The sequence below is a fragment of the Somniosus microcephalus genome, chromosome 31 (assembly GCF_052327205.1).
Source record: "Somniosus microcephalus isolate GS21.2 chromosome 31, FLI_Smic_1.0, whole genome shotgun sequence".
Taxonomy (NCBI): Eukaryota; Metazoa; Chordata; class Chondrichthyes; order Squaliformes; family Somniosidae; genus Somniosus; species Somniosus microcephalus.
Genome location: NC_141017.1, coordinates 27,294,450 through 27,438,628, shown reverse-complemented (window position 1 = coordinate 27,438,628; position 144,179 = coordinate 27,294,450). Strand labels below are relative to the sequence as shown.

The window sequence follows — 144,179 nt, the reverse complement described above, 5'->3', positions numbered from 1 at the left end:
TCGGTGCCGGATAGCACAAAGTTTCCTGTATATCACCATTCCTTCATGGTTGCTGTGTTAAAATCCTGGAACTCCCTCCCTAACAGCACTGTGGGAGCACCTTCACCACACGGACTGCAGCGGTTCAAAAAGGCAGCTCGCCACCAGCTTCTCAAGGGCAATTAGGGATGGGCAATAAATGCTGGCCTTGCCAGCAATGCCAACACCCTGTGAATGAATACATTTAAAAAAATCAAGTTGATCAGCAAGTAGGTACCTAGAGTCCCACAGTATTCACCAGTAAGCATTATCTTGGTTTCAAACAAGTACAGGAAACTTTCAATTTACCGGCACCTAAATAACCGGAAATCTCGGTTAACCGGCAAAATTCAGGAGTAGGTTCAGGTAAGTTTTACCTCATATTGTACTTGCCTTCCTCGATCTGTTGCTGTGCAATTGGGTGTGGCTGCAGCTGTTGCTAAGCTACAGAGACGCTTGCAACTTGTGGCCATTGTTCTGAACCTGTTGCTAAGCAACAGGGTTTGTTGCTTTATACGAAGCTCTCATCTCTCCGTATCTTTTACTACAGCTTTCGGTTATCCGGAATTTTTGTTGAACCGGCACCACGTCGGTCCCGGATAAAAAAAGTTTCCTGTAATGACATATGGACTTGAAACCCAGCTTTACTTAGATGATTTGTTGTGCATTACAGCATAAGGCCAAGTAAAAGCAGCAAGCAACTGGATATGAAATCTGCAATGAGTAAAATTATTCATACACCTAACTGAGTGCAGAACACCAGCTAAAAGGCAAAAATTACACCTGGTACACGTCTAGTTCAATGTCAATTATTGTACACGGATATTATATAAACTGGTCATGGTGCAGGCTGCTCACAACAAAGTAGCCGATATTTGTGGAAAAGGTAGACTGTGCATGCAGCACAAGGAGCTCGTATAAATATGCTCGAAATAAAAACTGGGAATGCTCAGCAAGTCAATCAGCATCTGAACGAGAAAGACAAGTTAAGGTCCGGGTGTCACACTTAATCAGAACTCTCCTGTGTATTTCTAGGAATGTGTTTGTTTCAGACTTCCAGCATTCGCAGCTCTTCCTTCTGTCTCAGTTAATTTGCGCAATGTTTTCATTTGGGTTTAGCAGCAGCTTCGTAAATAGCATGTCTCCAAAGCAAAGGCTATTTGTGCCCGCTGCTTCCCTGCAATTCATAAATGTATAGATGCCAACCGTCGCCGTTTACATGTCTTGTCCTGTACTGGTCAGGGTGCAAGGCAGCACCCAAGTGCAAAAAACCCCCACACACGCTACTTAATCTGCATTTCCCTCACCAAAAAGCAGCTTTAGTTGGGATGAAACCCGAACCCAGCATGCAGCCCAGCCAACAGGTCTCAACCTGCCGCAAGCCTGGTTTCATTTTGTATTTTGCGTTGTGTAAACAAGCATCAGACACCCACATGAATTAAATGGCGACACACCTGCAAATTATAAAGAGCAAGACAGCTGTAAATAAAGTGGTGATGCACCTGCTCGCTCCTCTTGAAAGCATGAACATTTATCACGGGTATAACTAAAATAAGTAGACAACTTGCAGCCCCCAATGGTGACCCTGTAGGATTTCACCTTGTGTTTTGTTTCTATAATTGCAGGGACGTGCCCCAATGGAAAATGACACTTAACGTTTGATGAATCGTCAGATCGCATCTAAAATCGCTGTTGTGACTGTTGCTACCCAAAGGGGATTTTTTATTTTAACGATGCTGTTTTCACTTCTAAAAAAATGTCAAAGCGCTATCCCAATGGCCCATTGAGTAAAAGCACCAAGTCTGATAGCTCTGTTGTTGACCTCAGCCAGAGCAACAGTTGGGGCATCGCAATTAGTATCAGTGCCAGTAGGCGAAGACGAGAGAAACAAAAGTACAGGAAACTCTTTATCTGGCACCGACGGGACTGGCGTGGTGCCGGTTGATCAAAAAGTCCGGATTACAGAGAGGTATACTTACCAAGGTACGCGAGCCCCGTACACGGTCACAGGTGCAGGAACCCCGGTTACACGGCCACAGATCCAGGAGTCCCTGTTGCACGGCCACAGATCCAGGAACCCCGGTTACACGGCCACAGATCCAGGAGTCCTGGTTACACGGCCACAGATCCAGGAACACCGGTTACACGGCCACAGATCCAGGAGTCCTGGTTACACGGCCACAGATCCAGGAACCCCGGTTACACGGCCACAGATCCAGGAACCCCGGTTACACGGCCACAGATCCAGGAACCCCGGTTACACGGCCACAGATCCAGGAGTCCTGGTTACACGGCCACAGATCCAGGAGTCCCTGTTGCACTGCCACAGGTGCAGGAACCCCGGTTACACAGCCACAGAGCCAGGAACCCCGGTTACACGGCCACTAATATATAGTAAAACTTAGCTGAACCTACTCCTGAATTTTGCCGGTTAAGAGATTTCCGGATATTTTAAGGTGCCGGTTAAAAGAGAGTTTCCTGTATTGTGCAACGAATCTACGTGCACGTGGCTGTCAAGCAAGGCCAGGTTAGGCTCAGCTGTGATGCCTCCAGCAGTTAAATAACCTGCTGTCAATGGCTGGGTCGGCTTGTACATGGAAAAAAAAATGGCTGTAGCGAGGCTGCTACTCCTTCTGGAACAGTACTCCAGCACGAGTCAACAGGGGAGAAAAATAAAGAACAGCGAGCGTTTTACACCAGTCCCAAAATAAAAAATAACCGCTGGGACCTCCATTTATCTGCACTCCAATCGTCCACCATTCTGTCTATTCACTTTTACAGGTTTTTTGCATATTGTAGACTCATGGTGTTCACTACTTGTGCCGTACTGACTTCATTCCCACCACTAGAGTATCGCTGTACCATATATGCAAGCTGAAAATTTGGGAAGTCTCCGGTTTCCAGCCATTCCCATTATTCACCAGAAGATCTCTGCCATTATGGCTGATAATTGAGGTTCCACTTTAAAACTGACAAGCTTGGTTTCCTTGCAAATAATTCACTTTGTATCATTCTATAAATCCCTGATGTCAGTGTTTATATGCAACAGATCACTAACCAGGCAGACCGGACAATGCACCCTCTGCTTAGACTACGGCAAGGTTGCCAAGAATGCATTTTCAAGCAGTCTAAAATATATATTGTTTTTAATATTGGCTTCAAACCCATTTCATTATTACACCCACTTTAATTTCATATCGTTAGTCTGACTACCACTTTCACATCACCCAAGAATAAACGGGGCTCTCCCACAGACTCAGGAGAGGTTCAGTCACCATTATCAGAGACGGAAAGGTCCCAGATTTGGTTCCTCGTTTGTGCAGAGGGGTCTGACTCAGCCTGGATGGTGAAAGACTCGCTGCAGGTTGGCTGCAGCACCATGGACATGAGGAAGGGGGGGGGAATGGCCCTCTTTCCCACTCCAGGCCACTGTTCAGGAATCCCTGGTGGAAGGGGCTTGTATGGATACTGGCTGAGGGCAGCACCAGCTTCAGTACTGATGCCCTCTGCTGACACTCCAGTGAGGTTTAGTTGTGCACAATGGCCAATTACACAAGGTATCAGAGGGCGACAGTCACGTGCACTGTAAGGAGAGGAAGAGAAAATGAGAGAAATATACTTTTGCGGGGAACATGAAAATATCGCTAGCTGTATAAAGCACACTTTTTTTTTTAAGATCTGTGTACAATTCTGTATTCTTACTTTCAAGTAATACACCAACGCGAGAACTGAGCATACCACTGGGATGAATTGAGGGCAGAAAGCTGACAAGAAAAAGAAAAATGGCAATCAAAAGCAGACGTGTTGAAACTTCCATTTTTACCTTGCGGACAGGAAGGCTAAAACAATTTTTGTGAATATTCTCGGACGTGTCCTTTACCATGGTTTATATTGCGCAGAACCAAGAATAAGGCAATGGTCAAGTCAACCAAAGGAGGAAAATAATACAATAAAACTTTCATTTATATAGTGCTTTTAACACAGTAAAAGGTCCCGAGAGAGAAAGAGAGGGAATTGCAGAGCTTAGGGCCTAGGCAACTGCTAATGGTAGAGCGATTAAAATTGGGCTGTACAAGAAGCCAGAATTGGAGGAGTGCAGAGATTTCAAAGGGTTGTACGGCAATGTTCCCTTTATGCTGCGCAGCCAGTGAGACAGCTTTTAAATAGGAGAAACCAAACATGCACGGTATTGTGAAGGGGCCACATCCAAATAATAAGTTCGAGAACACATTGGTTGCAGGGCAGAAAAGGCACATAATAGAAGAAAGTGAAACAGGGAGGTATTAGAGGGCATCTAACCAGATGTTTGTCAGGTTGAAGTCCTAAGGCCACCTGCGCTCAGGATCGAAGCTTCAGAGTTGGCCGATGCTTCGTCACTTGAACGCGAGGTCACTCCCTGGAGCATCACCCCAGAAAAAGATTCAGCTTTCAACTGAGGAAAAATGAGCACAACTCTCTTTACAAACTCACTAATGAGCACCTCAGGTGGAGGTGGTCAGGACTGAAACCTGCATTTTCCCCCAATAAAACAGATGAAACGGAGATTCTCTTCATTGTAGGGAGGGGACGGGGAAAGAGAGACACCAAGGAGAGAGAATAAGTAGCAACGTTACCCCCGAGAAAAGCTACGGTATTCTTTGTCCCAGTTTAAAGTTGATTAGACCAGTAAAAGACAATTTTTAAAAGAAAAACATACCATCAATCAGAGCTTGTGTTTCTTCATCATACGCTGGCATTTTCTCTTCCTCTGCATCTTGCTTTTCTGCAGAGTGAGGGGTACGTTGGTCCTGCAAAGAAAAGGAGCATTACTTGCCCGGGAGACCAAGTGACACAATGCGTTAGATGTGAACAAAAATGCAAGAACTAGATTGTCTTTAGAGACCAGAGTTTGATTGGCAATACACCAGAGGCTGACTGGTACCCAAAGAATGAGTGTGTGCTGACACATGATAATGGAAAAGTCCAGTATACGGTGCATTTAAACAGCAAGTAAATTAAAATAAAGAAAACAAGCGCTAAGTTTTCAAAAACACTTGGGCGATGTGTCAAAAAAATCAGATGTTTCATATATTTAACATATCACCACACCAGGGTGTCAAGATGGCGGCCGTGACAGTCCGGTGCTGAGAGCGCTCTCCCTGCTTCGGGTGGCCAGCTCTCGCCGCTCGCTCCCGCAACCGGAGCGAGGTGCTCGGCGAGTCGTCGGCAGCCACGTCGACCCGCTGGAGCACATCGGCCAGCAGCTCCTCGTCGGGAAGGAATTCTGACTGGGAGGAGGGGAGCCGAGCATGGCGGCCAGAGGCCGACCCGTGAGAGGGAGAAGCAGGCCCCGGGCCGTGGAGCCGGCGACGGTGAGGAGGCGGCCGCGGCGATTGGAGCATTCACATCCCGACGATGTGTTCGGCGAGTCGGGCGGAGGAGCGCAGCGCAACGAGCAGCAGCAGCAGACTCGACGACATGCTGCAGCACGTCAGCCGGCAGCTCCATGGCGGGTAACTCGCAGTCCGGATGGGAGGAGGGCATGGCGGCCAGAGCGGGAGAAGCAGGCCACCACACGTGGAGCCGGCAACAGCGAGGAGGAGGCCGCGGTGAAGAGGAGGACGGAGCGGCTGAGGGACATCGTGCTCCCACTGCCACGGGAAGCCATTGTATTGACTCTGAACGCGGCGCTGTATGTATAGCTGACGCGTCCCCACGGGGAACAAGCATTCCATTGTACTTGTACTGGTTACATATATGGCAAATAAAGCTGAACTGAACTGAACTAAACTTGGGCTCAATATTTTGTAGCGTATTAGCCCAGTAAGTACATACTTTTATTAAAAAACAAATAGGCAACTATGAAGACCTCGGAAACAGCACTTCCTGCAGGAACGCCAAGGCCACACTGCAGCTCCCCATTAGCACACCAGCTGACATCTGCGAACTTGAGGGAGTGGGAATCAGACTTGGGACCTTGAGGATCTGTACGGCTCAATTATTCACTGGATCAACTCGCTGGGAGCAGAAGTTGGCAAGGTTGCCATTAAAAATTAAATACTGTAAAATGCAAACCTGCCACTATTGCCAGCACCTCGCATACATACCCAGGTTAACTAGTGATGACAGCTAGAATTCTTATTTCAAAAAGCAGCACGCGATCACAATTATTCTACTGAGAAATAAAATTTGAATTTTTTTTCCCCCCCTCGAGTGAGATGCACAGAAATCAAATACTTTCTCCTCGGGTTCACCAAATTTCACAGCAAAGTGTTTAGACTAGACAGATAAATCGCAAATTAAAGATTCAACAGAATAAAACCAGTGGGCTAAAACCACGGAACACACTCACTATCAATCGTGCCATCAGAGTGCCACTAGCTCTGCTGTTCCTTTGATGGTCGAGTGTATAAAGCGAATGATTTACCGCTGCGCCACACAGGGCAGAAAGCTCTCGGTTTCATTCCCCAATCTGTGCCGAATTAGTGGACTCTACTGGCGCCGCAGTTCAGGTGCTGCATTTTCACAGGCGAGGGAGGGAGGGAGAGAACAGAGAGGATATCCCAGCTCCCGAGGCCGTTCGGTAACACCTGCTGGAAAAGTGCGCCTGCGGCCATCTGCCGAAAACAGACTGCCGACACGCAGGGGCAGCCGCTGTACGGTGGGGGGCCCTCGGGAGGGCTTCCTGCACGCTGCGGAACCGAGAGCCGGCAGCTTCAGTAAAGGTGGCGAGAAAATTTGGTGGCGTGCGGAGGGGAGGAGTCTGGACACACAGAAACATTAAAGATAGGAGCAGGAGTCGGCCATTCGGCCCCTCGAGCCTGCTCCGCCATTCAATGAGATCATGGCTGATCATCCAAATTCAGTACCTGGTCCCTGCCTTCTCCCCATATCCCTTGATCCCTTTAGCCTCAAGAAATATATCTAACTCCTTCTTGAATATATTTAATGAATGAATTGGCCTCCACTGCCTTCTGTGGTAGAGAATTCCACAGGTTCACCACTCTCTGGGTGAAGAAATTCCTCCTCATCTCAGTCCTGGCAAGAATTTACGGTTGAATTGAAATTGTGTGCGACAGCTGCAAAGGGAACAACACTCAAAGCTGCCTCTAATTCAACAAACGTAACCATGGGGTTCAAAAAGAATCAGAAGCAGGGTTGATGTGGGCCAAGAAATGCGACTAATACTTCAATTTTCATAAGGATCGTGTTCCATATTCAGTAGACAAAACTGAACACAATGGCTATGGTGAAAATTCCCATGCATATCCAGGTAGCTTATGCTAGTATTTTTTTCCTCTTCAAAGGATCACCCTCAGGCACTCATTTGAATTATCTAAAACTGAATTACTGACTGGGAGTGAATTCAAGAGAGATTTTTCAATTCATATTGAACTGTAACAATATCACAATGAATTGGCTGCTCTGGGGATCGAGATTTATAAGAGAGGACCCACTCCATCACTCGCGCAGTTGTATTGGAGGGTAGCTAAGAAAATACTCGGGAATTTCCAGCTTTCTCGGTCGCCACCGCAGTCAGTCAGTGAGCTTTCCATGCTCTGCACGGCACAGGCATTGACTTTAAAGTAGAAACAACATAAACACCATTTTCATTTCGGAAACCTCCCACTACAAATCGACAGGCAGGCAAGAAATAGGCAGATTCCTCACAGAAAAGATTTAAGAATCATTCCAGGGAATGTGAAGCGACATGGGAGCACACTATTCTTTTTGAAGTGGCCAAATGCCTCATTTACTCTCCAGACGGTCATGCACCACTTGGAACAGGGGGTGGGACAGGCAGGCTAATAGCATGGAAGAACAGAACCCTGGTAGCCAGCCTACAACAATGCTGCTGGGTGCTGAAGAAACACCATAGGATAAAAAATGTACCTTTGGGGAGGAGTAAGAGGTGGAATCTGCATTCCACTAGGTTTGGCTCTCCAATATGCTGATCAGAGAGAGAGAGAGAGAGAGAGCGAGAGAGAGAGAGCCCAGAGAGAGAGAGAGAGCAAGAGAGCGAGAGCGCCCAGAGAGAGAGAGAGAGAGAGAGAGAGAGCGAGCCCAGAGAGAGAGAGAGAGAGAGAGAGAGAGCCCAGAGAGAGAGAGAGAGAGAGAGAGAGAGAAATGAATTAGCAGACATGCTGGAGAAAAGCGAGTCACCGGGTCTCTGTCTCCTGGATGGAGAAGTGAAATCCCTGTTCTATGCGGACGACCTGGTTCTGCTGTCTCCCACAGAACAGGGATTACAGCAACAACTAGACCTACTCGACAAATACTGCCAAAATTGGGCCCTAACAGTAAATCTAAAGAAAACCAACATCATGATTTTTCAAAAAAGGCCCAGGTGTCAGGAAAACAAATACCAGTTTACTCTCAGTGATACCATCATAGGACACACTATGAGCTACACTTACCTTGGTCTAACCATTACAGCATCAGGGAGCTTCAACATAGCAGTGAATGCAATAAAAAGAAAATTCTACAACATCCAAATCCCAATCAAAATCTGGCTCAAAATATTTGACAGCATAATCCTGCCCATTGCGCTGTACGGTAGTGAAGTATGGGGCCCGCTCAATCACCATAGCTACACTAAATGGGAAAAACACACAATAGAAGCCCTACATGCAGAATTTTGCCGAAGCATTCTTCGCACCCAAAGGAAAACACCAACAAATGCATGCAGAGCCGAACTAGGCAGGTACCCACTGATAATAAACATCCACAAACGAGCACTAAACTTCCTAAATCACCTCAAATCTAGCTCTCCAGACACCCTTCATTTTAAAGCCTTCCAGACCCAAGAGCTAAACCCAGAAAAGAGTCCCCTGAGTCAGCTGCTACTGAAACTAAGTACTCCTACTCAGCCGGACCCTGACCAGTCCCAGACCAACACTGCCGTCCAAACACCAATCCGAGTGAACCAAATCATTAAACAATGCAAAGAAACCTACCTGGAACATTGGAACAATGTAACCAAAAGCCAAAGCAGATTAGAATGTTACCGGGCCCTAAAAAGAGAATATAAACTGGCAGACTATCTCTCGACCATCAGAGACACAAAACAGAGACAGACCCTCACCAGGTACAGACTAAGCGACCACCAACTGGCAATTGAAAAAGGAAGATACAAGAAATCCTGGCAGCCTAGAGAGAATAGAATATGTGATCAATGTCTGGCCGGCGAGGTTGAGACAGAGATGCATTTCCTCCTAAAATGCGAAAAATTCAACACAACAAGAAACATATTATTTGACAAGCTCAACCAAACAACCCCAGATTTCAAAGAATTGGATGACCTGTCAAAATTAAGATTAGTCCTGGGAGAAGGAGACAGACCATACCTTGGTGCCAAATATGTAACAACATGTCACAACCTGAGGACTGTTTAAAATTAATACTGAATGTACCCAACGATGTTCAACAACTTTAAATTAATATTGTTTAAACTAATATTGTATGTACCCAACGAAGGTCAAAATTGTTTGACACCTACAGAATGTTGGAAAACTGTACTTATTGTTATGTAAGCTTTGGCAATATGGTTCCCTGTAAACTTTCATGCCAATAAAGCATTTGAATTGAATTGAATTGAATTGAATTGAATTGAGAGAGAGAGAGAGAGAGAGAGAGAGAGAGAGAGAGAGAGAGCGAGCCCAGAGAGAGCCGAGAGAGAGAGAGAGAGAGCCCAGAGAGAGCCCAGAGAGAGAGAGAGAGAGCGCCCAGAGAGAGAGAGAGAGCGAGAGAGAGCCCAGAGAGAGCGCCCAGAGAGAGAGAGCCGAGAGAGAGAGAGCCCAGAGAGAGAGAGAGAGAGAGAGCCCAGAGAGAGAGAGAGAGCGAGAGCCCAGAGAGAGAGAGAGAGTCCAGAGAGAGAGAGAGCCCAGAGAGAGAGAGAGCGAGAGAGAGAGAGAGTCCAGAGAGAGAGAGCCCAGAGAGAGAGCCCAGAGAGAGAGAGAGAGAGAGAGCGCCCAGAGAGAGAGAGCGAGCGAGCCCAGAGAGAGAGAGCCCAGAGAGAGAGAGAGAGAGAGAGAGAGCCGAGAGAGGGAGCCCAGAGAGAGAGAGAGAGAGAGAGAGAGAGAGAGCCCAGAGAGAGAGAGAGCCCAGAGAGAGAGAGAGAGAGACCAGAGAGAGAGAGAGAGAGAGCCCAGAGAGAGAGAGAGAGAGCCCAGAGAGAGAGAGAGCCCAGAGAGAGAGAGAGAGCCCAGAGAGAGAGAGAGTCCAGAGAGAGAGAGAGAGCCCAGAGAGAGAGAGAGAGCCCAGAGAGAGAGCCCAGACAGAGAGAGAGAGAGCCCAGACAGAGAGAGAGAGAGCCCAGAGAGAAAGAGCCCAGACAGAGAGAGAGAGAGAGAGAGAGAGAGCCCAGAGAAAGAGCCCAGACAGAGAGAGAGAGAGAGAGAGAGAGAGAGAGAGCCCAGAGAGAGAGAGTCCAGAGAGAGAGAGAGAGAGAGAGAGCCCAGAGAGGCAGAGTCCAGAGAGAGTAAATACTGCACAAGTGTAATTATGTTTTATATCAAGGAGGAGCTCGAGCTTAGGAACAGTCCACTACTGAGATCATGACAGGAGGAATGGCTGAGGGACTAAATGAACACTCTGCATGTCTTCACTGAAGAGGATGCTGCCAATGTAGCAGTAACAGAGAAGGCAGCAGCAATATTGGATAGGATAAAAATAAATTAAAAAAGGGGAGGTACTTAAAAGGTTGGCAGTACTCAAAGTAGAAAAGTCATCCTGTCCAGATAGGGTGCATCTTAGGTTACTGAGTGTGAGTAAGGGTGGAAACTTCGAGGCCCTGGCCCCAATCTTCCAATCCTCCTTAGATACAAGGACAGTGCCAGAGCACTGGAAGAATGCAAGTGTTACACCGCTGTTCAAAAAAGGGGAGATATATAAATTACAGGCCAATCAGCCCAACAATCGGGGAAATTTTGAGACAATAATCCGGGACAAAATTAATTGGTACTTGGGAAATGATGGGCTAATAACCGAAAGTCAGCACGGATTTGTTAAAAGCAGTGTGTTTGACTAGCTTGATTGAGTTCTTTGATGAATAACGGAGAGAGTTGATGAGGGTAGTGAGGGTGATGTTATGAACTTTCAAAAGGAATTTGACAAAGTACCACATAATAGACTTGAGCAAAATTACAGACCACAGGATTAAAGGGACAGTGGCAAGGTGGATACCAAATTGGTTAAGCGACAGAAAGCAGATCATAGTGAACAGCTGTTCTTCAGACTGGAGGGAAGTATGCAGCGGTGATCCCCCAGGGGTCAGCATTAGGACCACTGCTCTTCTTGATGTAATGACCTGGACTTGGGTACACAGACTGCTGAATTGGGCAAACACATGACCGATGAAATTTAACGCAGGGAAGTGTGAAGTGCTACATTTTGGTAGCAAGAATGCGAAAAGGTGATGTAAAAATACTACAGGAAACTCTTTTTTATCCGGCACCGACGGGACCAGCGTGCTGCCGGTTTATCAAAAAGTCCGGATTACAGAGAGTTAGAGTAAAAGGTACGAGAGCCCCGTACACAGCCACAGATCCAGGCGTCCCCTGTTGCATAGCAACAGGTGCAGGAACCCCGGCCACAGATCCAGGCGTCCCTATTGCATAGCAACAGGTGCAGGAACCCCGGTTACACGGCCACAGATCCAGGAACGGCCACTAATACGAAGTAAAACTTACCTGAACCTACTCCTGCATTTTGCCGGTTAACAGAGATTTCCAGTTATTTAGGTGCCGGTAAATCAAGAGTTTCCTGTACTCAGCGCTTGATGTGAGTATAAAACAAGGCTTTAATCAACTGTTTCAAAACCATGAGATTTCTAGTTACATCACTAGTTCCTGGTTATAGAAACATCCTGAGCAAGCTGGGCCCACGCCCGAGTATTTATACTCCTTGGATAGCGCCACCAGCTGGCCGCCCAGTGTTACTTCATGAGTCATGATAAGATTCATGACAAAAAGCATTCTAAACTAAATGATACAATTTTAAAAGGGGTGCAGGAACAGAGAGACCTGGGCGTGCATGTGCTCAAATCTTTGCAGGTGGCAGGACACAGTCTTGGCTTTATTGAGAGAGTACAAAAGCAAGGAAGTTATGCTAAGCCTTTATAAAACACTGGTCCGGCCTCAGCTGGGGTATCACGTTCAATTCTGGGCACCGCACTTTAGGAACGACGTCAATGCCTTAAGCGAGGGTGCAGAAGAGATTTACTAGAATGACACCAGGGCTGAGCGACTTCAGTTATGTGGAGAGACTGGAGAAGCTGGTGGTCTGCTCCTTAGAGCAGGGATGGTTAAGAGGAGATTTGATGGAGATGTTCCAAATCATGAACGGTTTTGATTGAGTGAATAAGGAGAAACTGTTTCCAATGGCAAAAGGATCGGTAACCAGAGGATACAGATTTAAGGTGATTGGCAAAAGAACCAGAGGCGACATGATTTTTTTTTTCGAGGCAACGAGTTGTTGTGATCTGGAATGCATTACCTGAAGGGGTGATGGAAACAGATTCAATCGTAACATCCAAAAGGGACTTGGTTAAATACTTAAAGGGAACAAATTTACAGGACTATGGGGAAAGAGCGGGGGGGGGGGGGACGACTAATTGGAGAGCTCTTTCAAAGGGAATAGGGCTTGGGTGGGATGGCTGTCGGTGTAGGGACCGGGTGCTAGGGTTTGGATGATCAGCCATGATCTCGTTGAATGGCGGAGCAGGCTCGAAGGGCCGAATGGCCTACTCCTGCTCCTATCTTCTATGTTTCTATGTAAAGAGCCGGCACAGGCACGATGGGCTAAATGGCCTCCTTCTGTGCTGTATCTTTCTATGATTCTATCAGTTGCCATTTAGCTGGCAAAACAGTGAAGGGTAAAGTACAATTTTCTTTGTGATCAGCTGCGCAGCACCAGAGAGGTGGGTTTTTTTTTCCTCTACTGTCGACAAGCCAGAATGCTTAGGGGCAGTCATAGCAAGGCAGCTGCCATGGTTACAGTTAGTGCTTGCTGATTGAAAGACGGAGTACACAGCTCTTAACTGCTGGTGGTATGTGGCAAACTAGCTCTCGCTTGACCATTATCTTACGCATAAAGAGCATCTATCCTCTGCTGTTCTGAGCCTCATACACTGTGTAATATTCCCAAGTGAATTTAATGGGCCCAATTTTTATGCATTTAAATCCTGTGGTGCAAGCAAACTACCTCGCTTTTCTTTAATTACCTTATAATCTTCTTCACCTCCATCATCCTCATCCTCCTCCTCCTCTTCATCATCAACATTGTCATCATCTTGCTCCTCACCACCACCACCACCACCACCATCATCATCGTCGTCGTGGTTATCCTTCCGCCATTCATCGCGGTGCAATTTCGCATCGCTGTCTGCCCCCTCTTCCACAGGAATATCTGGGGGAGTTGGGCTTTCGGTGACCATCTGTCAGAGCAAAGGAAAAGCTGGTCTGAACAGAAAGCCTTTGGCTCAGCAAGGTGCAAACAATGCAGATGTACTAAACTAAAAATATTTTAATGCCTTGAGCACCAACGCCCCTGATGGCCTAGTAGGTAAAGGCACCTGCCAGTGTAGGATTAAGCCACAGGAGGCAGAATGGCCAGAGGTTTGACTCTCTGGGTGTGCGGAGTTACCTGATCGAAGTAGGGCTAACAGTCAGGGCTCTATAATTGGTCCTAGCACCCTACATTCCCTCTAAGCTGCGCAGCACCTACATTAGGAAAGTGAAAAAACACAACAGAATTCCCACTCCCAAAGTCCAAAGATGTGCGGGTTAGGATGATTGGCTATGATAAATTGACCCTTAGTGTTAGGGGGATTAAATACATGGGGTTACGGGGATAGGGTGGGATATGTGTTGGTGTAGGGGTTACGGGGATCGGGTGGGATATGTGTCGGTGCAGGCTCGATGGGCCGAAATGGCCTCTATCTGCACTGTGGGGTTTCTGTGATTCTGTATTGCTATCCAGTGACTCCAACATGGGTTAGTGTCAAATGGCTCTCCGTGTCCAAACAGCCTCCCAACCCTGACCATCTAGGCTTGTACTTGTCGTACACCCATTTGAGTGAGGGTAATCAGCATCCAGAGAACCATACCTTAACAAGAAAGCATAAAGCGTGCCTGACATACATAGCAAATTTAATACATTAGATAGCTATACGCAGAGTATCTTTGATCCAATGTATATTTGAATGAAATTCACCAACCTCAGACTTGTACTTGTCCTTGATACCTGGCCAGACAGTTTCCTGGAAGCTGGTAACATCAACCTGATTGGTACTTCCCAGTAGAGCCTGTAGGAAAACAACTCATTTTTTTCCAGTTGATATATAGTTAGATATTTAATTGCCATACAGAAGAATCGTTCATCTCTGTCAGCACCCTCTTTGATCACACTGTTTTTTCCAGGAATCAAGCTCTGCCGTATTAAAAGTTACAATTTAGAAACCTTTGATTCCTCCCAATCTTTAGAGACTTCTGCAAAAAAAATGAAAGGCACCCTACGGTTCTCTGGATTTCTCAAATTCCATCTTCCAGCATTAAAAATTTACAAAGTCATTTTTGCAAATATAACGTAATCAAAAACCTGGTGTATTTTGAAAGCTGTGGGGAAATAGGAAATTCAGTACCCAAAGAGATCAGTCTGCCCGCAACCTGCACATCCACGCGCCAACCAACACTGCAGTCGGTCTCTCTACAGCAGAGTCTACACGGCTGCTGCAGACTGGCCCGGGAGGCATACACTCAGGAGGACATTTTGCTTTTGGGGGGGCGGGGAGGGGGGAGGAGTTGGGAGAGAGCAAGCAAGCAGGAGTGCAGGCATGAGAAAGAATGCAAAACAAAACGAGGAGGCAGGAAAAAATGGGCAGTAGTGGCAGAATTTTGGAGCAGAGGGGGGCAAAAAGCCGTCTGATGTGGATCAGCTCAGCAGATCTAGTGACGGAGAGCTTTAGTCCTATTTGGAAGGTCCAGCTTCAAACAGCTGCCTCAAATGCAAGTAAATAAGGCTTATTTTTTTCTCCAAGTCGCTATAGCCAATCCTACACGGCTGGTTAACAATTCTCACAGCGGTGAGTGAAGAAAGGAAAGAGAAGCAAAGGAAGGAAAGAATCAGAAGGCCTGCAAGGGATGTTAGCCAACAGAGGGTACCGCTAAGCATAGCAATGAAGGCACGCATAGTCCACATCTGCCACCTTCACCCTCTCCCTATGCCTGAACTGAAGAACAATAGTCTGGAAAAAAAACAGGTGATTAAGCTGTAGTAAAACTACAAACACAATTTCTCATACCTCGGCTTCTTGCTCAGATAACACACCATCTCCGTCGCTGTCTAACTCCACATGAGTCTGAATTTCATTCAATGAAACACTGAAATGGAAAAACAAAATTCCATTCACTTTTTTCCTTTCCTTTTTTTTTAAAGAAAGACTTGCATTTCTACAGCGCCTTTCACAACCACCGGGTGTCTCAAAGCGCTTTACAGTCAATGAAGTACTTTTGAAGTGTAGTCGCTGTTGTAATGTGGGAAACGCAGCAGCCAATTTGCACACAGCAAGCTCCCACAAAACAGCGATGTGATAATGTTTTTGTTATGATGGTTGAGGGGTAAATATTGGCCAGGACACTGAGGATAATTCCCTTGCTCTTCTTCAAAATAGTGTCGTGGGATCTTTTACATCCACCGGAGAGGGCAGACGGGGCCTCGGTTTAACGTCTCATCCAAAAGACAGCACCTCCGACTGTGCAGCACTCCCTCAGCACTGCATTGGGAGTGTCAGCCTAGCTTTACGTGCTCAAGTCCCTGGAGTGGGACTTGAACCCACGACCTTCTGACTCAGGAGGCGAGAGTGCTGCCCACTGAGCCACAGCTGACACAAAGAGGGAAGCTCATCTTGAAATCAATGCTGGAAGAACTATTGGTGCCGTATGCTGGAGGACCGCAGCACATCATTTCTAAAGCCAAACATGAGCTGGGTCGGAATAAAGGCAGAGAAAAATAATACAAATTGCACTCTGAATTTAATTTGAGCCAGTAAGATTGTGGTCTCTAATCTTGGATACTAACCTCACCATGAATCTAATATGGGAAGAATACAGGAAACTTTCTGGTATCCGGCACGGACGGGACCGACGTGGTGCCGGTTCATCAACAATTCCGGATAACCGAACGCTATAGTAAAAGATACGGAGCTCAGAGCTCCGTATAAAGCAACAAACCCTGTTGCAGCTTCAAAACAATGGGCACAAGTTGCAAGCGTCTCTGTAGCTTAGCAACAGCTTCAGCTACACCCTTGCACAGCAACAAATGGAGTAAAAAAAATAAAAGTTACCTGAACCTACTCCTGAATTTTACCGGTGGATCGAGCGTTCCGGTTATTTAGGGGCCGGTTAATCGAAAGTTTCCTGTACTGCAAATAGGAGAAAAGGCTTTGTGGTTCTTTTTTCTTCTTGAATTCTACTAATCCTTTTTTTGATTCCAGCCTCTTACCCAAAGGTAATCACTTTAGTAGGTGGGGTAGCAGACTGCAGACTTTTCCAAAGGATATAATCAATTTTACTTTCTGATCAAGGGAAAACATCAACCTATAATATGGCGAGACATGCCATTTCAATTTGCTCCTCTTCAATGCAGTACACTTGACTGTCATAGGCACAGTGGTGCAACACAACCAAGGGAGTTGAACCACTTGCAATTTATTCAGTGTAGGGGAGGAAAAAAAAAAATCTATATTACCAGACCATGTTCGGTTACCCACTTTTGGCACCATGGGCCACCGTCACTCCCACGGGATTCTAAGCAAGTCAAAGTGCCATTGGTGTAGACGCAGACATCTTTGATTTGGTCAGCTTGCTCAACAAGATTATGCAGAAGATTTGCGAATGCTGAGCAGGAATAAACCACAGCTGCCATTTTGGACAATGTGCCACTCAAGGTAGAAGCACGATCAGTTGAACGATCAGTACCACGAACTCAATGAGGGCGCAGGGGTGACTGCTGTAGTTAAGCAGACTTCTGTTTTAAAAGCTGCAAAAAGGGGCAATCAGAACACAAGCTGATAAACTCACAGGCCGTCTTCATTGTCATCCAGTTCCTTGAAGATTTCAGCAGCCTTCGCTTTCTCCTTCTCTAACTTGTGTACAGCTTGGACCTCTGTCAAAAGAAAAGGCATATTAAGAGCCACCTAAAGCAACTTTGGGAATATGTGGCCAAGCCCTACAAATAAAAGCAAGCCTACCATTATTTTTTTTTAAATTACAAGCTTCTCTATTGTCTTTTGCTTGTTACTGAGAAGTCAAAATATTGCGACACAGTATGGAGCACAATAACTCTGGGTAAGCCATCATAAAATAACCCAAAATAATAGCCTTTTGTCAATATCAAAAGGCATTAATACTCTTTAGCGAACATCCCCCACGTCAAGGACGTGCAGCACGGCGACAGCTGCGGCCAACACAAATAAAAAACTACAAAACTGAATCGGAAAATACTACAAAGGAAAACCACACAGATCGGAGAGAATTCAAGGCCATATTACAATCTCGGTTTAGATGCCGATTTTAAAACCCACAACCTTCACTCCTGCAGCTTAAGATGTCATCTGAACCACGCCCCCCTCCCTCCCTCCGCCACCCCCCCCCCACCCCTGCCAACAAACTCCATTACGTTACAACCGCGGACTCTCTGGCCAGGTATTCATTATGCGCTCTCTCTGTACAAACACGCTCTAACCACAGTACTGAATCATATTCTCCCTGCACAGTGGAGTGATGGCTCACACACAAGTTTAAAAATAATCTGCTCGCATGAATTATTTATTAGCTGGCGAGCCGCTCTTGGTTTTCTGGAGCACAAGTGGCACGCGAGGATGTGAGGTATCTTTTATTTGAGGAGTGAAAAGAACCGCTCGCCAGTGACAGGGATTTCCAGGCACACACTCACTAATACAAATGGAATCAGTTGCTCAGTTTTGTAAAAAAAAAGTCTTTCACAACAAAGACAAAACAGCAGTAACATGTCACTGCCAAGCTGCAGGAACACACTCTGCCAACCAAGCGAGATCCCTCCTCAATCACCGTTAGAGGAGGGCCAGAGCTGCTCGCTCCGCAAGAGGTGGCTAGCTGTTACAAGCGAGCGACACAACCGAGGGGAGATCAACAAGGAAACTTCAAATAAAGAGCGCAATCGAGACAGAGAAGAGGAAAAAAAAAGAAAATGAGACACAGCAAGAGAAAGATTGATTTGTGCGTGACCCTGTTTAAGTTTAAGCCACAATGTTAACATGCCTTTATCTTTCAGATCCTCTCAAGACCTGCGCATTTTCAGTGTTATACAAAAACAAAGGGCTCATGGGAGTGAAATTTCTGGTTTGCGGCTGCACAAACAGCAACACATATGACATGAGCCCGCACATTTCCATCACTTACTGAACGTGTGATCGAAATATAAAGTGATTAGCAGCCTTCAAACAATTTTAATGTTGTTTTCTATTTCTTGCAAGATCACTGCTTCAAGATTGTAAATTGGTTCATTGCTTTCCCCCCCCCCTTTACAGTTCACAATACATTTTTCTTGCACCAATCTCCAGCCAAGGGGACACACCAGGACTCCGCCAGTACCACCCTTACTACAAGAGTTGCAGTGGTCACTCTTAATCCTTCCCTTCGAGCAGGGAAAGCCTTCACCTTCGACCTTCTCACTCCATCAGCTTGGTCGAGATCAGGAACTCGTCAGGTGTGAAAACTGGAGCGACATCGTATACTCGTATCCTACCACTCCATGCAGTACAATATTTGCCGGTAAACTAACACACTTTGTTGATGTGTCTACAGTTTTGAAATCAAATGGGAAGAATATTGTTTTGTTGTTGGGTGTTGATGTACTTTGAAAAAAACTATACCCAAACAGGTTTTATCTACAAGACCGCAGAAGGCATTTACATCTAACGCACAGAGAGCACAACACAGCTAAATGCCAGCTCTAAAGATAAGCAGCAAGTCAGAAGATTATGTCACTGAAACAAACTAGTTTTCTATATATTCTGTGAAATTAGGGGTGACATCATCTGCTAGCCAAGTTCACAAATGCACCGACTTATCACTGATAAAGAGGGGGGAGGGAAGATAATGTTTTTGGACAGGAATATTTTGTCAGAGGGGCAAAAAGTGGAGTTTGGCACCACCATGTGGATAGACATAAAATGTATCTGGCGTTCTGATAAGTAAATTCAGCTGACGGCTCCTCCAGTGAACTCATCCAATGCCCCAGTGAACTCATCCAATGGGTAACATCAGCGTACAAACCAGCAAAGTCCGAGATTCAATCCCCACAGTCTATGCAGACTTGTTTGATTGCACACGTGACAACAGCAGTCGAGTTGTGTCAATTGACCACTGGGTTTGAGAGACAGGGGGGGAAAAATGGCCACTCCTGACCAATGTTCCCTTTAATTTTTTTTGGGATGCGCGGCCCCTTTAAGGGGCTGCGCGGCCCGTTCAAAATACCAGGCATGTACGTTTTTCTTTTCCCTATTTAAAAAACGGTGAACCGGCTGCACAGCCAAGCAGCTTAAAAGGAACATTGCTCCTGACTGCTATACTGCTACTGAGAGAATGCTGGGATCATGACAGGATCGGGCTTAGCTATGACGCCCTCCACGGTCAAACAGGCTGCTAAGATTCACCCTCGAGGTCCACACATCAATTACTTCGGCATGGTAATACAGGATAATCCCGGCCTGTGCAACCCTACCCCTGAAAGCATTTTATGTATTCAGCAGTAGAGGGAAGGAATTGGGAAGAACAAAACCAATAAATAGTTCTCTGATGAATGTTGGACATCCTGGAGAATTAAGGGCTAATAATCAAACTTCCTTGTAACTTGGAACAACGGGCTCTCTGATAACAAGATAGCTTCAGGGTGCCACAGGAGAAAGCATAGCCTGTCTTCTGCTTTGGATGTCTGAGTATCATCTACAAGAAATGCTTGTATAAGGAAATACGTGACTGGGAAGAGATCAACAATGGATGATTAAAGTATAACTTTAGTGGTTAGTGTAATAAACATAGGCAGAGGGTTCTATTAACTACAGGAAACTTTGTGCTATGGGTGGTAGGTTTGTGGAATATGCTGCCCTAAAAAGCTGTAGAAGCTACATCATTACATAAATTTAAAACAGAAATAGACAGTTTCCTAGAAGTAAAGGGAATTAAGGGTTACGGGGAGCGGGCAGGAATTTTGACGAGTCTAGGTTCGGAATGGTCATGGCCCTGTGGGTAGCGGAGCGGGCCCAGGGGCCGTCTAGCCTGATCCTGCTCCTATTTCGTGTGTCTAATTCTGTTAGATTCAGGAGATGGTTCTGTGATAGTGGATTGGCGGTTAGGATCAGATCAGCCATGATCTTATTGAATGGCGGAGCAGGCTCGAGGGGCCGATTGGCCTACTCCTGCTCCTATTTCTTATGTTGTTATCCGGCACCGACGGGACCGAGCTGTTGCCGTTCCCTCAAAACTGCCGGACAAACCAGCGCTAATGTTGAAACATACGGAGACTTTGAGCTCCGTATCGGGCAACAAACCCTGTTGCTTACAGCTTCTAAACAGTCGGCCGTACCTTGCAAGCGTCTCTGTAGCTTAGCAACAGCTTCAGCAAGACCTTGCAGAGCTTGACTGTTGAGGAAAAAAAGCAACGAAAAGAAAAAAAAACTAACGAAACGGCTCCTGATTTTTGCTGGCGGCTCGAGCATTCCGGACAGTTAGCCTCCGGATAAACCAAAGTTTCCTGTAATAATCAAACTTCCTTGTAACTTGGAACAGCGGGCTCTCTGCTAACAAGATAGCTTCAGGGTGCCACAGGAGAAAGCATAGCCTGTCTTCTGCTTTTGATGTCTGAGTATCATCTACAAGAAATGCTTGTATAAGGAAATACGTGACTGGGAAGAGATCAACCATTGAAGTATAACTTTAGTGGTTAGTGTAATAAACATAGGCAGGGGGATCTATTAACTATAGTGTGGAAAGATTACATTAGAACAGGTAAGTCAGGAAGACTTGTTTGTGAAAAGTATCTTTGAAGTAAACAATTTCGACTGTTTACGTTAATAGAATGTTTTCAAAGGATTCAGGAACAGATACATCATGGGATGCACCTTATCTGTGACATGTACCTTTGACGTAGGCAAAATGTGGTTAATAAAGGAGCATGGTTATCAACAGTTCTTCAGAGCGCTCGAAAGATAGGACCAGAAACCGAAAGCCACTCTGTGTCCAGTTAGGCCGATCACCTGCACTGTGCATCAATAAAGTCTGTTCCGTATGCTCCCCCATCAAGTGTCTTGTGCTTACTCGAAACGTGTCGTGAACCAGAGAAGGCAGGAGGTTGACCAACAGCTCAATGTTAACAACGAACAAGACATTCAAGACATCAAATATTTCGGAGCAGTGGCAGATATTTTTTGCACACGCTTAGTACTGCATTGTATTCCAGAGGGGTGGAAGATTTTCATCCCAGGGAGATGGGGGGGGGGGGGGGGGTCACAATTTGCACTCAAGATCCCCAAGCAGGGAAAGTAGAGGCAGGACACTGCTGAGAAACTGCAGGGAACATTTACATATTGCTTTTTTTTTTAATCAGTTGTGTTCTCAATTTGTACACAAATACTGCAGCACACTGGGCCCTTTAGATCACGTTTTTAAAATATTTTTGCTCCCTCAATGGCCTCGTGGATAAAGTCAGCACCTAATGGGCTAAGTCAGACAGGACAGAAGGCCCCGGGTTCAATTCCTGGTCTGTGGGGAGTTAGCGAATCTCAGCTGGGACAATAGTTGAGGTGCGACAATTGATAAGTGATTCAGGCTAGGAAGGAGACAGAAATTACCTAAACCAGATTGTTACCCAGTGACCCCCTGCTGCAAAGCGTCTGTGTACATTGGTAGTGCATTGCAGCAGAGTCTGAAACTTTCCTTGCTCAGCCTCTGTCAAAATATCCCACCTAGGATTATGGAAGAAAAATAGCCCCTTGGGAAAAGCACTGCTGACATCCACAGAATTCTACTGCAGAAGCTGAGCAGAGAAGGCGGAGTAGATTTGAGAGAGGTGTTTAAAACCATGAAGGGTTTAAATAGAATAAATGAAGAGTTTCCAATGGCTAGAGGATCGATAATCGCAAGGCACAGATTTAAGGTGATTGGCAAAAGAACCAGAGGCGACATGAGGAAAAACTTTTTTATGCAACAACTGGTTAGGATTTGGAATGCACTGCCTGATAGGGCGGTGAACACAGATTCAATAGCAGCCTTCAAAAGGGAATTGGATAAATACTTGAAGGAGAAAGAGCGGGGGAGTGGGACTGACTGGATTGCTCTTCGAAAGATGCTGCAGACTCGATGGGCCGAATGGTGGTCTTCTATGCTGTACTATTTTATGATTCTTCTATGATTCTATATCTCTGCAATAGCCAACATCTCCAGGAGAGAAAGGATCAAGTCTGACTAGTTTAGGAATACCACACTCCATTGATTTGTAGTTTTTGTGTTTCTGTTCACTTTAAAAGTAAAACCAGTTATGGCATATGCATTAAATATCAAAAGCAAGTCTGACTTAAAATCGAGTAAAATGATTTAGAATACTCAAATATCCAGTGCTTAATCTTGAAATCTACAATAACGTCAAATACAAAGCCAGCACTTCATTAAGAGGGCCATGCTGAACAGCTCCTGTGCACGGTGCTGCTGAGCTAGTTAACAAAAAACTCAGAGCAGGGCCACAAGCGGAGTCTATTTAAACAGCGCACTACAGAAAATTTAAAGAGAGTCTCTATGAACAACAGCAAACAGAACTCGGGAGTGAAACAGCAGCAACATCACCTGCTAACAGCAGGATTGTTTCTCCAGCAACATGCAGTGAGGGGGGGGGGGATAGTTACACAATACAAATGATGCGGGTAAAATCAATCCCAGTCACTCCAGGCATGATCGACGGGGGGGGGGGGGAATTACCCAATCATCTCCATTCTGACCGGGAAAAGCGGCGCCAAAACATGCATGCCAGAAAAATAGCCACTTGGCTGATATTGGAGTGTGCCTGCGAGCCCATACCTCATGAAAGGTAGAGGAGGAGAAAACTGGGAGAGCGAAGGTGGGGTGGGGGTAAACCTTGATCAATCACATTTTGCAGATCTTATTTTTCTGGGGGGGGGGGGGGGGGGGGTGGTTTACGACAGTCCAACACCATGCTCCCCGTTACTTAATTATTGGAGTTTTCTTAGTCACATTCATTTGATAAAGCCATCAAAATTTTATAGCAACTACAATAGGAGTTATTACCGTCCCACGCTTTCTTATGAGTTTCTTTTGCTGCCTGTTCGGGCTTCTCGGCAGCTTCCTTTATCGTTTTCAGTGATTCAACCTGCGCCTCCCAGGTACCCTTGTTCTTCTGTAGCTCTGCAAGCGTTTTCTGCGGAAACACAAGGAGCCAAGCGCACTTCAATTTTTATTTGGCGAAGTTTTGCTGCACCGACGTCGAGGGATGTCACCACTCGGTTACCCACTTTTGGCACAGTGGGTCACCGTCACTCCCACGCAGGTACAGCCGCGCTTCCTTTGACTGCTGTTATAAACGCTCCTTGCACCTTTTTGGAGGCGCGTTAAGGTGGGTGTTAAAAGATCCCGCAACACTGAGGCAGACCAGGGAGCTCTCCTGGTGCCCAGGCCAACATTCATCCTTCACTCAACATCACCAAAATAGATTAACTCGTTATTATCTCACCGAGTTCCGATGAGGGGTCATCGACCCGAAACGTTAACTCTGTTTCGCTCTCTACAGGTGCTGCCTGACCTGCTGAGTGTTTCCAGCATTTTCTGCTTTTATTTCAGATTTCCAGCATCCGTAGTATTTTGCTTTTGTATTATCTCACTGCTGTTGGGAGACCTTGCTGTGCATTCGCCCGCATATACGGCGACTGCACTTCTGAAGTCATTTGTTGGCTGCGAGGCACTTGGGCTATCCGAAGGATGCGAAATGCACGATGTAAACGCAAGTTTTTTTAAACGCTACATCAAACCAGTATCGAGCACATGGTTCTCGCTCACTTCCACCACACTGCCCGTCCCCACCACACACAGCCTGTTAAACTCATTATTCAGACTTACACATGACAGTCTAATAAAAGTCATGGATGAGAAAAAGCCATTCAGCTCATCCCTTAGGAAAACGCCAAAGATAATTCTTTCTCTGATACGGTATCTTAGTACAGTTACAGGAAACTCTCGATTTACCGGCACTAAATAACCGGAAATCTCAGTTAACCGGCAAAATTCAGGAGTAGGTTCAGGTAAGTTTTACTTCATATTAGTGGCCGTTCCTCGATCTGTGGCTGTGTAACCAGGGTTGCTGCACTTGTTGCTAAGCAACAGGGACGCTTGGTCTGTGGCAGGGGTTCCTGCACATGTTGCTAAGCAACAGGGAAGCCTGGATTTGTTGCTGTGTACAGAGCTCTCGTACCTTTTAACTATGCCTCTCTGTAATCCGGACTTTTTGATAAACCGGCACCACGCCGGTCCCGGATAAAAAAGTTTCCTGTATATTGGCAACTTTGAATGAAGAATGGCCAGGTGAACGAGACACCGGAGAGCTGCCAATGCCTGTGAAACCATATCCCATAGTGAGTTATCGTAAGATAAGTGGGAGGTGAAATTATTTTTAAAAATAGACAGGTGGGCTTCCTCAGCTCGCCTACACTGGGAGGGAAGAGGGGAAAGCAAAGTACTTTTTAAATCTTTATAAACAGGAAGACATTTATGAAATGTTCACAAGCACACACACACGCCTCGAGAAAGGTTATAACAATTTATGTCGCTTTCCAGTGAATCAAAAGAGAAGTGCTCATGAGTGATATTAAATTGAATATAAAAGCAGACTGGGCATGCACACGTGCAGCCCTTTTGTTTTTTAAATTGCGCAGTTGAAAACTGGGCATTTACTGCGCTCAGTGCCGGTTATTTAATCACCACTCAACACCTACAAGGCCCAACAGGTCAAAGTCTCCCCCATTCACTTAGAAAGAGCTTTAAGGCAGAGTAGGAGCAAACCTGTTTATCTTCCCTGCTTTTCTTTGCTTCTTCAATGAGCTGCTGCTTCAGTTTGAATCCTTCTTTGGCAATTTCTGCCATTTTCTGCAAGGTTTCTTTCTCTTTGCGTCCTTGTTCCCTGTTTTGGTCAAAAGAGCGCACAAAGATTGCTTCAGCTCCTGGGACATGTCCAACTACTTTGATTGAAATGCTCAAGAGACAGACGTGGACCACAAAAAAGTTACCAACTTCACATCGCCAAAGGGCAGTACAGGAAACTCTCGATTTACCGGCAACTAAATAACCGGAAATCTCTGTTAACCGGAAAAATTCAGGAGTAGGTTCAGGTAAGTTTTACTTCATATTAGTGGCCGTTCCTGGATCTGTGGCTGTGTAACCGGGGCTCCTGCACCTGTTGCTAAGCAACATGGACGCCTGGATCTTGTGGCCAGGGTTCCTGCACCTGTTGCTAAGCAACAGGGAAGCCTGCTATGTACGGGGCTCTCGTACCTTTTACTATACCTCTCTGTAATCCGGACTTTTTGATAAACCGGCACCACGCCGGTCCCGTCGGTGCCGGATAAAAAAAAAAGTTTCCTGTAGTTCAACTTTTCTAAAAATTTGAATGCAGTTTCTATCCGGTTCAGCAATGGAGCACCTCAACTATCAGTTTCTACAAGTGATGCCCCTGACTGTTCCTTGTGTTTGCCGATTGATTAGCTGAGCCATTCGGACTAGGAATGTCCCAAATACAATCCCGTCTGCATTGTGTTAGTTAATCTCAGCCAAGGGAACGGTAGGGGGGGTGCTATAATTGACTGCAATGCCACGGAGCTAGGGTGGAGAATAAAAACCAACCATGTTCCTGCTCAGTAAGCCATTAGGCAAGCGCAAGGGCAGAATTAGACACAGCTGTGATGTTCAGCACAGTTGAGTAGCCTACCAACACACACCGCCAAGACCCACAAAGCATTAGCCACAAGGACAAAGTGGCCAAGTTGTTCCAAATGAGGAATCAGCACCTTCAGGAAAGATGGGGAGAAAAGTTCAAACATGTGAACAGAGAAAGGCTTCACATTCAAAGTACCGACCCTCTTTAGTGGGCATGTTAACGTGCGACCTGTGCAGATAATTAGCTATTATGATAGAAAAGAAAGAGTAGGGGAAAATCAGATAATTTAAAAAGGAAAGGAAGGTAAAGAGGGGGGCAGGAAAGTGGGAGCAAGTGACTTTTGCTCAACAGTTATTTGTATATTGGAGAAAAAAATATATACTTAGAAAAATCTTGTTTGGAAATTGACAATTTGCTGATCACGGAGACTCACCGGGGGGGGGGTCTCGCTCATGCCAGGCTGCTCCGTCCCATCTCTGAGGCCCGAGAGCCAGTCTGAAGTCAAGGACTTCTTTGCAATCATGGGGTTAATCTAGGAGACTTCTTGTCAGTGATATCATGGCCTGGTGGGACTCCTTCGCAGATGAAAACGTAATCCCCGCGCAAGCTTCCTGTGTCTTTAATGGTGCACTTACCCACGGGGATTGAATTGGATTATACAAAAATAAGCTACAGGAGCAAAATCTACAGCACCTCCCAAAATAATCCCTAAATTTAAAGAACCAACATTTTTTTCAACTCTTCAGCATATCAGCATGTGCTCAAAGTTTGGAAGAGTTGCAATGACAGTGGGGAGAACAGATAACAGCCAGAAAGGGCAGGAATGCGGGCAGCTGGTGGGAGGGACAATGTGGGGGGGGGGGGGGGGGGGCGTTTGGGGGAAATCAGTCAGCAGTTTATACAGGTATGAATCTGAATCATCAGCAGGGGACCTAGTCTTGAAGTGGCTCCAATTTGTACCAGTTGAAAATCTACAGTTTGGTTAATTTATCATGACAATGGAAAGCGCCTTTCGCTCCAACATTGTGCCAAAGTTGACCATTTGTTCTGATAAATACAGCATTCGGGTAGTCCATTATAAAATGTCTCTCTTCTGCAGTTACTGACAATGACAGATCAACGTGGCATACTTACTTGCAGGTATTTTCACATGCAGCACCACCGTTGTACTCATCCGTAGTATCACAGCAATCTACAAAGGTGACAAGAAAGGAACACTGTAGTTATGCAATGAGAATCGGGTTCTAAGCAAGACAATGATTCGGAACGCTCAGCGACCATGGCAATTTCAGCCAAGTCTGCCACAAATTACCGGTTAAGATGCACCAAATAGACTGAAGCCACATAAGGGTAGCATGCAAGTATTCCAGTTCTGAAAAGGGCTGTTCATACAGCAAGATCAGGTCTGACCCACAGCGACCTTCCACTGATGGCTCAGCTCACAGCTGGGTTAAGACGGCGAGTGACTGAGCCACACACACAGCAGCAAAATCCACAGCTGCAGACAAAGGCACAATTCCCGGAGAGGTCAGCTCTGCCCTAATTTTTTGGCTATGCCGCAAGCAGAGCTAGGGATCGGCAGTAATTGGGATGGGGAAGCAGTGCCCAGTAACTGGCTCAGAGGAGATCGTCTGCGAGGGAACTCAAAGAAAGGACAGAGGCAAACAATGGGAGCTTAAAATGGAAGGGCAAGGGGGGGAGGGGGAATAAATCTATACAAGTGGTAGAACCTAACTCGGCATGAGGTGTGTGAACATCTGGTCATTTAATCAAATAAGTTAGATCTGAATAATGAGAAGCCAAAACAACAATAAATTAATTAGTTATCGCAAAATTAAAAGAAATAGTTTGTCACAGCCCAGCCAAGCTGTTACAGCATTTAGCTTTTTCAATGTTACAGCGGGCATCATCCTGCTATCACTCAGCTCTACCGACAGCCTGAATGGAGCTACACTCGGGGGTTTTGTGCAGCCGATAGCTCAACTTGGCACGACCGTTACTGTGCACGTCATTAGCACAAGGCAATCGTCTACAATTCCCCTCATTTAGAAGGAAGCATGAGCCACCAGTTTCACCTTTCGGCTCTCTAACCAGTATGACTTTCGCTGTGCAGTACTGTGGAAGATCTTTATACTGCGTCGTGTGGCTAATATCGTGACCAGGTAATCGGTATCTCACATGTGGGATGTGGAACTTGCTTTTCTCCCTCCTCCTTCCTTGAAACTGTTAACTCGGACTGGTGAAAGGTTGTTCAGGCACCAGCACTGAAAAGCAATCAGGGGTGGGAACGCTTACAATTGCTTTCCACTCTAGGGGACAGCGATTCCAACTGCAGTGCCCCAACTTGGTGGGGCTTAGCCAACTCTGTTCAGTACGGAAAACAAACCCAAGATCATCTGGTCTGCATGGCTTGACGCCACACTGGGTGGCACGTCGACCCACTGGAGGCCAGAGGGACTACAGAAAACAACCCGACTCCAACCACTTTCTAAAAAGCTACGAAAAGGCTTTTTTTTAATAAATATAAAAGAAATTCAAGCAGCTATGCATCACTCAGCAGTAAGCACCACCTAGAACCACATCAACTGGGACTTAACTGCTGCTAATCTGAGCAAATCATCCCAGCGAGCACAATGCAAGAATGAAACTCAGCAGCCCACGTCACAGAAGTACTAGGATCTCATTAGGATTTTACTAAAGTGTGAAATTTTCATTGGGTCTATTTGACCTGAAAACATCCAGTGATAATTTGAGTTTATCTTCCTGAACTTCATTAGTGTCTTTGCCAGAGCATTTTGAACTACACTACACTGGAATGAAGCATGGGTGGTGGTGGAAACAGTTTACAATGAATTAAGAGCACCACACAAGAGACTTGCCGGTATACCATTAAAACATAACTTGCGGTCGGTAAGACGGCGCACTGTCAGAGCATGCCGTCATACCACCTTCGCACGTTCGGGGTTTCCGCATGCACAAAATCCCGAACTTGCGATCTGTCAAGTTACAACTACATGGAGGCTTTGCTGCGACTTTCACCTCCTGACAGGAATCAATGTGCTGGCGAAAAGCTGAGTTAATTGCCCAGCTACTCGGAACTATGCTGAAAATGTGTGCAAACAGGCGCAGGAAGCCTGTTGCACAGTGCAAGGGGATCGGACAGACCTTTTTTTTTATATAAACAGTGCTGGAAATCTTGCATTAAAAAAAGTACAGGAAATATTGGAAATACACAGCGGGATATGTTCCATTTAATTATAATTTGTAAAATGCCAAAAAAAATCAACTGTTTTATCAAATGAACATTTATTCTATTTTTGAACAAAATTTCTTGACACGAAGCCACATACTTTGTACAAATAGACCATTAAGTCACTGAAAAGGATGTTAACTGCAAGAGTGGAAATTTGTGCAACTCAATTATCCTCCATTATTATTGCTTTCTGTACATCGGCACAGTATAAAGTGCTAAAATGCAATTGAGGGGTTTGGTGAGATTTATATATAGAAACACAGAAAAATAGGAGCAGAAGTAGGCCATTCGGCCCTTCGAGCCTGCTCCACCATTCAATATGATCATGGCTGATCCTCCATCTCAATACCATATTCCCGCTCTCTCCCCATACCCCTTGATGCCTTTTGTGTCTAGAAATCTATCTATCTTCTTAAATATATTCAGTGACTTGGCCTCCACAGCCTTCTGTGGTACAGAATTCCACAGGTTCACCACCCTCTGAGTGAAGACATTTCTTCTCATCTCAGTCCTAAATGTCCTACCCCGTATCCTGAGACTGTGGCCCCTCGTTCTAGACCACCCCCCCCCCCCCCCAAAGCCAGGGGAAACATCCTCCCTGCATCGTCTGTCTAGCCATCAGAATTTTATACGTTTCAATGAGATCCCCTCTCATTCTTCTAAACTCTAGTGAATACAGGCCTAGTCGACCCAATCTCTCCTCGTACGACAGTCCTGCCATTCCAGGAATCAGTCTGGTGAACCTTCGCTGCACTCCCTCTATGGCAAGTATATCCTTTCTTAGGTAAGGAGACCAAAACTGCACACAGTACTCCAGGTGTGGTCGCACCAAGGCCCTGTACAACTGTAGTAAGACATCCTTGCTCCTGTACTCAAGTCCTCTTGCAATGAAGGCCAACATACCATTTGCCTTCCTAACTGCTTGCTGCACCTGCATGTTTGCTTTCAGTGACTGGTGTACAAGGACACCCAGGTCCCTTCGTACATCAGCATTTCCCAATCTATCACCATTTAAATAATACTGTGACAGCAATAATTTTGTAGTTACCAAAGCCCCAAGGGTAATGTCTCAGCCTTGCAACATACTCCGACGCCATTTTAACTAATCAGAAACAGCCTTGTGTGGTTCCATTGATGGTAAACTTTGTGCTATCACTGCTAAGTTTCTGCCATGCAGCTTTGCATCATGGAAAATAAGGTGTGGGCCGCTGAAGTAAAAGGAAGGAGCAGTTTAAAAAACCTGAAGATTCTAGTAGTCCAATTGGAGGGCATGCAAACCATAACAGTAAAGGCAAAAAGCATGAACTGTTGTCAATACTCAAATGGTAACAGTTGCTACAATAAAACATCTGGTATTGGCAATGCGAGCTACGAAATCAGGTGCTGAAACGAGCAAGGTTCATAGATTTCTCCATACCAAGAGCATATGATGATGGGATACCCAAGTAGGCTGGGCCAAAAACATAGGTCTGAAGTGCCATTATTGAATGAATAATTAATAGTCAACGGTCATACAGGAAACTCTTTATTATCCGGCACCAACGGGACCGGCGTGGTGCCGGTTTATCAAAAAGTCCGGATGACAGAGAGGTATAGTTAAAAGGTACGAGAGCTCCGTACACAGCAACAAATCCAGGCTTCCCTGTTGCTTAGCAACATGTGCAGGAACTCCGGCCACGGACCAAGCGTCCCTGTTGCTTAGTAACAAGTGCACGAACCCCAGTTACACAGCCAGAGATCCAGGAACTGCCACTAATATGAAGTAAAACTTACCAGAACCTACTCCGGAATTTTGCCGGTTAACAGAGGTTTCCGGTTATTTAGGTGCCGGTTAAAAGAGTTTCCTGTACTTTGTTCTGGGTCACAAGAATCCAGTCAATTAAGCCTGGAATCCCTTCCCACCAATGTGGAGTCCCCATAATTAGTCCATCCCAAGATGTCCAGGCCAAAACTTTGTTGACAATAGCCTAAAAAAAGAGAGGCGGCCAGATTTGCAAACGTTTGTCTTGCCAGAACCTAGAAGTGAACATAATCTTCCCAGACTGGATCATTTTCTCGGTTGAAAATGGAGCCGGCTACTGTCAAAACAGTGTCCTGGAAACTAACAGCGGGACTGAGCGCTACAGAAGTTACAAGGGACAGGCTAACTTCAAAAAAGCATGGTGATAATAGGAAGATAAATACCCTGTATTATTTTACAGCTATACCAAACCCATTTTTAAAGAAAAAATTGAAAGCGGAGGACCAAGTCCTTACTCCCATACAGCCAGGCTAGCCCATTCGTCAGAAGTCAGGTTGCAGTCGATCATATTGTACTACCATCGCGCAAGAGCTCTTACCACAAATGCCATCATTCACACGGGACGATGGAATGTACTCAGGTCTGTGGCCAGCGTTGCTGCAGTGGAAGCTACCATTTGGACAGGCCGACGTTCCTAGCAAAAAGAAATCAAAGTCAGACATTGCAGCAACGACGACAGCTCTCGCTTAACCAGCATAGCTAACCTTCCCACCAGCTGTACAAAGGGGAAGCAGACACTCAGCAGGAGCTGGGTGCACAGTTAGTTGGGGGGAAAAGAGGGGGGTGTGACGTGACTGAAGGCACAGTTGGAAGGTGAATGCAGAACGCGAGGTAAAGGGATTTCAAGAGAGAATAATACAGGAAACTTTGTTATATCCGGCACCGACGGGACCGAGCTGTTGCCGATCTATCAAAACTGCCGGACATACCAGCGTTAATGTTGAAGCATACGGAGGTTTTCATCTCCGTATCTGACAACAAACACTGTTGCTTAGCAACAGCTTCTAAACAGTTGGCCCGTGCCTTAGAAGCGTCTCTGTAGCTTAGCAACAGCTTCAGAGAGACTTTGCAGAGCCTGACTGTTGGGAAAAAAAAGCCACGAGAAGAAAAAAAACTAACAAAACGGCTCCTGATTTCTGCCGGTAGATCGAGGTTTCCGGACATACAACCTCCGGATAAACCAAAGTTTCCTGTAGCTGGATCCGCTAGCAACGGGCGGAGCAGAGGGGCAGGTTGATGCAGAGCAGGCGGGAGCTGGGGCATAGGGCAGGAGGAGGCCGAGGTAGGTAGCTAGAAAGAAAGACTTTCATTTTATACAGCGCCTTTCACGAGTGCCAGATGTCCCAAAGCACTTTTTAAAGTGCAGTTTCTGTTGTAATGTAGGAAACGCAGCAGCCAATTTGCACACAGCAAGCTCCCACAAACAGCAATGTGATATGGACCAGGTAATCTGTTTGTGATGTTGATTGAGGGATAAATATTGGCCCAGGACACCGGGGAGAACTCCCCTGCTCTTCTTTGAATAGTGGCCATGGGATCGTTTACATCCACCTGGAGGGGGCAGTCGGGGCCTCGGTTTAACATCTCATCTGAAAAACTAAACTTACCTCCTGTGGCATTGCTCACAGGATATGGGTATTTCGCCGCAACCGGGGAGCACAGATTGGCAGCAGTGAGGATCAACGGTTACACAGACTGGAACCCCCCAAAAAGCCAGGAGGGGAGAAAGCACACATCTGGGGAGATCGTCAGAGCAACATTAAGGGGCACAGTTAGTGTGGTAATAAAAGGCGAGAAGAATGGAGGCTCCAGGAATGAGCGAGAGAGCGCGTGTGCTGTGGAAGCAAAAGCTGATAAATGTATGGAAAGATGCAACAGGTAACTGTATTGGTAAGTTCTGTATTTGCTTTTTGAAATTCTGTATGCATTTATTATGTTACATAAATGTTATTTTTTTACGGGTGTATCGTAAGCTTGGAAAGAAAGGACACAGCCACTGGCAGCTTTTCCTACCAGTTTATTTTTGCAAATCACATACTCTTTTGAGCTAATCAGAAAACGTTATTTTGACTGTAAAATCATCCATGTGAGACACTGTGTTGGGGGGGCGAGGCGAAATCACAGATTGATACTACAGTAGTTGGAGATACAATTAGGAATAAAAACAGATTATGACGGACAGTCTCCAGGGTACTGATGTAAAGAAGTACAAGCGGATGTCCTCCTCCTGACATATACTTTAGTCACATACAAATTTAATTTGCATCATTCAGGAGCAATCAATACACCCGTCCAGTTGTGCAATTCCTCAACACTAGAATGATCAGTTTTGCACTTTTTCTTTTAATGTCACTTCCATACCAATGGTTACATTATACAGGTTACACTGGGCATTTGCAGACGAGGGTCAATGCTAAAGAAATGAACCAAGCATTAACGCGTTGAAATGTGCTGAGCAAAATTTCAGGTAAAATGGCGTACAACTTCTTGACTTTTGAGCCCTCGAGAAAATACAACTTGGGGCAGCAAGAGAATACAATGTTTGCGAGGCAGCACACAGCAACACAATGGCTGGAAGCAGATTTAATTCCTGAATAGAAACCAATTCACCAAATTAAGCTGCTTATTTGTGCTTAAGATTCAAGGGTCTTTTTACAAATAGCAATGCCTGGATCTCAGAATATGGAGGTATTAACTTTGAGGTAAAGAGGGGTGAGCACAGATGTGTTTGTAGTTTAGTTTGTAGTGTCAGCTGTGGCTCAGTGGGTAGCACTCTCGCCTCAATCAGAAGGTTGTGGGTTCAAGTCCCACTCCAGAGACTCGAGCACAAAAATCTAGGCTGACACTCCCAGTGCAGTGCTGAGGGAGTGCTGCACTGTCAGAGGTGCCGTATTTCGGATGAGGCGTTAAACCAAGGCTCCATCTGCCCTCTCCGACGGATGTAAAAGATCCCATGGCACTATTCCGAAGAAGAGCAGGGGGAGTTATCCCCGGTGTCCTGGGGCCAATAGTTATTCCTCAACCAACATCAGTAAAACAGATTATCGGGTCATTATCACATTGCTGTTTGTGGGAGCATGCTGTGCACAAATTGGCTGCCGCGATTCTTCTATTACAAGAGAGTGACTGCACTTCAAAGTACTTCATTGGCTGCAAAGTGCTTTGGGACATCCGGTGGTCATGAAAGGCGCTATATAAATGCAAGTCGTCTTTCTTTCTTAACTTCTCAATTTGAACTTGCTTAATTTAAACTAAAAGTTAATTTAAATCGCAATACTCATGTACACTTTATTAAAATTGCTTAATTTATACCACTGGATAATTAAAATTTTTCAAATGATTGAATTAATATATCCCTTGTTTATGAAGTATGGGCAGCTGATGTAGGTGGCAGCATAAGTACACGGTAGCCAATTCAACTGGGTGCATCGATTTTCCATCGCAAGTGATCGCATCACGAGAACTGCAATCTCATCAACATTCCGCCAAAAAGTACGTAGTTCCACTCCTCCATACGCAACACTCAGCAGCTGTCCGAGCACTTCAAGCTCAACCCCATTTCCCACACAGTCCAGGCACAAGACCATACAGAATAGGTTCACTCGCACCTCTGTCACTTCAGCCAACCGAGCAACGACCCCATGTGGGATAGGCAAGTTTAAAAATTGAGGGTGAATTAACTTTGCACTTGACAGTAAGTGACTAAAGCTCTAAAGCTGTGTTCTGACTGATGGCCAAAAGTAATTTACACTTAAAGGAACAGCATCTTCACAAAAGCAGGTTTAAATGTTTTAAAATTTCTGGGAGGAAAATATGGTGATTTAAGTCGAATTCGAATAAATTACTATTAGAGCAAATAATTTAATATGACATGACAACCCATGAACACTGACGTAATTAAGGGGTACCCAAGGAAGTAAGAATGTCAGTTTGAGTGATAACAAATCACTTGACCTAATCGTTCACGTGTGACAAAAAGTGATGTCAATCTCTTCATCCTTCCTCAAGAAAAGTCAACTACAGGAAACTTTTTTATCCGGCACAGACGGGACCGGCGTGGTGCCGGTTTATCAAAAGGTGCGGATTACAGAGAGGTATAGTAAAAGGTACGAGAGCCCCGTACACAGCAACAAATCCAGGCTTCCCTGTTGCTTAGCAACAGGTGCAGGAGCCCTGGCCACAAGATCCAGACTTCCCTGTTGCTTAGCAACAGGTGCAGGAACCCCAGCCACAAGATCCAGGCTTCCCTGTTGCTTAGCAACAGGTGCAGGAACCCCAGCCACAAGATCCAGGCTTCCCTGTTGCTTAGCAACAGGTGCAGGAACCCCGGTTACACAGCCACAGATCCAGGAACGGCCACTAATATGAAGTAAAACTTACCTGAACCTACTCCTGAATTTGCCGGTAACAGAGATTTCCGTTTATTTAGGTGCCAGTAAATTGAGAGTTTCCTGTAAATACTTTTTTTCTTAAGCTCTGTTACCTGACGAATATAAATTACTTTCACATAGGTCACTGGAGACAGAATTTCTTTTTGCAAAAAAAGGTATATTTCATAATATTAGCACCTCAGTTGTACGCAGAAAAGGAAGAATGTACAGAACTATGTAAAGAATTTACCTTTAGTAAAAGACCCAATGTATTGCAACTTACTGACAAAAATCCCTACGGTTACATTTCTTCTGACAGTGCACTGGCGAGCACATGCGTGGCAAATTCCTTTGTGCCCCATTTTAAACAGGTTAATGACTACATTAAAATAGCACGCACAGCAAAAAGAAATAAAACCACTATACTGGTAATGTAGAAAAATTAACCTTGTGATTAACCTTGCTTTAAAAAGAAACTAATATACAACAGAAAGTAAAATACTGCGGATGCTGGAAATTTGAAGAGCGAGCAGAAAAATGCTGGAAACAAGTCAGCAGAGACGGGGAGAGAGAGAGAGACGTAGGATTAACGTTTCAGGGCGGTGACCTGAAACATTAACCTAATGTTTCTTTCTCCACAGATGCTACCTGCTGGTTAAACTTTATGAGTAGTTTTCCCCCCCAAAGCTCTTTAAACATGGCGAGGCTGCCTCTGGTGAATTAAGAGCGCTGTTGAAAGCCTCCCGAAAGATCTTTGGCTCTGACCTGGTTCATCCGAGCCATCTTTGCAATCACAGTAGTCATCGTTCACCTCATCAAATGGAATGGCTTTGGAGCCATCTAAACATGTAAATAGTTTGGTCTCCTCATAGAAGTGTCGATCTACAAGGAAAGGGATAAGAGTTATTGGTACAAATTAGAATCATACAGATTTTTTTTTTTTTTTAATTTAAAGCTTTCTCTTCCCCCCCCGCCCAACTATTTTTTCTTCATTCTAAAAGGCAGCGCTACTGGAAAATGCTTCCAACTGGCGTGCTTCACGCGAGCCAACAAGTGCCAATAGACGAAAAGAACCTGCATTTCTGTAGCGCCTTTCACAACCTCAGCACGTCACCATGTGCTTTACAGCCAATGGAACACAGTCCCCACCGCTTATACTGGGTGCGTTGGCGCTGCGCGAATTGTCCGCAATCAAACAATATTACGGCATTAAGCTGCAGCCTGTGAACTCACGGCCCGTCTCAAACGTTACATAGAATTTACTGCACAGAATCAGGCCATTCGGCCCAACTGGTCCATGCTGGTGTTTATGCTCAACACCAGCCTCCTCCTCACCCCATCAACATATTCTGTTCCTTTTGCGCTCATGTACTTATCTAACTTTCCCCTTAAATGCATTAAGGGCTTCTCTCCTCCCCCTTCGCGGCTCTATTTTGATGCCTTTGATGAAGGGAAGCCTTGTTGGAACTGGCTTTGTTCTCAGCTGGAATCCAATTACGAAGACAAAGGCCAGATTACACAATTGCAGTATTTAAAGTGTATGCATTCCATTAGCGCTTCGTGTGCGTAAATCAGTAAATGCAAGGAATTAATGAGGGGCACATTTATTGAACAACCAACTGAACTGTCTGGAAAAAGCCAGCACGCTTACTAAGCAGCACCATTATAATTGATTCCTCTGTTACTGGCAAACGGTTAGCGCTATTTGCCTGATACAGACAGCTAGCCGAGATAAGTGTGGACGGTGCAAATGGTGGTGACTGTACTTTTGAAGTGTAGTCACTGTTATAATGGAAGGAACATCAGCCAATTAACACATAGCAAGGTTCCAAAACAGCAAGGAGATAGTGAGAAACTGTTTTTAGTGATGTTGGTTGAGAGATAAATGCTGGCCAGGAGAACTCCCCTGCCCTTCTTCAAGTGGTGCCATGGGATCTTTTGCATCAAGCCGAGCGGGCAATTGGGACCTCAGTTTAATGCCTCATCCAGTTTAACGCCTCATCCAGAGGACAGCGGCTCCCTCAGTACGGCACGGAAGCATCAGCCTGGATTATGTGCTGAAGTCTGTGGAGTGGGAAATTGAGCTTTCGAACACTGAGCCAAGGCTGGGCTGTGTGGGGCTCGACAATTCAGCTTCTAACCACTCAACTACCTTTTCTTTGGCCAATGCCTGCTGACATGATCAACTACTCCCTTTGATTAGTTTCATAGCTGCCCAATTTAATGGAAAAGTCTGGCAGGCGTACCTTTTACCAAGTCCAAAGTTGAATTAAGTAAAGGACATGGTGAAACAGTGGGTGGGATCTTGGCTTGAGTTGACAGTGGTTCCTCACTGGAAATTAAACAATCTGAATAACTAGTGCTGCCAAGTTACAAGACAGAATTAATTAGGAAAACAGATTTCTGATGCAAGAACAGGACCAATATCCATTTTAGAACCCCATTCAAAACAGCCAGCTTCAACCCTCGACATATCAAACATGATTTACAATCAACAGGAGCCAAGTCTATTATAAATCCATTTAAGCAACCTGGAGCATTGCAGTTTTCCCGGAATCGAATTAACCGTGCGCTCTAGGATAAGGAAGGCTGTTCTAATGCAAGGTGTGAGTTGTTGGGGCAGGCTGCCTTTCTTTTTCAATTTACCCCATTCCTTACTTTTCAGAGCAAGATATATTTAGACTATCCTTTCCTCGCCACCATTAGTAGCTCCTTGTTCGGCAACTGAGCACCTGCTCTCGGGAACTCTAGCCAGGTCCCCTCACCCTGCCACCTCCATTCCTGCTTTTGAAAACCCTCCGCTTCAACCATGCCTTTGGTTCGCCATCCTTGCACTCGATGTACATCACATCCCATTTCCTCATTATGGAATTTATTTGGTCACCAGCAGCCCTGGCCATTAGATAGAGCATATTTTAAACTTAAGAGTCATACATAGTCATAACAACACAGAAGGCGGCCATTCGGCCCATCGAGTCCGTGCCGGATCTCCATGGAGCAATCCAGTCAGTCCCATTCCCCCGCTCTATCCCCGTAGCCCTGCAAGTTTATTTCCCTCAAGTGCCTATCCAGTCTCCCCTTGAAAACGCTGACTGTCTCCGCTTCCACCACTTCCGTCAGCAGCGAGTTCCAGGTCCTCACCACTCGCTGTGTAAAAAAGTTGTTTCTCACATCCCCCCTGTATCTCTTGCCCAAAACCTTAAATCTGTGTCCCCCTAGTCCTTGTACCATCAACTAGTGGGAACAGCCTTTCCCCGTCTAGCCTATCCAAACCCGTCATAATCTTGTACACCTCTATCAAATCACCCCTCAACTTTCTTTGCTCTAATGAAAACAAATCCAGCTTCTCCAACCTGTCCTTGTAGCTAAGATCCCCCATCCTATGCACATTAACTCCCAGGTCCCTCTGTCCCTGCACAGTCTTCAAAACTGTGCCATTAAGTGTATACTGCCTCTTCCCTGTTCCTTCTGCCAAAATGCTTCACCTCACACTTCTCTGTATTAAATTCCATCTGCCACTTGTCTGCCCATTCTGCTAGCCTTTCGATGTCCTGTTGCAGTCGATTAATATCATCATTGTTTGCCATACCCCCAAGTTTGGTGTCATCGGCAAATTAAGAGAAATTCTACTCTGTATTCCAACATCCAGGTCATTTATATACACCAAAAAAGCAGTGGCCCCAGCACTGACCTTGGGGAACACCACTGTCTACCATCCTCCAGTCTGAAAAACAGCCATTTACCACAACTCGCTGTTTTCTGTCCTTAAGCCAATTCCTTATCCAAGCTGCCACTGACCCACCTATTCCATGAACCTCAATTTTGTTAACCAGCCTTCGATGTGGTACTTTGTCAAACGCCTTCCGAAAATCCATGTAGACAACGTCCATTGCATTCCCTTCATCAATCCTTTGTTATTTCATCAAAAAATTCAATTAGATTAGTCAAACACGATCTTCCTTTTACAAACCCGTGTTGGCTCTCCTTAAACCTCTCCAAATGCCCCTTAATTTTTTCCTTGATTATTGTTTCTAAAACTTTACCCACCGGTGATGTTAAACTGGCCAGCCTGTAGTTACTAGGATTGTCCGTACACCCTTTCTTAACAATGGTGTCACATTTGCCACTTTCCAATCCTCAGGCACATCCCCCGCATCTAGGGAAGATTGGAAAATTATGGCAAGCCCTTCTGCTATCTCCTCCCCCAATTCCTTTAGCAACCTGGGATGCAAGCCTTCTGAACCAGGCGACTTGTCCACTCCAAGCATACCTAGCCTTTCTAGTACATCCTGTCTTATCAATTTTCACCCCTTCCATTGCTTTTACCTTTCCCACTTCTACCAATATTTTGTCAGCATCCACCTCCTTCGTAAACACTGATACAAAGTACTCATTGAGTATTCTAGCCTTGCCCTGTGCCTCTAAGCATAGAACACCTTCTCTGTCTCTAATAGGCCCCATCCCGCCTTTTACTACCCGCTTACTGTTTACATGCCGGTAGAAGATTTTGGGGTTCCCTTTTATGTTAACCGCCATTCGACTCTCATATTCTCTCATTGCCAATCTTATTTAGATCGTCACTTCCCCTCTCAACTTATTGTATTTGGTCTGGTTCTCCCTTGAAGAATTCACCTGACATTCATCATACACCCTCTTTTTTGTTTCATTATCTTCTCTATCTCCCTCGTCGTCCAAGGAGCCCTTGCTTGGCAGGGCATTAGTCACCACCTGGCTCTTTAAGGTCAATCCTGCAACTTTTCCATGGTCATTTTTCCCCCTCTCAGTTTCATTACTCAGCACAGTGGGATTGCAGCTGGTGACCTCAAGGTTGCTCGTGCAGTATCACTACTGCCTAAAAACAGTGACATTACAGGAGGTGTGAGGAGGACGCTGCAACCCAGCATTATTACATTTCATTCAAAATAATACATGGTCTTTTACAAGAGATATACTTGCTGATATAACTGGTAGGAATGCTGGGCCATATACCACATTTAAATATTGTTGTATTGCATTATTTGCACTGCATTTCAGATGTGTTATTAAAACTGGCAGTAATGCAAGGCCCAACACCACTGCACTGCTGCATTCCAATATTTTATTGCATTATTTGCACTGCATCTCAGATGTTGCACAATTGCTAAAGCTGGCAGCAATACAGGGCTCCATACCACTTCAGTGTTGCATTTAAACATTATTTTATTAAATTATCTCAAAGAGATGTGATGCACTGTTGCTAAAACTGGTAGTAATGAAAGATCCTACACCACTGCACTGTTAAGACCATAAGAAACAGGAGCAGGAGTAGGCCATTCGGCCCCTCGAGCCTGCGCCACCATTCAATATCATGGCGGATCTGATTTTGGCCTCAACTCCACTTTCCCGCCCGCTCCCCATAACCCTTGATTCCGTTTTTCAAAAATCTGTCTATCTCGGCCTTGAATATATTCACTGACTCCACCTCCACAGCTCTCTGGGGTAGAGAATTTCAAAGATTCACGACCCTCGGAGAAGAAATTCCTCCTCATCTCCGTTTTAAATGGGCGACCCCTTATTCTGAAACTATACCCCCTAGTTCTAGATTCCCCCACGAGGGGAAACATCCTCTCTGCGTCTACCCTGTCAAGCCCCCTCAGAATCTTATATGTTTCAATAAGATCCCCTCTCATTCTTCTAAACTCCAATGAGTATAGGCCCAACCTGCTCAACCTTTCCTCATAAGACAACCCCTTCATCTCCGGAATTAACCAAGTGAACCTTCTCTGAACTGCCTCCAATGCGAGAATATCCCTCCTTGTATAAGGAGACCAAAACTGCACGCAGTACTCCAGGTGCGCCCTATACAGTTGTAACAAGACTTCCCTACTTTTATACTCCATCACCCGAGCAATAAAGGCCAATATTCAATTTGCCTTCCTAATTACTTGCTGCACCTGCATGCTAACTTTGTGTTTCATGTACGAGGACACCCAGGTCCCCCTGTACCGCAGCATTCTGTAGTGTCTCTCCATTTAAATAATATTTTGCTTTTTTATTCTTCCTACCAAAGTGGATAACCTCACATTTTCCCCAATATTATTTTTATTGCATTATTTGACCAGACTGATACCTGGGCTGGCAGGAATGACATATGAGGAGAGATTGGGTCGATTGGGCTTATACTCGCTGGAGTTTAGAAGAATGAGAGGGGATCTCATTGAAACTTATAAAATTCTAACAGGACTGGACAGACTAGATGCAGGAAGGATGTTCCCGATGGTCGGGGAGTCCAGAACCAGGGGTCACAGTCTAAGGATAAGGGGTAAGCCATTTAGGACAGAGACGAGGAGGAATTTCTTCACCCAGAGAGTGGTGAACCTGTGGAATTCTCTACCACAGAAGGCAGTTGAGGCCAATTCATTAAATATATTCAAGAAGGAGTTAGATATATTTCTTAAGGCTAAGGGGATCAAGGGATATGGGGAGAAAGCAGGGACAGGGTACTGAATTTGGATGATCAGCCATGATCTCATTGAATGGCGGAGTGGGCTCGAGGGGCCGAATGGCCTACTCCTATCTTCTATGTTTCAGTGTTTCTATGTTTACAACTCAGAAGAAATTCATCTCAGTTCTAAATGGGCGACCCTTTATTCTGAAACTATGCCCCCGAGTTCTAGATTTCCCCACGAGGGGAAACATCCTCTCTGCATCTACCTTGTCGAGCCCCTTCAGTATCTTATATGTTTTGATAAGATCGCCTCTCATTCTTCTAACTGGCAGAACAGGCTCAAGGGGCTGAATGGCCTCCTCCTGCTCCTATCTTCTATGTTTCTATGCATCCCAAATGTGTTACTAAAACTGGCCCTACACCACTGCACTGTTGCACTCCCAATATTTTATTGCATTATCTGCACTGGGATGTTGCTAAAACTAGCAGCAAAAACACTGGACTTCTTATTCCCCAGCCTTGGACCCCTCTACATATTGCACTAATGTGAGAAGTCACACAACACCAGGTTATAGTCCAACAGCTTTATTTGAAATCACAAGCTTTTGGAGCGCTGCTCCTTCGTCAGATGTAGTGAAGAGATGCATATAGGCACAGCATATATAGTCAGAGAACACTGCCAGATGATTACAGGTAATCTTTCTAACTGCCCTTTATCCCACCTCGGCAGAGAGATAATCACAGCAATCAAAGGTGTGGATGGTGTCCAAACAGGTCAGTCAGGGCAGTTAGAAAGTTTACCTGTAATCATCTGGCCATGCTCTCTGACTATATATGCTGTGTCTGTATGCATCTCTTCACTTCACCTGACGAAGGAGCAGCGCTCAGAAAGCTTGTGATTTCAAATAAAGCTGTTGGACTATAACCTGGTGCTGTGTGACTTCTCACATTTGTCCACCCCAGTCCAACACCGGCATCTCCACATCATATTGCACTAATGCAGGGCCCTGCACCGCATTGCATTGTTTGCATTGCACATTTTTTTTGCACTGCACGGTTGCAATCCCAGCGCTTACTCACTGGACAGCGAGACCCCGTGGGGCCGCTTCACCTCCACGGCGGTGGTGCCGAGTGCGAGCAGCAGGAGGAGGAGGAGGCCCGGGGCCGGGCCCGGCACAGCAACCGCCATCCGAGCTGCACCGAGACACGGCGACTGAAGTGCGGCGGGCAAAAAAATAAAAAGAGGGTGGGGATTACAAAAAAAAAACTCGACCGATTTAAACTTTTAAAAACATTTAAAAAAAACAAAAATGAACCGAAACGGGCCGGCCTCCCTCACACACTGCGAACCAGCGAGCAAACATCCACCTCCGGCCGTCCCCCGCCGCCGACTGAGCCGCTGCGCCCCGGCAGCTGACGCGTCACCTCAGCCACCGCGCTCCCTGATTGGGCGGCCGCCTCCCTCGCACTGCGCCTGCGCCTCCGTGCATGCTGGGACTTGTGTTCTGCTTTCTCCCACCACCACCTCCTCCTCCTCCTGGGTGGTACATTGCTGGTGATAGTGCAATAGTGTGTGGCCATTGCAAGGGTGGGAAGGTTTTTTTTGGGGGGGGGCGGCAATAGAAGTCATGGGGATATGGGAGGTTTTGGGGGAAAGGGGGCTTTAGGGGAATTATGAGGAAAGGAGGGTTAGGGGAAAGGGGGTAAGGGGATTAAGGAGTTAGGGGAAAGGGGGTGAGGGGATTAAGGAGTTAGGGGAAAGGGGGTATGGAGATTCAGGGAAAGGGGGTTCAGGGGAAAGGGGGTAGGGGATTAAGGGGAAGGGGGTTCAGGGGAAAGGGGGTTGAGGGGAAAGGGGGTTGAGGGGAAAGGGGGTTAGGGGAAAGGGGGTTAAGCGGAAAGGGGGTTAAGGGGAAAGAGGGTGAGGGGATTAAGGGGGTAGGGGAAAGGGGGTTAGGGGATTCAGGGGAAAGGGGGTTAGGGGATTCAAGGGAAAGGGGGTAGGGGATTAAGGGGATTAAGGGGAAAGGGGGTTCAGGGGAAAGGGGGTTAGGGGAAAGGGGGTTGAGGGGAAAGGGGGTTAGGGGAAAGGGGGTTAGGGGAAAGGGGGTTGAGGGGAAAGGGGGTTAGGGGATAGGGGGTTAGGGGAAAGCGGGTTGGGGAAAGGGGATTAGGGGAAAGGGGATTAAGGGGAAAGGGGATTAAGGGGGTAGGGGAAGGGGTTAGGGGATTCAGGGGAAAGGGGGTTCAGGGGAAAGGGGGTTCGGGGAAAGGGGGTTAGGAGAAAGGGGGTTCAGGGGAAAGGGCGTTCGGGGGAAAGGGGGTTCGGGGGAAAGGGGGTTCGGGGGAAAGGGGGTTCGGGGGAAGGGGGTTCGGGGATTAATGGGAAAGGGGGTTAGGGGAAAGGGGGTTAGGGGAAAGGGGGTTCAGGGAAAAGGGGTTCAGGGGAAAGGGGTTCAGGGGAAAGGGGGTTCAGGGGAAAGGGGGTTAGGGGAAAGGGTTCAGGGGAAAGGGGGTTAGGGGAAAGGGGGTTAGGGGATTAAGGGGGTAGGGGAAAGGGGGTTCAGGGGAAAGGGGGTTAGGGGAAAGGGTTCAGGGGAAAGGGGGTTAGGGGGTTAGGGGATTAAGGGGGTAGGGGAAAGGGGGTTTGGGGGAAAGGGGGTTAGGGGATTAAGGGGAAAGGGGTTCAGGGGAAAGGGGGTTCAGGGGTTAGGGGATTAAGGGGTTCAGGGGAAAGGGGATTCAGGGAAAAGGGTTAGGGGAAAGGGGGTTAAGGGATTACGGGATTAAGGGGAAAGGGGGTTAGGGGTAAGAGGGTTAGGGGAAAGGGGGTTAAGGGGAAAGGGGGTTCAGGGAAAAGGGGTTCCGGGGAAAGGGGGTTAGGGGATAGGGGGTTAGGGGAAAGGGGGTTCAGGGGAAAGGGGGTTCAGGGGAAAGGGGGTTAGGGGAAAGGGGGTTAGGGGATTAAGGGTGTAGGGGAAAGGGGGTTAGGGGATTAAGGGGTAGGGGATTTAGGGGAAAGGGGGTTAGGGGATTTAGGGGAAAGGGGCTTAGGGGATTAAGGGGAAAGGGGGTTTAGGGGAAAGGGGGTTAGGGGGAAAGGGGGTTTAGGGGAAAGGGGGTTAGGGGATTAAGGGGAAAGGGGGTTAAGGGGATGCAGGGGAAAGGGGATTCAGGGGAAAGGGTTAGGGAAGGGGGTTAAGGGGAAAGGGGGTTAGGGGATTAAGGGGAAAGGGTGTTCAGGGGAAAGGGGGTTAGGGGAAAGGGGGTTCAGGGGAAAGGGGGTTAGGGGAAAGGCGGTCAGGGGAAAGGGGGTTAAGGGGAAAGGGGGTTCCGGGAAAAGGGGTTAGGGGAAAGGGGGTTAGGGGAAAGGGGGTTCAGGGGAAAGGGGGTTAAGGGGAAAGGGTTAGGGGAAAGGGGGTTAGGGGAAAGGGGGTTAAGGGGAAAGGGGGTTAAGGGGAAAGGGGTTATGGGGAAAGGGGGTTAAGGGGAAAGGGGGTTAAGGGGAAAGGGGTTATGGGGAAAGGAGGTTAAGGGGAAAGGGGGTTCAGGGGAAAGGGGATTAAGGGGGTAGGGGAAAGGGGTTATGGGGAAAGGAGGTTAAGGGGAAAGGGGGTTGGATATACTGTTACCATTTTTTAGAAAAAAGTCAAAGATTGAGATTTTTTGAGATATGTTGTGGGAAGGGGTTTAGGGGGAAAGGGAGGTTTAGGAGCAAAGGTGGGCTACAGGGAAAGGGGGATTTAGAGGAAAGTGGGGGTTAGGGGAATTATGGGGAAAGAGGATTTAAAGGAAAATGGGAGTTCAGGGAGATTTGGGGCACGGGGTTGGATATAGTCTTACTTTTTCGTTTTAGAAAAAACAAGTGAAAGATTAGGATACTTTTTACTTTGAAAAAGAAAGAACGTGTCTGTATATGGCTCCTTTCGCATCCCAAATCGCTTCACAGCCGACGAATTACTTTTTGAAATGTGGTCAAAGCTGTTATCTCGGCAAACACAGCAGCCAAAATTGCGCACAGCAAAGTCCCAAAGCTAGCCAGCTAGCCAATTAATACCTTTTTGGTGGTGTCAGTTGAGGGGTAATGTTGTTCAGAATACTGGGAAAATTCCCCTGGTCGTCTTCAAAAAAGTACCACAGGGTCTTTTACATCCTCACGGGATCTCACTTTAACATATCATTTGAAAGATGGCGCTGCATTTGCCTATATTTCAAAAGTAATTCTTTGCACCTTGAAGCACTTTAGGACATCCTAAGGACTTGAAAGGCACTATAGGAATGCAAGTCTTTCATGGCTTTGTGGGCTTTTGCTGTGTACAATATAACTCCTGCTTTTGCATACATAACAATAGTCATTGCACTTCAAAATAATTAATTATGAAACTATCTGAGATATACTCAAGCAGGTTAAGAGGTGACCTAATAGAGGTTTACAAGATGATGAGGTTTTGATAGAGTAGATAAAGAAAAATTATTCCCTCTGGACTAGAGGTCATAGATTCAAGGTCATTGGCAAAAAGATCTAGAGGGGAGATGAGAAGAATTTTTTTCACTCAGCGAACACTCCGAAAAGGTCAGTGGAAGCTGATTCCATAAATGACTTTATAAGGGGGTTGGACAGGTACTTGAGGATGAGGATCTTACAGGGTTACGGACTAAAAGCAGGGGAGTGGCACAACTACTCTTTCAAAGGGCCAGCACAGGCACGACGGGCCGAATGGCCTCGTTCTGTGCTGTAAGTCTTTATCTGAGAGACTATGTAAAAGCAGATCTTTCTTTTAGACCTCAGTTCTTGCCAACTTGCACCCAAATGCGCAGGGCTTACTTAAGTGGCATGTGGCCCTACGGGAAGAGACTCCATCACAGGCAAACGTGATTTACACAGTTTTCTGAGTAGATTAGGTTTGAAAGCTCTTGTGCACGGTGAGGGGTTTCCATGTGTGTCTGGACCAGTATGGACCAAAAGAAAAATAAGTACGTCTATCAGTCCATGAATGGAGGTGACCTTAAAGGGCTCGAGTCTCATTTTCAGTGAAGCAACATTACCTCATTTTAAAAACAAAGGCAGCAGGTCGGGCAGCATCTGCGGAGAGAACAGACAAGATGGTTTTAGCGGGGGGGGGAGCTGGGTCCTTTCCCCTTAACCCCCTTTCTTCATAACCCCCTTTCCCCATAACTCCCTTCTCCCTTAACCCCCTTTCTTCATAACCCCCTTTCCCCTTAACCCCGTCCCCATAACTCCCTTCTCCCTTAACCCCTTTCCCCTTAACCCCCTTTCCCCATAACCTCCTTTCCCATTAACTCCCTTTCCCCATAACTCCCTTTCCCCATAATCCCCTTTCCCCAATCCCCCTTTCCCCATATTTCCCCTAAAGCCCCCTTTCCCCTGAACCTCCCATTTCCCCATGACTTCTATTTCCCCCCCACTAAACCCCAACTTCCCCCCACCCCCTCTAAAACCATCAGAAGATATTACAGATGAACAGCATTTCGAAAGGAACAGAACAAGGGGAGAGGGACAAAAACAACACGGGAATCTATTCCAAGTGCTGATGACTCTTTGTGTGAAGAATGTCCCTCCTGACATCAGGCTTAAACTTATCTGTTACTAGTTTACACCTGTGTCCCCTTGTCCTACTTTCGAAATTTAATTGGCAGCAATATTCCAGATTTGCCTTTTCCATCTCCTTAACTAATATACCTCTATATGCTCACCTCAATCCAGGCTGAAAAGCCCAAGTTCTTACCTCATTACTTAGGTCTTTTAAGCCAAGGGAGGATCAGCGTGGCTTTTCTCCGCACCTGCCTTCAACTCTTGAATTGTCCCGCGTCTTTCTCGGTGACCAGAGCAGCACACGGTACTCAAGGTGCCGTCTGACCGGTTTGATCACAACTTTCTCTGGCATGTCCTCCACTGTTTTGGCCGTGCGCGGTTCAATATCCCGTTGGCTGTGTTGATTGCTGTACTGCATTGGTCAAACGTTGAGCAGCAGCACCTCTAAGTGGACAGCTCTGCTTTATAGAATCGTACAGAACAGAAGGAGGCCATTCGTCCCATTGTGCCTGTGACGGCTCTTTTACATAGCTCTCCCATTAGTCCCACTCAACGTTCCCCTTAAATTTTTATTTTGGGTGCGCGGCCCCTTTAAGGAACCGCACGGCCCATTCACAGTTGTGCGAACCTTAACATTGGAAAAGCCGGAAATAAAAACAGACAATGCTGGAGAAACTCAGACGGTCAGGCAGCATCTGTGGAGAGAGAAACAGAGTTAACGTTTCAGGTCGATGACCTTTCGTCAGAACTGGAAAAAAGCAGGAAATGGAACAGATTTTTAAGCAAGTGTAGGGGCTGGGAAAAGGGTGAGGGGATGAAAGAACAAAAGAGAAGGCCTGTGATTGGATAGAAAGCAGGAGAGGTTAAGAGACATTAAGAGATATTCAAGGCGAGACGAGATGGTAATAGGATAGGTAAAGAGACAAAGGATGGCTCTAGATGAAGTGTGAATTGTGCTGGCAGAATGAAAGACAGCTGCCACGTGGGAGAGAAGAAAAAAAGACAGACAAAGAGTGTGGATAAAAAAAATATATATATGATAGGGGCCGAGGTTATGATCTGAAATTGTTGAACTCTAGGTTGAGTCCAGAAGGCTGTAAAGTGCCTCGAGCTTGATTGGAAGAGCCGGTCCCGGGTTCCACGGGACTGGCAGAGAGCTTCACACAGAATCACAGAATCACAGAAACCCCACAGTGCAGATAGAGGCCATTTCGGCCCATCGAGCCTGCACCGACACATATCCCACCCGATCCCCATAACCCCTACACCAACACATATCCCACCCTATCCCTGTAACCCCACGTATTTAATCCCCCTAACACTAAGGGTCAATTTATCATAGCCAATCAACCTAACCCGCACATCTTTGGACTGTGGGAGGAAACCGGAGCACCCGGAGGAAACCCACGCAAACACGGGGAGAATGTGCAAACTCCACACAGACAGTCGCCCGAGGCCGGATTCGAACCCGGGTCCCTGGCGCTGTGAGGCAACAGTGCTAACCACTATGCCACCGTGCTTGGAGGGAACGTTGGTGCCACTACCCCCGCTCTGTCCCCATACCCCTGCATATTTTTCCTTTTCAAGTATCTATACAATTTCCGATTGAAAGTTACTGTTGAATCTGCTTCCAACCCCTCTTTCAGCCAATGCACTCCAGATCATAACAACTCGCTGCGTAAAAGAAATTCTGCTTATCATCCCCTCTGGTTCTTTTGCCAATTATCTTAAATCTGTGTCCCCTGTTTACCGACCCTCCTGCCAGTGAATACAGTTTCTCCGTATTTACTCTATCAAAATCCCTTATCATTTTGAACTCTATTGAATCTCCTTTTTTAACCTTCTCTGCTCCAAGGAGAACAACCCCAGCTTCTCTAGTCTCTCCGCATAGCTGAAGTCCCTCATCCCTGGAACCATAAGAACATAAGAAGTAGGAGCAGGAGTAGGCCATACGGCCCCTCAGGCCTGCTCCGCCATTCAATAGGATCATGGCTGATCTGAATCTAGGCTCACGTCCACTTCCCTGCCCTCTCCCCGTAACCCCTAATTCCCTTATCTGCTAGGAAACTGTCTATCTCCATTTTAAATTTATTTAATGTTGCAGCTTCCACAGCTCTCTGGGGTAGCAAATTCCATGGATTTACTACCCTCTGAGTGAAGAAGTTTCTCCTCATCTCAGTTTTGAAAGGGCAGCCCCTTATTCTAAGATTATGCCCCCTAGTTCTAGTCTCACCCATCAGTGGAAACATTCTCACCGCATCCACCCGATCAAGCCCCCTCACAATCTTATATGTTTCGATAAGATCGCCTCTCATTCTTCTGAACTCCAATGAGTAGAGGCCCAACCTACTCAACCTTTCCTCATACGTCAACCCCCTCATCTCCGGAATCAACCGAGTGAACCATTCTACTAAATCTCTGCTGCACCCTCTCCAAAGCCTTGACATCCTTCTTAAAGTGTGGTGCCCAGCATTGGACACAATACAAAGAATTACATCGAATTTACAGCGCAGCAAACAGGCCATTCAGCCCAACTGGTCTATGTTGCTCCACACAAGCCTCCTCCCACTCTACTTCACTGAAACCCTATCAGCATATTCTTCTATTCTTTTATCCCTTTACGTATTTATCTAGCTTCCCCTTAAATTAGGAATGCCAACCAATGTTCCCTCTAATTTTTGTTGGGCGCCGCGGTGTCCCTTTAAGGGGCTGCTCGGGCCAGTCAAAATACCGCACATGCATGGGTTTTTGTACTGAAAAACCGGCAAGCCGGCTGCGCGGGTCCCCTGGAGCGCTGCGTGGCCGCGCAGCTTAAAGGGCACATTGATGCCAACCCTCTCCAGGATTGGCCTGGAGTCACCAGGAATTGAAGATTCATTTCCAGGACACCTGCTGGGAGCAACTCAGAAAATGAGAAAAAGAAAGACTTGCATTTATATGGCACCTTTCATGACCACTGGACGTCCCAAAGTGCTTTACAGCCAACGGAGTACTATTTGAAGTGTAGTCACTGTTGCAATGTGGGAAACGTGACAGCCAATTTGCACAGCAAATTGATCCCTTTAGCCTTAAGAAATATATCCAACTTCTTCTTGAATATATTTAATGAATTGGCCTCTACTGCCTTCTGTGGTAGAGAATTCCAAGGGATCAAGGGATATGGGGTGAAAGCAGGGACCGGGTACTGAATTTGGATGATCAGCCATAATCGCATTGAATGGTGGAGCAGGCTCGAGGGGCCGAATGGCCTACTCCTGCTCCTATCTTCTATGTTTCTATGAGGCTGGACTACAACCCAAAAAGTGGGAGTCCCGCCTCCATCGACAAAAATCCAGCCCATTGGGTCTGAAATATCCACGGGAAATTGCTACTTCTGAACCAGGAAGTGAATGGGTTTCAGTGAGGATGGCTGGAGTTTTACTGGAGGTCCTCAGATCCTTCAGTGCTGGAGCTCTCGGGGCAGATGCGGCTGGGGATTGGGACACAGCGGATCTGGGGGCTTGCCTGCTGCTGGGGGAGCAGTCCTGCGGCAGGAGCGCCCTCCTCTTCCTGGCTGCAGCCTCAGCCGCCGACCAGGAGGGCGGGCGTGTGCTCTTCCTGGCCCCCAGCCCAGTCCAGGCGCTACCCGCGCCTCTGCTGCGCCTGGAGCCCCGAAGCCTCCGGAGGATCCAGTTCGCCTACCCCAGGTCGGCGGAGGAGCTGCTGGAGGTGTTGGCGTCTTTGCACGAAAGCCCGGGCAGTCTGCCTTCTCTCATTCTGCTGGACGGGCTGGACCATTACCTGCAGGGCGTCTGCGGGCAGGACCGGGCTGCACAGGCGGCGCTGATCGCTGCCTTGCTCCGGGACAGCGCTGCCTGGGTCTCCCAGAAGTTGCGACCCACCGCAGAGTGCCAGGTCATTGTAACACTGAAGGTGCAGGAAAGTTAACATCTTCCCAAACTGTGATTGATGATTTTTGCATTTTTATCCCAATTAGGTTTTGAACATTCTGGTTTTTTTGCCCTCTTGGGGTCAACCAGTGGCTCAGTAGGGAGCACTGAGGCAGAAGGTTGTCTGTTCAAATCCCACTCCAGAGATTTGAGCACAAAAATCTAAGCTGTGCCGAGGGAGCGCCGCACTGTCGGAGGTGCCGTCTTTCGGATGAGACGTTAAACCGAGGCCCCGTCTGCTCTCCCGGGTGGATGTAAAAGATCCCGCGGCACTATTTCGGAGAAGAGCAGGGGAGTTCTCCCCGGTGTCCTGTGGCCAATATTTATCCCTCAATCAACATCACTAAAAAAACAGATGATCTGGCCATTATCACATTGCTGTTTGTGGGATCTTGCTGTGCGCAAATTGGCTGCTGCGTTTCCCACATTACAACAGTGACTACACTTCAAAAGTGCTTCATTGGCTGTAAAGAGCTTTGGAACATCCGGTGGTCGTGAAAGGCGCTATAGAAATTCAAGTCTTTCTCTACTCCATTTTAAAACTTTCCCTTAAAAGTTTGTCAACTCGAAAACAAGACTGGGGCAGGGGGAATGTCCTCAGAGTTGCTTTTAAACAATCAAACGACAACTTTTAGATCTTATGCATGGATGGTGGGGGCAGGGAGATGGAACAGCAGGTTAGCGAAAGATTTTAAATGTAATAAAAGAAAATGGGAAAATGTGGAAACGATGACATTATAGTGAGGAAATGAGTAAAGCCACAGCTAGAATTTTAAAAAAAGGGAGAAAGAATAGGAAGAGAATAGAATTAGAGGGTGAAAGAGATGCAACAGGGTGAGCGGAATTAATAAGAAAGAAAGACTTGCATTTCCATAGCACCTCTCACGACCTCAGGACGTCCCAAAGCGCTTTACAGCCAATGAAGTACTTTTTGAAGTGTAGTCACTGTTGTAATGTAGGAAACCAATTTGCGCACAGCAAGCTCCCACAAACAGCAATGAGATAATGATCAGATAATCTGTTTTAGTGATGTTGGTTGAGGGATAAATATTGGGCCAGGACACCGGGGAGAACTCCCCTGCTCTTCTTCCAAATAGTGCCGTGGGAGCTTTTACATCCAGCTGAGAATTCAGAAATTTGAATGACGACCAAAAACTCCCATACCTACTAGGGGAACAGAGAAATTGTGTAACCTTAGCGGCACACTATGTTACAGCTTGCCATAAACAGAGGGACAACCATTAAATCTAAGAAAAGAGTATATACAAATTATATGAATGTATATTTATACACTCAGGGATATATCTGTTTATACAATGTATGGATAGATCTGCATTTATGTGTTCAACCATAAATGTTTTTCGATGCTTTGGCAACATAAGATGTACCTTGTCATGCCAATAAAGCGATTTGAATTGAATTGAATTGAGAGCAGACGGGGCCTCGGTTTAACGTCTCAACTGAAAGACGGCACCTCCGACAGTGCAGCACTCCCTAAGTACTGCACTGGAGCCTAAGGCGAGAGGTGGGACTTGGGGCAGGGGGTGGGATTGAAGTTGAGTTTTTGCTTTGATGGAAGTTCATTGAAAACTTCAATAACTGATGCCCCCAGGTCAATGGACTGAAATCCCGCTGCCCCATACCTCCCCCAAAAGGCGGTGGATGCTGGGTGAATTGAAAATGTCAAGATTTGAGATCTTTTGTTGGGCAAGGGTGTCAAGGGGTATGGAGCAAAGGTGGGTAAAAGGAGTTGAGGTACAGATCAGCCATGATCCAGTTAAATGGCGGAGCAGGCTCGAGGGGCTGAATGGTCTACTCCTGTTCCTATCAGCAGCCCACTAGGATAAGGTATCAGAAAGCTCAGGACACAATTTAGGGTATGATCTATGGACAGAAAATTCTGGAAAATACTTTCGTCAGGCAGCATCAGTGGAGAGAGAAACAGAGTTAACGTTTCCAGTCGATGACCTTTCATGAGTATATGATGGTGTTGTGGTTATGGTACTGGACTAACATTATGGAGGTCGTGAGTTCAATTTCCACCATAAGCAAGTGAACCTGCCTTTAATGAATCTAGCACCGGGAAAAAACGACCAGTAGAGCTGTTGGGGGAAAAAAACAATGTCAACATCCTTGATTTCAAATTCCTCCAGGGCCTCGCCCCTCCCTATCTCTGTAACCTCCTCCAGCCCCACAACCCTCCGAGATCTCTGCGCTCCTCCAATTCTGCCCTCTTGAGCATTCCTGATTTTCTTCGGCTCCACCATCGGCGGCCGTGCCTTCTGTTGCCGAGGCCCTAAGCTCTGGAATTCCCTCCCTAAACCTCTCCGCCTCTCTACTCCTCTCTCCTCCTTTAAGATGCTGCTCACAACCTACCTCTTTGACCAAGCTTTTGATCATCTGTCCTAATATCTCCTTATGTGGCTCGGTGTCAAATTATGTTTGATAATCGCTCCTCGGGACGTTTTACTACGTTAAAGGTGCTATATAAATGCAAGTTGTCGTTTTACACGTGACGCCAGTCCACGTGACGTGGTTGATTCTGGAGGCCCTCTGCATTGGCTAACGAGCCATTTCGGCAATCCAGGGGGAAAGAGGGGCTAATGACAATGCCCCTGTACCTGAGTTCAGCTATTGCTACACAAACCAGAGATCGAAGCCTGCTTACTGCTCTTTTATTATTAGCGTGCACACAGACTGATGAGTTTCTTTCGTTTTTAACTCTTTAGGCGCTAACTCAGGAGGAGACCGTGGCTGATATGGGCCTGCAGATAATCGAGCGCTATTTCCCAGCCAAGTGTGTGGTGAAAGAGGAGCTGTATAAATCGGAAGGGGCTCAGAGTTACCTCATTTCGTTTTGCGGGTTGGTGAAAAATGAGCCCCAAGGGACATGTGCGCCACAAAGCGCGGAGGACTGTGCCTGGGAGCTGATTTATGAAGCGGATAATGTGACAAGAATCCATCCTGTAACAAGACAGAAGAGGGAAAGTGAAGAGACACGGGACGCATGGGGATTAGAGGAAGGAACATTCAACTAATTTACAATCTGTTTTCGTAAGGGCGTGAGAACAATCAAGTCTCATCAAAGCTCACCCTTCTATTAGTGTCCAAATGCATTTCCAATGCACCTAATGTCTTCGTCTCCACTGCCCTACTTGGCATGTTATTCCAAACTCTGCTCTGTCGGAGGGGCCGTCCTTCGGATGAGACGTTAGACCGAGGCGCTCTCGGGTGGACTAAAAAGTTGTCGGTTGAGTGGAAAAATGTTCAACAGGACACTGGGGAGAACTCCCCTACTCGTCTTCAAATAGTGCCTTGGGATCTTTTACATCCACCTGAGAGAGTAGGCAGGGCCTCGGTTTAACATTGCATCCGAAAGACGGCACCTCCGACAGTGCCTAGATATTTGTGCTCGAATTTCTGGAGTGGGGCTTGAACTTACGGCCATCTGACTCAGAGGTGAGAGTGCTGCCCACTGAGCCATGGCTGACACGCTCTTGCTGCTAAGTTTGAGCCTATACCCTCTTGGAGAATCTATGGCTCTGTACAACATATTGACGTTTACACTTTAGGGTCTTGAATACTTTTACCAGGTCACCCTTCCATGTCAGGCAGGCCTCCAAAGTTCAGTGTTTAAAAAAATGTAAGTTGACCGTGAGGTAAAATGAAAGAAACCAGTGACCAACGGTTTAGGTGGGTGAGTGGAGGGACCCTAACCTCGGGAATCACAGAATCACAGAAACCCCACAGTGCAGATAGAGGCCATTTCGGCCCATCGAGCCTGCACCGACACATATCCCACCCGATCCCCGTAACCCCTACACCAACACATATCCCACCCTATCCCCGTAACCCCACATATTTAATCCCCCTAACACTAAGGGTCAATTTTTTTTATCATAGCCAATCAACCTAACCCACACATCTTTGGACTGTGGGAGGAAACCGGAGCACCCGGAGGAAACCCACGCAAACATGGGGAGAATGTGCAAACTCCACACAGTCACCCGAGGCCGGATTCGAACCCAGGTCCCTGGCGCTGTGAGGCACATTGCTAACCACTATGCCACCGTGCTGGGAAAGAAAATATTAAATGACGTCAAGAAGTTAAATATTTCACACCAAGCCAGGAAAGTTTTTGCTTGATTTAAATGTGTGTAAAATTAAATATAGAACAATTATGAGGAGAAACATAGCTACTGATAAACATTGCCAAACAACATAATCACAACATTCGTGCTGTTGGATATTATAATTGAGATTACAAGAGAGATCTTCAATGAGCTAAATGGCCTATTCTCTGACGTTTTTTTTTCGAAGGTTCGAATAGAGAAGAGACACTGTGCAGAGAGTTAAATGCTGTACATCTCGGCCTCCACTGGATGGAGCTGTGCTCTCTGAGCTGACTTGAGGGCCTCTCCCGGTAGAGTTCCTGCAGCGTCACAGTGGCAGACCGTCGGGCGGAGGCCTCAGCTTCCAGTGACCTTTGGCGGGCAAAGTCTTAAGTCCTTCGGGTGCTTTCGGCTTTTCAGGTTGCAACTCAGACCCTCCTTTCACACGGGGCCGAAGTCCCGGTCAAGTTCCGCACCAGTCCGGTAAAGAAAATATCTTGGCTGTGCAGCACAAAAGGATATCAAAATAGAAAAATAGGAGCAGGAGTAGGCCATTCGGCCCTTCGAGCCTGCTCCACCATTCAATATGATCATGGCTGATCCTCTATCTCAATACCATATTCCCGCTCTCTCCCCATACCCCTTGATGCCTTTTGTGTCTAGAAATCTATCCATCTCCTTCTTAAATATATTCAGTGACTTGGCCTCCACAGCCTTCTGTTGTACAGAATTCCACAGGTTCACCACCCTCTGAGTGAAGAAATTTCTCCTCATCTCAGTCCTAAATGTCCTACCCCGTATCCTGAGACTGTGACCCCTCGTTCTAGACACCCCGCCAGCCAGGGAAAACATCCTTCCTGCATCCAGTCTGTCTAGCCCTGTCAGAATTTTATACGTTTCAATGAGATCCCCTCTCATTCTTCTAAACTCTAGTCGACCCAATCTCTCCTCATACGACAGTCCCGCCTTCCCAGGAATCAGTCTGGTGAACCTTCGCTGCACTCCCTCTATGGCAAGTATATCCTTTCTTAGGTAAGGAGACCAAAACTGCACACAGTATTCCAGGTGTGGTCTCACCAAGGCCCTGTATGACTGTAGTAAGACATCCTTGCTCCTGTACTCAAATCCTCTTGCAATGAAGGCCAACATACCATTTGCCTTCCTAACTGCTTGCTGCACCTACATGTTTGCATTCAGTGACTGGTGTACAAGGACACCCAGGTCCCTTTGTACATCAACATTTCCCAATCTATCACCATTTAAATAATACTCTACCTTTCTGTTTTTCCTACCAAAGTGGATAACTTCACACTTATTCACGTTATACTGCATCTGCCATGTATGGGGTTCTGAGGGTCAGAGGTAAAGGAATGATTGTCACAAACAGAGCGCAATACCCTATATCATTACTTCCAAAGCAGTTCATTGGCTCTGAAGCCCTTTGGGACATCCTGAGGACATGAAAGATGCCACATAATTACAAGTTTTGTTTCTTTCTATAACTCGGGCTATTGTGTTGATCCTTGATCCTCTCGTCCCCAAGGTCCTTATCCATCGTTCCCCAAACAAGGCCGCAGAGAGTACTTTTACTCCCAGCCCTTGGCAAATAAGGTTAGGCCAGTCATTTTTCTTTCTCCTTCACTGTGGGGAAGTATCTGACCACCAAGGTCTCGCATCCACTGACCCCGATTTAACTCCTCTCGCCTGGCAGAAACTGGGCCGGGGGTGGGGGGGGGGCGCGGGAACAACAGTTAAGATGAGGGCGGTCACTTACCCCTCTGATCCCGCTGCCTTTCCGCCGTGCCCGCGATCTTAACCTGCTCCTTTGAGCAGGCGAGCGGGACACCCACTGGAAGGCCGAGGGATCCTTCTTTAAAGTTGTAGATCGGGTCCCGATGATATTAGCCGGGGGCCTGAGCTGGGGAAAGGGGGAGCAGCGACGGGTTCTCCGTCAGGCCAGACCTGTCGGGAGGCGGATCGCGGCCCAGAAGAAGCCCAGGCAGGTAAATTTAATTCTAGGCCCAGGGAGTGCTCCTCCAGGCCTCAGGAGGAAGCCTTGGGCCTCCTTTGCCCCGAGATCACCTCCAGAACCCCATCACCTCACTGATGGCCGGGGACCTTTCCCATGGGCCCCCGGATGCAGCCTCCTGCCGCTCGAATTCCCGCTCCCGCCCACCAGCCAGGTATTGGGTCCGGGCGGGACCCCGGAAAAATTTCCGGAAATGAAGCTCTGCCGGTCAGATTAGCCGGGCCTGCGGGTCCCAGACTCCCTGGAGTTCACCGCCCATCTCGGGACTCGTGCCCACCATACCCTCAGGCCATTGTGTCAGAGATTGGCCAAGACAGACCTGGGCCTTGCGGTTCTGCAACACAGCACCCTGGTGAATCAAGGGGATGTTGCGCCATTCACACTTTCATTGCAGTGAATAGTTCCCTCTGCGATGCAGAAGTTCAGTTGCATCCCGGATGGCTGTGAGTCTAGTCAATAGCCGAGCCGTACAGATTAGGAAGGTCGCAGGTTCGATTTGGTCTGTGCTGAGTCAGGTGATCGCGGCCTGGAGGGGGTGCGGGTGGGTAGTGAGATTGGGGCAGTACATTTTTCCTGGGTTAGGGAGGGAAAACTTGCTTCCCGGTTTCTGATTGCCAGGCGGCGATCCCCGACTGGAAGTGCTTGTGTGCGCACAGCGGGTGAGAAGATGGTCAGGCTGAGCTGTAATGACCCTCATGGTCGAACAGCCTGCTGATGCTCACTGACTGGGCTCAACGATGCAGTGTGGTGCTTTGCTCGAGGAACTGGAGGGCGGCTGATCAATGTATTCGAAGGAGATGGTGGGTGGGGGGGAAATAAAGAAATGTTTACAGTTTTCTCTAAGCTGATGTTTGAATGAAAACAAATGAGTTATGCTTTTTAAAGTTATTTAAAGTCTTGTTACAGAATTGTTGTTTGATATTACTGTTTGAACAGAGTCTGCTTATGGTATAAAAATGTGTTGAAAGTTGTTTTTTGTGTTGATATTTGTCAATCTGTATCCTCCCCCACTTTGCTGGGAAGCACCAGGGAATCTCTGCTTACTAAAGCCCAACATTCAATGATGACACACTAGGAAAATCCCCTCAGCACAGGGGGGAACTGGCATTAGTAGTTCCTATAAGGGACATCACCAGAGGTTAGGGTCCATCAGTGAATACCCAGTTTAAATTGCCGCCCCTACTCTGTTCCCGATCAGAGACTGGTGCTGGGACTGATGTCTGCTATTCATTTCCGTTCCTGGGGTAATCTTTAGCTCCCTCTCTGAGACACATCCCTTCGCACTGGTGGGAACCCTCTCAACGCTCAAAGAATTGGGATTCCAATTCCACAACCGTTGTAGCTCGCACCAAGTCTCGTTCACCCACCACCCCTGTGCTCGCTGACCGACATGAGCAACACCTCAATTTTAAAATTCTCATCTTTGTGTTCAAATCTCTCCGTGGCCTCGCCCCTCCCTATCTCTGCAAACTCCTCCAGCCCCACAACCGCCCCCGAGATCCCTGCGCTCCTCCAATTCTGGCCTCTTGCGCATCCCCGATTTCCATCGCTCTGCCATTGGCGGCCGTGCCTTCAGCTGCCTCGGCCCTAAGCTCTGGAATTTCCTCGGTAAACCTCTCCGCCTCGCTCTCTCCTTTGACGCTCTTTAAAACCTACCTCTTTTACCAAGCTTTTGGTCATCTGACCTAATATCTCATTATGTGTCAAATTTTGTTGGATAACACTCCTGTGAAGCGTCTTGGGTCGTTTTACTACGTTAAAGGTTACATAGGATTACATCGGATATACGGCACAGAAACAGGCCATTCGGCCCAACCAGTCCATGCCGGCGTTTATTCTCCACTCAGGCCTCCTCCCGTCTTTCCTCATCTAAATCTATCAGCATAACCCTCTATTCCCTTCTCCCTCATATGCTTGTCTAGCCTCCCCTTAAATGTATCTATACTATTCGCTTCAACCACTCCCTGTGGTAGCGAGTTCCACATTCTCACCACTCTCTGGGTAAAGAAGTTTCTTCTGAATTCCCTATTGGATTTCTTGGTGATTATCTTATATTGATGGCCTCTAGTTATGCTCTTCCCCACAAGTGGAAACACTCTCTCTGTATCCACTCTATCAAAACCTTTCATAATTTTAAAGACCTCTATTAGGTCACCTCTCAGCCTTTTTTCAGGAGAAAAGAGACCCAGCCTGTTCATCCTTTCCTGATATGTTTACCCTCGCATTTCTGGTATCATCCTTGTAAATCTTCTCTGCACCCTCTCCAGTGCCTCTATATCCTTTTTATAATATGGCGACCAGAACTGTACGCAGTATTCCAAGTGTGGTCTAACCAAGGTTCGATACAGGTTTAGCATAACTTCCCTACTTTTCAATTCTATCCCTCTAGAAATAAACCCTCATGCTTGGTTTGCTTTTTTAATGGCCTTGCTAAGCTGTGTTGCAACTTTTAATGGTGTATAAATAAAAGTTGTTGTTCTCATCTATGACCCCAGCCTACATCAAGACACCACATGGTCCTGGGCTCCAGTTAAACTGCAGTGTCACCACTGGGAGAATGGTTGCCAAGTTTACACAGACAGAGTTTCCATTGTAAATGTGGGCACAGGAATTTATAATGGGAAATATAAAAATAAGCGCAGCATGTAGGGCTTTAAAATGGGGACTGAACTAGTTCTGTGCGCCCTGGCCCAATTCATTCCAGTTGACCTGAGGACCACATGTGGTCTTGACTCGCCATGTGCAATGGCCACGAGAGGTCGACTAATGTTATTGCAACTGGTCCTTCCCACTGGGCAAGAACTCACAGACGAGATGTGTGTGCGTTTCTTCTTTGTGGCTGCCCAGGAACACCAACGGATGTGAATTTCTCTGAAAAGGCACCTCTTTCGCGCCAGCAAGCCAGCAGAAGTGCGGAGAAGCCACCTCTAATCTTATCGTCGTGACAAGTATTTGGGACAGTAAGTCACAAATTCAAAGGGAGATAAGCATCCTCAGCTCACACATGACTGACTGGGAAGAGATAAACTTATCACGCGCATGAACACAGTTGCATTTTGGCGCCCATCCAAGTTCAGCTTGTGTACAGTAGATGAGAGTCCCCCAGCGTTCCAAGCCCTTGTATAAAAACAAGCAGTGTACGCTTACGAGGACAGAGCAGCCTTCTTTTCAAATGCTCATGAGCATTTTCTTTTTTTAAATGTTTTTCCCCCCATCTTTTGGTCTCACCTTTGGTCCCAGCTAGAGAACCATTGCTGGCAACACTCTATGCCAGCCACGAGGAAATGTGGCTGAGATGAGGAGAAATTTCTTCACTCGGAGGGTTGTGACTCTTTGGAATTCTCTACCCCAGAGGGCTGTGACTGCTCAGTCAATGAGTATATTAGTAAAAAAGAAAGTCTTGCATTTCTATAGCGCCTTTCACAACCACCAGATGTCTCAAAGCACTTTACAGCCAATGAAGTACTTTTTTTTTGAAGTGTAGTCACTGTTGTAATGTAGCAGGCAATTTGCACACAGCAAGCTCCCACAAACAGCAATGTGATAATGACCAGCTAATCTGTTGATTAAGGGACAAATATCAACCAGGAACACCAGGGAGAACTCCCCCTGCTCTTCTCCGAAACAGTGCCATGGGATGTTTTACGTCCACCCGAGAGAGCAGACAGGGCCTCGGTTTAACGTCTCATCCGAAAGACGGCACCACCGACAGTGCAGCACTCCCTCAGCACTGCACTGGAGTGTCAGCCTAGCTTTATGTGCTCAAGTCCCTGGAGTGGGACTATGAACCCACAACCTTCTGACCCAGAGAGTGAGTGTGCTGCCCACTGAGCCACGGCTAACACATATACTTGCAAAGGGATATAGATAGGTTAAGTGAGTGGGCAAAAATTTGGCAGATGGAGTATAATGTGGGAAAATGTGGGGTTATCCACTTTGGTAGGAAGAATAGACAAGCAAAATATTATTTAAATGGAGAGAGACTACATAATGCTGCTGTACAGAGGGATCTGGGTGTCCTCGTACATGAAACAAAAAGTTAGCACGCAGGTACAGCAAGTAATTAGGAAGGCAAATGGGATGTTGGCCTTTATTGCAAGGGGGTTGGAGTATAAAAGTAGGGAAGTCCTGCTACAACTGTGCAGGGCGTTGATGAGACCACACCTGGAGTACTGCGTACAGTTTTGGTCTCCTTATTTAAGGAAGGATATACTTGCATTGGAGGCAGTTCAGAGAAGGTTCACGAGGTTGATTCCTGAGATGAAGGGGTTGTCTTATGAGGAAAGGTTGAGCAGGTTGGGCCGATACTCATTGGAGTTTAGGAGAATGAGAGGTGATCTTATTGAAACATATAAGATTCTGAGGGGGATTGACAGGGTAGATGCAGAGAGGATGTTTCCCCTCGTGGGGAATCTAGAACTAGGGGGCATAGTTTCAGAATAAGGGGTCGCCCATTTAAGACGGAGATGAGGAGGAATTTCTTCTCTCAGAGGGTCGTGAATCTTTGGAATTCTCTACCCCAGAGAGCTGTGGAGGCGGAGTCATTGAATATATTCAAGGCGAAGAAAGACAGATTTTTGAGCTACAAGGGAGTCAAGGGTTATGGGGAGCGGGCGGGAAAGTGGCGTTGAGGCAAAGATCAGATCAGCCATGATCTCATTAAATGGCGGAGCAGGCTCAAGGGGCCGTATGGCCTTCTCCTGCTCCTATTTCTTATGTTTTAATGTTCTTATTTTTAGGCACTAAGGGAATCAAGGGATGTGAGGGAGCGGGCGGGGAAGTGGAGTAGATGCAGAAGTTCAGCCATGACCTTACTGAATGGCGGAGCAGGCTCGAGGGGCCGTATGGCCAACTCCTGCTTCTATTTCTTCTGTTCTTGTGTGATAAACACCTCGGGTCGACTCGTCTGCTGATTTTTCATTGACACTCCACGTTGGTGGGGAGGGCGCCATCCAGTCTCTTCACAGCAACTGGGTTCACCGTTGACTGTGCCAGCGTGCCTGACTCCGAGACAATGGAGCATCTATCACAGCCTCATGAGTTTCTCCCCTGCTTTCTCTTAAAGGGATAGTGCTCCACAGGAACCAATTGATCCCAGTACCTCAGCAAAGTATCTGTTCCTCGTGTGTGAGCCCAGGCAGTGAGTGTGAGTGGTCCACTCGACCGAGTCTAATCCCAGCCTCATCCCACTTCCTAACAAGCACACTACCTGACATAAGAAAACTACTGGGCACTTGATTTGAGTATAAAACAAGGCTTTAATCCACAGTTTCACAACCATGAGATTCTAGTTACATCACTAGTTCCTGGTTACAAAAACGTCCTGGGCAAGCTGGGCCCACGCCCAAGTATTTATACTCCTTGGACGGCGCCACCAGCTGGCCACCCAGTGTTACTTCATGAGTCATTTCTTCATGAATGATAAGATTCACGACACTATCCAACGGGAGAAGCTAGCTGGTGTCGGGAACAGGAAACTTGGCTGATTCTTCCCTCCCCTAATCCCAGGGGACCTGACAGCTAAACGCCGCAACCCCAAAATCTGCTCCAGTTGCAGCAAGCCAAATGGGCACGGACCAAGGATTGGACTTGGAACCATCCGTTCTTTGGGATCAGCACCACACCCAGCGGTGCATTAAGCCATCGGGACAGCAGAATTGGCTGGGCCGAGGAGGCACATTTCCCTAAATTAGTACAAAAATGAATAGAAGGTAAACAGGACATTCAGAAAGGATACGGGCGAGTAAGACGAGAAACGTAGGAAAAGGTGAAGGGCCAGATCTTGTTAACTACGCACATAAAACGATGGGCCGAATGGCCGCTTTCTGTGCTGTATTATTTTATGATTCTATGAGGTGCAGGTTCAGGGAATTAAGAGATATACCGTGAGCTGCGAATCTCCAATATTTGCTGATCGGTTAACGCCGCTCCGCCGTTTGATGCGCAGAAACGACATCGCACCCTCAGCCTCCCAGTTATTTTTAAGAACTTGCTGGATTTGCCCATTAATTGCCCGCTAAATGCCCCGCAGAAAGCTAGGGCTCATCATTAACGGTGTGAGTGCCCTTTTAACAACGTGATCATTGTTAATGCAATGCCAATCAATCACCCGGGCCCAGAAAGGGAAGGATTTAAACTATTGAGTCACGTTCCTGCATGTAGTAAATGGAGTGGAGCTAATCTACAGAACAAACGGGAAACCGTTCCACCTCCGTCGCCTCCAGTCCAGATCTAAGGTCGTCCCATCCTCTGTCGTTGAATTACAGTAAGCAGACGACGCTTGCGTCTGCGCACACTCGGAGGTCGAACTCCAAACCATAGTTAATACCTTCACCGAAGCATACGAGAGTATGGGCCTTACATAGAAACATAGAAGATAGGAGCAGGAGTAGGCCATTCGGCCCCTCGAGCCTGTTCCGCCATTTAATGAGATCATGGCTGATCATCCAAATTCAGTACCCTGTCCCTGCTTTCTCTCCATAGCCCTTGATCCCTTTAGCTTTAAGAAATATATCTAACTCCTTCTTGAATATATTTAATAAGTTGGCCTCAACTGCCTTCTGTGGTAGAGAATTCCACAGGTTCACCACTCTCTGGGTGAAGAAATTCCTCCTTATCTCAGTCCTAAATGGCTTACCCCTTATCCTTAGGCTGTGACCCCTGGTTCTGGTCTCCTCGACCATCGGGAACATCCTTCCTGCATCTAGTGTCTAGTCCTGTTAGAATTTTATAAGTTTCAATGAGATCCCCTCTCATTCTTCTAAATTCTGGCGAGTATAAGCCTAATCGACCGTAAACATCTAAACACTAAACATCCGTAAGACAAAGGTCCTCTACCAACCTGCCCCCGCCACACAGTACTACCCCCCGACTATCAAAATCCACGACAAGGCCTTGGACAACGTGGGCCACTTTCCATACCTCGGGAGCTTACTGTCAACAAGGGCAGACGTCGATGACGAAGTCCAACACCGCCTTCAGTGTGCCAGTGCAGCCTTCGGTCGCCTGAGGAAGAAAGTGCTTGAAGACCAGGAACTCAAACCCAGCACCAAGCTCATGGTCTACAGAGCAGTAGTGATACCCGCCCTCCTGTATGCTTCAGAGACATGGACCTTGTACAGCAGGCACCTCAAAGCACTGGAGAGGTACCACCAACGCTGCCTGCGCAAGATCCTGCAAATCCATTGGCAAGATAGGCGCACCAATGTCGGTGTTCTCGCTCAGGACACATCCCCAGCATCGAAGCTTTGACCACGCTCGATCAGCTCCGATGGAGGGGTCACATCGTCCGCATGCCTGATACGAAACTCCCAAAACAAGCGCTCTACTCGGAGCTCCGGCACAGCAAGAGAGCCCCAGGTGGGCAGAGGAAATGCTTCAAGGACACCCTGAAAGCCTCCTTGAAAAAGTGCAACATCCCCACCGGCACCTGGGAATCCCTGGCCCAAGACCGCACAAAGTGGAGGAGAAGCATCCGGGAAGGCTCTGAACACCTCGAGTCTCTTCGCCGGGAGCAAGCGGAAGCCAAGCGCAAGGAGCGCACGTCAACCCAAGCACCCCACCCACCCACCCCTTCAACCACCGTCTGCCCCACCTGTGACAGAGACTGTAGGTCCTGCACTGGACTCATCAGTCACCTGAGAACTCATTTTTAGTGTGGAAGCAAGTCATCCTCGGTTCCAAGGGACTGCCTAAGAAGGGAGTAAATTACAAATGGTTTAATTTTTAAAGGAGAGAATGTTAACCAGAAATATTTTGCTTTTTAAAAAAAAAGCACAAAAATATGCACGTGTAAAATAAAAAATCCAGTTTATTTATAGAAAAATATCTGGCCAAAATGAGGCCGTTATTGAAAAAAAAGTACAAAATATATACAACTTTTTAACATCGTAAAAAATGCATTCTGTAAGAATAAAAAGTTTATATGTTACAGTGAAACACAAGCAAAATACAGCAGATGCTGGAAATCTGAAATAAAGACAGAAAGTTTCTCCTCTCTGTCATCGACCTGAAACATTGACTCTGTTTCTCTCTCCACAGGTGCTGTGCCTGGCCTGCTGAGTTTCTCCAGCATTTTCTTTTTTTAGTTTATATTTTACAGTATGTGCATTCTGAGTCAGGTGACTCCCCCCCCCACCACCCCCTCTGTTGCAATTGGAAAATGTAGGGCCACTTGATCGTACTGGAATCATGGCAGTGTTACAACACACGCTTAGTAACTTACATTGTGTCACAACTACACTTAGAAAGACACACTGGGTCCCCACGGGTGAGTACGCGCTGGGTACTCACCCGTAGGCCCAACGAAAGTGCCGGTTTCGTGCATTCACTGCCCATGCGCGGGAAACCGGAACTTCCGTTCCCTTAAAGGAAGAGGTTCACAGGTCGAACGCGTGCGCCGGAGAGCCAGCGCGTTCGCCTGGAACTTCCGGGTTTTTTTGCAGGTTTCTCCGGGAGGGTAAGTCTCCAGGAGCTATGCTTATAAAAAGCAGTCGCAAGGCCTGCTTTTAACAAGGTAAGTGGTGAATTAAGTAAAATTAAAACATTTTTTCCACAGGTTTATTATTTCGTGTGTCTAATTCTGTTAGATTCAGGAGATGGTTCTGTGATAGTAGATTGGCGGTTAGGATCAGATCAGCCATGATCTTATTGAATGGCGGAGCAGGCTCGAGGGGCCGATTGGCCTACTCCTGCTCCTATTTCTTATGTTCTTAAATACTTTAAAGAAAGGTAAGTTTATTTTTAGCCCCATTAGAAAGTGTAATTAATTTTTTCAAAAATTTAAATTATTGTTTAAAATAGTTATTTTATGTAATTTATAGTTATTTTAAAAATGTGATTTTTTAAAGATTTATTTGAAGCTTTAGTGATGTTTTGGGGCTGAACTGTATTCATAAATTTGACAGGTCTTCCTGTCAAATCTGTGAATGAAGCATTCCCTGCTACCATTGGCTCTCCATGGCCCACGTGATCCCAGGGGACGCTTCGAACTAACTGCGCCCCTGGGATACGCAAGGACTGCGCGCCGGCAGCTGGAGGAGGCCCAGGATCGGAATCCCACGCGGGCCCACAGCACAACGGCTGGCGCGCTAGGTAAGTGCAGGTCGGAGGCTTGCACCCGCGGGAAGCCCCCGACCCGAATTTCTGGGCCTTTATGATTTAGTTTGTTAACTTAGTCACTGTAAAAACAAGGTGTTTTTTGTCCCCCTCTCCTCTGCATAACATCTCCTGCAAGCGGGGCAAACAGGTTTAGATACATCTCATTTGCAGATTGAAACTTGTGAAAGGTATGTCAAGTGTAACATAATGTTACAAAAACTCATCGCACCCTCTCCACCTCAAGATTTGGCTTTAACTCCTTTATTCCTCACTTCTTCCTACAATCTTAAAAGACTTGCATTTCTATTGCGCCTTTCACGACCACTGGACGTCGCAAAGCACTTCACAGTCAATGAAGTACTTTTGAAGCGTAGTCACTGTTGTAATGTAGGACACGCGGCAGCCAGTTTGCGCACAGCAAGCTCCCACAAAACAGCAATGTGATAATGACCAGATAATCTTACAAGGTTTTTTAAGATCAAATGGAAAAGACTTAGGACAGAGCACGGGAGAAATCATTTCCCCCTCCCCCACACACACACAGAGGGTTATGAGGCTCCGTGGAAGATGATAAATATTTAAAGCCAGGTTTCCTGAATTATTCAGCCAGCCGCGCGGTTGGGAATGGGACAAGCTTGGAAAAATTTTTTGTCATTTTTTGAATGGTGGGGCTTTTCATGAGGGTGGAGTCCTGCTAGGTTGCTGATAAGTCTCCAGGCATTTCAGCAGCGAGAGGGGTGCACTTTCCAGTTGCACAGTGTTAATGCTTCGGTATTAACAATGGAAAAATCGCGAGCAGATGCCACTATGTCCGCTGTGCCCTCTGTATTAATATAAAATGGCCAAGTGCAATGAGAGCCCAGCAGAAAAATAATATATTGGGCGAAGGCATGGTCTACCTCAAAATTCTTGTAACTAGCATGTGGGTGTGTTGAGATTTGAAGAATGCGCTGTCCATTCTCGGTTCTCTATCCACCAATGCAGACTCCAGTACTGCTACTGTTTAGTCATGAATGTGACAGCACTTTGAAAGCTGATAAGCTGTGTGGTCAATAGATAATTTTTAATGCAAAAATTCAATTGTTCCAATACCATTCGAGGGCTGTTCTTTACCTTGCCAGTTCTTAGTCCTCCCTTCTTCTCCTAAAAGCATTGGCTCGTTGCCGAAGTCCCCCAGTGCCTCATCCAATTGAGCCTTATTCCTGTTTTTGAGCCTCGACAGCCTATTGGATCGTAGCGGTCGCCATAGCTGAGCCTAAGCCAGTCTTCCAATGCACATCCGCTCAACTCTGGATAGCAAAATCAATTTCCCCCTCCCTCGTCCAGGGTCACTGAAAGAAAGACTTGCATTTGTATAACGCCTTTTGTGTCCTCGGGACATCACAAAGCGCTTTACAGCCAATGAAGTACTTTTTTGGAGTGTCGTCACTGTTGTAATGTAGGAGACGCGGCAGCCAGTTCGCGCACAGCAAGCTCTCGCAAACAGCAATGTGATAATGGCCAGGTAATCTGTTTTGAGTGATGTTAATTGAGGGATAAATATCGGCCCAGGACACCGGGGATAACTCCCCCTGCTCTTCTTCGAAATAGTGGCCGTGGGATCTTTTTGAGAGGGCAGGCGGGGCCTCTGTTTAATGTCTCATCCATTACTGCGCTGGAGTGCCAGCCGAGAGTTTGTGCTCTAGTCTCTGGAGTGGGACTTGAACCCACGACCTTCTGACTCAGGGGCGCGAATGCTACCAAACCGAGCCACGGTGGGGCCATACTGAGGCTAATTATACTGTCCCTACTATCACTCCAACTGCGAAAGGCTAACTCGGAGAGTCTGGGGATGAAACTTGGGGACCTTTATGGTCAGGGTGGCTTCGGCACTGTGTGAACCCCACTAAAGTATTAAGGGCGTGTTACTGTCTGTCGCATGACTGCCATATAAGGCTTGTTGTCATAGCTGCTTATTCTGTTTATAAGCAGACTGAGTGATTATGACCCTTATTCACCTCACTGTGGCATAATAGGTTGAGCCTCTTACATATCTCCATGGTAAACCTCCAAACTTTTTGTTGTTCTTTAAGGCGAAGCTCAAGCTCCTTTTCTTAGTCTTAATCTTAGTCTTAGTCAGTCCGTGTAGCCTGGTTCTGCTCCTGCTGTGTTCTAATTCTGTGTTAGATTTCAGGAGATGGTTTTATTCCTGTTCCTGGCTGGGGTGGAGATCGCCTTTACAGAAGGTAAGTACTGTAGAAAATATAGGGACAGAGTGATCTCCTGGATGGGTCGGAGAGGAATTTCCCAGATTTTTTTCTCCCAAATTGGCCATTGGGTCTTTATCTGGTTTTTTGCCTCTCCCGGGAGATCACATGGGTTCAGGTGGATGCAGAGTGATAGAAGGTTTGAGGTTAGGATCAGATCAGCCATGATCTTATTGAATGGTGGAGCAGGCTCGAGGGGCCGATTGGCCTACTCCTGCTCCTATTTCTTATGTTCTTATGTTCTTAATCATCTGGCTTCGGCCGTCACACACCACAAAAATCAGATAGGCATTTACATCTTAATGTCACTGTACATGCAAACTCATCCACTGTAATCTTGAAAGAACAATCAATGTACTAGAGATGAGTGACTACTGTTTGGTTCAATGTTCTGTCATATTTTCCTTGAATTGAACTTTTTCAATCTGCTGATCTTGTTGTCTTTCCTGTTTGTGTGCCATCTTCCCAGGTCTGACCCCTGTGCGTGCACACAAGCCCGAACACCAAGTTTTCTGTCATCTTGAAATTTCTCCTGAAATCAGACTGACGATCTCGTAAAAAAAACTAGTTCCTCACAATCAATATCCGTGCAGATATTTTGTCTTTTCACCATCACTAAATTGGTGCAGTGTCATCAAATTGAGTAACCTGTTTTGTTTGGCATTTTTTGGGGCAGGTGTTGGTCCTGACCCAGGTCCTTCTGCTTGCTCATCTTCAAAGCCTGTTTCTTTGTGTGACGTGTTAGTTATTGACCCTGCACATTAATGGATTTGGTTGCTTCACTCTTTCAACCCAGATGAAGAATGCACTGCCTTCAGTCCCTACGAATATGAATTTAACTGCAGGACATCTTTCTTATACTCAAGAAAGCCTTGAAAGTAAGGGATCAGTGAAGCTTTCTCGCTACTTTTTTTTAAAAATTCGTTCACGGGATGCCAGCATTTACTGCCCATCCCTAATTGCCCCTTGAGAAGGTGGTGGTGAGCCGCCTTCTTGAACCGCTGCAGTCCGTGTGGTGATAGTCTAATAGCTCTCAAGATTCTGAATGGAAAATGTTTGAGGCAGGTATGCTGTCCAGGAGATCTGCCCTTTTGTAAAGGTTTGTGTAAATGCCTGTGTCCATGCGTGACCGAAAGCCCGCTGTGCTGAAATCAGCAGAAACCCCAGAGTCTGACATCATAAGGTAAGGGTAATTTGTGTCCAGCTTGAGCTTTAACGGACTTGGGTAAATTATTTGTCCTCTGGGGTCATACATAGTAGAGTCAAAACCCACCAATGACGCTGGACTTCCTGGCTCTATCCCACTAGAGTGTGAAGACTGACGCGTGATTGAGGCATGCTGCAACCAATCCTCCTCCTCTTCTTTGGTGGAAGACACGTCCTCCTGAAAACTCAATCTAGGGTTCTCAAACAACAACTGCAAAGGCACCTCTTCTTCTGAGACATCGTTGCTGCTACGAGTGAAACTGCGTGCGTCAGACAGGAAAGTATCACTGGGTAAAAAATTCTGATTCAAAACAACATAGGCCTCTTTGGTATCGGGCGCAATCTGCCCGCGGACTGGCGACTTGCCTTCATCCATCAGGGTCTGTTGCTGCAGTTTACGCACATCAGATCCGGCGACCAGGAAGCTTTGCACGTCCACGAAGACGTCCTGATGTCTGATTTTAGCCAAGCCTGGCGGAAAGGTCTTTATCTCGGACAAGATCTCCAGAGCAGTGGCTGGCTCGTCGGTGCTGAAGAGTTGCAGGTTCCACCAAATTTGCCCGCTGCTTCGCCCAAGCCATTCCTGCAAATTGCCAATGACATTGTTACCCATGAGAATACCAGAGACCACCAGACAGATGCAGACGAGGAAGGTCGCTCGAAAGAAGGTATCTGCATTCCCCCCTCTCATAAAAGCATTCAACAGTTTCTTAAATTACTCCAAGGTTTCAACATAAGAACATAAGAAATAGGAGCAGGAGTAGGCCATTCGGCCCTTTGAGCCTGCTCCGCCATTCAATGAGATCCTGGCTGATCTTCTGCCTCAACTCCATTCACCGGTCCTATCGCCATATCCCTTGATGCCCTTACTACAGGAAACTCTTCTTTATCCGGCACCGACGGGACCGGCGTGGTGCCGGTTGATCAAAAAGTCCGGATTACAGGGAGGTATACTTACCAAGGTACGAGAGCCCCGTACACGGCCACAGGTGCAGGAGCCCCGATTACACGGCACTTGTGCAGGAGTCCCTGTTGCACGGCCACAGATCCAGGAGTCCCGGTTACACGGCCACATATCCAGGAGTCCCTGTTACACGGCCACAGATCCAGGAACCCCGGGTACACGGCCACTAATATATAGTAAAACTTACCTGAACCTACTCCTGAATTTTGCCGGTTAAGAGAGAGTTTCCTGCAGTCAGAAATCTATCAATTTCTGTTTTGAATATACCCAATGACTGAGCCTCCACAGCCCTCTGGGGTAGAGAATTCCAAAGATTCACCACCCTCTGTGTGAAGAAATTTCTTCTCATCTCAGTCCTGAATGGCCGACCCCTTTATCCTGAGGCTGTGGCCTCTAGTTCTAGACTCCCCAGCCGAGGGAAACATTCTCCCAGCATCCATCCTATCAAGCCCTGTAATAATTTTGTATGCGTCAATGAGATCCCCTCTCATTCTTCTGAATTCAAGAGAATACAGGCCTTGTTTACTCAATCTCTTCTCATACGACAGTCCCGCCATTCCAGGAATCAATCTCGTGAACTTTTGTTGCACTCCCTCTATGGCAAGTATATCCTTGTCTAGGATAAGGGGTAAGCCATTTAGGACTGAGATGAGGAGGAATTTCTTCACCCAGAGAGTGGTGAACCTGTGGAATTCCCTACCACAGAAGACAGTTGAGGCCAATTCATTAAATATATTCTAGAAGGAGTTAGATATATTTCTTAAGGCTAAGGGGATCAAGGGTTATGGGGAGAAAGCAGGGAGAGGGTATTGAATTTGGATAATCAGCCATGATCGCATTGAATGGCGGAGCAGGCTCGAGGGGCCGAATGGCCTACTCCTGCTCCTATCTTCTATGTTCTATGTTTCTATGTATGTTTTCCTTAGGTAAGGAGACCAAAATTGTACACAATACTCCAGGTGTGGTCTCACCAAGGCCCTATATAATTGGAGTAAGACTTCTTTACTCCTGTACTCAAATCCTCTTGTAATGAAGGCCAGCATACCATTTGCCTTCCTAATGACTTGCTGCACCTGCACATTCACTTTCAGTGACTCATGTACAAAGACACCCAGGTCCCTTTGAGCATCTGCATTCCCCAATCTTTCACCATTTAGGAAATACTCTGCCTTTCTGTTTTTTCTACCAAAGTGGATAACTTCACGTTTCTGCCTGCACTTCTCTACTCAGAGGTCCATGCCACATGTTGGCCTCTCCTTGTAGGAAGAAGGACATTCCTGACATCAGTTCCAAATTTGCCTTCCACTGGTTTGAATTTGTAACTCCTTTGCCCAGCTGTCACGGTTTAGTTCCAGGTTCACTTTTACTCTACTGATGCCTATCTTACATATAAAAGAACTTCCATTGATATCGTGTCTTTTACGACCTCAGGACATCCCAAAGCGTTTGCTTTATAGCCAATTAAGTTTTATCTTGAAGTGTAATCACTGTTGTGGGAAACGCAGCAGCTAATTTGCGTACAGCAAGCTCCCACAAACAGCAACGTGACAACGACCAGATAATCTGTTTTAGTGATGTTGGTTGAGGGATAAATATTGGCCCCAGGACACCAGGGTGAACTCCCCTGCTCTTTTTCAAAATAGTGCCCTAGGATCTTTTACATCCACCTGAGAGGGGAGACGGGGCCTGGGTTTAACGTCTTGTCCGAAAGACGGCCCCTCCGACAGTGCAGCACTCCCTCAGCACTGCAACCTTGACAGAGAATGAGATGAAGGAAAAGTTCATCTGTTTTTGGTGGTATTGGTTGAGGGAGAAATGTTGGCCGGGACACTGGGAGAACTCCCTACGTTTCTTTGAATAGTGCCATGGGATCTTAAATCTCCACCTGAACCAATGGAATGGGCAGATATTCCACGGTAGAACACTTCATACAGATGTCCTTTTCTCATCCAATGGATGGCACCTCTGATGATGTAGCACTATCTCAGTACTGCGCTGGAGTGTCAGCCTAGATTACGTGGCCAAGTTCCGGCTTGAAAGCCAAACCTACTGAGCCAGAGGCAACAGTGCTGCCAACTGAGCCAAGCTGAGACAAAATAACATAACCTATCTTACACTAATGTAGAAGATGTAATGAAGTGATCTTGATGTTAACGTGTCATTAACATCAAGATTTGATAGAGGTGTTCAAAATCATGAGGGGTCTAGACAGAGTACAGAGTAGATAGAGAGAAACTGTTCCCATTGGCGGCGGAAGGGTCGAGAACCAGAGGACACAGATTTAAGGCGATTGGCAGAAGAACCAAAGGCGACATGAGGAAAAACTTTTTTATGCAGCGAGTTGTTATGATCTGGAATGCACTGCCTGAAATGGTGGTGGAGGCAGATTCAATCGTGGCGTTCAAAAGGGAATTGGATAAGTACCTGAAGGAAAATAATTTGCAGGGCTACGGGGAAAGGGCGAGGGGAGTGGGACTGGCTGAAGTGCTCTTGCAGAGAGCCGGCACGGGCTCGACGGGCCGAATGGCCTCCTCCTGTGTTGTAACCATTCTATGATTCTATGATTAGGTAGCAGGAAGAACCTAAACATTTGGAGTAGGAGTTCGGACTTTAGCAAGAACCCCTTAGGAGAATGATTTGAAATTCTGGCTCAGAATTGCTCAGTTAAAGGCTGTAAGATTTATGTTAAACTGAAATGACAGTTGCTCTCTTGTGAAAGACTTGGCACCGTGCTAAGACTCTCAGTCCAAGTCATTATTGGTAATGCTTTAGAATAATCAACAGCCAAGGAGCTTTCCTTGATGACTGGATTTGGCAGACTCGACATTTCATTCAAGACATTCCCCATTTTTCATTTCAGATTTAATTAACTTTCAATAGGCAATAAATAACTGACGATGTCGACGATTGCCAAGAAATCACATAACATTACTGCGGAGGTTGTGGCTGACTTCAAGTATAATGGTACATTTTCTGCTCACACCTGCCTTAGGCATTCCTGCCTTAGGTCCAGTGCTTGCAACAAACAACAGGATGGCTGATGGCATTGTCTTAACTCCAGAAGTGCAATGATTTTGATGCAGGTGCAGCAAGCAATTAGGAAAGCAAATGGTACGTTGGCCTTTATTACAAGAGGATTTGAGTATAACAGTAAAGACGTCTTACTGCAATTATAAAGGGCCCTGGTGAGACCACACCTGGAGTATTGTGTACAGTTTTGGTCTCCTTACCTAAGGAAGGATATACTTGCCATAGAGGGAGTGCAACGAAGGTTCACCAGATTTATTCCTGGGATGGGATGATTGTTCTATGAGGAGAGATTGAGTAGACTAGGCCTATATTCTCTAGAGTTTAGAAGAATGAGAGGTGATCTCATTGAAACATACAAAATTCTTACAGGGCTTGACAGGGTAGATGCAGGGAGGTTGTTTCCCCCTGGCTGGGGAGTCTAGAACCAGGGGTCTCAGTCTCAGAATAAGGGGTCGGCCATTTAGGACTGAGAGGAGGAGAAACGTCTTCACTCAGAGGGTGGTGAACCTTTGGAATTCTCTGCCCCAGAGGGCTGTGGATGCTCAGTCGTTGAGTATATTCAAGACAGAGATCGATAGATTTTTGAATATTAAGGGAATCAAGGGATATGGGGATCGGGCGGGAAAGTGGAGATGAGGTAGAAGATCAGCCATGATCTCATTGAATGGCGGAGCAGGCTTGAGGGGCCAAATGGCCGACTCCTGCTCCTATTACTTATTTCTTATGTTTTATTTTAGTTTTTGTGGTAAAACAGCTGAAGATTTTTCATTTTTCTCCTTCCATGGGGCTGAAGGAAGAGCCTAGGATAACCTGTCAAGGGGACGGGTCAACTGAGTTTTGTCATCGTGTGATAGCACATGTGGCTCCAGAGATACACATTATCCCAGTGAGACGCTGGTGAGTGCTGAGTTAGCTCATCTCTGCAGCAGTTGGGGGTGCTACAATTGGCCTCAGTGCCCTTATGTTAAGGATTAAGGAAAGGGGGAGGAAAGCTGCCCAGCATTCCTGCTGGATCGCCACACAGCGAAGGTGTAGACCTGAACAATGGGTGAGGTCAGGATTGGGTTTGGCCTATGGTCTTTCACTGTCACATCAATAATGGCCACTTGAGTGAGGTATCGGAGGGCAACCATTGCCCATGGAACCATACACCAGTGAAGGAGCCTTCAAGAGAGGAGAAGAAGAAGGAGAAAAAAATAGAAAGGAAAAAAAATATATACCTTTCATGGCATAGTCTAAAAATGAGTGCCAGGCCTTTCAGGAGTGAAGTTAGGAAACACTTCTACACACAAAGGGTGGTAGAAGTTTGGGACTCTGTTCCGCAAATGGGAATTGATGCTAGATCAATTGTTAATTTTAAATCTGAGACTGATAGATTTTTGTGAATCAAAGGTAGTAAGAGATATGGGGCAAAGGTGGGTTTATGGAGTTAGTTGACAGATCAGTTATGATCTCATTGAATGGTGGAACAGGCTTAACATAGAAGGTAGGAGCAGGAGTAGGCCATTCGGCCCCTCGAGCCTGCTCCGCCATTCAATGAGATCATGGCTGATCATCCAAATTCAGTACCCTGTCCCTGCCTTCTCTCCATATCCCTTGATCCCTTTAGCCTTAAGAAATATATCTAACTCCTTCTTGAATATATTTAATGAATTGGCCTCAACTGCCTTGTGTGGTAGAGAATTCCACAGGTTCACCACTGTCTGGGTGAAGAAATTCCTCCTCATCTCTGTCCTAAATGGCTTACCCCTTATCCTTAGACTGTGACCCCTGGTTCTGGACTCCCCCGCCATCGGGAACATCCTTCCTGCATCTAGTCTGTCACGGGGGTAAATGGCCTCTTCCTGTTCCTATGTTCCTGTGAGCTCAGGACTCACAGCATGATCTCATTCCTTCTGCCCCTCCTCTAATTTTCCCCTTCTTTGGATTTGGATTTGGCAAAGATTGGGGACCCTAGTTAGGGGAAGGAACCAAGTTCACAGGGAGCAGGGGTAAAGCCATCTTCCAAGTCACCAGATTCTGAGCCGCACATGCAAAGACCTAACAGTAGGTTATTTCTCACGGAGGAGACGGTTAACAGTGAAGAAAAATATTACTAATGGCTTTATAGTTTTTATCATAAAAATGGTCCTGAAGTAGGCAATGGAAGAGTAAAATTATCCTCAGTGCCGGGGTGTGGGGGAAATTCATCTAGGGTTCCCATTCCAAATTGCTGTCCAATAACTTACAGACAGACGAAATTCACGGGCAGGAAAAGACCAGCTGGCCCATCAAGCCTGTGCCACACCATGATGGTCAGAGCATCACGACTAAACACTTCTTCCTTGCCCCCATCCCCCAGTACATCTACACCGCACCACGCCGCCACCCCCCCACCCCGCCCCAACCCCGATGCCATATAATCTCCTGGGAGAGGCAGAAACAATAGAGACTACACCCAGGGCCAAAGTACGCGCACGTCAGGGATGGATGGGATTGGTCCAATTTATGGTCACCACCCCCATGGTTGAATTCCTTCCCAGCTCTCACTGCGCAGGTCAACATATGAAGAATGATCACCTGGGACAGCGACAGGAGGTGACCATGGAACCACATTCCAACACGAGTCTTCACGAGGGAAGAGGGTATTTTTGATATAAGTCTTCTAAAACATTCAAAGATTTGAACATAGACAAGAAGAATGTAGAGACTACAATGTGCTGTAAAGCCAGATTTTACCTGGAAATTTCCCCTGCATACGGTGAAAAGTCCATCAAACATGTTCTCAGGGGAGGGTACCAGAGGCCACATTTTTTCCTTTATGGTTCTGTAATTGAGATAAATGTGTTATAGTCCGTCAATGGATTTTACTGTGCTTCTTTGTGCTCAACAGATGAAGTACGTTGATGCATGAAATGGATTACTAACCCATTTTTTTTTGCATCCAGCACTTCAAGTTCAGGTAAGGTTCAGTCAGATGCTCTCACACTCTTCCCAACCGTACAGTGAGCTCTTGACTCCTACTTGGAGAGCGCCCCCGACTGCAGCAGGTGCGACATGTCCCCATTTCCCCACGCCAGGCATCCTGGTGGCCTCTCTGGATGCAACACCTGCCCTTTTACCTCTTCCCTTCCCCAAACATTCCTTCCAGGTGAAACAGCGATGTACTTGTACTTCCCGCAATCCAGTATACTGTGTTCGCTGCTCACGATGCGGTCTCCTCTACATTGGGGAGACCAAACGCAGATTGGGCGACCACTTTGCGGAATACCTCCGTTCAGTCGGCAAGCGTGACCCTGAGCTTCCGGTCGCCTGTCACTTTAATTCTCCGCTCCACTCCCACTCTGACCTCGCCGACCTCGGACTCTTACACTGCTCCAACGAAGCTTAACATAAACTCGAGGAACAGCACCTCATCTTTCAATTAGGCACTTTACAGCCTTCTGGACTCAACATCGAGTTCAACAATTTCAGACCATAACCTCTGCCCCCATTTTTTCAGACGGCAGCTGTTGATGATTCTGCCATCCCCATTTACACCTCTTCTAGACTCAACTTTTGTTTCTTTACTTGTCCCATTATCATCTCCTTTTGCTTTGTACATTTATACCTTTTGTCATTTAATCTCTCCTGCCTTCCATCGTATCACAGACCTTCCCTTTTGTTCTTTCCTCCCCCCTTTCCCTGCCCCCTGCACTTGCTTAAAAACCTGTTCCATCTCCAGCTTTTTCCAGTTCTGACGAAGGGTCATCGACCTGAAACTTTAACTCTGTTTCTCTCTCTGCAGATGCTGCCCTGGCCTGCTGAGCATCTCCAGCATTTTCTGTTTTTATTAAAGTCATCCTCTTGCCTGTCTGAGTGAGAGTAACAAAATAGTACCACATTTTACATTAATACAAAAAGAAAATACTGCAGATGCTGGAAATCTGAAATAAAAACTTCAGCCCTTTACAGGCTTCCGGACTCAACATCGAGTTCAACAATTTCAGATCATAACCTCCGCCCCTCTCATATATATATTTAAATATTTTTATCCACACTTTTTGTCTGTGACTTTTTTTCTTCTCCCCCACGTGGCAGCTGTCCTTTATTCTGCCAGCGCAATTTACACTTCATCTAGAGCCATCCTTTGTTTCTTAACCTGTCCCATTACCATCTCCTCTCGCCTTGAATATCTCTTAATCTCTCCCGCCTTCCACCCTATCACTGACCTTCCCTTCTGTTCTTTCCACCCCTCCACTTTCCCGGCCCCTGCACTTGCTTAAAACCTGTTACATCTCTAACTTTTTTCCAGTTCTGACGAAAGGTCATCGAGCTGAAACGTTGACTCTTGTTTCTCTCTCCACAGATGCTGCCTGGCCCGCTGAGTATCTCCAGCATTTTCTGTTTTTAGTTCAGATTGCCGGCATCTGCAGTATTTTGCTTCTCTCGGTGAGTTTGCCAATCTGTACTACATTGTGGGCAGCTCTGTGCTTTGGGCACATGTCCACTTGGAACTGGGTTCAGAAGATGACTCCACAGTCACTTCTTATTGAACCCTTAATGCTGGCAAACAGAGGAGACTTGCATCTCATTGGTCCGCATTGGATTTGAACCAACCCAGGGTCCTAGAGATGAAAGGATACACCACCAGCTCCCAGCTTCCTGCGCCAACCTTCATAAGAACATAAGAAACAGGAGCAGGAGTCGGCCATTCGGCCCCTCGAGCCTGCTCCACCATTCAATAAGATCATTGCTGATCTTCCACCTCAACTCCACCATCCCGCAATATCCTCATACCCCTTGGTTCCCCTAGTATCCAAAAATCTATCGATCTATCTTCCTTCCTCACTAATATTTAATTCTGCTTTTAAAGATGAAAAAGACCAATTTTCAATACTAGAATTAACCGTCAGTTGATTTCATTCTATTCCATTGAATTCACATTAAAATTTCCCTTTCTCAGGGCAGAACACTAGGGGGGCGATTTTCCCAATGGGGAGCTTTTGGAGGCGGGACTCCCACTTGTCGGGTTTCAGTCCCGCCTCCATCGATTTGTGGCCAACCCACGCTATTTTCCTTTGATTGACCTTGTTAAGCCCGCCCCCAGCGGGCCTAGCAGGCCAATTAAGGGAAAGCCGGTTGCAGGGAACGTCAACGTATGACGTTTCATCTTTCAAAAAGTTATGACAGCTGAATTGTCATCCTTTGACAGCTCTGTGAAGCTGTCAAACACTGACATCCTCTGTAGTTTGATGAGATCTTGAATTCAAGGCCTCATCAAACTTCTTTCTTTTACAGAAATGAGATGGTTGTTGCATCTGAGAATGCAACGGCCATCTGTCATCTCTGCCGCAGAGGTCTGAGACTTTCCGCATACCCACCGACTGAAGCCTGCAGGAAGAAACAAAGGTAAGTACACTTTTACTAACACTTTGCACTTACCTCAGATACTCACCTCTCCATTCTTGCACCCATCACTCACCTTCACAGCACACTTTTGCACCCCCCCCCCGACCCCCGCAGACCTGGCGGGTTTCGGAGCCTTCGGGAAGCCCGCACTTGTGAGGGCAAAAAGGGGATAATCCTATCTTCTGCCTGTTGACTACCTGTTAACAGGCAGTTAATAGGCTTTAATCCCTTCCCACCTCCAAGGAGATGGGACCCGGTGCGGGACGGCTACCCGCCTCCTGGGAAGATGGCCTGGAGGTGGGATGGACACCCGCCCCCAAATTCTGCCATTTTCCCGGCAGTCCCGCTTCCATACCTGCCTCCTCAGGGCTGGCAAAATTGCCCCCCCCCCACCCAGGAATTTGTATTTCATAGAAATTGACTGACATTCTTGGCTATTCTAGCTGGGAAAAGTTAAAGCAACACAACCCCCAACTATAGATATTGGTTATAAGGTACCTTTTTTTAAAAATGTGACTTTCTGTGCCCTTCAAGGTGGGGAATATTATCAGTGGTGTCTGGAATTTTTAACCACTGTTTTGGGGCATTGAATTTCATGATTCTGGCAATTTTCCATGAAAAGTGTAAACCAGTTCTTGAATTATTATTATAGAAAGAACTTGCATTTATGCAGCATCTTTCACGACCTCAGGTCGTCCCAATACACACTTTACAGTTAATTAAGTACTTTTGAAGTGCAGTCACTGTTGTAATATAGGAAATGCGGCAGCCAATTTGCACACAGCAAGCTCCCACAAACAGCAATAATGACCAGATAATCTGTTTTTAGTGATGTTGTTTGAGGGATAAATATTGACCAGGACACCGGGGGATAACTCCCCCTGCTCTTCTTCCAAATAGCGGCCACGGGATCTTTTACATCCACCTGAGAGAGCAGACGGGGCCTCGGTTTAAAGTCTCATCCTAAAGTCTCATCCAAAAGTCAGCACCTCCAACAGTGCAGCACTCCCTCAGTATCCACCACAACTTTAACGTCTCATCCGAAAAACGGCACCTCCGACAGTGCGGCGCTCCCTCAGCACTGCCCCTCCGACAGCGCGGCACTCCCTCAGCACTGCACTGGGAGCGTCAGCCTAGATTTTGTGCTCAAGTCTCTGGAGGGGGGGCTTTAACCCGCAACCTTCTGACTCAGAGGCGAGGGTGCCACCCACCGAGCCATGGCCGGCACATCTCATTACCTCTGTGCATTGAATTCTTACCTCTTCCTTTTCCTAAAGCCCATATAGCTATGGCATACAACAAATCGGTAGAAAAAGTTCCATAAACTCTGCCAACTGGAAGGTAGCGTACCTGCGGTGCGTCATGAGGATGGTCAGAACCAGCAACATAACGATCATGACGAGGACTAAAGACAAGCTTAGAATCAGTGGATCCACGTCTGGAAAACAGAAAAGCAGCTCTGTGAAGTTCTTGCAGAGGTTCAATCTTTTTCTTTAACACAGGCCCCACGAGGAACCCCTCAGGGAATATAATTTTCAACTCCCACATGTGGACTGATTTATCTTGCCCCCCCCACCTTGAAAGTTTGCACGGGAAAAAAATCCCCTCATTGCAAAGACTGCACGTAATTCTCAAGGTAATTATATAATTTGCATGGAGACCAGCACTGTGGCACATGATGTTATTGTAGTAACCATGGTACCCAGTTCCCACTGAACGCTTTGGGCTGGATTTTACCAGTCCTGAGGAGGCGCTAAAAAAACTACAGGTAGTTAACAGGCAGTTAAGAGGCTTTTTGCAATTTTTCAACTGCTGCTGCGGGCTTCCCGACGTCGGGGAACCCCGCCAGGGTAAGTGAGGCGTGCTGTGGCTCTGTTGTTATGTTGGTGTTTGGATGACAGCTGCAGAAGTGGTGTGAAGGGTGCAATGGGACACTGGTGAGTATAAGAGGTAAGGAAATGTTGTGAAAGTAATTTTTAATGTGGTTAGATGTTTCTGCAGGAGACAAGCTGTGAAGTGTTTGTGTAGCCTCATCTCATCGGGAGAAGTGACAGATAGCTTCTGCAATCTCAGCTGCAGCTGCCATCTGTTTTATCCTAAGGAGAGAGTAATTGGAGAGCCTATGGGGCAAGGGCTCACCTTTGGACAGTGATTGTCAGTGTTTGACCGCACCTCAATGCTGTCAAACACTGTCAAATCATTTGTCAAACAAGTGTGGTGCATATGCCTTTAAGAAAACCGGCGGATGAAGCGTCATCAACTGACGTCATCTGACACCGGCTTTCCCTTAATTGGCCGGCAAGCCCGCAGGGCGGGGCTTAACAAGGCCAATCAGGACAAAATAGCGTCTGTGCATCAGACGTCGCTGGGGGCGGGACTAGAACCCGAAACCAGCAGTCCCGCCTCGAACTCAGCCTGGAAGGTAAGATTCCGCCCATTCTCTCCCAAAGCTATTTCGACTTAAATTTCGTACTTGCTGACTCTAATGGTCATTTTAGCTCATCCCTCCAGTACTGCAAGTCACCCAGCCAGCTCTTTGAACCCAACTGCACTTTGAACTCCCCTAATGCCTTTGACTCTAGTGGAGTATTCCAAACATTTATCACCTAACAGTGTCGGCTGTGGCTCTGTGGACAGCACACTCACCTCTGAGTCAGAGGGTCATGGGTTCAAGTTCCACTCCAGAGACTTGAGCACAAAAATCTAGGCTGACACTCCCAGTGCAGTGCTGAGGGAGTGCTGCACTATCGGAGGTGCCGTCTTTCAGGTGAGACGTTAAACCGAGCCCCGTCTGCTCTCTCAGGAGGACATAAAAGATCCCATGGCACTATTTCGAAGAAGAGCAGGGGGGAGTTCTCCCTGGTGTCCTGGCCCAATATTTGCCCCTCAATCAACATCACTAAAAAAACAGATCATCTGGTCATTATCACATTGCTGTTTGTGGGAGCTTGCTGTGTGCAAATTGGCTGCTGCGTTTCCCACATTACAACAGTGACTACACTTCAAAAAGTACCTCATTGGCTTTAAAGCGCTTTGGGACATCCAGTGGTTGTGAAAGGCGCCATATAAATGCAAATTTTTCTTCCTAATTCTCATGCACCTGATTCTACAACTTGGGCCCAAAATAAATGACCAACCTGTGCGGTCCTCATTTAAATCTTTTAATGATTACAATCATTGCATAGAACATACAGCACAGAAGCAGGCCATTCGGCCCAACTGGTCCATGTGGTGTTTATGCTCCACACGAGTCTCCTCCCACCCCTACTTCATCTAACACTATCAGCATAACTCTCTATTCCTTTCTCCCTCGTGCGTTTAGCTAGCTTCCCCTGAAATGCATCTGTGCTGTTCGCCTCAGCCACTCCCCGTGGTAGAGAGTTCCACACTCTCACCACTCTCTGGGTGACTTTTGTTGACGCTCCACCCACAGCCTGTAATTTGCCTGTATAAACTGGGGGACGAGGTAGTCCTGAGACTTGACCTGCTCAAGCAGGCTTCTGAAAGGGAGTTTCAGTTCCTCGTAAAAGTCGTTGTTGTTTTTTTTCATTTTCAATTACATTTCGCTGCAATACTTTTCAAAGTACCTGCTACGGACCTTAAATATAATTCTAGCTTTTCTGTGCTGCCTAGCAACGCAGCTGAGAAAATGCATGAAGGGAATAAGGACACAAGAAATAGGAGCAGGAGTCGGCCATTCGGCCCCTCGAGCCTGCCCCGCCATTCAATGAGATCATGGCTGATCCGATTTTGGCCTCAACTCCACTTTCCTGCCTGCTCCCCATAACCCTTGACTCCCCTGTTGCTCAAAATGGAATAAAATGGAATTGGCACGGGGCAATTTAGAAGTTGCAGGAGTAATCTTAGTGAGACACCGTCGGCTTTATGTTCTGCACAAGGTGCTCTTTTCCACTCCAGCCTGCGCAGAACAAAGGATTTATTTGGGAAAATCAAGGCATTCCCTGCCAGCAGAATCCAGTCAGCCTGCCTGTCGTGTGTCCGTCTTTTGTCAGCAAGAGACAAGCCCTGTAAGCAGAGCAGAGAATAGTCTCTACAACAACACAAAAAGAAAATACTGCAGATACTGGAAATCTGAAATAAAAACAGAAAATGCTGGAGATACTCAGCAGGTCAGGCAGCATCTGTGGGGAGAGAAACAGAGTTAACGTTTCAGGTCGATGACCTTTCGTCAGAACTGGAAAAAAGCAGGAAATGGAACAGATTTTTAAGCAAGTGTAGGGGCTGGGAAATGGGGGCGGGGATGAAAGAACAAAAGGGAAGGTCTGTGATAGGATAGAAGGCGGGAGAGATTAAGAGACATTGGCCCAGAAATTCGGGTCCCAACGCGTGAGTACGCACGGGGTACTCACGCGTGGACCCGATGGAAGTGCCGGTTTCTTGCATGCACTGCGCATGCGCGGGAAACCGGCACGTCTGTTCCTCCGAACGAAGGGGTTCAGAGGTCGAACGCGTGCGCGCGGGAGTCTGCGCGTGCACTTTGAACTTACGTTTTTTTTACAGGTTTTTCCGTGAGGGTAAGTCTTTAGATTTTAGAAATGTAAAAACCAGGCATAAGGCCTGCATTTTAAAAGGCAAGTGGTCAATTAATTAAAATGAAAACATTTTTTCTACAGGTTTATTATTTTTAAATACTTTAAAGCAAGGTAAGTTTATTTTTAGCCCTGTTTTTTTTATAAAATTATTTTTTTCAAAAATTTAAATTATTGTTTAAAATAGTTATTTAATGTAATTTATAGTTTATTTAAAAAGTGTGATTTAAAAAAAAAAATATTTGAAGGTTTACTGTTATTTTGGGGCCCGTATATTCATAAGTTTAGACAAGTCTTCCTGTCAATCTTATGAATGGCCTTTTCCCTCCTTTGATTGGCTGCCCATGGCTCACATGATCCCAGGGGATGCATCGCACTAACTACGCCCCGGGACACGCAAGCACAGCGCGCCGGGAGTTGGAGCAGGCCCCGGAGCGGAATTCCACGGGAGCCCAGAGCTCAACTGCCGGCGCGCAAGGTAAGTGCAGGTCGGGGGCTTGCACCCGCGGGAAGCCCCCGACCCGAATTTCTGGGCCATTAAGAGATATTAAGAGATATTCAAGGCAAAAGGAGATGGTAAAGGGACAGGTTAAGAAACAAAGGATGGCTCTAGATGGGGTGTGAATTGCGCTGGCAGAATAGTCAGTGTGAATAGTCTCTACATCCTAGCATTAGAGGATGGAGTAACAGAGGGAGATAGGTAGACTTCTCAACCTTGAATGGAGATGACAAAGAGGGGATCTCATAAAGAGGGGTAGAAAAAGTATAAAGGGTACAGTGGCATCGTGGTTATGTTACTGGATTACATAGAAACATAGAAGATAGGAGCAGGAGTAGGCCATTCGGCCCCTCGAGCCTGCTCTGCCATTCAATGAGATCATGGCTGATCATCCAAATTCAGTACCCTGTCCCTGCCTTCTCCCCATATCCCTTGATCCCTTTAGCCTTAAGAAATATATCTAACTCCTTCTTGAATATATTTAATGAATTGGCCTCAACTGCCTTCTGTGGCAGAGAATTCCACAGGTTCACCACTCTCTGGGTGAAGAAATTCCTCCTCATCTCTGTCCTAAATGGCTTACCCCTTATCCTTAGACTGTGACCCCTGGTTCTGGACTCCCCCGCCATAAAAACCCTAAGGTCATATTAATTGGACAAATCAAATTGGGCAGGGCTGCCTTGAGGATGAGTTCATTGAGTGTATTAGGGATGGGTTTCTTGAGCAGTATGTAACTGAACCGACCAGGGGGCAAGCAACCTTAGATCTGGTCCTGTGTAACGAGACAGGATTAATTAAAAATGTCCTAGAAAATGAGTGACCATAACATGGTTGAATTCCATATTCAATTAGAGGGTGAGAAGGTTGGATCTCAAACAAGCGTGCTAAGCTTGAATAAAGGAAACTATGAAGGTATGAGAGTGGAATTGAGTAGAGTGGATTGGGAAAATAGATTAAAGGGTAAGACGATACATGATCAGTGGTGTACATTTAAGGAGTTCACAAAATCACAGAAATCACACAGTGCAGATAGAGGCCATTTCGGCCCATCGAGCCTGCACCGACACATATCCCACCCGATCCCCGTAACCCCTACACCAACACATATCCCACCCTATCCCTGTAACCCCACGTATTTAATCCCCCTAACACTAAGGGTCAATTTATCATAGCCAATCAACCTAACCCGCACATCTTTGGACTGTGGGAGGAAACCGGAGCACCCGGAGGAAACCCACGCAAACACGGGGAGAATGTGCAAACTCCACACAGACAGTCACCCGAGGCCAGATTCGAACCCGGGTCCCTGGTGCTGTGAGGCAACAGTGCTAACCACTATGCCACCGTGCTGCTGAGTTATTTTACAACTTCCAAAAAAAATATATTCCACTGAGAAGAAAAGGGTGTAAAAGAAAAGACAGCCATCTGTGGCTAAGTAAAGAAATTAAGGATAGTATTCGACTAAAAACAAGGGCATATAAGGTAGCCAAATCTAGTGGGAGGATAGAGGATTGGGAAAACTTTAAAAGACAGCAAAAAATAACAAAAAGATTGATTAAGAAAGGGAAGATAGATTATGAAAGTAAATTAGCAAAAAATATAAAAACAGATAGTAAGAGTTTTTATAGTTATATAAAAAGAAAAAGGGTGGCTAAAGTAAATGTTGGTCCCTTAGAGGATGAGACCGGGAAATTAATGGTGGGAAATATGGAGATGGCAAAAACACTGAATGAATATTTTGTATCAGTCTTTACAGTAGAGGACACTAAGAATATCCCAACACTGGACAAACAGGGGGCTATAGTGGAGGAGGAGCTAAACACGATCAAAATCACTAAGGAAGTGGTACTCGGTAAAATAATGGGACTCAAGGCGGATAAATCACCTGGACCTGATGGCTTACATCCTAGGGTCTTGAGGGAAGTGGCGGTAGGGATTGTGGATGCATTGGTAATAATTTTCCAAAACTCCCTGGACTCAGCAAAGGTCCCGGCAGACTGGAAAACTGCTAATGTAACACCCTTATTTAAAAAGGGCAGTAGACAGAAGGCTGGAAACTATAGACCTGTTAGCCTAACATCTGTGGTAGGTAAAATTTTAGAGTCGATTATTAAGGAGACAGTAACAGGACATTTGGATAATCATAATTTAATAGGACAAAGTCAGCATGGTTTTATGAAGGGGAAGTCATGTTTGACAAATTTGCTGGAGTTCTTTGAGGAAGTAACATATAGGGTGGATAAAGGGGAACCAGTGGACGTAGTGTATTTAGACTTCCAAAAGGCATTTGACAAGGTGCCACACAAAAGATTATTGCTCAAGATAAAAAATCACAGGATTGGGCATAATATTCTGGCATGGATAGAGGATTGGCTATCTAACAGAAGGCAGAGAGTTGGGATAAATGGTTCATTCTCAGACTGGCAATCAGTAACTAGTGGTGTTCCGCAGGGGTCAGTGCTGGGTCCCCAACTCTTTACAATCTATATTAACGATTTGGAGGAGGGGACCGAGTGTAACATATCAAAGTTTGCAGATGATACTAAGATGGGAGGGAAAGTAGTGAGTGAGGAGGACATAAAAAACCTGCAAGGGGACATAGACAGGCTAAGTAAGTGGGCAGAGATTTGGCAGATGGAATACAATACTGGAAAGTGTGAGGTTATGCACTTTGGCAGGAAAAATCGTAGAGCAAGTTATTATCTTAATGGCAAGAAACTGGAAAGTACTGAAGTACAAAGGGATCTGGGGGTCCTGGTGCACGAAACTCAAAAGGTTAGTATGCAGGTGCAGCAAGTGATTAAGAAGGCCAATGGAATGTTGGCTTTCATTGCTAGGGGGATAGAATATAAAAATAGGGAGGTATTGCTTCAGTTGTACAAGGTATTGGTGAGACCGCACCTGGAATACTGCATACCGTTTTGGTGTCCATACTTAAGAAAAGACATACTTGCTCTCGAGTCAGTACAAAGAAGGTTCACTCGGTTAATCCCGGGGATGAGGGGATGGACATATGAGGAGAGGTTGAGTAGATTGGGACTCTACTCATTGGAGTTCAGAAGAATGAGAGGCGATCTTATTGAAACATATAAGATTGTGAATTGGTTGGATCGGGTGGATGCGGGGAGGATGTTCCCGATGATGGGTGAAACTAGAACTAGGGGGCATAGTCTTAGAATAAGTGGCTGCTCTTTCAAAACTGAGATGAGGAGGAACTACTTCACTCAGAGGGTGGTAGGTCCATGGAATATGCTGCCCCAAAAAGCTGTAGAAGCTACATCATTACATAAATTTAAAACAGAAATAGACAGTTTCCTAGAAGTAAAGGGAATTAAGGGTTACGGGGAGCGGGCAGGAATTTGGACATGAGTCTAGGTTCGGATCGGTCATGGCCCTGTGGGTAGCGGAGCGGGCCCAGGGGCCGTGTAGCCTGATCCTGCTCCTATTTCGTGTGTCTAATTCTGTTAGATTCAGGAGATGGTTCTGTGATAGTAGATTGGCGGTTAGGATCAGATCAGCCATGATCTTATTGAATGGCGGAGCAGGCTCGAGGGGCCGATTGGCCTACTCCTGCTCCTATTTCTTATGTTCTTATGTTCTTATGTCCCTCCCATCACGGAATCCCAACCGTTTCTCGAAGGATTGTGGGATTCTAGTCTCTGTAGTCCTGCCCAGAAGCAAGGTCCACATTTTTCATCCCTTTGTGTGACATTAAATAGAATTTTAAAGCACATTCAGCCCAATAGAGCCATGCTGGCATTTATGATCCACAGGTATAGGGAAGCGCTTCCTGATAGTGATCCAAAATCAGAGCATTGGAGATTTACATTTCTGCACCTGCATCTAGTCTGTCTAGTCCTGTTAGAATTTTATAAGCATCAATGAGATTGGTAATGATCAGGAGACATGAGTTCACAATCCCACCACGGCAGCTGGGGGAATTTAAATTCAGTTAATCAAATAAATCTGGAATTAACAAGCTAGTATCAGCAATCTGAGGAAGGATGTTCTTGCCATGGAAGGAGTTCAGCGAAGATTCACCAGGCTGATACCTGGGATGGCAGGAATGACATATGAGGAGAGATTGGGTCGATTGGGCTTGTACTCGCTGGAGTTTAGAAGAATGAGAGGGGATTTCATTGAAACTTATAAAATTCTGACAGGACTGGACAGACTAGATGCAGGAAGGATGTTCCCGATGGCGGGGGAGTCCAGAACCAGGGGCCACAGTCTAAGGATAAGGGGTAAGCCATTTAGGACAGAAATGAGGAGGAATTTCTTCACCCAGAGAGTGGTGAACCTGTGGAATTCTCTACCACAGAAGGCAGTAGAGGCCAATTCATTAAATATATTCAAGAAGGAGTTAGATATATTTCTCAAGGCTAAAGGCATCAAGGGGTATGGGGAGAAAGCAGGGACCGGGTACTGAATTTGGATGATCAGCCATGATCGCATTGAATGGCGGAGCAGGCTCGAGGGGCTGAATGGCCTACTCCTGCTCCTATCTTCTATGTTTCTATGTTTCTAATGGTGGCTACCCATCTGGTTCACTAACGCCCTTTATTCACCAATGCCCGGTCTGGCCTATGCCTGGCTCTGGACCCACAGCAATGTGGTTGACTCTTAACTGCCCTTTAAATGGCCTGGCAAGCCACTCAGTTGTCACCACCACCTTCCCATGGGCAATAAGTGCTGCCAGTGAAGCCCACGTCCAATGAATAAATAATAAATGTATAGAAAAGGTACATTTGGAAGACTAATTCAAGTTGAACAAGACAGTAGGTCAAAGGAGCACAAATGTAAATCTCCAACGCTTTGATTTTGGATCACTATCAGGAAGCTCTTCCTCATACCCGTGGAGCATAAATGTCAGCATGGCCCTATTGGGCTGAATGTGCTTTAAAATTCTATTTAATCTCACACAAAGGGATGGAAAACATGGACCTTGCTTCTGGGCAGGACTACAGAGACTAGAATCCCACAATCCGTCGAGAAACGGTTGGGACTCCGCGATGGGAGGGACCTTAGGGTTTTTATTTCTGGATGGGTGAGCCTAGAATTGGCTGAATGACCTTCCTCAAGCACGTCTATCTCCTAAATTCTGATTGTATGTCTTACTTTTCTGCTAACACTGGTCTTCCCAATGGAACTCTTTTGTGTCACAATGTTGGAGGATACACAGAATGGGTGTACGGATTTTCATTTCTTAAAGCCAACGAGAAATCCAAACCCCATGCAAACTGGTCAGAAAATTCAGAGGCAATTCTAATACCTGAATCTGTAACGGCAGACACAGTCTTGGACCAGCTGGTCCAGTAACCATCTATGGAGACTCCATCAGGCTTCGCACGAATACTGACAAGGTACCGTGTCTGAGACTTGAGCTTCAAAATGATGCACTCCGTCTTCCCTTTGACAATCTCCACCTACGCGGATAACAGAAGGTTATATAGATACATGTGGCATGGAGGCTGAGTTCACAATAGTCACTCATGCGGCAATTTACGGGGCTCAGATATAGTACAGCAGCACAACATAGACGACTGCATAGCGTGACGCCACTATTCCGGGACAGGATGGAGCTGATTGGGTAATTCCCTGTCCCTCCCCACCCACCCCACCCCGCCCACCGTCAATCAGGCCTGGAGAACGCACTGCTGTAAGTGACTGGGATTGGGTTTACACTGTACCGTGTAACTATCCTTCACTCACTGCATTTTGATGGAGAAATCACCCCACTGTTATCGGGGGAAGTTGCTGCAGTTTTGGTCATGGTTTCTGTTTGCCGCAGTTTCTTTTTTAAATAGACTCTATGACATGAATCAGTCATTCATGAAAGAAAGACTTATGAAATAATACTGGGCGGCCTACGGGTGGCGCTGTCCAGGGAGAGTATAAATACTCGGGCACGGGCCCAGCTTGCGCAGGACATTCTTAACAGGAACTAGTGAAGGACACAACTAGACCTCCATGTTGTAAAACAGTTGATTAAAGCTTTGTTTAACGCTTAGAGCAAGTGCCTAGTAGTTTTCTTACGTCACTCTGTAAATAGACTTTGTTTACTGTGAAATAGACTGTTTGCTGCGAGTCCCTCCCCGCCTCCAACTCATTGGCTGACACAGTGGTGTCAATAGACACGCTGAACATAATCTGGTCCTGTCCTCACCCAGTGTCCGCACACATGCGCTTTAAAGCATGTGATCCAGGTGCAGGAACAAACTCTGACTTTTCACCTCTACACCCAGTAATGATGTCTAGAGTTGGAGATCAACTTGGACTCGCAAGGCAGCCACTTCTATTATAAGAACATAAGAAATAGGAGCAGGAGTAGGCCCCTCGAGCCTGCTCCACAAATCAATAAGATCATGGCTGAAGTTCGACCTCAACTCCACTTTCCCGCCCGATCCCCATAATCCCTTGATTCCCTAGAGTCCAAAAATCTATTGATCCCAGCCTTGAATATACTCAACGATTCAGCATCCGCAGCCCTCTGGGGCAGAGAATTCCAAAGATTCACAACCCTCTGAGTGAAGAAATTGCTCCTCATCTCAGTCCTAAATGGCCGACCCCTTATCCTGAGACTATGTCCCCTAGTTCTAGATTCCCCCAGCCAGGAGGAAACAACCTCTCAGCATCTACCCTGTCAATCATGCAATGAATCGTGGATTCTGTTACCTTTTGCACTCTGGAACCAAATGAAGAAAAGTTGACTTCGTACATTAAAGAATTTTCCAGGTACTTAAATTGAGGCGCTGACCACGTGACATGAAGCTGGCCAGGCTTCCCAGTCCGTCGCACTGTCACGTTAGACGGTGGATCTAAAACAACTGAGGGAAGAAAAAGAAAGTCAAGTTTGAGATCTTGTTTCCGTTGTGCTCGGAAGACAGGAACAGGAGGAGGCCATTCAGCCCCTCGAGCCTGTTCCGCCATTCAATCAGATCATGGCTGAGCACAGTGGAATAAATTAATTCGGAAGGAGGCATTAAACTGAGGCTCGTTTTTGAGGGGGGGGCGGGGGCTGGTTGTCAGGTAGATGTTACATATCCCATGGCGCTGTTTGAAGAAGAGCAGGGAATTCTCATGATATCCTGTCCAACATTCCTCCCTCAGCCAATACCAACATTAAACAGGTTAGCGGGGCAATCATCGCTCTACTCTTGGTGGGACATTGCTAATGCAGAGTAACCCCTATTTGTTACACAGCAAAAGTCACTGCACTTCAAAAGATAATTCATTATAAAGCTTTATCTATGACGTGAATCAGTCATTCATGAAAGAAAGACTTATGAAATAATACTGAGCGGCCTGCGGGTGGCGCTGTCCAGGGAGAGTATAAATACTCGGGCAAAGGCCCAGCTTGCGCAGGACATTCTTAACAGGAACGAGTGAAGGACACAACTCGACCTCCATGTTGTAAAACAGTTGATTAAAGCTTTGTTTAACGCTTAGACCAAGTGCCTAGTAGTTTTTTTACGTCAATCTACATAGGGTGAGATAGTTTCATGTGAAAGATGCTATAGAAACGCAAGTTTTATATTCTAATACAGCAGCTGTCACTGTCACCCAAACCTAACCCTACATGGGGCTCCAAAGGAATCATGGCTTATTGGCCTTCAAAGCAAAGAAACCGAGGTCTGCATTATGAGAGACATAACTTGCATTTCTATAGCGCCTTTCATGACCTCAGGACGTCCCAAAGCGCTTTACAGCCAATGAAGTGCGTTTGAAGTGGAGTCACTGTTGTAATGTGGGAAATGCGGCAGCCAATTTGCGCACAGCAAGCTCCCACAAACAAGCAGATAATCTGTTTCTTGGCGATGTTGACTGAGGGATCAATATTGGCCAGGACACCAGGGATAACTCCCCTGTTCTTCTTCGAAATAGCGCCATGGGATCTTTTGATGTCCACCTAAGAAGGGCAGATGGGGCCTTGCTTTAACATCTCAACTGAAAGACGGGACTATCCGACAGTGCCGCACTACTGCACTGGAGAGTCAGCCTAGAGTTTTGGTGCTCAAGTCTCTTGGAGTGGGTCTATTGAACCCACAACCTTCTGACTCAGAGGCGAAGAGGGCCACCCACTGAGCTATGCCTGTTAGCTTAGCAAAAGCACCCGTTACACTCACCTACATGGTTGATATAGATGTCCTTTCTGCTCAAGACTACACTTGAATTTAGCGACACCTCAATATCCAGCGGAGCAAATAAAGCGACGTCCATCATTGGAAGTTTGCAGATGTAGCGAGTCGTGTTACTGACAAGCCTTTCCATGGATAGTGGACATTCTTTCTTCTCACCATCATCTCTGTAGGACCAAGTAACATTGCAGAAGAGCAGATTAAAATTGAAGACAGAGACCTTGGTGGGTAAGTCACCTGGTCGATTTTAAAATGCCTATTCACCCAGTTTATGCCGGGCGGGTAGGATTACAATCGACCCCAATGTCTTCTGTTGGTTCAATATTTGTATAAGAGTGCAATTTGTACAACAGCAACTTGCAGTTATATAGTGACTTTAATGTAGTAAAACAACCCAAGGCGCTACACCAGAGTATAATCAGACAAAACAAATTGACCCTGAGCCACATAAGGAGACATTAAGACAATTGGCCAAAAGCTTGGTCAAAGAGTTAGGTTTTAAGGAGCTTCTTAAAGGAGAGAGAGGCGGAGAGGTTCAGGGAGGGAATTCCAGAACTTAGGGCCGAGGCAGCTGAAGGCACGGCCTGCCAATGGTGGAGCGAAGGAAGTCAGGGACGCGTAAGAGGCCAGAATTGTAGGAACGCAAAGATCTCGGAGGGTTGTGGGGCTGGAGGAGGTTACAGAGATAGGGAAGGGGGCGAGGCCACGGAGGGATTTGAACATTTAATGGTCACAATCTTCGTGGAAAAAAAAAGTGTCTGGGAAAATCAGTTGAGGAGAAGAAGCAGAAGAGTTGGTCGTCAATATCTTCTCAGCGATATCATCACACACAAATTACACGAGCTGCGCATTCCCAAATAAAAAGAGCTTGCAACACATATTTTTCACGAAGACACATTGCCCATTAAGTATAGAGTCCATGCAGAAACAATAGCGCCTTTAGGGAGGTTTGAAAAATACTCTTGAGAAGCTGACAACATACTGGTACTGGTATTGGTAGAAGAATCTGTATTCACTGCTGTTGTAGCGGTCCCTCTCATCCCAGAAACAGGCAAAGTCTTCCAGCGTTTGAGTGAAGCAGTTCAACCTTTCCGATCCTGCTGTTGTTACCAGGAGCACTAGGATAAAAAAACAGACCTGCGTCAGTCACTTTCAATAGGCGGCGCTGGGGCCTCCTGAACCCATGAGGCTGTGATGTGAGCTGGCTGATTGATAATGTACCAGATGGATAACTGCCAACCCTCCAGAACAGAGGATTACCGATGATGATGATGAGAGTGTGCTGCGAGGCTTAAACTCAGGGGGTCCAAATAATGGCTTGGATCGTTAGCGTTGTGCTTGGGTATTTATCAACCTCAGCTAAACCTTCAGAGAACCTTGAGTGCGCAACCTTTTATTAGTACTGAATTGCCTTTATATCTCTGTTTCCTTCAGTTTGCTAATGCCCCAAGTGTCAGCTGTGACTCAGTAGGTGGCACCCTCGCCTCTGAGTCAGAAGGTTGTGGGCTTCAAGCCCCAATCCAGAGACTCGAGCACATCATCCAGGCTTGACCCACTGCTGCAGTGCTGAGGGAGTGCTGCACTGTCGGAGGTGCCGTCTTTCGGATGAGATGTTAAACCGAGGCCCTGTCTGCCCTCGCAAGTGGACGTGAAAGATCCCGTGGCACTTTTAGAAGAAGAGCAGGGGCGGTATCTCAGTGTCACAACACAAATAAACATCACTCTTCACACATTAAATTTAGGCTGGCAATTGCTGATTGCTGATATTTATTAAAGCAGAGAGAAGCCATTCAACCCATTGCCCTGCGCTGGTTCAACTAGACCTATCTACGTTGATCTTATTCCCCTGATCTTTTTCCAAACACTTCTATTATTTTTCCTTTTCAAATACATATCTGGTTCCCTTTTAAATAATGTTACACTCTCTACCTCATTGGCCACTTGTGGTAAAATAGTCTATTTTCCAATAATCCTGTCTTCTAAAGCCAGCATTTATTCTCCTGGAATAATCCTCAATCTGTGTCCCCACATCAATGATGTGCCAGCCAGCGGGAACAATCTTTTACTCTTTGCTCCCTCTGAATTTTATAGAATTTTGCAAATCTCTATTAGATTCCCATCCCCTGCCCACCCTGGACCCCTGCACCTTCCCCACCCCAAGCCTTCGCTGTTCCAGTGGAAAAAAAAGCCACCAATTTGGAGCCTTCTTTCATAAGCAGAGGGCAGTTCTCCCCGGTGTCCTGGGGTCAATGTTTATCCCTCAACCAACATCACTAAAAAACAGATTATCTGGTCATTATCACATTGCATGTTATGTGGGAGCTTGCTGTGCGCAAATTGGCTGCCACGTTTCCCACATTACAACAGCGACTACACTTCAAAAAAAAAAGTACTTCATTGGCTGTAAAGTGCTTTGCGAAGTCCTGAGGTTCATGAAAGGCGCTATAGAAATGCAAGTCTTTCTTTTTTCTTTATAACTATAGGTTCTTAGGACACCTCTGCTTCCTGAGCTCACCGCTAATTCCTCTCTCCTTTATTTTAACGGAGGCCATTACCAGTTTTAATATAAACTAGTTGACACCTCAGTTAAATAACAGAAAGCGCAATTTGATTCAAGCTTGTTAAGTGTTCACACAATAACAACCTTCATGGTAATTTTCAAACAACAACAACGACGTGCATTTATATAGCGCTTTTAAGGTAGTAAAACGTCCCACGGCGCTTCACAGGAGCGATTATCAAACAAAAATTTGACACTGAGCCACAGAAGGAGATATTAGGACTGGTGACCAGAAGCTTGGTCAAAGAGGTAGGTTTTAAGGAGCGCCTTAAAGGAAGGGAGAGAGGGGTAGAGAGAGGTGGAGAGGTTTAGGCAGGGAATTCCAGAGCTTAGGGCCTCGGCAACAGAAGGCACGGCCACCAATGGAGGAGCGATTAAAGTTGGAGATGCTCAAGAGGGCAGAATTGGAGGAGCGCAGAAATCTCGGAGGGTTGTGGGGCTGGAGGAGATTAGAGATAGGGAGGGGCGAGGCCATGGAGGGATTTGAAAACAAGCATGAGAATTCTGAAATCGATGCGTTGCTTAACCAGTTTAACATTCTCAACTACCCTCCCCCCTCTCGCCCCCAAGATCGGATTACCAACTGAAATCACATAATATCTGTTCCAATACTTCTACAAATGTTAGGCTTTGATCTGTAATGATTAACTGCTAACCTAGCCCGTGCCTTTGAGACCACTAATCAGGTCACCCCCCACCCCGCCCAACCCCAAGGGGAAGTGGTTTAAATAGGCACATCCTGAAGCCAATTGTAGGCTAATTATTGTTGCTGGCAAAAGTTTCTCTAGATTGACAATGGCCCCTCTTTGGGAAGAGGTCAAGTTATCGCAAAGTCAGGAAAACCAGGAGGAACAGACCAGCCTTCTTTCCTTTTTTTATGCCTTTTTCTTTAAAAGAAAAGTTCTGTTCTGATTTACTGGTGTTTTATGTAAAGTGCGATAGCTAAAGTATGATAGACACATCTCAAAATTGTTATTTACACGCACTCACACACACACTCACACCCATACTCACACACAGACACACACTCACACCCATACTCACACACACACACACACACACACACACTCACACCCACACCCATGCTCACACATATACACTCACACACATACACACAAACACACACACACTCACACCCATACTCACACTCACACACGCACACACACACTCACACACATATACACACACACTCACACACAGACACACACTCTCACACAGACACACTCACACAGACACACACACTCACACACGCACTCACACACTCACACCCATACTCACACACTCACACACACACTCACACAGACACACTCACACACAGACACACACTCACACACAGACGCACTCACACACAGACACACACACTCACACACGCACTCACACACTCACACCCATACTCACACACTCACACACACACTCACACACAGACACACACACTCACACACGCACTCACACACTCACACCCATACTCACACCCATACTCACACACACTCACACACACACTCACACACAGACACACTCACACACAGACACACTCACACACAGACACACACACTCACACACGCACTCACACACACACACAGACACACATATTCACACACACACACAGATACTCACGCATGCTCTCACACATATTTGCACACACTCACACACACACACACACACACACACACGGACTAGTCAATCTTCCATGCCATTGCACAGGGAAGTCAAGAACAAGTGCAGTCATCAGGTGAAGTGGGGTTAGAGAGGGTGGGGAATAATTGGACCAAAGTGTGCAAATGTAATTCAGTCCCTATTTTTAAAGTCATACATTCTGCCCTTGCTTTTATAGTTCCATTATTAGAATTGCCTTTGTCCCCGTTTACAATGGAAGCTGCCTATGTAAACTTGACGCATTGTAATAACATTCCTCTGCCATCAGTGCCATTATAGTACCTCCACTGGCAGGAAGGTGTAATTACAGCGTGACAAGTTGACATGAGTAATTTCCATTGTAAATGTGGACAAAGAAATTTATAATGAAAAATGTTGACAGGAAGTGAATGTAGGTGTTAGATTTTGAATATTATTTTATATATATATAGTTTTAATTTTGAACTTGTGTGGTTTATTCAATTTTAACATTTTTTCTGCTGCTGCAGTGCCTTTCCGGACGGAATTCAATATGGCTGCCCCCATCTTCAGTGGACTATTCCAAAACTTCCAGCCTCAATAGGACCGTATTTTGGTGACTGTCTCCAGCTATTCATTCTCAGGCCTCACACTACGGGTTACTATATATTTTCCTTTCCACCATCAAAGCCTGATCTTCCAACCACGTTGCCCACAACTCTCTGGAATTCCGATTCAGAACTCACATCGCCTCAATATCTCACACCCGCGCCTTCAGAAAGTATCCCAACAACTTAGGCTGGCTTCCTCAGTCCCTAACTCTCCTCCATTTCCTGCTCACTGTCTAGGAAGATCAGATAAAAGATAGGTACAGTGGCCTGTTGATACATGATGCTTCATTAGTAATAAAATGCACATTTCGTGCTTCTGTGAAATAGTTCTGACTTTGCAGTAATGTAAAATGCGTGGCATAATTATACAGTATGAACATTTATAGATGATCTCTCACGCCAGTCAGTTTTCTGCTTTATACAACAACAACGACAACTGCCATTTATACAGCGCCTGTAATGTAGTAAAACGTCCCAAAGTGATTCACAGGAGCGATTATCAAACAAAATTTGACACCGAGCCACATAAGGAGATATTAGGACAGGTGACCACAAGCTTGGTCAAAGAGGTAGGTTTTAAGGAGTGACTTAAAGGAGGGGAGAGAGGTAGAGAGGCGGAGAGGTTGAGGGAGGGAATTCCAGAGCTTAGGGCCCAGGCAGCCGAAGGCACGGCCGCCGAAGGCACGGCCGCCAATGGTGGAGCGATGCAAATCCAGGATGGGCAAGAGGCCAGAATTGGAGGAGCGCAGAGATCTCAGAGGGTTTTAGGGGCTGGAGGAGGTTACAGAGATAGGGAGGGGGGGCGAGGCCATGGAGGGATTTGACCACAAGGATGAGAATTTTGAAATCGAGGCATTGCCGGAGCGGGAGCCAATGTAGGTCAGCGAGCACTGGGGTGATGGGTGAACGGGACTTGGTGCGAGTTAGGATTCAGGCAGCAGAGGTTTGGGTGACCTCAAGTTTATAGACTGACAAGTGATAGCAGAGGCTCATAGCCATGGAGACAACTAGTTAAGGCAGCACCATCAATAAAAAAACAATCTGTCCAACTGTAATGCGTAGCAGGTGATTCAGACAACAAGTTAAATTTAGTTTGATGGTGCTCTGATCCTGTACTCTGCCTACTGATCAAGAAAGCTTCCACCGAATTGGTGGAAACGGTTAAATCCGTGAATCTTAAAGTATGGTGTTCTTCAATAAATAGACGGAGACTGCAGATTAACAATCAAGAGGTGTTTACTGGATGAGGGTAGTCTAAAGACTAACAGTACAGATGCCTGCTCAAGGCTTATATACAGGTGTGGTCACTGCCGGTACTACAGTATACAGGAGCTGTAAAAGTAGTTCTCTCTTAAAGGTACATACACTACAGAAACGGTTGGACACACTCCATGGTTACCCCCGGTGTATAACAGCACTTTGAACAGCGGCGTCAGCTGTGGCTCAGTGGCAGCACTCTTGCCTCTGAGTCAGAAGGTTGTAGGCTCAAGACTTGTAGAACATCATCTAGGCCGACACTCCCAGTGCAGTGCTGAGGGAGCGCCTCACTGTCGGAGGTGCCGTCTTTCGGATGAAACGTTAAACTGAGACCCCGTCTGCCCCCTCAGGTGGATGTATTTGGCGCTATTTCGAAGAAGGCAGGGGAGATATTCCTGGTGTCCTGGCCCAATGTTTATCCCTCAACCAATAACACTAAAAACAGATTATCTGGTCATTTACTGGAGCTTGCTGTGCGCAAATTGGCTGCTGTGTTTTCCACATTACAACAGGGACTACACTTCAAAAAGTACAAAAGTTCCGATAGGCGCTATATAAATGCAAGTTCTTTTGTTCAGGTAGTCGGAGAGATCCAACCCTTTGCGTCCTGCACTTGTGCAGTGCGGCATTTACCAAGCTATGGGGCAGATGCATCAGACGACCTCTGACCTGCTTGCTAGCTGACCAAACATGAGCACAGTTCGGTGAAAAACCTGACCATAAATTAAAGATAGTGGAACAGGAGCTAAAATCTCTGGCACTGTACCTAACTATCTATGCTAAACAGTTTCACCGTGGCTGCAAAATGGACAAGTGGTCATGACATAGGATTACATCGGATATACAGCACAGAAACAGGCCATTCGGCCCAACCAGTCCATGCCGGCGTTTATGCGCCACTCGAGCCTCCTCCGGTCTTTCCTCATCTAAATCTATCACCATAACCCTCGATTCCCTTCTCCCTCATATGCTTGTCTAGCCTCCCCTTAAATGCATCTATAGTATTCGCCTCAACCACTCCCTGTGGTAGCGAGTTCCACATTCTCACCACTCTCTGGGTAAAGAAGTTTCTCCTGAATTCCCTATTGGATTTCTTGGTGACTATCTTATGTAATACCCACTGGAAATGTTATGTACACTAAGTATGGTTATCAATCTTTAACTTAGACACTGTATTATCATTGTTATAAATCCCTGGGTTAAAGTTGCCCATGTGAAGGTACGGCAAGAACTTTTAAGGACACAATGCGACTAAGAGCAGACTTTCCATAATTCTGCACCAGTATCAACTGTTGCAGACAGTGAGGCTGCGCAGTCTCCAGGCAGAAACCCCAGGAGGAAGGGGTGGAGTCGGGTTTTTCGAGCGGGAAACGGGAGCGACTGGAAGAAAAGAGGGCAGGAGCTCTGAAAAGAGGGCTCAGGAGGCAAATGGCTGCCGCATCCCGTCCCGGGCTTCCAAACTCGGCCGCCGCCCTTCGTATTAGTAGCTCTGCATCCAGAACTCAAAGTGGGATTCAGTGATCGTGAAGAGAATTCAACGAAGGGGTTCGGAGTCGTAAGTCTTGCAGATATTATACATACCATGAGCTCCAACTTAAGCGCGCCAACGAAAGAGTGCACTCGAATTTGGACACAGGGACAGATTCTCCTTTGAATCCATATAAATGGAGAATGTATGTTTATTATGTCTAGATTCATTCTAATGTATGCAAATGTCGAATTTAGTTCATTGACCTGTAATCTTCTTATACTGTCTGACGTTAAAACTATAAAGTAAGATAGTTAGAATTAAGCCATTGTAGTAGTGATCTCCTTACTGGACTATAGAATACTGTCTACAACAGAGACCACATCTCACATATATCTAGAGAACCGTGAAGGGGTTACACCTATATTGATGGCCTCTAGTTATGCTCTTCCCCACAAGTGGAAACATTCTCTCTGTATCCACTCTATCAAAACCTTTCATCATTTTAAAGACCTCTATTAGGTCACCCCTCAGCCTTCTTTCTTCCAGAGAAAAGAGACCCAGCCTGTTCATCCTTTCCTGATAGGTATACCCTCGCATTTCTGGTACCATCCTTGTAAATCTTCTCTGCACTCTCTCCAGTGCCTCTATATCCTTTTTATAATATGGCGACCAGAACTGTACACAGTACTCCAAGTGTGGTCTAACCAAGGTTCGGTACAGGTTTAGCATAACTTCCCTACTTTTCAATTCTATCCCTCTAGAAATAAACCCTAGTGCCTGGTTTGCTTTTTTTATGGCCTTGCTAACCTGCATCGCAACTTTTAGTGATTTGTGTGTTTGTACTCCGAGATCCCTTTGTTCCTCTACCCCACCCAGACTCGCACCCTCCAAGTGATAAGTGACCTCCCTATTCTTCCTTCCAAAATGTAACACCTCACATTTATCTGTGTTGAACTTTATTTGCCAATTATATGCCCATTGTGCAAGTTTATTAATGTCCTCCTGTAATTTGTTGCAGTCCTCCTCAGTATTAACTATTCCCCCACAATTTGGTGTCATCCGCATATTTAGAAATTGTGTTTTGGATTCCGAAGTCTAAATCATTGGTAAAGTGTCGCTGATCTCCAAGGAGCCCAGAAATTTAAGTGCCAACGTGTTGTATCAGTTTGAGTCTGAGCAGTTTTAGATAGTACCTTGACAATCAGTGTCTGAAAATGTTACAGTCAGGTAGTTGCTTAGATCTAAGCTGAACAAGTCAGGCAGTCTGAAATAACAACAGAAAATGCTGGAAAAACTTAGCAGGTCAGGCAACATCCGTGGAGAGAAATTTGAGTTGACGTTTCGGGTCGAACCCTTCAAAACTGGAAAGAAAATTGTAGTGTCCGCGTATCAATAACACACGGACTGCAGGAGAACAATAATAACAGGTGTTTACTGAACAGAGGGTATGCTGGAACTGTTGTGTATGTACCTTTAAGAGAAGAACTGATTCTATACTGCAGTACCGGCAGTGACCACCCCTGTATATAAAGCCATAGCAGGCTTCGGTACTTCAGTCTTGAATTACTCTCTGTTCAGTAAATACCTGTTTTATTGTTCTCCTGCAGTCTGAGTATTATTGATCCTCGGACACTACACTGGCGACGGGCAGGTTTGAACTCACCTGCAGTACTGCATCACCTCACGGGGATCTTTTCCCTGAAGAGAAGCTTCTTGGAGGTCGAAGTCAGAACGGCGGGCGTCGACCACGGGCAACCGCCCAGGGATCCATCGGAGAGTTGCAGGGGAGGCTGTGGAGAGCTGGGCCTGGCTCCCCAGTCGAGGTGTTCCAGCAAGTCGTGCAGGTAGCAGGTAGTGCGCTGACCCTTCCGGACTGCAGCGGGCTCGGGCTCGATCGAGCGGCTCTGCATAGGGGCTGTGCAGCGTCGTCGGGAGGAAGAGAGGGTGGAGCGCACAGGGCGCGGTCGGTGCTCAAGAACAGGGCAGCGTGGAGAGGATAGAATGCGGGGAAGGAAAAGTGAGACGCGCCGAAGCCGCGTGTTGCCGCCATTACCCTGTAGAACGCTAGGAGCAGCGTGGCAGCAAGGGGAAGAAGGAAAAGCGTGGGAGGCGCCATTTTATTCCATTGGGGAAGAAGGAAAAGCGCGGGAGGCGCCATTTTATTACATTGGGGAAGAAGAAAAAGCGCGGGAGGCGCCATTTTAAATCACCCAAGATGCCGAAGAGTGGCAGTATCACTGCTTTCGACAACGAGGTAGAAGACTGGACCACGTATGTGGAAAGAATTGAAGTGTACTGCAATGCCAATGAGGTGGCCAATGGAAAGAAGGCGTCGGTATTATTAAATTTGATGGGCGCGAGAACGTACGGCCTATTGCGGAATTTAATTACCCCAGCTAAACCAATGGAGAAAGGTTTTGAAGAGATTGTTAATATCTTACAGGAACACCTAAACCCTACACTGCTGCTGATAGCAGAAAGATTCAAGTTCCATAAAAGAAACCAGCACAAAGATGAGAGCAATGCTGACTATCTTACGGAACTACGCAAGTTATTGAAGCACTGCCAGTTCGAAGCAGGACTGGCAGACACCTTATGGGATAAGTTTGTCTGCGGGCTCCAGAGTGAAGGAACCCAGAAACGACTACTTTCGGAAAAGGACCTGACGCTAGAACAGGCTTTCAGCGTGGCAGTATCCTACGAAGCAGCAGCACGGGGAGCTGCGGAAATACAACAGAAACCACAAGAATACAGCGCTAACGAAATGGCGTATGGAGCAGAAAAATGCTAGCGCTGCGGCAGAACAACCCATGATCAGAAGGACTGCTGGTTTAAGGACAAAGTATGCAGGCAATGCGGGAAAATGGGACATAACGCAAGAGTCTGCAGGTCGGGAAAGAAAACCAACACTACAAGAACTACTAAGGAAAAGTACAAGAAAGTAAAAAAAATGACAGACAGTAGGTCGGAAGATCAGGAGAGTGATAATGACTCCGGGAGCAGGAGACTAAGTTGTCTAAAGTTACACAACGTGATCGCAAAGGAGGATCACCGAACCATTTGGGTCACCCTCATGATAGCAGGGTCCCAAATAAAGATGGAATTGGATACAGGATCAGCCCTAACTGTCATGAATCGACGAGACTATGAGCAGCTATTCTCACACATACCCTTGAAGGACACGTCCATTGTATTGAAGACATACACGGGGCAAAAAGTCTACCCCAGAGGAAAAATAAGGGTGCCAGTTGAATACAACGGCAAGGAAACACAGAAACTGTATCTATATATACTACAAGATGGAGGACCACCACTATTGGGACGTGAATGGATCCGAAAAATACAATTGGATTGGCATTCCATTCAGGCACTAACTGTGACTGATAAAAAGGATGATGACGTCACACCTGGACGACTGTCAAAAATTCTAACTGACGCGAAAGAGGTGTTCCAACAAGGACTTGGGACTCTAAAAGGAGTAACAGCAATGATAAAAATCGAAGATAACGCAAACCCAAAATTTTTTACGGCCAGACCGGTACCTTACGCGATCCGCCCAGCCGTTGAAGCAGAGCTGGAGAGTCTGGAGCGTTCGGGTGTGCTGTCCAAGGTGGACTGGAGCGAGTGGGCCACACCCATCGTTCCTGTAATGAAGAAATAATTGAGCAGCACGCCTGGGGAACCGAAGAAGGTTCGCATCTGTGGGAACTTCAAGGTAACTGAAAACCCAGTCCTGCACACAGTACAATATCCACTTCCACGGATAGAAGATATTTTCGCCTCACTATCTGGAGGGAAACGCTTTACAAAGATTGATCTGGCCCAAGCATATCTACAAATGGAGGTGGAAGAAGCATCTAGGAAATACCTCACGATAAAAACTCACAAAGGCCTTTACCAGTACAATCGACTGGTATTCGGGGTAGCATCAGCCCCCGCTATTTGGCAGAGGGCGATGGAACAAGTCCTGCAAGGGATCCCGGGGACCCAATGTTATTTGAACGACATCCTGGTTACGAGCCAAAATGACAGTGAACACCTTGCCAACCTGGAGCAGGTGCTCACGAGATTACAGGAATATGGGCTACGAGCCAACCGCCCCAAATGCGAGTTCTTCAGGAGACAAATCTCGTATTGTGGCCACATGATTGATGAGGAAGGGTTGCATAAGTCGCCGGACAAGATTGAGGCTGTAGTCAAGGCTCCAGCACCGGAAAATGTGTCGCAACTGAGGCCGTTCCTCGGGTTGGTGAACTACTACCATAAGTTCTTGCCGAATTTATCTACAATTCTGCACCCACTGAATGCCCTACTGCAAACTGAAGTAACATGGAAATGGAGTGATGAGTGTAAGCGTGCCTTTCAGAAATGTAAATGCCTAATCACTTCAAAAGAAGTATGGCCCACTACAATCCAATACTACCGATTCGGTTGGCATGTGATGCGTCTCCCTACGGCATTGGAGCGGTGCTGTCACACAAATTCCTTGACGGTTCAGAGAGGCCAATAGCCTTTGCGTCGCGCTCGTTAACCTCAGCCGAGCGTAACTACGCCCAGATTGACAGGGAGGCCCTCAGCCTGGTGTGGGGGGTGAAGAAGTTCAATCACTATCTGCATGGGCAGAAATTCACCCTACTGACTGATCATCAGCCTCTGGTCTCCATTTTTAACCCAAAGAAGGGCGTTCCGGTGATGACGGCGCAACGGCTGCAAAGATGGTCACTTTTTCTAGGGCCACATCAGTACGACATAGAGTACAAGGGTACGAAACAGCATGGAAACGCTGATGGGCTGTCGCGCCTACCGTTGCCTACGGTAGAGGAAGCACCTGCAGTGGACCCTGTTGAGATATTCCATGCAACCATAGTCGAATGTCTACCTGTTACAAACTCAAGTATAGAGAAGGAAACCCGAAATGACCCGACACTCTCTCGGGTCTATGATTTGACGGTGAAGGGATGGCCAGCACATGGCGACTCACTGTTGCCAGCATTCTCACCAAGGAGAGAACAGCTGTCAGTGTGCCGGGGGACCTTGATGTGTGGATCCCGAGTGGTAATTCCACCCAAGTTGAGAGATAGAGTGCTCAATGAGCTTCATGAGGGTCATCTGGGAAGGGTAAAAATGAAGAGCCTAGCCAGGGCGTTTGTGTGGTGGCCGGGAATCGATAAAGAAATTGAGGATATGACCAAGAGATGCACAGGATGCCAGAAGGTCCAAAACGCTCCACCACAGGCCCCGCTACATCCATGGGAGTGGCCCTCATCTCCATGGCAACGGGTACACATTGATTTCGCTGGTCCATTTATGGACTCAATGTTTCTAATCGCTGTGGACGCCCATTCAAAATGGCCAGAGGTCATCAAAATGTCCTCCACCACCACGGAGAAAACTACTGCAGTCCTATGGACCATCTTCACCAGGAATGGCTTGCCAGAACAGATTTGCTCCGACAATGGGCCACAGTTTGTGTCCGAGGATTTCCGGAGGTTTCTGAGGAATAATGGGGTGAAACATTACACATCTGCCCCATATCATCCAGCCACAAATGGATTGGCTGAGAGGTTTGTTCAGACCTTTAAAAAGGCAATAAAGGCAATGCATAATGATGACATACCACTACAACACAAGGTGGATAATTTCTTGTTTGCTTACCGGAATGCGACACATGCAGTCACCAACCAAACTCCAGCCATAATGTTCTTCAACCGAAGGCTAAGATGTCGCCTGGATTTGCTCAGACCAAACATAAGACGAGATGTTGAGGATAAGCAATTCCAGCACATAAATGAGAAGCCAACCAGGAGCTTCAAGATAGGGCAACCAGTCTTGGCCCGCGACTACCGAACAGAAAAATGGCAGCCAGGAACGATATGCACACAGCAGGGACCACTAATGTACACAGTGGACGTTGGCGAGAGCATCGTGAGACGCCATGCTGACCAGATTCTAGAGTCACAGGAACAAGCCAAACCCATACCACGAGCAGGTGCACCTGGTAATCAACCCGAAGTACAGATTGCGTCTACCTCAGAAGCAGTGGTATTGGAAGCTGACGAACCAACCAATGACAATGAGCCAGAATCAACTCCGCCGCAAGGACAGGATACTCGAGAAAGGCGTTATCCAGTCAGGATCAGGAAGCCTCCTCAAAGATTGAACTTATAAATGATTATTTCAGTTGATGATTATAGTACAGAGAAAATTGTAATTGTAATTAGTTATTATTTAGTTGTTAAATGAATGTTATGTACTGTTTATCTAAAAGGGGAGGAATTGTTGTGTATGTACCTTTAAGAGAAGAACTGATTCTATACTGCAGTACCGGCAGTGACCACCCCTGTATATAAAGCCATAGCAAGCTTCTGTACTTCAGTCTTGAATTACTCTCTGTTCAGTAAATACCTGTTTTATTGTTCTCCTGCAGTCTGAGTATTATTGATCCTCGGACACTACAGGAACTGAAAGTACAGAAGCCTGCTACGGCTTTATATACAGGTGTGGTCACTGCCGGTACTACAGTATAAAAGCAGTTCTCTCTTAAAGGTACATACACAACAATTCCTCCCCTTTTAGATAAACAGTACATAACATTCATTTAACAATTAAATAATAACTAATTACAATTACAATTTTCTCTGTACTATATACATCAACTGAAGTAATCATTTATAAATTCAGTCTTTGAGGAGGCTTCCTGATCCTGACTGGATAGCGCCTTTCTCGAGTATCCTGTTCTTGCGGCGGAGTCGATTCTGGCTCATTGTCATTGGTTGGTTCGTCAGCTTCCAATACCACTGCTTCTGAGGTAGACGCAATCTGTACTTCGGGTTCATCACCAGGTGCGCATGCTCGTGGTATGGGTTTGACTTGTTCCTGTGACTCTAGAATCTGGTCAGCATGGCGTCTCACGATGCTCTCGCCAACGTCCACTGTGTACATTAGTGGTCCCTGCTGTGTGCATATCGTTCCTGGCTGCCATTTTTCTGTTCGGTAGTCGCGGGCCAAGACAGGTTGCCCTATCTTGAAGCTCCTGGTTGGCTTCTCATTTATGTGCTGGAATTGCTTATCCTCAACATCTTGTCTTATGTTTGGTTTGAGCAAATCCAGGCGACATCTTAACCTTCTGTTGAAGAACATTATGGCTGGAGCTTGGTTGGTGACTGCATGTGTCACATTCCGGTAAGCAAACAAGAAATTATCCACCTTGTGTTGTAGTGGTATGTCGTCGTTATACATTGCCTTTATTGCTTTTTTAAAGGTCTGAACAAACCTCTCAGCCAATCCATTTGTGGCTGGATGATATGGGGCAGATGTGTAATGCTTCACCCCATTATTCCTCAGAAACCTCCGGAAATACTCGGACACAAACTGTGGCCCATTGTCGGAGCAAATCTGTTCTGGCAAGCCATTCCTGGCGAAGATGGTCCGTAGGACTGCAATAGTTTTCTCTGTGGTGGTGGAGGACATTTTGATGACCTCTGGCCATTTCGAATGTGCATCCACGGCGATTAAAAACATTGAGTCCATAAATGGACCAGCAAAATCAATGTGTACCCGTTGCCATGGAGATGAGGGCAACTCCCATGGGTGTAGTGGGGCCTGTGGTGGAGCGTTTTGGACCTTCTGGCATCCTGTGCATCTCTTGGTCATATCCTCGATTTCTTTATCGATTCCCGGCCACCACACAAACGCCCTGGCTAGGCTCTTCATTTTTACCCCTCCCAGATGACCCTCATGAAGGTCATTGAGCACTCTATCTCTCAACTTGGGTGGAGTTACCACTCGGGATCCAAACATCAAGGTCCCCCGGCACACTGACAGCTGTTCTCCCCTTGGCGAGAATGCTGGCAACAGTGAGTCGCCATGTGCTGGCCATCCCTTCACCGTCAAATCATAGACCCGAGAGAGTGTCGGGTCATTTCGGGTTTCCTTCTCTATACTTGAGTTTGTAACAGGTAAACATTTGACTATGGTCGAATGGAATATCTCAACAGGGTCCACTGCAGGTGCTTCCTCCACCGTAGGCAACGGTAGGCGCGACAGCCCATCAGCGTTTCCATGCTGTTTCGTACCCTTGTACTCTATGTCGTATTGATGTGCCCCTAGAAAAAGGGACCATCTTTGCAGCCATTGCGCCGTCATCACCGGAACGCCCTTCTTTGGGTTAAAAATGGAGACCAGAGGCTGATGATCAGTCAGTAGGGTGAATTTCTGCCCGTGCAGATAGTGATTGAACTTCTTCACCCCCCACACCAGGCTGAGGGCCTCCCTGTCAATCTGGGCGTAGTTACACTCGGCTGAGGTTAACGAGCGCGATGCAAAGGCTATTGGCCTCTCTGAACCGTCAAGGAATTTGTGTGACAGCACCGCTCCAATGCCGTAGGGAGACGCATCACATGCCAACTGAATCGGTTGTGTTGGATTGTAGTGGGCCAATACTTCTTTTGAAGTGATTAGGCATTTACATTTCTGAAAGGCACGCTTACACTCATCACTCCATTTCCATGTTACTCCAGTTTGCAGCAGGGCGTTCAGTGGGTGCAGAATTGTAGATAAATTCGGCAAGAACTTATGGTAGTAGTTCACCAACCCGAGGAACGACCTCAGTTGCGACACATTTTCCGGTGCTGGAGCCTTGACTACTGCCTCAATCTTGTCTGGGGACTTATGTAACCCCTCCTCATCAATCATGTGGCCACAATACGAGATTTGTCTCCGTAAAACTCGCATTTGGGGCGGTTGGCTCGTAGCCGATATTCTTTTAATCTAGTGAGCACCTGCTCCAGGTTGGCAAGGTGTTCACTGTCATTTTCGCCCGTAACCAGGATGTCGTCCAAATAACACTGGGTCCCCGGGATCCCTTGCAGGACTTGTTCCATCGCCCTCTGCCAAATAGCCGGGGCTGATGCTTCCCCGAATACCAGTCGGTTGTACTGGTAAAGACCTTTGTGAGTGTTTATCGTGAGGTATTTTCTAGATGCTTCTTCCACCTCCATTCGTAGATACGCTTGGGCCAGATCAATCTTCGTAAAGCGTTTCCCTCCAGATAGTGAGGCGAAAATATCTTCTACCCGTGGAAGTGGATATTGTACTGTGTGCAGGACTGGGTTCACAGTTACCTTAAAGTCCCCACAGATGCGAACCTTCTTCGGCTCCCCAGTGCTGCTCAATGATTTTTTCATTACAGGAACGATGGGTGTGGCCCACTCGTTCCAGTCCACCTTGGACAGCACACCCGAACGCTCCAGACTCTCCAGCTCTGCTTCAACGGCTGGGCAGACCGCGTACGGTACTGGTCTGGCCTTAAAAAATTTGGGGTTTGCGTTATCTTCTATTTTTATCGTTGCCGTTACTCCTTTTAGAGTTCCAAGTCCTTGTTGGAACACCTCTTCCGCGTCAGTTAGGATTTTTGACAGTCGTCCAGGTGTGACATCGTCATCCTTTTTGTCAGCCACAGTTAGCGCCTGAATGGAATGCCAATCCAATTGTATTTTTCGGATCCATTCACGTCCCAATAATGGTGGTCCTCCATCTTGTAGTATATATAGATACAGTTTCTGTGTTTCCTTGCCGTTGTATTTAACGGGCACCCTTATTTTTCCTCTGGGATAGACTTTTTGCCCCGTGTATGTCTTCAATACAATGGACGTATCCTTCAAGGGTATGTGTGAGAACAGCCGCTCATAGTCTCGTCAATTCATGACAGTTAGGGCTGATCCTGTGTCCAATTCCATCTTTACTTGGGACCCTGCTGTCATGAGGGTGACCCAAATGGTTCGGTGATCCTCCTTTGCGATCACGTTGTGTAACTTTAGACAACTTAGTCTCCTGCTCCCGGAGTCATTATCACTCTCCTGATCTTCTGAACTACTGTCTGTCATTTTTTTTACTTTCTTGTACTTTTCCTTAGTAGTTCTTTTAGTGTTGGTTTTCTTTCCCGACCTGCAGACTCTTGCTATGTGTCCCACTTTCCCACATTGCCTGCATACTTTGTCCTTAAACCAGCAGTCCTTCTGATCATGGGTTGTTCTGCCGCAGCGATAGTACTTTTCTGCTCCATATGCCATTTCGTTAGTGCTATATTCTTGTGGTTTCTGTTGTATTTCCGCAGCTCCCCGTGCTGCTGCTTCGTAGGATACTGCCACGCTGAAAGCCTGTTCTAGCGTCAGGTCCTTTTCCGAAAGTAGTCGTTTCTGGGTTCCCTCACTCTGGAGCCCGCAGACAAACTTATCCCTTAAGGTATCTGCCAGTCCTGCTCCGAACTGGCAGTGCTTCGATAACTTGCGTAGTTCCGTAAGATAGTCAGCATTGCTCTCATCTTTGTGCTGGTTTCTTTTATGGAACTTGAATCTTTCTGCTATCAGCAACGGTGTAGGGTTTAGATGTTCCTGTAAGATATTGACAATCTCTTCAAAGCTTTTCTCCATTGGTTTAGCTGGGGTAATTAAATTCCGCAATAGGCCGTACGTTCTCACGCCCATCAAATTTAATAATACCGACGCCTTCTTTCCATCGGCCACCTCATTTGCCTTGCAGTACACTTCAATTCTTTCCACATACGTGGTCCAGTCTTCTATTTCGTTGTCGAAAGTAGTGATACTGCCACTCTTCGGCATCTTGGGTGGTTTAAAATGGCGCCTCCCGCGCTTTTCCTTCTTCCCCAATGGATTAAAATGGCGCCTCCCGCACTTTTCCTTCTTCCCCAATGGAATAAAATGGCGCCTCCCGTGCTTTTCCATCTTCCCCTTGCTGCCAACGCTGCTCCTAGCGTTCTAAAGAGTAATGGCGGCGCCCCGCGGCTTCGGCGCATCTCTCTTTTCCTTCTCCTCGTTTTATTTTCTCTAATGCTGCCCGGCTCTTGAGGACCGACCGCGTCCTGTGCGCTCCACCCTCTCTCTCTCTTTTCCTTCCCGACAACGCTGCATGGCCCCTTTGCAGAGCTGCTCGATCGAGCTCAAGCCCGCCGCAGTCCGGAAGGGTCAGCGCACTACCTGCTACCAGCACGATTTGCTGGAACACTTTGACTGGGGAGCCAAGCCCAGCTCTCCACAGCCTCCCCTGCGGTTCTCTGAACTCCGATGGATCACTGGGCGGTTGCCCGCGGCCGACGCCCGTTGCTCTGACTTCGACCTCCAAGAAGCTTCTTTTCCGGGATGGATCCCCGTGAGATGATGCAGTACTGCAGGTGAGTTCGAACCTGCTCGTCGCCAGTGTAGTGTCCGCGTATCAATAACACACGGACTGCAGGAGAACAATAATAACAGGTGTTTACTGAACAGAGGGTATGCTGGAACTGAAAGTACAGGAGCCTGCTACGGCTTTATATACAGGTGTGGTCACTGCCGGTACTACAGTATAAAAGCAGTTCTGTCTTAAAGGTACATACACAACAAAAATAAAATAGATCGAAGGCAGGGCCGCGATCGGACAAAAGAAGTAAAAGAAATAAAAGAAGTAAAAGAGACAATAAAGGTATACGAAGCTAGCCGAGATGGTAATAGGCTGAGATTAGGTGTGAAGTGTACTGGCAGGGCAAGAGATAGCTGCCAGGTGTGAGAGAGAAACAAAAGGAAAGGGGGGGGGAGAAAAGGAGTGGAAAAATTACAAGAAAAAATGAAATAGGGGCCGAGGTTATGATCTGAAATTGTTGAACTCGATATTGAGTCCAGAAGGCTGTAAAGTGCCTAATCGGAAGATGAGGTGCTGTTCCTCGAGTTTACATTGAGCTTCCGTGGAACAATGCAAGAGGCCAAGGACGGTGAGGTCCGAGTGGGAATGGAGCGGTGAATTAAAATGACAGGCAACCGGAAGCTCGGGGTCACCCTTACGGACTGAACGGAGGTGTTCCGCAAAGCGGTCACCCAATCTGCGTTTGGTCTCCCCAATGTAGAGGAGATCGCATCGTGAGCAGCGAATACAGTATACTAGATTGCGAGAAGTACAAGTAAATCGCTGTTTCACCTGGAAGGGGTGGTTGGGGCCCTGGACAGTGGGAAGGGGGGAGGTATAGGGGCAGGTGTTACATCTCCTCCACTTGCACGGGAAGGTGCCAGGCGAAGGGGAAGGGCTGTTTGGGGTGATAGAGGAGTGGACTAGGGTGTCTCGGAGGGAGCGGTCCCTACGGAATGCTGAAAGGGGAGGGGAGGGGAGGGGAAGATACGTTTGGTGGTGGGATCACTTTGGAGGTAGCGCAAATGCCGGAGGATGATCCGTTGAATGTGGAGGCTGGTGGGGTGAAAGGCGAGGACAAGGGGAACCCTATCGTGGTTCCGGGAGTGAGGGGCAGGGGTGAGGGCAGAAGTGCGGGAGATAGAACTGACACGGTCGAGGGCAGTGTCAACCACGGTAGAGGGGGATCCTCAGTTGCGGAAAAAGGAAGACATGTCTGAAGCACTGGTGTGGAAGGTGGCATCGTCAGAGCAGATACGGCGGAGACGGAGAAACTGGGAGTCAGGCAGTCTGCCTGGTGGAGTTTGTAAGCTATCAGGAGCTGCTGTGACAAATAATGCGTCAGGCCCAGGATTCGAGCCGTACCGCCACGAGTTCGGGATTTGGTATCGGGTGTGGAACTCTCACCCTGCTTCAGTCTCACACCCGCTGCAGTGCGAAACCCTGGGAACATAGGCACAGGAGGAGGCCATTTAGCCCCTCGAGCCGCCATTCAATGAGATCATGGCTGATCTGTGACCTAACTCCATATACCCGCCTTTGCCCCATACCCCGTAATACCTTTGGTTAACAGAAATCTATCGATCTCAGATTTAAAATTAACAATTGATCTAGCATCAACTGCTGTTTGCAGAAGAGAGTTCCAAACTTCTACCACCCTTTGTGTGTAGAAGTGTTTCCTAATTTCACTCCTGAAAGGTCTGGCTCTAATTTTTAGACTCTGCCCCCTAGTCCTAGAATCCCCAACCAGCGGAAATAGTTTCTCTCTCTCTACCCTATCTGTTCCCCTTAATATCTTGACAACTTTGATCAAATCACCCCTTAACCTAAATTCTAGGGATACAACCCTAGTTTGTGTAATCTCTCCTCGTAATTTAACCCCTGGAGCCCGGGTATCATTCTGATAAACCTACGCTGCACTCCCTCCAAGGCCAATATATCCTTCCTATGGTGTGGTGCCCAGAACTGCTCACAGTGCTCCAGGTGTGGTCTCACCAGGTTTGTATAACTTCTAACCCCTTGTATTCTAGTCCTCTAGATATAAAGGCCAGCATTCCAGCCCTGCCCTTCGATCTATTTCATTTCCTTTCCAGTTTTGAAAAAGGGTTTCGACCCGAAACGTCGACTCTAATTTCTCTCCACGGATGTTGCCTGGCCTGCTGAGTTTTTCCAGCATTTTCTGCTGTTACTCCAGCATTCCATTAGCCTTTTTGATTATTTTCTGTACCTGCTCATGACACTTCAATGATCTTTGTACCTGGAGCAAGTCTCTCTGGACCTCCACTGGTTTTAGCTTTGCACCGTTTAGAAAGTACCCTGTTCTCTCCTTTTTAGGCCCAAAGTGACCTCACATTTGCCTACACTGAAATCCATTTGCCACAGTTTTGCCCATTCACTTAATCTGTCGGATATCCCGTTGTAATTTTATGCTTCCATCTACACGGCCTACAATGCCGCCTATCTTTGTGTCATCTGCAAATTTGGATACGTGGCTTTCTAGCCCATCATCTAAGTCGTTAATAAATACAGTGAATAGTTACAAACCCTCCAGTCCATGGATGGCCACTGAAGGGTGTAAATGGATTCAAGAAACAACTGGACACCTCCAGAGAGAGAGAAAAGGAGGCAAAGAGAGTAATGGAGAGATGTGAAAAAGTGGGTAGGTGGGGCTGAGATTTGTCAGATAGCTTGTTAGGTCTGAATAGCCTTTTCCTGTTCTTAAAACTTCTTCCGTTATCGTTTAGTAGAAATTTTCAGAAATTGAGCAGCATGAACACAGAAGCTATGAGTCTAGCAAGAAAGAAACAACTTGCATTTATATCGCGCCTTTCACGAGCTCAGGATGTCCTAAAGCACTTTACTTTTTGAATTACAGGAATCCCGCCCCAACCGTGGTTTTGCCATACACGGATTTCAAGTATACACGGTTTCCTCTCTGCGACAACTTTTGCCAACCGTGGCAGTGAATTTTGCGTATTCGCGGTTTTAAAATTTAGGATCAAGGTAAATAACATGATTTTATTGCTTTTATATTATTTTTTATTGTGTCATTTGAACATTTATACTGTATTTGCCAACCCGCGGTTTTACTAACCACGGGGGTTCTCAGGGACGTGTCCCCCCGCGGTTGGGGAGGGATTCCTGTAGAGTCACTATTGTAATGCAGGAAACGCAAGAGTTAATATGCGCACAGCAAGCTCCCACAAACAACAATGAGATAAATGACCAGCTAATCTGTTTTTTTAGTGATGTTGGTTGAGGGATAAATATGAGGGTCACATTGTCCACATGCCCGATACGAGAGTCCCAAAACAAGCGCTCTACTCGGAGCTCCGGCACGGCAAGAGAACCCCAGGTGGGCAGAGGAAATGCTTCAAGGACACCCTCAAAGCCTCCTTGAAAAAGTGTAACATCCCCACCGACACCTGGGAATCCCTGGCCCAAGCCCGCACAAAGTGGAGGAGAAGCATCCGTGAAGGCGCCGAACACCCTGAGTCTCTTCGCCGGGAGCAAGCGGAAGCCAAGCGCAGGCAGCGGAAGGAGCGCACATCAACCCAAGCACCCCACCCACCCGCCCCTTCAACCACCGTCTGCCCCACCTGTGACAGAGACTGTAGGTCCTGCATCGGGCTCATCAGCCACCTGAGAACTCATTTTTAATATGGAAGCAAGTCATCCTCGGTTCCGAGGGACTGCCTAAGAAGAAGAAATATTGGCCGGGACACCGGGGAGAGAACTCCTCCTGCTCTTCGAAATAGTTTCCGTGGAGTCTTTTACATCCACGTGAAAGGGGCAGACGGGGTCTCGGTTTAACCAAAGCAAGAAGCCACGAAGCCCACCTTGGATCCTTTAATATAAGTCACGGCCGAGGGCCCTGTTTATGATAATCACCGGTTTACAAGTCTTTGTGAAAGAAGTTGGGACGGAATGCTAATCTTCTAGGGCCACGCACATTGAATCAATAAATTACACCGCTCCGCGGGCACTTGTCAGAAACCTCTTATCCAGAGGCGCCAAATGCCCGGTCCCAGCCCCATCAATTGAAACACGTGTTTAGAAAGATAAGGCACACTCCTAGCATCACTGCTGGTAAATCCTGTGATAAACAACAAGGCTGGGTGACAGTTTGAACCACATATGCGCACAATAATCTTATCTTGAGCTACCTGAACAAAAACTGTTTTCGCAAACCAAATGTTTCTGTCTTCTCAAAAGAAAAAGGGTTTTGCCGGGGTTTGAAGACATTTTTTTTTTTAAGTTAGATTTTTGCAACTTGTTCTCCAAAATAAAATAAGCCAGTAATCAAATAAACGCGACTGGTTCAGCGCGGCCACTGGTGAACCTTGCACGAGTGTGCAGAGCTTAAATGTGACATGATCATTTAAATGGGATGTTTTACTCCGTTAAAGGCGCTATATAAGGGCAGCACGGTGGCACAGTGGTTAGCACTGTTGCCTCACAGCGCCAGGGACCCAGGTTCGAATCCGGCCTCGGGTGACTGTCTGTGTGGAGTTTGCACATTCTCCCCGTGTTTGCGTGGGTTTCCTCCGGGTGCTCCGGTTTCCTCCCACAGTCCAAAGATGTGCGGGTTAGGTTGATTGGCTATGATAAATTGACCCTTAGTGTTAGGGGGATTAAATACGTGGGGTTACGGGGATCGGGTGGGATATGTGTCGGTGCAGGCTCGATGGGCCGAAATGGCCTCTATCTGCACTGTGGGGTTTCTGTGATTTCTGTGAAATGCACATTGTTGTATGGTGAATGAAGGAGTCAGTGTACGGGTGGTTGAGGGGGTGAGGGGTGGAATTTGGAGTAGCAAGCCTTGATGAAAGGAAAACTATTGGACCATCTTTAACAGCGGCAGCTTAGCTCAATTGGTAGCATTTTCATCTCTAAGCCATGAAGGTTGTGGGTTCAAACCCCACTTCAGGACTCTAGGGGCAGCACGGTGGCATAGTGGTTAGCACTGTTGCCTCACAGCGCCAGAGACCCGGGTTCGAATCCGGCCTCGGGCGACTGTCTGTGTGGAGTTTGCACATTCTCCCCGTGTTTGCGTGGGTTTTCTCCGGGTGCTCCGGTTTCCTCCCACAGTCCAAAGATGTGCGGGTTAGGTTGATTGGCTATGATAAATTGACATTAGTGTTAGTGGGATTAAATACGTGGGGTTACGGGGATAGGGTGGGATATGTGTTGGTGTAGGGGTTACGGGGATCGGGTGGGATATGTGTCGGTGCAGGCTCGATGGGCCGAAATGGCCGCTATCCGCACTGTGGGGTTTCTGTGATTCTGTGATTCTGAGTTCTCCCAATATCTTGGCCAACATTCTTCCCTCAGCCAACATTGCTACTGGTAATATTTATCCCTCAATCAACATAACAAGAACACTTTATCTGGTCATTATCACATTGCTGTTTGTGGGAGCTTGCTGAGTGCAAATTGGCTGCCGCGTTTCCCACATTACAACAGTGACTCCACTTCAAAAAGTACTTCATTGGCTGTAAAGCACTTTGAGATGTCTGGTGGTTGTGAAAGGTGCTATATAAATGCAAGTCTTTCTTTCTGGTAATTCATCTCATTGCTGTGTATAAACCTACATAATAGTCACTGACGCACTTGTATGTGAAGTATTTTGAGGTGTTTCTGAGGGACTTGAGAAGTCTCTTGACTCCTAGAATAGTACAGCACAGAAGGAGGCCACTGGGCCGAGAGAGGCGACCATCTTCATCACAGTTTCAACACATGCAAATAATGGGATGAGATGATTTTCACGGGTCACGTGCTGCAAGCAAACAAACTAAACTCCGCCGCCTTGTCATGAAAGCGCTGCCCCTTTAAGTTCTATTTCCCGCCACCCCTCGGCCTGTGCCTTGGAATGTCAGCCTGGCTGTGAAGTTCTAAAGCAACGGCAATGAAACTCCCTCCTGGAGGCAAGGAGTGGGATGAAAGCTCAGCCGACTGCAGGAGGCATGTGATGAAGCCAAGCTGCCAATACTGTGATTCTGGGTTAACAACAGAAAACGCTGGAAAAACTCAGCAGGCCAGGGCAGAATCCGTGGAGAGAGAAACAGAGTTAACGTTTCAGGTCGAAGCTCTTCTTCAAACAGTACCACGGGAGCTTTGGACTCCAATTGACCAGGCAGACGGGGGCTCAGTTTAATGTTTGACCCAAAAGGCAAGCGAGCCAACTTTAAGGGCCTCCCCCCACCTGGCACAAGTGGGGCAGTGGTGGCCTGAAAATGGCGTCGGGTCACTTCAGACCCTCGCTTACGCGGGCGTTCTGTGTGCCGCCATCTTGGGTAGGGTCCCGAGATTGGCGGATGGAACTCCTGCCTGTTTTCAGGCCGGGGGGGAGGGGGGTCATCACTTGTAATCTGCAAATCAGGGCCCCGTGATGAACATAGGACCCCGATTGCAAATTCGAGGTACAAATGGGTGGAGAGCGAGTCGCGACGCTCCTCCCATTTGTACCAGGTGTTGCCTCAGGAAATGGGCCAGGAAACATTCCAATTATCTTTTGGCATGGCCTGGAGGAGCAGGTTTGTTCCCCAGGCTGCCGGCCCGTGGCAGATCCCCTCCCTACCGTGGTCCCCGCCACCCCGGTCTGTCAGCCAGCTCATTTCTCGCTTTCCCATCAGTGGCAAGCTGCCGCGAGGCGCCCGTTTGGATGCCCACAGCTCGCCAGCTGCATGTAAATACGGCCTGGGCCTCATGCCGGCAACAACGGGCCTGCCCGCCATCCCCCACCGCCCCCCCAGCTCCCCCACCCCCGTCTATTGTGAGCCTCAAGAAGGTGTCAGCTGTGGCTCAGTGGGTAGCACTCTTGGTTCTCAATATAGAAGGTTGTGGGTTCAAGTCTCACTCCAGAGACTTGAGCACAAAAATCTAGGCTGACACTCCAGTGCAGTGATGGGGGAGTGCTGCACTGTCGGAGGTGCCGTCTTGCAACTGAGACCTTAAACCGAGGCCCCATCTGCCCTCCCAGGTGGATGTAAAAGATCCCGCGGCACTATTCTGAAGAAGAGCAGGGGGAGTTCTCCCCGGTGTCCTGGGCCAATATTTATCCCTCAATCAACATCTAAAAAAACAGATGATCTGGGTCATTATCACATTGCTGTTTGTGGGATGCTCCTGGTGCAAAATAGCTGCTGTGTTTCCCTATATTAGGGAACAGTGACTACACTTCAAAAGTATTTCATTGGCTGCAAAGTGCTTTGAAATGTCTTGTGATTGCGAAAGACACTACATAAATGCAAGACTTTCTTTCTCAAGTTTGAAAATGTGAGATCATCCACTTTGGACCTAAAGAAGATCAATCAGAGTATTTTCTAAATGGTGAGAAGATAAGAACATAAGAATTGGGAGCAGGAGTCGGCCAAACGGCCCCTCGAGCCTGCTCCACCATTCAATAAGATCATGGCTGATCTTCGACCTCAACTCCACTGTCCCGCCCGATCTCCATATCCCTTGATTCCCCTGGAGTCCAAAAATCTATCGATCTCAGCCTTGAATATACTCAATGACTGAGCATCCACAGCCCTCTGGGGCAGAGAATTCCAAAGATTCACAACCCTCTGAGTGAAGAAATTCCTCCGCATCTCAGTCTTAAATGGCCGACCCCTTATCCTGAGACTGTGCCCCCTAGTTCTAGACCCTCCAGCCAGGGGAAAACAACCTCTCAGCATCTACCCTGTCAATCCCCCTCAGAATCTTATCTGAGATCACCTCTCATTCTTTTAACAGGGACAGGGACAAAAAATAATTGCAAAGGATAATAGAATGTTGGCCTTTATCGCAAGAGGCTGGAGTACAAAGCGATGGAAATTCTGTTACAGCTGTGAGCTCAAGCATTGATGTGGGGGCCTTGGTCCCACCACCTGCTTACTCAGAGGTGAGAGTGCTAACACGGAGCCAAGCTAACACTGGAGTTAGACCTAACTGAGACAACTCTTTTAACTACAAAAACAAATTAAAAGCCGATTGAGAATTATATTATAGCGAGAGGATTCGAGTACAGGAGCAAGGATGTCTTGCTGCAGTTGTACAGTGAGACCACACCTTGAGTATTGTGTGCAGTTTTGGTCACCTTATCTGAGGAAGGATGTTCTTGCCATGGAGGGAGTGCAGCGAAGATTCACCAGACTGATACCTGGGGTGGCAGAAATGATGTATGCGGAGAGATTGGGTCGATTGGGCTTAGACTCACTGGAGTTTAGAAGAATGAGAGGGGATCTCATTGAAACTTATAAAATTCTAACAGTCCAAAGATGTGCGGGTTAGGTTGATTGGCTGTGATAAATTGACCCTTAGTGTTAGGGGGATTAAATACATGGGGTTATGGGGATCGGGTGGGATATGTGTCAGTGCAGGCTCGATGGGCCGAAATGGCCTCTATCTGCACTGTGGGGTTTCTGTTCTGTGATCTGTGACTAGACAGACTAGATGCAGGAAAGATGTTCCCGATGGCAGGGGAGTCCAGTACCAGGGGTCACAGTCTATGGATAAGGGGTAGGCTATATAGGACTGAGATGAGGAGGAATTTCTTCACCCAGAGAGTTGTGAACCTGTGGAATTCTCTACCACAGAAGGCAGTTGAGGCCAATTCGTTAAATATATTCAAGAAGGAGTTGGATATATTTCTTAAGGCTAAAGGGATCAAGGGATATGGGGAGAAGGCAGGGACAGGGTACTGAGTTTGGATGATCAGCCATGGTCTCATTAAATGGCAGAGCAGGCTCGAGGGGCTGAATGGCCTACTCCTGCTCCTATCTTCTATGTTTCTATAATAGCACACAGCGGTCAGAATCTCCTGGTATGCAACTTCAAATGATTAGACCTCGAGTGTGATTGTCATCTTACGTCAACAAACACAGATGGTTGGCGTCTACATTGATGACTACAGCTGGTGTCAGAACAAGACCCAAACCTGAGTGAACCCATTTCTTGTTAATCATCAAATTGCTCATATTTTTAAAAATAAAAACCAGATCCCTCAGAATGATTTCAAGGCATGAATCCAATTGCTGGGTTTAGGCGGTTCTAAACCACCTCAGGTGCATTGGCATTCCAATCACCTCAGTGAGGTGAAGTGACTATTTAGGCAAAGGCAGCAGCCTGTTTGCGCACGGCAGGATCCCGCCAGCAGCAAGTCAATCTCTGGGGTGTGGGGTTTTAGAAACATAGCAACATAGAAGATAGGAGCAGGAGTAGGCCACTCGGCCCCTCGAGCCAGCTCTGCCATTCAATGCGATCATGGCTGATCATCCAAATTCAGTACCCGGTCCCTGCCTTCTCCCCATATCCCTTGATCCCTTTAGCCTTAAGAAATATATCCAACTCCTTCTTGAATATATTTAATGAATTGGCCTCTACTGCCTTCCGTGGTAAAGAATTCCACAGGTTCACCACTCTCTGGGTGAAGAAATTCCTCCTCATCTTTGTCCTAAATGGCTTACCCCTTATCCTTAGACTGTGACCCCTGGTTCTGGACTCCCTGACCATCGGGAACATCCTTCCTGCATCTAGTCTGTCTAGTCCTGTTAGAATTTTATAAGTTTCAATGAGATCCCCTCTCATTCTTCTAAACTCCAGCGAGTACAAGCCCAATCGACCCAATCTCTCCTCATACATCATTCCTGCCATCCCAGGTATCAGCCTGGTGGATCTTCGCTGCACTCCTTCCATGGTTTTTTTTTTGGAGGTGCTGGCTGAGGGATTAATATTGGCCAAGACACCGGGGAGAACTCCCTCCCCCCGCGCCCCCCCCCACCCCCCCCACCCCGGCTCTTCAAATAACGTCACGGGACCTTTTTGCATCCACCTGAATGGGCGGACGTTTAGCATCTCACCTGCACCTGCGACAGTGCGGCACTCCCTCGGCGCTGCACCGGAGCGCCGGCCCAGGTTTCCGGGCTCAAGTCTCTGGAGCGAGGCTCGAACCCACGTTTGCCCCATTTCTCCGGGCCGTCCCCGCATCTTCTGCTGAAGTGGACGATCGGGAGAAACTCTCAACCAGAATTTTAACCCCTTAGTATTTGTCATATATTCACAGTTATTATTCATCAATATAATTGAGGGGGGAGGAACATTTGCAAGGCTATGGGAGTGGGACTGATTGGAATAGCTCTTTCAAAAGAGCTAGCACAGGCAGGATGGGCCGAATGGCCTCCTTCTGCGTTGTATGATTGTATATAAATTCGGTCACTTTAAAAAAAAGCATCGCCACATTGCAGTCGAAAACAATCAAATGGCATAAATGTTAAAAAAAACTACCGCGGGGGGGCTGATAATAAATTGGAATCGCTCGGCAACGCAACTAAAAAGTTCGGCAACATAATTGTGGGTCGCGAATATTGCAATATTAATACTGTGAAGCAAGAACTGGCTCCCCACGAGTTACAACCAGACTCGCAAACAAAGTGCGTCTAAAAGTTAAAAGACCAAGATTAGGCTTTCCTTTAAAGCAAGCTCCCATGACAATGATTCTGTAAAGACTTATTTTGGGGGGGAAGTTAACACATTGGAGAAAACTTTATAACTTGCGAGAAATTAAGTGTATTATTTTCTAAAAATCGTCTGTAAATGTCAATGCCGCTTTAAGACAATGGCATGTTTGTTTATTCGCATTCTTTAACGCTGCCCGGAGATTTGGGACTGAGGATCGAACTGGGCGCAGTAATAAAAGTTAAAAAGCCTTACTTTTGCCATCCATATTCGCCGGCCTTGCTGTATGTACAGCAGCGGCGCTCAACACAAGGAGGTAGAATCCCACTCTCCGAGGGCAGCCTGCATCGATCATGGTCAGAGCGTTCTCACTTGTGAACTGTAAAGCGGTCGCTTTATGAAAGTGTCCTGAGACCAGTAAACCACACACACACACAGACTTGGAAGCTGCAAATCTCCGAGATCTGGTGGGTGGGGGAAAAGCACTGACACTTGCAAGCTGTCGCCAGGGTTTGTAAGAAGTAGTCTAAACACCCTCCCACACTGTCAAAACCCCATATTGATCTCCCAGTGCCATTCAGTGTCTGCTGTGACTCAGTGGGTAGCACACTCGCCTCTTCGAGTCATAAAGTTGTGGGTTCAAGTCCCAGGCCAGAGAGTTAAACACATAACTCTAAACTGACACTCCCAGTGCAGTACTGAGGGAGTGCCGCACTGTTGGAGGTGCCGTCTTTCGGATGAGATGTTAAACCGAGGCCCCGTCTGCTCTCTCAGGTGGACGTAAAAGATCCCACGGCCACTATTTCGAAGAGGAGCAGGGGGAGTTACCCCCAGTGTCCTGGCTAATATTTATCCCTCAATCAACATCACAAAAACAGATTCCCTGGCCATTATCACATTGCTGTTTGTGGGAGCTTGCTGTGCGCAAATTGGCTGCTGTGTTACAACAGTGACTCCACTTCAAAAGTATTTCATTGGCGGTAAAGTGCGTCGAGACGTCCAGTGGTTGTGAAAGGCGCTATACAAATGCAAGACTTCCATTAGAATGTGAGTGGGTTGCTTGCCGGTCAGCTTAGCCAGAGAATGGTATGGCTCAGCAAGGAAGAAAATATGGGGCCAAGGAATTTAAATGTGATTTTGAACTGTAAAATATGTGGTGAATCCATTCTAAAGGACCTTGTTTACCCAGACCGCACGCTTTGCAGATGAGTTTTAATAGATAAAGGCCTAGAAATTCAGTGGGCTTTGCGCCCAGTTACCGCCCAAATAGGGTTTCTGCGCCAGTGTAAGAGGGTGCGCTGATATTCAGCGCTGCGGTAATGGCGGCGGTAGCCGGTAGCGCTGCGCCGACACCGATGACGTCATCGGTGTACGCAGTGCCCCGGTTCCGCCCCGCTTCCGGCCCAAACCCCATATTTAGTTGCGGCCGCCTCTTCTGCAGCGGCCGCAAACAGCGCTGGAAAAACGGGGCCGTACTGCTGCGCTACTGGGGCGCTTTAAGGTGGAGGTGCGGCCGGCCGCTTTTTCGGCGGCCGCCTGCCCGCACCTCCTTCCCCGGCCTCCTCCACCACCCCCCCCCCGCAGCATTGCCGGCTGCTTTCCGCGAGCCCGGCACTTCTCCGTGATGCCGGGCTCATTTGCCGGCACAATCCAGCGGCGATCTCGCTGTTGCAGACACCTCCCCCTTAAGAGAAGGAGGAGGCCTGCAGTACCGCAGCCTGCCGCTCCGCAGCGGGTGGCGCTGCGGCACCTAGCGCGCCGAGATTCAGTTTCAGCACCCCAAGCGGGGGCGCCGAAACCCTTGAATAGCGGCCGCCTTCGAGTTGGGGCGCTGAAACTGAATTTCCGGCGGGCGCAAGTGGCTCCGCGCGCAGCGCTAACTTTTGGGCGTTAGCCTGCTGGCGGGCCTTAACTGAATTTCTAGGCCAAATTGTTTAATATAATGAATCTAAGGATAAGGGGTAAGCCATTTAGGACAGAGATGAGGAGGAATTTCTTTACCCAGAGAGTGGTGAACCTGTGGAATTCTCTACCACAGAAGGCAGTGGAGGCCAATTCATTAAATATATTCAAGAAGGAGTTAGATATATTTCTTAAGGCTAAAGGGATCAAGGGATACGGGGAGAAAGCAGGGACAGGGTACTGAATTTGGATAATCAGCCATGATCTCATTGAATGGCGGAGCAGGCTCGAGGGGCCGAATGGCCTACTCCTGCTCCTATCTTCTATGTTTCTATGTAAGATGGAACGTATTTGGGAAAAAACATGGTGTTTTCATTTCACTGTGCATTGGCCTCCTCACAGCGTGTCAGGTCAATTTCTCTCAAAGGGTCTGTGGACTGCCCCTAAATATCTGACTGTAATCTTCTGTCTTTTGTAGTCCGAGAACTCCCATCATTTAAAGCAGTGAAAAAGGTCTTGTGACCAGCGCAATAACTCAACTCTCAGGACTTCTGTCAACTTATCAAGCTAACAGAAAATGGATTTTATAAAACCCCATATTGATGAGATTAGTCAGCTGTCCTCTGGATTGGGAGCCAACATGTTCAGTTACATTTTTCAAACCTGGTTTCTCACCACCTCAGGACGTCCCAAAACACTTCACAGCCACTGAAATATTTTTTGAAGTGTAGTCACTGTTCCCTAATATAGGGAAAGGCAGATGCCAATTTGCGCACAGCAAGTTCCCACAAGCATCATAATGACCAGATAATCTGTTCAGTGATTTTTTTTTAAATTTGCTTATGGGATGTGGGCGTCGCTGGCAAGGCCAGCATTTATTGCCCATCGCTAATTGCCCTTGAGAAGGTGGTGGTGAGCCGCCTTCTTGAACTGCTGCAGTCCTTGTGGTGAAGGTGCTCCCACAGTGCTGTTAGGGAGGGAGTTCCAGGATTTTGACCCAGCGATGATGAAGGAACGGCCGATATATTTCCAAGTCAGGATGGTGTGTGACTTGGGGGGGAACTTGGAGGTGGTGGTGTTCCCACGCGCCTGCTGCCCTTGTCCTTCAGTTGATTGCGGGATAAACACTGGCCAGGACACCAGGCAAACTCCCCTGCTCTTCTTCGAAACAGTGCCATGGAGTCTTTTATGTCCACCTGAGGGAACAGACGGGCCTCGGTTTAATGTCTCATCTAAAAGACAGCACTGCCGACAGTGCAGCACTCCCTCAGCACTGCACTGGAGTGTCAGCCTGGATTATGTGCTCAAGTCTCTGGAGTGGGGCTTGAACCCACGACCTTCTGACTCAGAGGCGAGGGCGCTACCCACTGAGTCACAGCTGACACCTGAATAATCCCACATAAATTCACCACACATGCATTTTTAATTGGCGGTTTGCAGGTATACTTTGCTTATCCAGTCACGATACTATCATACAAAGGACATACGGTTATATACGGAGTTGAATTATTAGCACCGTACTGTGGGCTTTCCCAGTGGCTCTAATGGTAAATTCCGTCCCAGGCAGTCGCAATTGGTCTCAGTACCCTTTTGGGTAGGCATGGGGTAAAGTCAGCCTCGGATCGCTACCCAGCAGAGTGTATGTGTGTGGGTGTCTGGTGAGGACAAGATCCAGCCACTTGTGCTCAAATAATCTGCTTGCAATCACCGTTGTATGAATGGCCCGAACTACGGCCCCGCCATGGAACGGGGCCCCCAGCACCTTCGGGAAAGGTTATTACGTTATTATTACCCTTAAGAAAGGTGGGCCGCATCTGTAGTACTGCGTTCCGTTCTGGGCACCGCACCTCGGGAAGGAAGCGGGTGCAGCGCAGATTCACCAGAATGATGCTGGGGCTTAAAGAGTTAAATTCCGAGGACAGGTTGCACAGACTGGGCTTGTATTCCCTCGAGTAAAGAAGATTAAGGGGTGATCTAATTGAGGTGTTAAAGATGATTAAAAGATTTGAACGGGTAGATGGGGAGAAACTATTTCCTCTGGTGAGGGGGAGTCCAGAACAAGGGGGCATCACCTTAAAATTAGAGCCAGGCCGTTCAGGGGTGATGTCAGGAAACACTTCTTCACACAAAGGGTGGTGGAAATCTGGAACTCTCTCCCCCAAAAAGCTGTTCAGGCTGAGGAGTCATTTGTTTCAAAACTGAGATGGATAGATTTTTGTTAGGCAAGTGTATTAAGGGTTATGGAACCAAGGCAGGTAGATGGAGTTAAGATACAGATCAGCCATGATCTCATTGAATGGTGGAACAGGCTCAAGGGGCTGAATGGCCTCCTCCTGTTCCTATGTTCCTATTGGAAACGTTTTTTCCCTCTGGTTACAAGTGATGATATCGGTCACGTAACGTCAACATGGCAAGGATCTCCTCCGAGTTCTTCGTCTCCCCTAACTGGCCAAGATCACCTCTAAGCCAAGACCTTCCAAAGTCAGAAAATGCTGGAGATACTCAGCAGGTCGGGCAGCATCTGTGGAGAGAGAAACAGAGTTAATGTTTCAGGTCGATGACCTTTTGTCAGAACTGGAAAAAGTTGGAGATGGAACAGGTTTTTAAGCAAGTGCAGGGGCCGGGAAAGGGGGAGGGGAGGAAAGAACAAAAGGGAAGGTCTGTGATAGGATGGAAGGCAGGAGAGATTAAGAGACATTAAGAGCTATTCAAGGCAAAAGGAGATGGTAATGGGACAAGTTAAGAAACAAAAGATGGCTCTAGATGAAGTGTAAATGGCACTGGCAGAATGATCGACAGCAGCCCTGTGGGAGAGATAATTTTTTTGTTGAAATAAATGGAAAAAAAAAGGATAGGGGCAGAGATTATTGTCTGAAATTGTTTCTTAACTTGTCCCATTACCATCTCCTTTTGCCTCGCACCATCTCTTAATCTCTCTTAATGTCTCTTAATCTCTCCTGCCTTCCATCCTATCACAGACCTTCCCTTTTGTTCTTTCCTCTCCTCCCCCCTCTCCCTGCCCCCACACTTGCTTAAAAACCTGTTCCATCTCCAGCTTTTTCCAGTTCTGACGAAGGGTCATCGACCTGAAACGTTAACTCTGTTTCTCTCTCCACAGATTCTGCCTGACCTGTAGTGTATGTACCTTTAAGAGAGAACTACTTTTACAGCTCCTGTATACTGTAGTACCGGCAGTGACCACACCTGTATATAAGCCTTGAGCATGCCTCTGTACCCCAGTCTTGAGACTACCCTACTCCAGTAAATACCTGTTGATTGTTAAGTTACAGCATCCGTGTGGTTATTGAAAAGCATCATACTCTCAGAATCACGGATCTAACAGTGGCGACGAGTGTTGATTCGAATCTACCTGCAACTCTGCATTTCCCTTCGAGGATTCGCTCCGGGAGGGCGGTGGAAGAAAGTCGAGGCCAGAAACACGGGCGTCGACCACGGGCAACCGCCCAGTCGTCCGGCAGAGAGTGAACATCGCAGGGGAGGCTGTGGAGAGCCGGGCTTGGTTCCCCAGCCACGACGATCAGCAATAGACTGACGACAGGTACAGCACAGACCCTTCCCAGACAGCGGCGGCTGGAGCCAGCCGACGGCGGAGAGAAAGCCGAGCAGCGTCAACGGGGTAAGACAGAGGGTGAAGCGCACAGGGCGCAGCCGGGGGTTGAAAACCGAGCGGCGTCGAGGAAAAACAAAGCGGAGAGAGAGAGGGTAAAGCAACAGCCGGGTTCAGGACCGAGCGGCAGAAACGGGAAAGGCGCACAGAAAAAAAAAATGAACGCGCAAAGCACAGCCAGGGCTCAAAGGCTGAACAGTGTCCACGGGGAGAAGAAGGGAGAGTGCGGGAGACACCATTGAGCTGCAGAGAAGAAGGAAGAGCGCGGGAGATGCCATTTTTAGAAGCCGCAGTGGAGAAGAAGGGCGAGTGCGGGAAGGAAGGAAAGCGCGGGAGACGCCATTTTGTGCCAGCGGAAAAGAAGGGGAAGCGCGGGAGATGCCATTTTTGACAGCTAAATCACACCCAGGGATGCCGAAGAGTGGCAGTATCTCTACGTTCGACAATGAAGTCGAAGATTGGGCGACATATGTGGAACGTATTGATGTGTACTGCAGGGCGAATGAAGTGCCAGATGCTAGGAAAGCACTGGTTTTGTTAAATTCCATGGGTGCAAAAACTTATGGGTTACTGCGAAACCTAATAACCCCAGAGAAGCCTGTGAACAAGAATTTCGAAAGCATAGTAGAAATCCTACAGGACCACTTAAACCCCACACCGCTGCTGATAGCAGAATGATTTAAGTTCCATAAAAGGAACCAACACAAAGATGAAAGCAATGCTGAGTACCTAACGGAACTGCGCAAGCTATCGAAACACTGCCAGTTTGGAGCGGGACTAGCAGATACGTTAAGGGACAAGTTTGTGTGTGGGCTGCAAAGTGAAGGAACCCAGAAACGGCTTCTATCAGAAAAGGATTTTACGCTGGACAAGGCTTTCAGTATGGCAGTATCACATGAAGCAGCCGCAAGGGGCGCTGCAGAGATACAACGGAGACCGCAAGAATATGGCATCAATGAAATGTCCTATGGAACAGGGAAGTGCTATCGCTGCGGCAGAACAACACATGACCAGAAGGATTGTTGGTTCAAGGACCAAGTGTGCAGACAGTGTGGAAAAGCAGGACACATAGCAAGAGTCTGCAGGTCTGGGAAGAAAACCAACAGTAAGAAATCTCCACAGGAGAAGTACAAAAAGGTACACCAGGTGATGGACAGTAGTTCAGACGAACAGAAAAGTGACACAGACTCCGGAAGCAAGGAGCTGGGTTGTCTGAAACTACATAAGGTAGCCAAAATGGAGGATCACCAGACTATCTGGGTTACACTCAAGATAGACAGAGTCCAAGTGAAAATGGAATTGGACACAGGATCAGCCCTAACAGTTATAAACCAAAGGGACTACAAGCGGCTGTTTTCACATATACCCTTGAAAGCTACAGAGATTGTCTTGAAGACGTACACGGGGCAAAAAGTCTACCCCAAAGGAAAAATAAGTGTGAAAGTGATATATAAAGGCCAGGAAATACCTAAAATGGATATATATGTATTGCCAGATGGAGGACCACCACTGCTAGGACGTGAATGGATCCAGAAGATACAATTAGACTGGCATTCCATACAGGCACTGAAGGTTGAGGCCAAAAAGGATGACGACGTCACACCTGGACGACTGTCAAAAATGCTAACTGATGCAAAAGAAGTGTTCCAGGAGGGACTCGGAACACTAAAAGGCATAACAGCAACGATTAAAATAGAGGAAAATGCAAGCCCAAAGTTTCTTAAGACCAGACCAGTGCCTTATGCGATCAGACCAGCTGTCGAAGCAGAGCTGGAAGGGTTGGAACATTCAGGAGTACTGTCCAAAGTAGGCTGGAGCGAGTGGGCTACACCCATCGTTCCTGTAATGAAGAGGTCGTTGAGTAATACGCCTGGGGAACCAAAGAAGGTCCGCATCTGTGGGGATTTTAAGGTGACAGTGAACCCAGTCCTTCACACGGTACAATATCCGCTTCCATGAATTGAGGATATTTTCGCCTCGCTATCTGGAGGTAACGCTTCACCAAAATTGATCTAGCCCAGGCGTACTTGCAAATGGAGGTAGAAGAAGCCTCAAAACAATACCTTACGATTAACACTCATAAAGGTCTCTATCAATACAACCGGCTGGTGTTCGGGGTAGCATCGGCTCTGGCTATTTGGCAAAGGGCAATGGATCAAGTCCTGCAAGGGATTCCAGGGACCCAGTGTTATTTGGACGACATCCTGGTCACGGGCGAAAATGACAGTGATCACCTCGCCAACTTGGAGCAGGTGCTCACCAGATTAAAGGAATATGGGCTATGAGCTAATCGCCACAAGTGCGAGTTTTTCCAGAAGCAGATCTCGTATTGTGGCCACGTCATCGATGAAGAGGGGTTACATAAGTCCCCTGAAAAAATTGAGGCAGTAGTCAAGGCTCCAGCACCGGAAAATGTGTCACAACTGAGGTCGTTCCTCGGGCTGGTAAACTACTACCATAAGTTCTTACCAAATTTGTCCACGGTATTACACCCACTGAACACCCTACTGCAAACAGGGGTACCATGGAAGTGGAATGACGAACGTAGGCGAGCTTTCCAGAAGTGTAAAGAATTGATCACATCAAAAGAGGTGTTGGCCCATTTCAACCCAGCACTACCAATTCGTTTGGCATGTGATGCATCACCCTATGGTATTGGAGCGGTGCTGTCGCACAAATTCCCAGACGGGTTGGAGAGGCCAGTGGCCTTTGCGTCTCGGTCACTAACCTCAGCCGAGCGCAACTACGCCCAGATTGACAGGGAGGCCCTCAGCCTAGTATGGGGAGTAAAAAAATTCAACCACTATCTGCATGGGCAGAAGTTCACCTTGCTGACTGACCATCAACCACTTGTCTCCATCTTTAATCCTAAGAAGGGCGTTCCAGTGATGACTGCACAACGGTTACAAAGATGGTCCCTGTTTCTAGGGGCGAATCAATATGAAATAGAATATAAAGGCACGAAACAGCATGGAAACGCTGATGGGCTATCACGCCTGCCACTGCCTACTGTGGAGGAAGCACCAGCAGTGGACCCTATCGAGATATTTTATTCGTCAATAATTGAACGATTGCCAGTAATGAACGCGGATATAGAGAAGGAGACCCGCAATGATCCGACGCTGTCTCGGGTATATGATTTGACGGTGAGGGGATGGCCAACACATGGCAACTCACTGTTGCCAGCATTCTCATCCAGAAGAGAACAGCTGTCAGTATGCCAGGGGACAGTGATGTGTGGATCCAGAGTGGTGATTCCACCCAAGTTAAGGGAGAGAGTGCTAAATGAGCTTCATGAAGGTCATCTGGGGGGAGTGAAAATGAAAAGCCTTGCTAGGGCTTATGTGTGGTGGCCGGGAATCGATCAACAAATCGAAGACCTAATCAAGAGCTGCTCAGGATGCCAGAAGATCCAAAATGCACCACCACATGCCCCTCTACACCCATGGGAGTGGCCCTCCCCTCCATGGCAACGGGTGCATATTGATTTCGCTGGTCCATTCATGGACTCAATGTTCTTAATAGCAGTGGATGCTCATTCGAAATGGCCTGAGGTGATAAAAATGTCCTCAACCACTACAGAAAAGACGATTGCAGTCCTACGGACCATATTTGCCAGGAACGGCTTGCCAGAGCAGATTTGCTCTGATAATGGACCACAGTTTACATACATAGATACATAGAAGATAGGAGCAGGAGTAGGCCATTCGGCCCTTCGTGCCTGCTCCGCCATTTAATGAGATCATGGCTGATCCTTTAATTCAGTATCCCGTCCCCGCCTTCTCTCCGTAACCCTTAACCCCTTTTGCCCGTAGAAATATATCTAATTCCCTCTTAAATATATTTAATGAGCTGGCGTACACTGCCCTCTGTGGCAATGAGTTCCACAGGTTCACCACTCTCTGAGTGAAGAAATTCCCCCTCATCTCTGTCCTAAATGGTTTAGCCCTTATCCTTAAATTATGTCCTCTAGTTCTGTTTTCACCCGCCAAGGGAAACATTCCTTCTGCATCCAGTCTGTCTAGACCTGTCAGAATTTTATACACTTCTATGAGGTCCCCTCTCAATCTTCTAAACTCCAGTGTGTACATCCCTAAACTACATAGTCTCTCCTCATAGGTCATTCCCGCCATTCCTGGTATCAGCCTGGTGAATCGCCGCTGCACCCCCTCCATGGCAAGAACATCCTTCCTCAGATGAGGCGACCAAAACTGTACACAGTACTCGAGGTGTGGTCTCACCAGTGCCCTGTACAGCTGCAGCAAGGTATCCCTGTTCCTGTATTCTAACCCTTTTGCTATGAAGGCCAGCATACCGTTTGCCTTCTTGACCGCCTGTTGCACCTGCATGCTCGCCTTCAGTGACTGGTGTACAAGAACACCCAGGTCTCTCTGTACTTCCCCCTCTCCCAATCTATTGCCATTTAAATAATAATTTGCCCTCCCGTTCCTGCACCCAAGGTGGATAACTTCGCACTTGTCCACATTATAGTGCATCTGCCATTTATCCGCCCAATCGCCCAGTCTGTCCAAATCGCTCTGGAGCTTCCTGGTCTCTTCCTCTGAGCCCACCCCACCTCCTAGTTTAGTGTCGTCTGCAAATTTGGAAATGCTGCATCCGACTCCCTGATCCAGGTCATTAATGTAAATTGTGAACAGCTGGGGGCCCAGGACAGATCCCTGTGGTACCCCACTTGTTACTGCCTGCCATTCAGAAAATGAGCCGTTTATTCCAACTCTCTGTTTTCTATCTGACAGCCAGTTCCCTATCCACGCCAAAACTTTCCCCTTTATCCCATGAGCCTCAATTTTCCATGCTAATCTTTTATGTGGGACCTTATCGAAGGCCTTTTGGAAGTCCAGGTACACCACATCTACTGGCTCTCCCCCATCTATTCTACCAGTTACTCCCTCAAAAAATTCCAATAGATTAGTCAAGCACGATTTACCCTTTGTAAATCCATGTTGACTCTGTCCTATCCTGTCCCCATTTGCTAAGTGCTCCGCTATTTCATCCTTAATGATGGACTCCAGCATTTTGCCCACAACTGATGTAAGGCTTACAGGTCTGTAATTACCTGCTTTTTCCCTACCCCCCTTTTTGAATAGTGGGGTAACGTTAGCTACCCTCCAATCCATCGGCACTGTTCCCGAGTCTAATGAATTCTGAAAAATCATCCTTAGTGCATCCGCTATCTCTAGGGCCACCTCCTTCAGTACCCTAGGATGCATGTTATCAGGCCCTGGGGATTTGTCCACCTTCAATCCCTTTAGCTTCCTTAACACCATATCCTTAGAGATATTGATTTGCGTCAGTTCCTCCTTTGCCAATGTCCCTATTTTTCCCGATATCCCAGGGAGGTTTTTTGTGTCTTCCTTCGTAAAGACTGACCCAAAGTATGCATTTGTGTCCGAAGAGTTTCGAAAATTTATGAGAAGGAATGGGGTAAGGCATTACACATCCGCCCCGTACCATCCAGCCACCAATGGATTGGCTGAGAGGTTCGTACAAACCTTTACGAAGGCGATAAAGGCCATGTGCGACGATGAAATTCCACTACAGCACAAGGTGGACAATTTCTTATTAGCCTACCGAAACGCGACACATGCAGTTACAAACCAGACCCCAGCCATGATGTTCTTTAACCGAAGGTTGAGATCTCGTCTGGACTTGCTCAGACCAAATGTGCGAAGAAATGTTGAAGATAAACAATTCCAGCACATCAATGAGAAGCCGACAAGGAGCTTCAACTTAGGACAACCAGTCTTGGCCCATGACTACCGAACAGAGAAATGGCAACCCAGAACGATATGCACAAGGCAGGGGCCATTAATGCACACAGTGGATGTCAGGGAGAACATTGTGAGACGCCATGTCGATCAGATCTTAGCGTCACAGGCACGAGTCAACCCCATGTCTCGCGTCCCTGGGGATGAACCCGACATACCGGTTGCATCTACCTCAGAAACAGTAGCAGTGGAAACGGATGAAATAACTGACGAAAAGGGGCCAGAATCGCCTCCGCACCAAGAACAAGAACCTCAGGAAAGGCGCTATCCCGAAAGGATCAGGAAGCCGCCCCAAAGACTGAATCTATAAATGGACTATTGTTGTTTAATGTACATGTTAAAGTGTTAATTGTTATTTGAATATTATGGGTACTACTAATCTAAAAGGGGAGGAATTGTAGTGTATGTACCTTTAAGAGAGAACTACTTTTACAGCTCCTGTATACTGTAGTACCGGCAGTGACCACACCTGTATATAAGCCTTGAGCATGCCTCTGTACCCCAGTCTTGAGACTACCCTACTCCAGTAAATACCTGTTGATTGTTAAGTTACAGCATCCGTGTGGTTATTGAAAAACATCATACTCTCAGAATCACGGATCTAACATGACCCGCTGAGTATTTCCAGCATTTTCTGTTTTTATTTCAGATTTCCAGCGTCCACGGTATTTTGATTTTGTACCTTCCAAAGTTGAATCGGCAATCTCTTGCGCTTGGAAACCCAGCATCATTTGAAAGCATCTGAAGCACTCATTTAACGCAAGTGCAACAAAACAGAGAGAAAAATAACAAAACTGAAGTAACCCTGTGGCAGGAGAAAGAACCTGAACTTTGATTAAAGGCAGGAAGCTGTTTATCTTGGGGGGAGAGAGAGACAAAGTTACACACTCAATGATTCAATAGGAGTTAGAGATAAGGTGGCTGAGGCAAAGGGCCGTGTCTGCACCCTCTGATAGCCCATCTAGTGAGGGGCTCCACACAGCACATTCAGCACAAACCCTTCATGTCTTCATACCCAGTTGGCCGGTTAAAAGTCATCCGAATGTTCTTTTAAAAATGGTGTTCATTCAGCGCCATTCCATTGAGACAGAGGGGCCTAGAACCGCCTCTCGGACAGTGGCACAGTACAGACATATCAGATCGGCCGCCCGCTATTCAGTTCCATTGACTGCAAATCCTAACTCGCACCAAGTCCCGTTCGCCCATCACCTCTGTGCTCGCTGACCTACATGGGCTCACGGTTAAGCAACATCTCGATTTTAAAATTCTCATCACTATTTCCAAATCTCTCCATGGCCTCGCCCCTCCCTATCTCTGTAATCTCCTCCAGCCCCACAACCCTCCGAGATCTCTTCGCTCCTCTAATTCTGGCCTCTTGCGCATCCCCGATTTTCATCGCTCCACCATTGGCGGCCGTGCCTTCAGCTGCCTGGGCCCTAAGCTCTAGAATCCCCTCCCTAAACCTCTCCGTCTCGCTACCTCTCTCTTCTCCTTTAAGACGCTCCTTAAAACCGACCTCTTTGACCAAGCTTTTGGTCACCTGCCCTAATTTCTCCTTATGTGGCTCGGTGTCAAATTTTGTTTGATAGTCGCTCCTGTGAAGCGCCTCGGGACGTTTTACTACGTTAAAGGCGCTGTAGAAATACAAGTTATTGTTGTCGTTTTGCGTCACTGTCCAAGACGAATTTCGAGGCCAGACTCTTTATAAATATCCCGGCGGCGATTCCCTCTCACCCCACTTCCCGCCTGCGCCCCACCCCACCACCCCCCATCCCCCACATTGTAAGTCAGCAGGAATTTGGAGCGCAAGGAAAATGTCAGCATCTTTCGACAAGTGTGTTTCTTTGGTCGACAGCCGCACATCATTCTTACACCGTGGGGAAAGAGCCGATCTGAAACATAGCTGGCAGATTCTTTCAAACAATTGAGTTTAATGAAGACTAGTCAATCTCCCATGGGGGTGGGGGGGTCGGGGGGGAAGCAGTAAGTCGACTTCGTTGCGCACATTTTTTTCGAGGCACCAAATCGATATGGGAGGACAAGCTTCGGGCCGTGGTCTCCCGCGCTCGATCTCCCATCTTAACACAGAAAGCTAGCATGCAGGTATAGCAAGCAATAAGGAAGGCAAATGGCATGTTGGCCTTTATTGCAAGGGGGTTGGAGTATAAGAGTAAGGAAGTCTTGCTACAATTGTACAGGGCCTTGGTGAGACCACACCTGGAGCACTGGGCACAGTTTTGATTTCCTTATCTAAGGAGGGATATACTTGCCTTAGAGGCGGTGCAACGAAGGTTCACTAGATTGATTCCTGGGATGAGAGGGTTGTCCTATGATGAGAGATTGTGTAGAATGGGCCGATACTCTCTGGAGTTTCGAAGAACGAGAAGTGATCTCATTGAAACATACAAGATTCTGAAGGGGGATTGACAGGGTAGATGCTGAGAGGTTGTTTCCCCCTGGCTGGAGAGTCTAGAACTAGGGGTCACAGTCTCAGGATAAGGGGTCGGCCATTTAAGACTGAGATGAGGAGGAATTTCTTCACTCAGAGGGTTGTGAATCTTTGGAATTCTCTGCCCCAGAGGGCTGTCAATGCTGAGTCTTTGAGTATATTCAAGGCTGAGATCGATAGATTTTTGGACTCTAGGGGAATCAAGGGATATGGAGATCGGGCAGGAAATCAAGTTGAGATCGATGATCAGCCATGATCTTATTGATCGAGGCTCGAGGGGCCGTATGGCTGACTCCTGCTCTTACTTCTTATGTTCTTATGTTCTTAATGTGCCGGCTGCCAACCGGGAAGCCGGAGACTGGTGGGTGAGCGGGGAACCCGCCTGGAACAGGCGTAAGGCGTCTTGCACATGCAAATTGGCGCCCTGACGCCTGCTGTAGGACCCCGACTGAAATCAATCAGTAAATGGCCGTCGTTCACACTCCGCCCGTCACGGGTGGCCCACCGGGCTGTCCTTAAAGGGAACGCCAGAGGCCGCTCTGAAGATAAACGGTAAGGGAACCTTTTCAAGCTTTTATTTTCGGGGAGTATGCCTCCAGGCTCCTCAAAAAATACCGCGGGCGCTGCCGACCTTGGCTCGTGCGACCCCACCACCTCATCGTCTCCGCCCCCGCCCCCTCCGCCCATCCACCAACCAATCAGCTCGACGGCCGAGCCGGCCGGAATTCCTGAGGCCCCGACCAGCGATCGACATTAGGACGCAGGACTGACACCCACCGCTCGACGGTAGCATTCAAACGAGGCCCGAGGCCTGGTTTGGCTTGGGCCTTTCGCCGACGTTCACAGCCGCGCGTTCCGATCCCGCCGCCCATCTTGCGCCAGAGTCGAATTTCTCGCTCGGAAAGTCAAGACCAAGCGTGGTTTTTGGGTGAAGTGGGGCCAGAGGGTAGAGGATACTTGGGCCAAGGCGCACAGATATAACTTCGGACCCCATTTTAAAGTCTTTTCACTTTTATATCGTACTTTGGTTCTATATTGTATTAAATTTTTCGCCGTCTAACCTCCACACGAGCAGACAGTTCTAACCACATTTCCCCGCCCAGTTCCCAAGTCCCTTCAGCCCTTCTCCCTCATCCACCTATCCAATCTAAGCTTGAATGTTGGCGTAGTTACTGCCTCAACTACCAACTCTGGCCGCGAATTCCACAACCTCACAACTCTCTGTGTGGAGAATTTTCTCTTGATCCTCGATTCTAAATCATTTACATTTCAGGAAAAACAGTACTTAAAAAAAAACGACTACAACAACAACTTGTATTTATATAGCGCCTTTAACGTAGTAAAACGTCCCAAGGCGCTGCACAGGAGTATTTTAAGACAAACAATTTGACACCGATCCACATAAGGAGAAATTAGGGCAGGTGACCAAAAGCTTGGTCAAAGAGGTAGGTTTTAAGGAGCCTCTTAAAGGAGGAGAGAGAGGTAGCGAGGCGGAGAGGTTTAGGGAGGGAATTCCAGAGCTTAGGGCCTCGGCAGCTGAAGGCACGGCCGCCAAAGGTTAAGCGATTATAATCAGGGATGCTCAAGAGGCCAGAATTAGAGGAGCGCAGATATCTCAGGGGGTTGTGGGTCTGGAGGAGATTACAGAGACAGGGAGGGGGCAAGGCATTGGAGGGATTTGAAAACAAGGATGAGAATTTTGAAATCGAGGCGTTGCTTAACCGGGAGCCAATGTAGGTCAGCGAGCACAGGGGAGATGGGCAAACGGGACTTGGTGCGAGTTAGGACACGAACACAATATGGAAAAAAATACAACAGAAACTGAAAGGGAATAAATACAACAGCAACTCAAAGTCAACATTCAACCATCAAGCACAACCAAACTGGCCATTCACCTCAGTGCCGTATTTGAGATCTTGACGATACAGAATGTTGCTTACATAACAGCACTGGCCGACCATCAAAGGAGACAATATTATTCGGCACTTTGAGATACTTCACTGTGAAAGAGTTGCCAAAGATTACTTATTAGGAGAGAGAGCGGGAAAAGGGAGAGAACAAGACAAAGAGAGAGAGAGAGAAAGGAAGAAAGATAAAAGAAAGTACATATTGTGACAGTTACTGAAAGCACTGGTGTTGTGGATAGTTATCAGATAGTTCCAGCTGGGACTTGCATTCTTCAGATGGGGTTTGTGAATAAATGCATCACACCCACTCACCATCAACGGTATCGCAAGACTGTTAGCACAAGACGGTCCCAAAAATCAAATCCGAGGTAAAATATTTATCCATAAAAATAAAGTTTGGTCAGTATCTGTCACAGTTCAAAGTGTCAAAAGTGCATAAAAATCCAGGCTGATGCTTCCAGTGCCAGTGCTGAGGGAGTGCTGCACTGTCGGAGGTGCCGTCTTTCGGGTGAGACGTTAAACCGAGGCCCCGTCTGCCCCCCTCAGGTGGACGTAAAAGATCCCATGGCACTATTTTGAAGAAGAGCAGGGGAGTTATCCCCAGTGTCCTGGTCAATATTTATCCCTCAATCAACATCACTAAAATTGCTGTTTGTGGGAGCTTGCTGTGTACAAATTGGCTGCCATGTTTCCCACATTACAACAGTGACTACACTTCAAAAGTACTTCATTGGCTGTAAAACGCTTTGGGACATCCTGAAGTTGTGAAAGGCGCTATACAAATGCAAGTCTTTCTTTCTGTTAAAATAAAAGAAATCATTCCAGTTCTGGTTTATTTATTTTCTTCCTACTCCACCAGTTTTCTCCCACTTATTCCCCAGCAAATATTTCCCTCTACACTAGAATTCAACCGTGTTAACCCTCACCCGCTTGATTGGTACCCCATCCACCACCTTAAACATTCACTCCCTCCACCACCAGTGCACCGTGGCTGCAGTGTGTACCATCTACAAGATGCACTGCAGCAACTCGCCAAGGCTTCTTCAACAGCACCTCCCAAACCCGCGACCTCTTCCACCTAGAAGGACAAGGGCAGCAGGTGCATGGGAACACCACCACCTCCAAGTGCCCCTCCAAGTCGCACACCATCCTGACTTGGAAATATATCGGCCGATCATTCATCGTCGCTGAGTCAAAATCCTGGCACTCCCTCCCTAACAGCACTGTGGGAGTACCTTCACCACACGGACAGCAGCGGTTCAAGAAGGCGGCTCACCACCACCTTGTCGAGGGCAATTCGGGATGGGCAATAAATGCTGGCCTTGCCAGCAACACCCACATCCCATATACGAATAAAAAAAAACTTCTATTTTCCTGTTACCATAGAATAATAGAATCTTACAGCACAGAAGAAGGCCATTCGGCCCATCGTGCCTGTGCCAGCTCTTTGAAAGAGCTCTCCAATTAGTCCCACTCCCCCCTGCTCTTTCCCCATAGACCTGCAAGTTTTTCCTTTCCAAGCATTCATCCAATACCCTTTTGCAAATCATTATTGAATCTGCTTCCATTGCCCTTCCATAGGGGTCGTTCCACACAGACATGGGGTGTGTGTCAGAGATCGGTCTACAACATTGCCACTCCAATTGCCCAGCACGCACAGCCCTCACAGCCAGTGTTGGGGAGCCTTGTCACGTTAAAACAAAAGTTTTAACTACAGGGAACATTTCCCCCTTTAAAATATCTTCGTGGCACGGGAGTCCGAATGTCTGTAACCTCTAACTGACGTTTGCAGTCATACTGGAGTATTGCGTCCAGTTCTGGTCACCACACTTTAGGAAGGATGTGAAGGCCCTTGAGAGGGTGCAGAGGAGATTTACCAGAATGGTTCTGGGGATGGGGGATCTTAGCTACAAGGACAGGTTGGAGAAGCTGGATTTGTTTTCATTAGAGCAACAGAGGTTGAGGGGTGATTTGATAGAGGTGTACAAGATTATGACGGGTTTGGATAGGCTAGACGGGGAAAGGCTGTTCCCACTAGTTGATGGTACAAGGACTAGGGGACACAGATTTAAGGTTTTGGGCAAGAGATACAGGGGGGACGTGAGGAAAAACTTTTTTACGCAGCGAGTGGTGAGGACCTGGAACTCGCTGCCGACGGAAGTGGTGGAAGCGGAGACACTCAATGTTTTCAAGGGGAGACTGGATAGACACTTGAGGGAAATAAACTTGCAGGGCTACGGGGATAGAGCGGGGGAATGGGCCTGACTGGATTGCTCCACGGAGAGCCGGCACGAACTCGATGGGCCGAATGGCCTCCTTCTGTGCCGTTATGACTCTATGGCTTGACAAGAGAGAAAGAAACCATTTCATCCTGTGTTCTGACCTGCAGCCTGAAATCTGTAAGAAGCTTCGGATCGACCAACCTGTCTCCCCAAACAGTGACTGACCTCTACCTATGTTTACTTAACAGCAATTTGAGGCATTAAAGAGATGCCTTAGCAGCAGAATTTTTTTATATATTAATTCACGGGATGTCGGCGTCTCTGGCAAGGCCAGCATTTATTGCTCATCCCTAATTGCTCCGCTGGGCCATTTCAGAGGGCAGTTAAGAGTCAACCACTGTGGGTCTGGAGTCACATATCGGCCAGATCGGGTAAGGGCGGCAGATTTCCTTCCCGAAAGGACATTCGTGAACCAGATGGGTTTTTACAACAATCCGGTAATTTCATGATCACCATTACTGATACTAGCTTTTGTATCCAGATTAATTTATTAACTGAATTTAAATCCCCCAGCTGCTGTGGTGGGATTTGAAGTCATGTCCCTCGGTTAGTCCAGGTCTCTGGATTATTAGTTCAAGTAACATGACCACTATGCTACCATACCTTCAAGAAGGAGTTAGATATATTTCTTAATGCTAAAGGGATCAAGGGATATGGGGAGAAGGCAGGGACAGGGTACTGAGTTTGGATGATCAGCCACGATCTCACTGAATGGCGGAGCAGGCTCGAGGGGCCGAATGGCCTACTCCTGCTCCTATCTTCTATGTTTCTATGTACCCTGTTACCAGTCAGAATAATACATTCTGAATTACATGCTACAGCAATACAGTCCTCATAAAACAGTTGCCCACCTGACTTACTCTGAGCAACATGATGGGATCTCTGCTCAAATATATAGTCAAAAGAAAATGTGTCAATAGGTCAGTTCTGGGCACTATGCTTTAGGAAGGATGTCAAGGCCTTGGACAGGGTGCAGAAGAGATTTAAAGAAAGGCAGACTTGCATTTACGTAGCGCCTGTCACGACCACCGGATGTCCCAAAGCGCATTGCGGCCAATGAGGTACTTTTGGAGGGCAGTCACCGTTGTAATGTGGGAAATTTACTGGACTGGTACCCCAGGGATGAGGGACTTCATGTTACGTGGAGAGACTGGAGAAGCTGGGGTTGTTCTCCTTAGAGCAGAGAAGGTTAAGAGGAGATTTGATCGAGGTATTCAAAATCGTGAATGGTTTTGATAGAGTTAACAGGGAGAAACTGTTTCCAGTGGCAGAAGGGTCAGCAACCATAAGGATATATATATATACTAGCTGGGGAGCCCCGCGTTGCGAGGGCAATTTTGGGGCGCGAGGGCAATTTTGGGGCGCTTGGTCTCCCTGCCCCTGTGTGTCCCCCCTCTCCCTGTCATGTCCTCTCCCTGTCCTATCCCTCCCTCCCCTCCCCTCCTCTCCCTCCCCTGTCTCCCTCCCTCCCTCCCCTGTCTCCCTCCCTCCCTCCCCTCGCCCACCCCCACCCCCGCTCCCCCACTCCCCTCTGTCCCTCTCTCCGGCCCCTCCCCCTGCCTAGCACCTGAGGTCCGGAGCTGAGGTCCCCCACGTATGGCGCGGCTGATGGACGGCCGCTGTGGGCGGGCGGGCGGCGCATGCGCGGTCAGTGGGCAATTTTGGGGCGCTTGGTCTCCCTGCCCCTGTGTGTCCCCCCTCTCCCTGTCATGTCCTCTCCCTCTCCCTGTCCTATCCCTCCCTCCCCCACTCCCCTCTGTCCCTCTCTCCAGCCCCTCCCCCTGCCTAGCGCCTGAGGTCCGGCGCTGAGGTCCCCCGCGTATCGCGCGGCTGATGGACGGCCGCTGTGGGTGGGCGGGCGGGGCATGCGCGGTCAGTGCGGGCGGCGCGAGCGCCCCGCGATTTCCCGAGGCTCGCCCCCCCGCGATTTCCCGAGGCTCTTCCCCACCCCCCGCGATTTCCCGAGGCTCTCCCCCCCCCCCGCGATTTCCCGAGGCTCTCCCCCCCCCGCGATTTCCCGAGGCTCTCCCCCCGCCCCGCGATTTCCCGAGGCTCTCCCCTCCCCATTAAATTGTTATTTAATTCCCTAACACATCATTAAAATATTTACCTTAGTTCCCTAACACACAGAAAGTGTGGGGGAAAAAATTGTGAAAAATCAAGATGGCGGCCACTCACCTCGGTTCAGAAGGATAAGGCCCGCCCACACACGCACCGATTGGTCGACCGGTCAGGTCACCGAAGCGTAGGATTGGTCAATCGTCGAGTCACTCGACACTGAAGGAACCCGCCGTCCGATTGGTGGACCTCGACGTCACACGGTCGCTAATGAGATGCTAATGAGTGGAACGCTGAACGTTTTTGGGATACCGCGGGCGGGATTTTTGTCCGGCCGAAACGTAAATATGCCTATGACCGGTCTGGAATCGCAAGCTTTCTTTTGAGGCGATGCGCGCGTCAGTACGCTCTGTAACTTTCAAACGTATAGAGAACGGACGGACAGACAGACAGACATCGGGACAGACAGACAGAAGAGCTCTTTTATATATATAGATAAAAGTGCAAAAATAAATGTAAATGATCAATAACATTTTTTTTTTAAACCGCGAGATATCCCGGGGATAATGCACAGTGGGAGTGTTAAACTGGCTTTGCGGGTCAGACGCTCGTTATAGAAACCGCCTCATTTTCCTTTCCGCTCATTTCTACAAGGAATGCCAAGCCATTACGCCAATTTGACGCTCCAATGGTGAGTGAGTTGAAAATTCGTCCAGCCCGCCCCGTCTCCTCCTGGTTTTTTAATCTTCTCGTTCAGTAACTGCCACGTGAACGTGCGGCAATGTTTTTTTTTGTAGCTAAAATGATGTCCTGTTTATGCAACTTCTTTTTTTGTTTTGTTTTTTTGCTTGTTGTTGATTTGGCGCGCCCGAGATGTTTGTGTGACCGTGCATGCCTTGCGAGGGTTGCTAAGAGACCGAGCTGCGAGGAGGAAGGGGTGGGGGAGGGGAAGGGGGAGGGGAAGGGGGGGAGATTGGGAGGAAGGGCCTCACTTTTCCTTATTTATGATGGAGCAGGTCCTGTGGCTTTGGCTGGTCGCATAGATAAACCCAGAAAACACACACAGTTCAAGGGCGTCACAGTTAACCACAGAGCGAGAGGCACATTGGATCCAACTTGTGTTTGTCCCCTTAACAGTGCGAGCTGGTCATAATCAGCACGGAACAGAGCACACCATGGTCTCCGGGCCAAGTGGGAGGGACTGTCACGTGAAAATAACAGAATAAAAAACACCTACAGCAACAGGAGAAGCTCCTGTGAAGATTTTCTCTTTATTATTGGACTTCAATGTCATTTCCCCGCCGGTTTTCTCCACCACCCCCCTGCCACCCCTTCTCAAAAGTGCTCAGTCAGGCTGGACACCTTCGGAGCTGACAACCTCTTCCCCTATGTCAGCCAAGTCGCCATCCTTCACACGTGAGCTTTGACAGCAGGTTATTTGGGCAAAGACTGGGCCTCGCAGACTTTGCCTCCTCCTCTGCCCACATACACGTACCTTCAAGCGAGGGGGCAGGAGGGTTGAGGTGTCTGATGTAAGAAAACTACTAGGCACTTGGTCAGAGTATTAAACAAGGCTTTAATCGACTGTTTCACAACATGGAAGTCTAGTTATCCTTCACTAGTTCCTGTTTACAAAATGTCCCTGAGCAAGCTGGGCCCATGCCCGAGTATTTATACGCTCCCTGGACAGCGCCACCAGCAGGCCGCCCAGTATATTAGAAGAAATTTCTTCACACAGAGGGTGGTGAATCTTTGGAATTCTCTAACCCAGAGGGCTGTGGAGGCTCAGTCATTGGGTATATTCAAAACAGAAGTTGATAGACTTCTGACTAGTAAGGGCATCAAGGGATATGGCAATAAGGCCGGTGAATGGAGTTGAGGTAGAAGATCAGCCATGATCTCATTGAATGGCGGAGCAGGCTCGAAGGGCCGAATGGCCCACTCCTGCTCCTATTTCTTATGTTCTTATGTTATGTTCTTATAAGTCATTTCTACATGAATGGCACGATTTATGTCAGTGTCACGGGGGAGTGGTGGGGGGGGGGGTGTGGGTAGCAGCAGGAGCTCTGACTGCTTTTTGTTATTCCTCTCCCCAGTCCAGGGGTGCGGCCCCCCCAATCTCTGCCTCAACTGTGATCGACCAATTAAACGTGAGTGAGCGAACAGGAGCTATTTCAATTTGTCGACAGAGCTGGGTGTCGTCAGCGTACACGTGAAAGCTGGCCCTATGCCTTCGGATGATGACGCCAGGGGCCCGCATGCAGTTGAGGAAGATAATGGGGGAGGCGAGGATCATAGAATCATAGATAGGGGCCAGCGTTGTCCCTCCACGCCCTCTCTACAGCCTTTGACATGGTCAACCACGGCTGGGTTGCACCCTTCCCTATCCAATCATAGCCACAGGCATCTCCAGCAATGGCTTCTCTTCCCACACCTGCACCGTTACCTTTGGAGTGCCCCCAAAGATCTATCCTCGGCCCCCTCCTGCTCTTCCTCACCT

At 47.1% G+C, this 144,179-nt stretch overlaps 3 protein-coding genes across 3 annotated transcripts in view; 1 reads left to right on the top strand and 2 right to left on the bottom strand.

Moving 5' to 3' along the window:
• prkcsh (PRKCSH beta subunit of glucosidase II) overlaps positions 1 to 43,222 on the bottom strand; it is a 76,090-nt gene extending 32,868 nt beyond the window's left edge. The window contains exons 1-11 of the mRNA XM_085971673.1: positions 42,897 to 43,222; positions 36,155 to 36,271; positions 31,558 to 31,653; positions 27,100 to 27,157; positions 25,095 to 25,212; positions 23,331 to 23,460; positions 17,076 to 17,160; positions 15,299 to 15,377; positions 14,216 to 14,302; positions 13,220 to 13,432; positions 4,715 to 4,805 (exon numbers count right to left, since the gene is read on the bottom strand). Coding sequence (XP_085827799.1) covers positions 4,715 to 4,805; positions 13,220 to 13,432; positions 14,216 to 14,302; positions 15,299 to 15,377; positions 17,076 to 17,160; positions 23,331 to 23,460; positions 25,095 to 25,212; positions 27,100 to 27,157; positions 31,558 to 31,653; positions 36,155 to 36,271; positions 42,897 to 43,005 — 1,183 coding nt within the window. The 5' untranslated portion in view covers positions 43,006 to 43,222. The remainder of the gene's footprint in view (positions 1 to 4,714; positions 4,806 to 13,219; positions 13,433 to 14,215; positions 14,303 to 15,298; positions 15,378 to 17,075; positions 17,161 to 23,330; positions 23,461 to 25,094; positions 25,213 to 27,099; positions 27,158 to 31,557; positions 31,654 to 36,154; positions 36,272 to 42,896) is intronic.
• Positions 43,223 to 50,766: 7,544 nt separating this feature from the next.
• swsap1 (SWIM-type zinc finger 7 associated protein 1) lies at positions 50,767 to 58,491 on the top strand. Its single transcript, XM_085971674.1, has 2 exons — positions 50,767 to 51,282; positions 54,029 to 58,491. The coding sequence occupies exons 1-2, from the start codon at positions 50,776 to 50,778 to the stop codon at positions 54,335 to 54,337; spliced, it is 816 nt and encodes a 271-aa protein (XP_085827800.1). The 5' UTR covers positions 50,767 to 50,775; the 3' UTR covers positions 54,338 to 58,491.
• A 6,741-nt stretch (positions 58,492 to 65,232) lies between these two features.
• epor (erythropoietin receptor) lies at positions 65,233 to 122,080 on the bottom strand. Its single transcript, XM_085971672.1, has 8 exons — positions 121,920 to 122,080; positions 93,525 to 93,660; positions 92,531 to 92,709; positions 91,080 to 91,231; positions 89,677 to 89,830; positions 80,706 to 80,793; positions 76,704 to 76,791; positions 65,233 to 70,574 (listed from the first exon to the last, which is right to left on the bottom strand). Exons 1-8 carry the CDS (start codon positions 122,017 to 122,019, stop codon positions 69,819 to 69,821), a joined length of 1,653 nt encoding a protein of 550 aa, XP_085827798.1. The 5' UTR covers positions 122,020 to 122,080; the 3' UTR covers positions 65,233 to 69,818.
• Between the last annotated feature and the right edge of the window lie 22,099 nt (positions 122,081 to 144,179).

Excerpts from the sequence above, each read along its gene's own strand:
- swsap1 (XM_085971674.1), top strand. The coding sequence starts at position 50,776 with ATGGCTGGAGTTTTACTGGAGGTCCTCAGATCCTTCAGTGCTGGAGCT. Across the intron at positions 51,283-54,028 it reads AGGTCATTGTAACACTGAAG|GCGCTAACTCAGGAGGAGAC; the intron begins GTGCAGGAAAGT and ends TTAACTCTTTAG.
- epor (XM_085971672.1), bottom strand. The coding sequence starts at position 122,019 with ATGATCGATGCAGGCTGCCCTCGGAGAGTGGGATTCTACCTCCTTGTG. Across the intron at positions 80,794-89,676 it reads GTCTGCCGTTACAGATTCAG|ACGTGGATCCACTGATTCTA; the intron begins GTATTAGAATTG and ends TCTGTTTTCCAG. Across the intron at positions 70,575-76,703 it reads TATGCAGGGGAAATTTCCAG|GAATGGCTTGGGCGAAGCAG; the intron begins GTAAAATCTGGC and ends GGCAATTTGCAG.